The 144179-nt window shown below is 41.9% G+C and overlaps 1 protein-coding gene across 4 annotated transcripts; it reads left to right on the top strand.

Annotated features, from left to right (window-relative positions):
• The first annotated feature begins 83506 nt into the window (after positions 1-83506).
• PAX9 (paired box 9) lies at positions 83507-138380 on the top strand. Of its 4 annotated transcripts, none has more exons than XM_033950777.1 (5): positions 83507-83641; positions 84479-85102; positions 89517-89653; positions 135724-135949; positions 137696-138380. In XM_033950777.1, exons 1-5 carry the CDS (start codon positions 83638-83640, stop codon positions 137830-137832), a joined length of 1128 nt encoding a protein of 375 aa, XP_033806668.1. In that variant the 5' UTR covers positions 83507-83637; the 3' UTR covers positions 137833-138380. The 4 variants fall into 4 exon arrangements, with proteins under 4 accessions (XP_033806668.1, XP_033806667.1, XP_033806669.1 ...); XM_033950776.1 differs by having other exon boundaries at positions 137693-138380; XM_033950778.1 differs by lacking the exon at positions 137696-138380 and having other exon boundaries at positions 135724-136566.
• The last annotated feature ends 5799 nt before the right edge of the window (positions 138381-144179 follow it).

The following is a 144179-nucleotide window of genomic DNA, read 5'->3' as shown; positions in this document are numbered from 1 at the left end:
CATAGCAACACCCCCTTCTCTAACATTCTGGCCGTGACCCCCTGGCAGCAGAAGAGATGCCTACGCTCTCCTGCTGCACTAAAAAAATCCTGCCCTATCTGACCCGAAAGCACCCCCCCCCCCAAAAGCAGCAGGAGAGATGCCCACTCTTTCCTGCTGCACTAAACTATCCACCCTGACTAGTAGTGACCCCCATCTCTGCCGCACCCTTCCCCCTTACCTGAACAGATGAGCCAGAGATGTACATCCTCATTGCAGCTGCTGCTGCATTGTCTAAAATGGGTATTTGCCTCCCGGTGCATCTTGGGATGCACAAGAGAGGGGCCTGAGGCTCTGATTGGCCCAGAGTATTTAAGGCCCCAACCATAGGAGGGGCCTTAAACACTCTGGGTCAATCAGAGCCTCAGGTCCCTCCCCGGTACATCCCAAGATGCACCGGGTAGGGGACTACCCAGTTTAGATGATGCAGCAGCAGCAGCTGCAATGAGGATGTACACCTCTGGCTCATCTATTCAGGTAAGAGGGAGGGGTGCGGCAGACACAGGGATCACTAATAGTCAGGGCAGGTAGTTTAGTGCAGCAGGAGAGAGTGGGCATCTTTCCTGCTGCCGGGGGGGGGGGGGGGGGAGGAACCGTGTTCGGGTCAGGTTGGGCAGGATTTTTAAAATTATTTTTTAATTTAGTGCAGCGGAGAGAATGGGCATCTCTCCTGCTGCATCACAACACAGATTGGTTTTCTAGCAGTCTCTGCCACTGACCGGCACCCCTGGATCAGTCACTTTTTTTTAGTCGCCAAAATCTGATGCCGCTTTTAAAAATGGCTCGGCATTTTTTAAGAATCCACTGGAGGGCTCATTTCATTGCTGAAGGTCCCATTTGCATGTCAGTGTTGGTGACTGCTAGAAACCTCGGTAAAGATGGAGATTATCCGTTTTGATAATCCACCGCTAAACTGCGTACAGGCTAAACCGCCAGAAAACAGTTTAGCGACGACGTTAAACTTTTGAGAATCGTGGTCTGTATTCGATGCTTCCTTGGTAGAATTGGTAGGATTGCTCTTTCCACTCCAATTTGGGATGTGTTTCTGTAGCTTCACCGAAAGAGGGCGCCCACATCCCGTCGATACTTCACACTGCGCTCTCATACCCTCAAAGCTAAGGAAGAAAAGCAGCTGGGAAGTTTGTGAGTCGATGGCAAATGTAGTTTAAAAAGCCATCGGAACCCGAATCTAATCATAAAATCTATCAAAATCAAGTGGAAAAAAAAAAGAAGCAAAGAATGAAGGCTGGGGGAGGAAGGCCAGGGAAGTAGAAAGCGCCAAACGCCAAATGAAAAGGAATGGACGCAGAGTGCAGTGTTTGCTTTAATGAATTCCAGGTGACTGCACCAACTGTCAGAATGATGAATTGTTAATGATGTCTTGTTACCAGTCCTCCGAGTCTCCGTTTACACCAGCTAAAGATTGTGCACATCGCTTCAGCCGCTGTTTGCAGCTCGTGCTGCTTCAAAACAGTAGAGTTAAGGACAACTGGAAAATGGATCTTCCCCCCCCCCCCCCCCCCTTAAAGCACGGGTTCTCTGTTTCCTGCTTTATTTAGGACTATTTGAGAAGAAAACCAATGGCACTGGTCTAACAAATTCAATTTTGTTTTATTCATTAGCCTGAATCGTTCAGAAAGATTGCATTGGAAATCGAATTCGCTTCACCTTCATATTCTTGTGTGTGCTGTCATGCATTTTCAGAGAAACAATGAGAAATCCTTGCACATTATATAAGCCAAGGGCCATCTTTTAAAACAACCAGTTCCGTAGACAACAAAAGGGGGGGAAATAATCAAACTATTTGGGCTGATTTCATGTACTTGATTCTTTACAGCAGTCAAAGAAAATCAACCTAAAACATGTCTCCATTTCGGGATTCTGAACATCAGCCATTTCAGTTTTAAGAAAAGGTTTTTTGATTTTACATTTCCTGATGGGGGACATATAAATGTATCACAGCTGTGTAGCATTTTATATGGCAACAGCAACATCACTGCAAAGTAATTCGCGAACTTCTGTTTCTGGGGCAAATATATAATTTTTTGTGTCCAGATGTTTTGGGCTATAGTTTCGAGAACGTCAGGGCGGTTTATATGATTTTAGATCATGACTTTGAGTTTAGTATTCCTTCCTTGGTCACCTTCCACTTTGCCCCCATTTACCAAATATGTCTGTGTTTTTCCCCTGTCTTCTGCATGCTTCAGAAACAGCGGTTCTTAACAAAACTGGTTGATTTATAATCCCTCTTCTTTATTATCTACAGACAGTAGTTGAAAACTTTCTACTTATATGATTTATCTGATAAAGATAATCCTTCAAACATATTTCTCCCCAAATCATCGACTTATGTTGATATAGCTGGAAGTGAATAATATGGATAGGTTATTTGATCGCTGCAACCATCCTCTCCGGTGGAAAAAAATGACCCCAGTTTTGCGACGGTGTTTGTACCTCGTTCCACTGAAAAGAAAGGGATGATTAAGCTGTTGTCGTTGGCGTCATTGTGTAATTGTTGAGAAATTTAGTGTTAGATCTGTGTTGTTTCCCCCCCAAAAGCAAATTTGAGGCACTTTTTATAAATTTTTGAGTTCTCCTATATTTTATTGAGTTTATAATTGCATAACAACACAATAAGGAACCTTGCAGAGAAGAAATTTCTACAAAACTATTGTTGCAATACACAATAAAACACTGGAAAAACAATGCATTGTTAAGCATGGCAAACAAATAAAAATTGTACTTTCTAAATACCAGGGGGTGCTGAAAAGTTCTCAGCCCACCCAAGACCCATGTGTTATAAGGTTTTGCATGGTTATACATCCAATTATCTTGTTGACCAATTAACATTCATCTATTTCAAACTGGACCACTGCATTGTATGTTTCCCCCTCTGTTCCTGGTTGTTTATATAAGAGATTTTATTTTTACAAAGATTATTGTCTTACCAGGCTGCTAGTTGGGATACTGAGTTTCAAAGATTATTATCTCTTTCTTCCTCTTATACGCATTTTAGAAAATTGTCAAAATCTAGTCTATTGTGAAATTCCTGGAGAACTAATTTGTTAATCACTGAGATTGTTCAGTCCCTTCAGTTTGTTAAACTGCATAGAACGGTGAGGTTTTGCGGTATACAAATATGATTTTATGCTATGTTGTGGTTCAATCAGTGATCTGAACCAATGAAAAAAAATTAGAATTTAATTTCTGCAAATTGGCACTTAATGAAATAAGATGACACTCTTAAGATAGTATAATAAGATAGTATTCAGAATTTAGGAAGTTGGTTGGTTGGGCTGAGAACTTAAGGATAAAAATTAAAGACATTTAAATGTGAAATGAATAATATTAAATGAAAAAAAATGTGATTATCTCCAGTTATCTATTATATATTTTGGTAAGAGCCAATTGGTAACCAGATTTTATCAATAACCTGTGACCTATTAATATTCTTAGCAGCTTTACCTTCATATCCATGGATCATGAAAATAGTATGCCACCAAAAAGTAGTATTTTGTAAAGATGCATTTTTCCAATTGGAAAATACCATTTGCATAGTATCGGGGGATGTGAGACCCCTCGGACCAGGGGTAAGGAACTCCGGTCCTCGAGAACCGTATTCCAGTCGGGTTTTCAGGATTTCCCCAATGAATATGCATGAGATCTATTTGCATGCACTGCTTTCAATGCATATTCATTGGGGAAATCCTGAAAACCCGACTGGAATACGGTTCTCGAGGACCGGAGTTCCCTACCCCTGCCTCAGACCATTTACTCTATATTAGATTATAGAATTATACTTATCATAAGAAAAACAGACAGTTATTTGGTATAAAAATGGGTCACAGCTTCATTTATTGATGAGATACATAATTCAATACATCCGAGCAAATTAAAGATTTAATAAATGAACAGACCACCAAATGGACTACTGTCATATCATCAATTAGTCCAATAAAGCAAATCAAACAGGTAATATCCACGGCCATTAACAGCAAGAGCAAGTACGGTATGTATAGTTCCAGGACCTCTTGGACTGAATTTATGTACTATAAGGTCCCAACCTCCACCACCGGGTGAAATTGAGGCCTATTCAAAGGACCTCATTTGAATGCTCCCTTGCTCAGGTACCCCTGATAACAGAAACAAATTAACCATATCATTTCCAAACTAGAACTATGGGTGGAAGAGAAAATCTGGATGCCTCTGAGGAGCAGGAAGGAAATTCCCTGATCTCAGAGGGGTCTTGCATAAAAGCCCCATCTTAGCCCCACCTCAAACACTCAAAAGAAAGGCTCCCATTGGAGAAGTCACCTGCTACAGTTGAACTTTTTTAAAAAAAAATCCAATCCTGAGTCAGGCTGTCCCTGCTCTGCCAGAATTCAAATGCTGACAAACTCTAAGCCCCTCCTCCTGAGGTGCAAAGCCTACCCTGGCCTGCCATATCCCAGGTCGCATCAGGTGTGCAGCTCCCCCTGCCCCCTCCCCAATTAATGGCAGGCTCTGGCCAAGCCTATTACCCTAATTAACTAATAGCCAGGACAATATCAAATAACCTAAATTGCCATTTATCCAATAAAGTGGATAAAGCTAAAGATCTAAACATTATTAATTTCCAAGTTTAAAAGACAGGTCCTCAGTAATGGGAAAAAAATTTAATTTCTGACCACACTGAAGTCCAAAAGGACAGGATTAATGGACATGAATCGATCATATGGTAGAGATTGCCAGTGTTAGAGGAGCAACGCCAACAAGTGTCTTTTGGTAAAAGATCAGCTTTGAACATTCTTCGAGGGGGCCAGTGAAAAGTTCTCAGCCCAAACAAGAAGAGAAAGATGTGGAGCTGTGAAACTTACAAGCTATTGTAACGAATAGTATCAAGAAAAGTGTGGAATAACTTGTAAGTTTCACGGCTCCACATCTTTCTCTTCTTGGATGGGCTGAAAACTTTTCAGCGGCCCTTCATATATGGGGTCCATGGTGCTTTGTGAATTAAAAAAAATATATAACGTTTGAGTGAGATTAGTAGAAAGAGTAGGTCCATTAATATACTGAAAACAAGTTTGCCATTTATCATTACTACCAAACTAGTTAGTATCTTGTACCCATTTGATGCACATTTTTAATAAAGAACTAAGATTACATGATGGCAGATAAAGGCCAAATGGCCCATCCAGTCTGCCCACCGCAGTAACCATTACCTCTTCCTATAAATGTTCCTACCACCAGATGCTTTATTTCATTTTTTTTTTTTTTTCTGTTGTGCCTTTTATTGGATTATTGTACTGTTTCTTCCCCCATTCTTCCCTTTATCTATCTCTGGTATGTATGAAAATATTTGTTTGTATATTTCTGTCATGGATACTATAGTTAGATTGTGAGCCCATTGGGACAGAAAGGGAAATTACTTAAAGTACCTGATTAGTTTTGTGGTCATTGTATTAGTCAAATTTTAATTGTTTTTGTAAACCACTTTGAAGCCTGTGTGGTGATTTAGTGGTATATAAACTCTGCATTAACCCCTCCCCCCTTTTACAAAACCATAGCGTGCTTTTTAGTGGCAGCCTTGACGGTAACAGCTTCAATGCTCATAGGACTTCTATGAGCACTGGAGCTGTTAATGCCATGGCCGGCGCTAAAAAACATGCTACGTTTTTGTAAAAGGGGAAGGGGGAGGGTTAAATTAAATAAAATATTTGTCTACCTATGGATGACCGACCTCATTGACTCAGCCTATAATCCTTCCTCTGCAGGATGAGCAGAATGAGGTTTATTCTGGGTGTCAAATTCAGTTTCAGAAATTGTATACCACAAGCTTGACCAGAGGTGGCCGATGAAAGCAAAAGCTGGAATCCAGGAAATATCTTCTTGTATTAAAACTCCTGCTCAAAATATTTATATATTTCTCTCCAGCATAAACATATTGCACAAGCTCAGAGATAGTAAATAGATTGAAAAATTATATACAACTGTGATGTACTGTGTTGTTATCATAGAACATGCCATTTCACTTATTTAAGATACTTTTTATCATCTTCATGGGAATCACACACACACTATACTATATACAAATAGGTAGGAAGGCTGTGTTATCTATTTTAAAAAAATGTGTGTGGGGGGTGCAAATGCATATAGGTTAGGCATAAGAGTATTACAATATTTCATAAAGAGCACTGAAAGTTTTTTTTTCAAATATTTTATTAAGTTTCAAAAATTTGACAGAGCGATGTATAGGTTAATAACAGACAATAAAGCGTGAAAGCACATACATCTTACAAGTATTTAGGCACAATCAATTTATCCCACCCTCCCTCCCAATAAATAATCATCATAAATAACAAACATTTTCACCCACCCTGGATGTGCATAGAAATAACCAAATTAAACTATCCTGATGTAATATAAGATGCCCATGGGCCCCAAACCAATTTAAATATATTACCATGTCCCAATATATCCGCATTTATCTTCTCATTCCTATATGTAGAACATAAATTTTCCCACCAAAAAGAGAAGCTAAGACGATCATAATTCTTCCAATTTTGTGTTATCATCTGCTTTGCTACTCTAGTCATAATTATGAGGAGAAGATCTTTATAGCGATCTATGGAGGGGGGGGTTAATATGTAACAACGTACCACATATGACTATCTCATATGCCCCCATATTGATTAGGTTTTTTATGCCTGTGATGTTTGCATGGTACAGCCATTGTTGAGGGCACTCCACGATCTGAGGCTTTTTCCTTTTCTTCTATGAGAGAGTATTCACAGTCGTTACTGAGAGTATTTTGATGGAAAGGTTTATAACATTGACAGCCAGGAATGCCTGATCCATAGCCTTGTGCTTGTAAATCAGATTTGTCGTATTATCAGACAATGAAGACACATGGATACATATCTTTTGCCATTAACACAAGGTCACAGCATTATTAATGATTCCATGATGATGAACTCAACCAGAGACAGTTCACCCCGTGCTCCTGCCTCATAGTCTAAGCTAGGAGCATATGCCATTTCCACAGTATGGCTACCTGCCGTGATTCCAGCTAGGCCCTCATACCTATTTGGTCAGGGTTTCCAGTTCCTACCAGGCATTGAGCCTGCCGTATAACCAGCTGGGCTCATAATATGTTTGGCCTTGTGCGATTCTACCTTTGCCCTGATGAACATCAATACTTCTACATTACACCCTTATATCATTTGCTAAGCCCACAAGGCTTGAATGCTCCACCATGAGTTAGGGAGACTTCAGACTACCCTTGATTCCCCCCCCCCCAAACAAAATGTAGCATACTTATCAAGCAAAATTGTTGCGAATATATATTTCACCACCATCTCATGGACCCCTGATGAAAACGTGTTGATCAAAACACGGACCATGTTGGATCCCTTTACCTGATTTAGGTGGACAACTTGTCCGCAACAAATTGTTTATTGTAAATAAATACTGCCTGCATATTGTACAGTTGTCTGCAGCTTTCTTCTCTTTTGTTTGGGATTCACCCTGCCCTTATTGCAGTCTTGTTAGATTTTGTTTCATTGTCTGAAAAAAAAAAAAAATTTAAAAAGACATGAACTAAATCCAGGTATTAGGAGCAGACTACCTATTCAGTTTAGAAAAGTAGCCCAGTAGGAAGAGGTGAGCTAAGAGCCACTTTTTTCATTAATGATCCTTGAGACCTTGGGCAAGTCACTTTGGGCTAGATTCCCTAAAAGGTGCCTAAAGTTAGGCACCTTTTAGGTATCTAACTTACCCCTCCTCCCCCCTTTTTTTTTTTACAAAACCACGCAAGAGGTTTTTTAGCATTGGCCGGCACGCTGAATGCTCTGCACTGCTCCGACGGTCATAGAGTTTCTAAGAGTATCGGAGAAGCACAGCATGCCGGCCGGTACTAAAAACATCTTGCGCAGTTTTGTAAAAAGGGGGAGGGTGAGCAAATTGGCAAAATTCCCTTAATAGCTTCAATAATTGGAAAAGAATTAATTGGGTGATAGGCGCCTACCCAATTCTTTAAAAGGTAGGCGCCTATCACATGGCACTTGGTGGTGCCTAATGCCTAAATGGGCTTTTTTATGGGCGAACCATGACTTAGGCAACACTATGATCATGTCACTCCTCTCTTAAAGGAAGCCCACTGGCTTCCAATTTCTCATCGTATCACTTATAAAATTATTCTACTCACTTTCAAAATCAAACTCTTACATCAACCTACATTCCTCGATAAACTTCTTATACCTCAAAGTGCCACTCGCTCATTAAGATCATCCGACCAAAAACTTCTCTATATTCCATCCCTTAAAGATTTCTATTATACTCGCAAAACAAACTTCGCTATAACAGCCCCTACCTTATGGAACTCACTGCCACAACATCTTCGTGACGAACAACAACTAGTCAAATTCAAGATCAATCTAAAAACTTTCTTATTTCGAGATGCTTTTAATCAAACCTAAAAGCATCCTTTCTCTCTTCTTTCGACCAGCAAGCTTCCATTATTTTAATGTTCCCCTCCCTTTTGTTCAATCCTCCCCCCTACCCTCTCCTTCTCACCTATACAATGTAACTTTTTTCTCTTTCCACACTTACTGCCCTCACATTCCAGTACGTCAAGTCTTTGTCATTTATGTTTAACTTTAGACATCTTTTTGCACATACTATTACACTCAATTCTTTTTTTAAACATTATTGTTAACCGGCCAGACAATTGCTTGATGGTCGGGATATTAAAAATCAATAAACTTGGAAACTTGGAAACTAAGGGATCCTTTTACTACGGTGCGCTAGCGTTTTTAGCGCATGCAGGAAATTACCGCCCACTACGCTTCTAGAACTAACGCCAGCTCAATGCTGGCGTTAAGGTCTAGCGAGCGTGGCAATGTAGCGTGCGCAATTCCGCACGTTAAAGTCCTAACACGGCTTAGTAAAAGGAGCCCTAAGTGTGATTCATTAAACAGCACCCGATTTTACTTGAATCACGCTGAACAGTGCCTAATCCCCCATTGCCCAAGGTTCATTAGATAGAGTTTGAGCCCACTGGGACAGATAAGGGAAAAAATGTTTGCGTACCTGAAAGTAAACCACTTAGGCTATAAGTGGTGTATAAATACTTAAAATAAATTAGCATAGCAGGACTTTTTATTTGTTAACCATTTATGTGCTTTCAAAGAAGGGAATAAAGATGAATATCTTCTATTAATCTTAAAAAAAATGGAGGAAATGCAGAGATACCATCCTAAATGTACTTCAAATAAGCAAAATACACCAACACTCTCAAAATATTTTCACAACAAACATAGAACCATGATAAGCAATGCTGAGCCTCATATAAGATAAGAACGGTAACCGTGGGGTTATTCAAAAACCAGGGACAAGCACTTAATACAGCCTTCATGTCAAAATCACTTTGAGGTAGGGAAAAGCCTCAGAGCCCCTCCTCCACCAATCGACAACGCGGCTATGAAAAATGGAGAACACAACGGGGTCAGATAACATCACTGGAATCAAAAAACCACCTCAAATAGATATTTAGACAAAAAAGCCCTGTGCAATGTGTTGTTATTATTGAGATGTTGTTTGTTATAATATTTTATAAAAACTTTTTTTTAACTTTTGTTCTTATTCTTTCCTTTCCTATTTTTAAATGGAGTTCTTTTCTTAATGAATGTGAACTATACATTGTAAACCTCTTGGATCCTTTTAGGCTGTTATGCGGTATATAAAGTTTTTAATAAACATAAACAATGCAGAACCTCAAATAAGCAAGCCAATGGAAAAACTGGGGGAGGGGACAAAAAGACAATAAGTGAACTGAGCAGATTCAGTCATCAATCTCACCCACAAAAAAAAAAAAATCTGCTTGAGCTCCACTGAATCAAAAAAAAAGGTAAATTCAGTGTCTCTCAACTTCAAACAATACTGTCAAATTCCAAGGCAAATGTGGCCACAAGAGCTGACTTAGTCAAAACTCTCTACTATGAACCTTCTAAAATTAAGATCAAAATTATCAACAGTCAAAGCCTTGGACCAAAGTAAAACACCTAAGAAGGAGGTGAGGGGAAGAACCGCCTTCTTTGGCACTTGCAATATCTCCATACAATATTGTCTGAAGATGTCTCCAAGCCAGAATAAAGGAGATTTTGGAAAGAGTATAAACCTCAGGTTCATATACCTTTTAGTATTTTCCATCTCCTTCAACACGTATGATGGATATAATTCTTATTTTTAACCACAGTCATATTACATGTTTGAACCAATTGCGACGTCTTCCTCCTTTGGTCTTCCAAAATACGTTCCTAGGCCTCTACATTGGTTTGAAGTAAACTGTGGCTCACACACTTTGTCAAATTTACTTGAAAGAGAAGTGTCCAGCAATGTGAGCGTGTCCGAAACATTGATCACTGTTACAACGGTAAATTTAACCAGCCCTGTTGGCAAACCTTTACCCGGGGAGAGTCTGTATCATAGGAACCAGCTCTGTGGGTGCTGTTGGTGCTTGAACACCCCCAGTATTGAATAAACTCCTTGACTATGTCCTTGGAGAGGTAATTTCTTTTGGGTTTGGCACCCCCAATAATTTTGAAAAGTTGGCGCCTTAGGTCTGCATTATTCACCAGGCTGGGTTTACTAAGCCTGGTCATCTGCTTAGTAAACCCTAAGTAAACTGCTTAGGGGTCATCTGCACCTCTTCCTGATGGGCTACAACTCCTCCAGCTTGGGCAGACAAGTCCTGCCTGATTTGGCAGAGGCTTCAAGATTACATTACATTACATTAGAGATTTCTATTCCGCCATTACCTTGCAGTTCAAGGCGGATTACAAAAGATATCTAAATGGGGGTTACAATGGAAGAACAGTTGTCATTTCTAGAGTTGTTAAGAGTAATTGAAGTTAGGACTGTTTCAGGAATTTCTTGAAGAGTATAGTTTTTATTTCTTTTCTGAAGATCAGCAAGTTAGCCAGCTACTGCCACAATCTGCACTGTGTCCCCCACCATGGCTTCACATATACTTCCAGGTCTCACCGGAGTACCACTTTGATCCAAATTCCATGATATCTCTCCATTGTGAGAGATAGATGCTTCCTCTGCACCAATTCCTGACTTCATACCCAAACTTACAGATGCTGCAGCTAGCAAAGAAAACTTCAGCAGGATGATCTGGACCAATGAAAGGAAAGAAGTCACCTTCCCCTTTCATTTAACCATGGTGATTTGAGGCCTAACTTGCCAGGCAGAAACACCCATCATACTGGGAGCTCAAATACCAGCATCTGTGCATATTGCCACCTTCTACTTTCTCTCATTTTTTTTATATTTCAGGTAACCTGCAAACTTCAAGGAGCTGACAGAGGCAGTTCCCACACCAGCACTCCAGCAGAACTGTCACCGAGGGCTAGATTATCTAATATTTGTGGTAAAATCCACTGGTCCACTGTCATGGCCATAAATGTAACGATTTCAAAAAGACAGTGGCGTACCTAGGATATGTGGCACCCGGGGCCCATCATTTTTTGACACCCCCCCATGTAAAAAAATATTTTTTGTAATAACCATGAAACAGAATAAATGGTCAGAATAGAAACAGGCAGTGAAAATTTTCTTTTATTGAACCTCATATATGTAACCATTATTCCAAACATAACATAACAAACAACATAAATTATGTCTGAATTGTCATGACATCAGAAGTACATATGGAGTAGTTGCAGGTGATGCTTGGGATAGTTCTGATTGTGTTAGTTCGGTTTTATGTATTTTTTGAATAGAAGGGTTTTTATTTCTTTTTTGAAGGTTTTGTAGTCTGTGGTTGAGGTCAATAGGTTGTAGAGTTGGGGGTCGAGTGTTGCAGCTCAAATGGTTAGGAGGTTGTCGAACAGTTTTTTTCTTTTGATGTTTTTGGTTGGAGGGTGGGTGAATGGTGCGTGAGCTCTCCTATGTCTGGTTGAGGTGGATTGAATTATTTAGCTGAAGAAATTAGTTACCCCCTCATTCCACACACATTAATTCTCTTCCATTTTTGTTCCCATTATAAAAAACACTGATAAGTTCCCAGAAAAAAAATACATTAAAATAAGAAGTGAAAACAAAGGCCCCTACAGATGAGAATATAACATAAGAATAGCCTAACTGGGTCAGACCAATGGTCCATCATGCCCAGTAGTCCATTCTCATGGTAGCCAATCCAGGTCACTAGTACCTGGTCAAAACCCAAAGAGTAGCAACATTCCATGCTGCCGATCCAGGGCAAGCAGACACTTCCTGACATCAGAGGAGGGGCGGGACCGCGGCGGAGGAAGCAGCGCTGAAGCAGCGCAGGGATCGCTGGCATCGCAATCCCGCTGCAGGCTGCTTCTCCACCGCAAATGGTGCGGGGGGGGCCGGGGGAGAATCCGGACGTTGGGGGGGAGGGGGGAACCGGACGCCAACGGCTTCAAGGCTGGGAGCACCCCCTCAGGGCTTGCACCCGGGGCGGACCACCTCCCCGCCCCCCTCTTGGTAAGCCACTGCAAAAAGATGACTCATTCTTGAAAAACCGTGCATGGAAAGGAGGTTTGCCAAATTTACATGAGATGAGTCATTGGTAATAGCGATTGGCACATGCGCAGAATAGACCACGGTAGGAGGCATACTTGTGTGCATGTGCTGGGAAAAGCTACATCATATTGTGTGCATGCCTTATTGGAACACAATACCATGTTTCCCTGAAAATAAGACCTATCCTGAAAATAAGCCCTAGCATGATTTTTAAAGATCCACCTAATGTAAGTCCTACCCCCAAAATAAGCCCTAATTAAGATTGACCCCTGAAGCCCCTCCTAAATGTCCCCGACACGTCCCGACTCCATTCTTGACACTAGTGCTGCCCAATTCGCCAAAAAAAATCAGACTCATCAATTCAGCGTCCCCCACCCCAGTAAGACTTGACATACCTCTGCTCTGAGGCCTCCAAAAAACTGCAGCAGCAGCGGCGGCGACATCTCTCTGAACGGGCTGCTTTGTGGTCTTCCCCGCCGGGGCCAGGCCTTCCCTCTGCAGCATTTTTATATCCCTCCCTCCCATCCCCCTGTGCAGTTTAATTATAATATAAATGTTCAATGAAATTGCTTATTTTTCTATTCTACAGTTTCTTAAAGGAAACCAGCAAAGCAGTTGGGCAAATATAACACCTTTATATGGCTACCATGTCTTTAAACAGACAAGTTTTTCAAACTATTTAAAACTTTTCTAAGCTGATGACCATTCTATAGATTTCTCTAGGTTTTTCCATATTGCAATTTGAAATTCTATACACCAGAAGATGTTAATGGAGGGGCACATTCTTTACTCACTGTCAAATTATATGCTTTGTGTTCAGTCAGGGAGGGCCCAAGTAGAGCTTCTTTCATGCATGGTGCACTCAAAGGAGCTGATTTATTACGAGTAAAAGTTTCTTCTAGTTTTGCTTTTGTACAAAACCTGCACCAGACTACTTGTGCACCCCCAATATAGAGCACGCTCCATGACTTTGTCCAGAGAGGAGTAAATTCCCTTGGGTTTAGCACTGGAAGACTGGAAGGTGGTGAATGTTATGTCGATCTTCAAGAAAGATTTGAGGGGAGATCCGGGAAACTACAGACCTGTGAGTCTGACCTCGGTACCGGAGAAGATGGTAGAGTCACTGATAAAGGACAGCATCATTGATCACCTTGACGGACACAGGCTGATGACCAGTCAGCACGGTTTTAGCAAAGGCAGATCGTGTTTGATGAACTTGCTGCACTTCTTTGAGGGATTAAACAGACAGATAGACAAGAGTGATCCGGTCGATATTGTATATCTGGATTTTCAGAAGGCGTTCGACAAGGTTCCGCATGAACGACTACTTTGGAAAATTGCGAGCCATGGAATCGAGGGTGAAATACTCATGTGGATTAAAAACTGGCTGGAGCATAGGAAACAGAGAGTGGGGGTAAATGGACAATACTCGGACTGGAAGAGCGTCATCAGTGGGGTGCGGCAGGGTTTGGTGCTTGGACCCGTGCTCTTTAACATCTTTATATACGATCTGGACATAGGTACGATGAGCGAGGTGATTAAATTTGCGGACGATACGAAGTTATTCAGAGTAGTGAAGACGCAGGGGGATTGCGAAGATCTGCAACGTGACATAATCAGGCTCGAGGAATGGGCATCGACATGGCAGATGAGGTTCAACGTGGATAAGTGTAAAGTGATGCATGTCGGTAACAAAAATCTCTTGCACGAATACAGGATGTCTGGGGCGGTACTTGGAGAAACCTCCCAGGAAAGGGACTGGGGAGTTCTGATCGACAAGTCGATGAAGCTGTCCACACAATGTGCGGCGGCAGCAAAAAGGGCATACAGAATGCTAGGAATGATAAAGAAGGGGATCACAAACAGATCAGAGAAGGTTATCATGCCACTATACTGGGCCTGGAATACTGCATCCAGCACTGGTCGCTATACATGAAGGACATGGTACTACTCGAAAGGGTCCAGAGAAGAGCAACTAAGATGGTTAAAGGATGGAGGATCTGCCGTACAGCGAGAGATTAGAGAAACTGGGCCTCTTCTCCCTCAAACAGAGGAGATTGAGAGGGGACATGATCGAAACATTCAAGATACTGAAGGGGATAGACTTAGTAGATAAGGACAAGTTGTTCACCCTCTCCGAGGTAGGGAGAATGAGAAAGCACTCTCTAAAGTTGAAAGGGGATAGTACAAACGTAAGGAAGTTCTTCTGCACCCAGAGAGTGGTAGAAAGCTGGAACACTCTTCCGGAGGCTGTTATAGGGGGAAACACCATCCAGAGATTCAAGACAAAGTTAGACAAGTTCCTGCTGAACAAGAATATGCGCTGTTAGGGCTAGTCTCGGTTAGGGTGCTGTCTTTGACCAGAGGGCAACCGCGTGAGCGGACTGCTGGGCATGATGGAGCACTGGTCTGACCCAGCAGCGGCAATTCTTATGTTCTTATGTTCACCCCCCAATCATATTGAAATGCTGGCTTCTATGGACCAAAATTGCGCAAACCACTGGTAAACCGTCTTCATGGACAGCACAGCATCACCATAAACTAATTTTAATACTTTGTTCCCCTCTTTTACTAAGGCGCACTAGCGTACACTAGGCGCTCCTTTTACGAAGGCGTGTTAGGGTTTTAATGCGTGGCATAGCGTGCGCTAAAATGCCGCACGCGCTAGCCGCTACCGCCTCCTCTTGAGCAGGCAGTAGTTTTTCAGCTAGCACGCGCTAATCCGGTGTGTGCGCTAAAAACGCTAACAACCTGAGTTCACAACCGACTGACTGCACCGAGCAAGTTGAAACTTGTCACCTACTGTTACTAAGGTTTGATGCACCATTTCCCCTGTTGAAGATCCCTGCCTTTCCGTTGAATGGCTCTCAGCAGCAGTATTCACTGTATTTTTTTTATCACACCGTGTACGTAAGGACAGATAGCGTTGTCTATTCCTGATACATCTGTAAGCAATCCCTTGAAGTGTTGGTGTTTTGTGATAACTTTTTCCTGCACCTTTGCAACCAGTCAGTAATAAACTATTTAAATCTACTGAATCCAGGAATGTAATAGGGCCTGTTTGCCGGTTTCATTCTGTTATTTTGTTTTGGTTTTAAATTATTTATTTATCTACTAGCTTTATAGCCCGTTACATTAACGGGTGCTAGAATATATGTGTGTCTGTCTTTATTTCTTTCTCTCTCTGTCTCCTTAGCCGCTTTTTCCTGTCCATTCTCCCTTATTTTTACCTCCCCTGTGTCCACCACCACCCCTTCACTGCTCCCCTTATCCAGCAGCAGCCCTTCTCCCTTTGTTTTACCTCCCCCCTGTCCATCAGCACCTCTTCCTGCTCCCCCTGTCCAGCAGTAAGCCTCCCTTCATTTTTCCCCCGTGTCCATCATCACCTCTTCCTGCTCCCTCTGTCCAGCAGTAGGCCTCCCTTCATTTCCCCCCCTGTCCATCAGCACCTCTTCCTGCTCCCCATGTCCAGCAGTAGGCCTCCCTTCATTTCCCCCTGTCCATCAGCACCTCTTCCTGCTCCCCATGTCCAGCAGTAGGCCTCCCTTCATTTCCCCCCCTCCCCCCGTGTCCATCAGCACCTCTTCCTGCTCCCCCTGTCCAACAATAGGCCTCCATTCCTTTCCCCCCCATCCATCATCACCTCTTCCTGCTCCTTCTGTCCAGCAGTAGGCCTCCCTTCATTTCCCCCCCTGTCCATCAGCACCTCTTCCTGCTCCCCCTGTCCAGCAGTAGGCCTCCCTTCATTTCCCCCCCCTGTCCATCAGCACCTCTTCCTGCTCCCCCTGTCCAGCAGTAGGCCTCCCTTCATTTCCCCCCCCCTGTCCATCAGCACCTCTTCCTGTTCCCCCTGTCAAGCAATAAGCCTCCCTTCCTTTCCCCCCCTGTTCATCAGCACCCCTTCCTGCTCCCCCTGTCCACGGGAGTTAGTACAGGGCCAGTGTCTGCCATTCTCCCCAGAGTCCTTGCATCCCCCCCCTTCCCTTCCCACAGACCTGACTACCTACCCGGCGATTCAAGCAGCGTGTGCAGCAGTCTTCACATGCTGCTTTGGGTCCTTCTACTGCCCTGATTTACTCTGGCACGTCCCTGATGACATCATCAGAGATGCGGCAGAGCAAATCAGGGAAGTAGAAGGGCCCGAAGCAGCATGTGAAGACTGGTGCACACGCTGCTTGAATCGCCAAGGTAGTCGGGTCCGCGGGAAGGGGGGTGAGCGGAAAAGGACTCGGACTCCTGTGGTCTGTCGCGGAGGGTGGCCAGGCTCCATTTCAGTCGCAGGGAAGGCTCACTGCCCCAGCTCCTTACCCGTCCGTAGCCCAGGCCAGGTCTCCCGCGCTTTCTCAGTGGCCCGGCTCGCTCGGTTGTTTTTTTTTTTTGTTTACCTGGCCCTCCGCTTCCTGCATTCACTGCTCTCTGTCAGTGATGTAATAAGCGCGCATGCGCACTTGTCTTGCCACATCCCGACAGTAAAGGGATCAGGGAACACGCGAGGCAAGTGCGCATGCGCGGCTAGCATTTTAATATTTAAGATTTATTTTTGTGGATTAGGTAGCGTTTTCCCTTCCAGGAATCTCATTAGAAATCAGTTAGGTTTCACTTTGTAATGTTGCGTTGATTTGTAATATTTAAAGACAAAACCCTTTATATTCTGTGCCTTTAAGAATAAGATACAGGTGTACCGAACAGCCTTCATGTCAAAATCATTTTGAGGTACCGAAGGCTGTTACTGAGAGTACTAAAGTTACTCTTTCTCCTAAGCTTCCAGGGAGCATCATATTTCATAATAATAACGTCTGTGCCCTGGTTTGCATCTGTTGGAGGTTTTTTTTTTTGTTTTTTTTTGAGGAACCGGAGAAACACTGCTCTAAAGGTACATATCCTTCAAAGAAAGACTACAGGTAAAAGCGGTGCCTGGCCATAATCGTTCCAGACTTTTTGAGACAGAAATAGACCTAAAGCAGGCTATATGCAGTAATGAGGTAGTTTCATTGCATGTTTCTTCTTTAACTATTGCACTACATCATGTATTTCAGGGCTGCCCAAGTCCAGTCCTCGAGATCTAATGGCAGGCCAGGTTTTCAGGATATCCACAAAGAATATGCAAGAAAGAGAGATTTGCATACCAAGAAGGCAAATCTCTCTCATGCATATTCATTGTGGATATCCTGAAAACCTGGCCTGCCAGAAGATCTCGAGGACCGGACTTAGGCAGCCCTGATGTATTTGGTATCTGCCCACAAGTTGTGAAATTCCAGTTTACAAAATAGCCACCTGCCTGGCTCCAGAAAAAGGAGGATGGATTGTGACATCTGGGTCTTCTTCCATTGCTTTCAAAGGAAGTAAAACCCAGATTTCTCAATCTGTCCTTCTTACTTCCAGTGCTTTCAATGGAAGAAAAACCCGGATGTCTCAATCCGTCTTTTTTCTGGAGCCATATGGTAACCTATGATGTGGCTCCTCTTCCTAGTTTCCAAAATGTTTCTTTTTTTTTTTTTTTAAGTTCAATAATTTTTATTAAGTATTTTAAAGGATACAAGAATCATTTAAAGTACATAGAAACAAAATAAAGCTTTCTGTATATAAAATATATAAATCTATGTTTAACTGTATAGGAGCAAAGGCTCCAATTATTAAAAATGTATGTAAGGGATATATAAGATAAAGATGAGAGAGAGCAGTAAAGAAAAAGGAAAGAAAAATGAAAGAGAGAAGAGAGGAGAAGAAAAGGATAACAGGAGTGTCTAAGAAGATGAGCGTACATAGGAATCTAAGAATGACCATGGAGATTTGTTGTATTTCAAGTTCATGCAGGTTATGTTTCTTATCTAACCCCAAAATGTCTCTGATAAACCGGAAAAGATTCTTATCTAATGCTATCTTTTTTCTCAGCCACCAAACTAGGCAAGCAACCTGTTTAGATAGAAACTTTTAACTCTAAAAGAGATCGGAGCAGGGCTGTGCTGTGCAATTCCAAAAGTCGTAGATCTTGAGAGAAATTAGGGTATATGTAAATTCTAGACTCTCGTCCCAGGCTCAGAAGAGCTGTTTAAAATGAAAAGATTGTGCATTCATGGTGTACAATCACTACAAAGACTGCAAATTTATGACGTGTAAACGGTGTACAATTAGGCTTATTTAAACTTGCATCTTGCAACAGATTGTGGCTGGAGGGCAAATAGGGGGGAAAATACTCTGTATAATTCGTACGCAGAATTATACAGCCACTGGGTGAAACCTGAAAACAATTCTAAAGCAAAAGAGAATTTGTCTTTTTTTAAAAAAATTCTTTATTGATTTTCAAATTTTGACAGTGCAATACAAATATATTAAATATGAGCATTATACATAACGCACTTAAAATATACAAAATTAATATATTACCAATCCTTTTCTCCCTCCCTCACATAACTATTACACTGCACATGCATATATTATTGCAATATTATAGATAAATACCTTTAGCAAACCCAAATACCTTCCCCCTCCCCCCCGAACGTGTAAGGAAAAAAGGGAGATACCTGACATGCATTGCAATTCAATTCTTTTTTTTTTTTTTTTTTTTTAACTAAAACAAATATACAGGGATGTGAGTGCAGAATTATACTCAGGAAGAGTGCTGATTAGCTTTAAAAAAAAATTCTGGCAAGATTTTCTCTACACGGGACACAATCTTTTAAAAATATATGATGCTTAATCCATCAATCAAACTAATAAAAGTCCAGATACCAGAATAAGTTTTTTTTTAAGCTAAGTAAAGCTCTGATAAGGTCAACAAGAAATGGAAAAACTAAACCAAACCAGATGAATTTTCATCCTGTTTCAGATTTATTCGATTTGGGGAAAATCTCTAATGTCTCTGCAGCAAATTTGTCCAGATCCCATGCAGATTTGTAGCAAATTTGAGAATTCACTTGGATAAAATAGTGTGGTAGCTGCATTAGCCACCTTTTAAAGGTAATAAACAGAAATAAAACAAAAAATAGATGATCAAATGGTAACTTTTTTAATGGACTAAAATACTTTTTTTTTTTACTAGTTTAGGAAGACAATACCTTCTTTTTAGGGTCAGGAAAAATTTATTTGAATCCACAATGTGCCAGCTAAGAAACAACAAATTGGGCGAATCTGCTTCAATGGTCATGCAAACTCCTGGAATGGACCTTGAATTTTATTTTTTTTTTTTAAATTCAGTATTCACCAACTAATTAAAGAAACTCTCTGGTTTTCTTGCCAGGATTAAAAAAATAAATGTTTACACAACTCTAAACCGCACATTAAAGAAACCTCTGTTTGGAAACCTAATAAAAGCGTGTTTTACAAAACACTGTAAGCAACCCGGCTTATTGAGATCACATTTCAAGCGAAACAATTAAGACACTGTACAATTAATAAATGGTAAGACTGTAGCATGTAAAACTTTTGTTTATTTCTGGGGATGTGAGGACAAAGAGAACAACAGGAAGTATGAACACTGCACATTTTTTATTTCCTGCAACTTTGTAATACTGATAGATTTAATTAGAAAAGAAATCTTACCATACTGTTCTGGGGATCTTTTCGTCCACCACTAGTGTGGGAGAATGTGGTGCAATGGTTAAAGCTACAGCCTCAGCACCTTGAGGTTGTGGGTTCAAACCCACGCTGCTCCTTGTGACCCTGGGTAAGTCACTTAATCCCCCCCCCCCCCCATTGCCCCAGGTACGTTAGATAGATTGTGAGCCTGCTGGGACAGAGAGGGAAAACTGCTTGAGTACCTGAATAAATGCATGTAAACCGTTCTGAGATCCCCTGGGAGAGTGATATAGAAAATTGAATAAATAATACAAATACAGACAAATAATAATAATTAACAGATGAGGTCAATTTTTAATTGGCTGGGGACGTGGCATCTTTGCCGTGTCAGCTCACACATGCTTTGCTTTTCCCCCAGCAAACAAGTCACTCATTGCAGTCAAGTTTATACAGTAGTTTATTAAATAGCATTCCTTCCAGAAATTCATCCAAACAAAAAATGCCAAAACATAACTTTTGGCAAAAATATATTATCTACAGTACAAATTCAGCCTTTGGGGAAACAGTTTGTTTTAACTCTCAGCTTCTAATGCAATGTATATAATATGTTAGCTTTTATTTTTCACTTGACTTTCCCCCCCCCTCCCTCCCCTCAGTAATGAATTGGCAAAGCGTTGCAGTTAGAACTGGAATAAATACCTATATATATGCCACAAGAAGACAGGTATTCTCTAAATTAAACTAGCTCCTAGTATGAGGAACCGCATTTTAAAGGTAGTCTTTATAAGAGGGAGCGCTGAAAAGTTCTCAGCCCAACCAAGAAGAGAATGATACGGAGCCATAAAACGAAAAGTGTCAAAAAAAAAGTGTGGAATAACTTGTAGGTTTCATGGCTTCGCGTCATTTTCTTGTTTGGGCTGAGACCTTCTCAGCGGACCCTTGTACCTCTATCTTGCTTTATGTCCTACACGCGTTAATACTTTTTTAAAAATTTCACCCGACTTCTTGCTTGCATATGTACAGAAATATATTGAGAAGTGCCGTAAGGGTAGAAAACTCAAATGTATAGTATTTTGTGTGCCTACTTTTTTTTTTTTTTTTGTAATTCTTTATTGATTTTCAAACTACAAATGCGCCTTAAATGAACCACATATATATACATTGTATACTAAGCGCAGCAAACTTTCAAATATTACTTTTAAAACATAATTGCCACAAAATCCGCAATCAACTATTTATTAAAGGAAAAATGTTGACTAGTAATTTATATGAACGTATATTAATCGGAGAGTAGTCTTATCACTCGATGACAATAACCGTAAAATATTAGCCACTTTAAAGCCTGTTGGGAAAACTATGAAAACAGCTTATTTTAAAGTGCTGCTTATGAAGACCGCGGTGATAAGAGCTGCGGGTATAAATATTCAATAATTGCTTAACAAAATGCTGTCCTGAAGAAGCTCTTAGCACTTTGATAAGAGCGAAACGGAGATCTTCCGTCGGGAGGAAAGCCGGGCGTTACACTTGACCCGAGCTAAGTACTATACAGCACACAGCATAAGTTAATGCGTAAATAATTTTGTAATTTAAATATTGCTCACAGAGAAAGTAAGACGGTTATCAATGTTAGCCCAGCTATAAGCCTAGTAACTATGATATGCTCTGGTTGCAGACTTTGGGCACTTGAAATATAGAGTCTTTGTCTCTATTTGTGAGCAAGTAGGGATCCTTTTGTTTTAGGATTTTGAGTAGTCATACTATTTATTGATTTGGACAGTATACACAGCACCATATATTGAACAGGCTTTGGAGACTTTTCCATCGCAGAGTAAACAGAGACCATTGAGCGACACAAACCAGATCTGACCTCTTACCAAAGGACCCTTTCCAGGTTTGTTTGGGTTTTTCAGGTGGGGGGTGGGTGTAAATTTATCCTTGAAAAGGTCAGTGAGGTAGTCCCTCATTGCTGTTAACTAAGATAAGTGCTTTAGGCATGATATTAAGTTAAAAAGATATATGAATGATTGAATGAATTTTGACCGATGAGGAGACTAGCTACAACATACCTGAATTATACATGAAATAGACAATACGGGTGTAGCCCTGAAGCCTTAAGAAGATATGAAAATATTTATGAATCGATGACTTTATTATTGAATTATTAAGCTATATTTATTGAAGCAATTTTATATGATCAAGAATGAACTGAGAAATAAGAGCTTCTATTCTGAGTGTTGCACGGATTGAAGAATCCTCTTCTATTAGGAGCACTTCCACGGCAGGATTAACCAATAGGCCAAGTAGGCACGTGCCTAGGGCCCGAAATGGTCATGGAGGCCCGATGAAGGAAGGCATCAACATTGTTTTTCCAAACGGCGATGGGCCCCCCCCAGCATCGATCGGCAACACGGGCCCCCCCCCCCCCCGATCGGCAATGCGGCCCCCCCCATCGACGGAAAGTAAGACAAGCAAGCAACGTGGGTAAGAAAGGTAACGGGAACTGCAATTGTGCAAGCGGTGCTGCTTACCCAAAGCTTCCCTCTAACGCAGCTTCCTGTTTCCGCCTGGGCGCATGGTGGGGTGGGGCGGGGCAGGGGGCCCAGTGTACTTGTGTACCTAGGGGCCCTCGACGAATTAATCCTGCCCTGAGCACTCCACTTCAATAATCGCACACATTTAAAAAAAAATATCATTTTTGCTCTATATTGGCCTTAGAACTAAAAGATAAGGAATATCCAGTTGTTCAGTGAGCTTAGACCTGCCACAGAAACAATAAAGACAAAATACTTCTAAAAAGGAAGGACTTTCATTAATTTCACATTTCACATTTAAATTCAGAAAAGTAGTAATGGTACGAAACAATCGCATGAGGGAAGGTGGGGGGGTCATTGCATATCTATTACCAATTGTTTCATAGGGCTCCTTTTACTAAGGTGCGCTAGCGTTTTTAGCGCACGCTAACCCCACGCTACATGGCTAGAACTAACGCTAGCTCAATGCTGGCGTTAGCATCTAGTGCGTATGGCATTATAGCGCGCGCTATTCCATGCGTTAAAGCGCTAACGCAGCTTAGTAAAAGGAGCCCTTAGAGTATTAGCATTTTGGAAATGGCTGACCATTTCTTATCATTTGTGTTTCTAACCCTATTTCCTTTAGTCTCCCATCTGTCTGTCTCATTTGTCCCCTTTTAATATGCCAAGTATTAGTCGATGTTTCTTTGTAACTGTTTTCTTTCTGTATGTGTTAATGGCATTGTTAATGGCATTTTTATTATGTTCATGCTCTGTTTTTTTCTTTTCTTTTTATATTGTAAACTCGCTTAGAAATTGGATAAGCGATCAAATCAAATTTTAATAAAACCGTGAAAACCTTGACTATCAAAATAAGGTAAAAGTCAATATGTGGATTTACAAGCCAGAAGCAGAGTATCTGAGCTGAATTCCTTCAGGGGGCGCTCTTTAAAAAGTTTCCTGAAGGGCATAGATCGGGTGCATTAAATTGAGGCCTTTGTTGAGTAAATGACTTCTTTTATTGACATTAAAATCTTAATAGGAAAAAAAAAACCTCTTGATACTGCTATTATATCATAACCCTTAAAATTTCTTGGTATAATAATCAGTCGTACGTAACCGAGTTTTCCTCATCGAGAATATAGCTTCTATATAGCACAATTTAAAAATAAGTAATCATGGCTTAAAAAAAAAAAACAACTAAGGATTTTTTCTGAAATTAAATTGGCACAGTGCTGATTAGAGTAATTACAATTTGTTTTTTAATAAACTGTTTACAATAGATTCCTTATAAAGAGATGCATCTGTACCCTAACATGTGATATCATTAGCAAAAATATTTACATCGTTCTCGAACCTAATATTTAAATTGGCATTTTATAAAAGATTGCTTATTGCATACACTTTTTTTTTCCTCCGAGTTTTCTCTTGCCCTTCTTTATATTACTTCAAGAAAATATTAGCTCCAGGAGTATGCTCAGAATTGTATTTGTTTGGGTCCTGCAACACCGCAGATGACAAGAATGAAAACAGCACCAGAATTTCAAATAAAGGAAATACAGGCAAGGTACTGAAAAATCTTGGTAACCCTAAAATAAAAGAGAGAGAATTATTTGAGCTCCTCTTCATAGTTAAACTAACGCAGTACAGGATTATCCCTTTTTATAGAGTACTATCGCCGGATCTCCCGACTTTCTCCAATATCATTATCTTAAACATCCGGACCCTCAAGAATAGATACTACTTTCAGAACATCGTGCTATTTTTGCATCCAAAAAACAACACAGAATGACAAGTAACGACTAACCTGCTCTTTGAACGTTTCACACCAAAGTACAAATGTAAAATTGCTAAAATATAAGACAAGTCTAGGGGTTACCATATGGCTCCAGAAAAAGGAGGACGGATTGAGACATCCGGGCTTTACTTCCATTGAAAGCGGTGGAAGTAAGGAGGACAGATTGAGACATCTGGGTTTTATTTCCATTGCTTTTGATGGAAGTAAAACCCGGATGTCTCACTCCATCCTCCTTTTTCTGGAGCCATATGGTAACCCTACAAGTCACTCCAAATTTAACTAATCATTTCAGCAACGACGCTACTTATGAAAAGTAAAGCCATCTCTCTCCTTCCCACCCTTCGGGCCCCAGTAACAGGTGCCTGAAAGTTCAACGTAAGCAAGAACATGTCTTCAGAGTTAGCCACTGGAGGTGACTAGCATTTTCCATTTTTAAAAACAAACCAATGAGGTGTTGAAATCTGAACATTTTAGAATGTGTTAGCTGTTTTGAGGAAGTACATTTAAAGCAGTGGTCTCAAACTCGCGGCCCGGGGACCACATGCGGCCCGCCAGGTACTATTTTGAGGCCCTCAGTATGTTTATCATAATCACAAAAGTAAAATAAAACAGTTTCTTGATCATATGTCTCTTTAGCAATAAATTACATTATTATTAATACTTAACCAAAAGGAAAGATTTATAAACTATAGAGTTTTACCTCATGCAAAATTGTAATTTCTTTAATAAGACATTAAGTATTTTTTTCTGCGGCCCTCCAAGTACCCACCAATACAAAATATGGCCCTGCAAAGGGTTTGAGTTTGAGACCACTGATTTAAAGGAATGCAAAATTTTACACTGTGGCAATTTGGTAAAGCTTACATTTTACCTGCACTTAATTACTCGTTGATTCTCCTATTTCTTTTTTCTCTTTGTCTGCTATTATTTTTAAATCGGGCATTGGCCGTGTAAACAGGATAGCGTCCAGGTTTTAATTACCCTCTAAAACAGTGATCTCAAACTCATGGCTCACGGGCCGTATGCGGCCCGTCAGGTACTATTTTGAGGCCCTCGGTATTATAAAAAATGGTTCTTTATGGAAAACATGTGCCTTAAGTGTCCGGCGGTCACTTCCGGCGATCGCTGTAACCTCACGCAAGCACATTTTTCTGTGTCTGTTATAGATTGTGAGGTGGAGTGGAGAGGACAATTACGTACAGATGCAGGAAAGTGCTTGCATGAGGTTACAGCAATGAAGCAGGCAATGGTCCAGAGCGTAAGGTAACCATTGGAGGCAGCGCAGCTTGTACATATGTACGTAATCTTGTGAACTCTCACAAAATATGGCACCTCTCCTGGTGGTGACTGCTTGATGTAATATAGCGGTTGTGTCCAGTGCTGGAGGAGGTGAGAGCTGAAGGCGCTTGTGGACGTGATCACCGGACACTTAAGGCACAGATTTTCCATAAGGAATCATTCTTTATAATGCCAAGGGCCTCAAAATAGTTGGTGCAAAATAGTTGGTCCAAAATCTTGTCTCTTGCAGTTGATACTTTGATAGTTTTTCACTTTCTGCATGTTGCACTGCTTTCAGCTGTGTATAGCTGAAATTATCAGAAGCAATTAAGGAAAGATTTATAAACTATGAGTTTTACCTCATGCAAAGTTGTCATTTCTTTAATAAAACATTAACTATTTTTTTCTGCGGCTCTACAAATCCAAAATGTGGCCCTGCAAAGAGTTTCAGTTTGAGACCGTTGCTCTAAAATGAACCTATTAAGGCAGAAAATGGATGAAGCCCATCAGCAGTTATAGCAAGTAAAATGATTAGACTCCAGTCCTATCTTTATGGTTTTTAGTTCCTGAAACATGCAAGACACTCTTGCTTAGCTGTTTCCACCCCTTGTGGATCTAAACTAAATGTAAGCCTCGCAGTCCCGCGTTTGTTACCAAGAACTGAAGTGCAAGTTGATAAACGCAAAACAAAACGGCCCCAGTCCATGTAAATGTAGGAGTATGTTTGTATCTTTTAATCAAACCACCTGTATCATTAAATTAGTAAGAATAAATGGAATAAGTCTGACAAAAAAAAACAAAACAAAATTGGATCAATACCAACAGGCTAAGACCGGGGAACCCGGAGCACTGGAATAGTAAGGGTGAGTGGTGGCCGCTCTCTCTCACCCCCCTGCTTACGTGCATGCATCCCTTCCCTTTTTAACTTCTCCGGCATGAGCAGCATGCCCACCTTGGTGTCTGATCACCCTTTGACGTCACTTCCTAGGCCGTGCCGATGCGGGGAGCAACCTTGCGCCAGGAAGTAAAAAAGGTTATGGAGGAAGCAAGGGATGTGTGTGTACGGTAAGGAGAGGAGAGGAGCAGGGATGGTGGTGGAGAGGAGGAGGGGTGCTGTGCCCTTAGGAAGACCACACCCAGGGCAGACCGCCCCCCCCCCCCCCGCATGCCCTTTACTATGCCCACTGCCCAGAAGACCGAATTTTACAGTATCTCCTCCACAGATACACCTTGAGCTGGTCACTTTAGTCCATATTCAGTTAACCACACAGTAATTTAGGCAGCAGAAAGCGCCTTACAGCTGCCTAACTTAATTGTTTTAATTGACGTGGTAACTGGCCGCATCATTTATAACCGATTAAAAACTTATTGTAGAAAATGTAGGTGCCAGGAGGCATCTATGGTGTAGGCATTATAATCGCACCTATAGCAGGATGCCTGACGTCTTACGCCTAAGTAGGCGTGGTTAGGGGTTGAGCAGTACTTTGGCGCCATTAGGTGTCTGCAATGTAGGCCAGTAAAACCCTGCCCCGCATTGCAGATGCCTACGTTAACTGGTAAGTGCCGTTAGCTGTGATTCTATAAACAGCGCCTAAGTGTGATTGACAGCCGTTTTTGTAGGTGGCTGCCGATTTGATGCCATTTATAGAATCTGGCCCTTTCCATTTTCCTTACCTACCCACTTAAGGGATCACTTGCTAACAATCAAAAACTAAGGCATGCACAATCTCTTAGTAAATGTCCTCTTTTGATGGTAAACTCTGTGAGGAAGTGATTCAATGTACCCAAATAGTGTTATAAGTTCCCTTGAGTATCATTTGGATAAGAAGAAAACTGATCGTACTGCTTTTTCAATTATTTTCTAGTTTCAATAGACTAACGGCAAAAATACATGCCACTCTTTATGAATTACAACACTTAGGGGTCCCTTTTACTAAGTTGTGGTAAGAATTGGCCTTAGCACTCTCCTTACATGGGTCTTTCCTGCACACTCAGGCCATTTTTACTTTGGCCGTCCAAATCCCCTTTTTTCTATTTATTTCATTTATCTAATCTAATCTAATCTAATCTAATCTTTGATTTTATATACCGATTCATCCCAACAAAAGGGCTGAACTCGGTTAACAAAATATTAATAAAATATACAAGAGATTAGAGCAAAAACTGTATCTTTTATGCCAAAATTTTTTTTATTTTTTATGGTTAATTATTTGAAAAAGAAGAGCCATTAGTAAATTTGTGAAATAAATATGTCTTCAATGCTTTACAAAAAAATGGGTAAATGAGTGATAACTCTAACTATAGATGGAAGGTCATTCCAAATTTTTACGAATAAAAAAAGAAAATGATCGACAAAAATTGGTCAAAGTTTTTATTTTCTTAACAGTGGGAAAGCAAAGTTTGAATTTCTGAGTTACAGATTTCTTGTGAGTTAAATGTAACAGAGAATAAAGGAGAAAAAATACCATATAGGATTTTGCACACTTAAATTGGATCCTCCAATAGATAGGAAGCCATGAACTAATACTAACTAAGAGGAAAAACAGGTAAAACAATAAAACAACTAAACCAAACTGTTTAAATCTCTGTCCTCTGGAGGGTTGCTCTTTAGAGAAAGCATGCACCAATTATTCAAAAAGTGGAGAAAAAAGCCTCATACATCCTGACAGCACTTACAATAAACTTAAGTTGTCACATCATATCATTGGCATAAAAAACTCCATTCTATATCCAGCATACTTTTCTCAAAATTAATTAAAAAAATCCCACCATGTGCACAAGCAGGAACTTATCTTAGAAGGCCAGACTATTTCATCTTCAACTTTGGTCAATTGTGCATGGATAAAACTCACAATGGCGGCTCTGAATAGCAGGACATTGACTATCAGCTTATAAGCTCCACCTCGTCATTCAGTTGGCATCATGATCTTACTTCCGATAAGCAGAAATCCGAAATAGACCCTCCACCCCCCCTAAAAAAAAAAAAAAAAAATGCATGCCATTCAATATGCTCGTTTAACCCCCAGGGCCAAACTGTATTTAAATCAAAAATCCACCGCTGTTCCCTTTGATGTAGTTTCCGCTTCACATCTCCCCAGCGCTGTGTAGGAGGAACAACTTCAATCACCGTGCATTTAAATTCAGTAAATAAATGTTCCTCTTGAATACAATGAATGCCCAACCTATCCACTCCTCTTTTATGTTGAATATTGCACCAATTTTCAAACATTTGTGTCTTTAAAGGGCATTGAAAGCTATCAACAACACACTCCTTACTTCATAGATAGAAATATTTAAAATTTTCAGATTTGGGTGAAGGCAGAGCTAAATGAACAATGTTTATTATTCATTGAAATCATGAGGCGAGCAGGAAACCCCATTTGCACCCTCTGTGAGAGAGAAAGAGGGAGGGTGAGGGCAGCAGTGGCTCCCCTGTCTACACCTCATGAACACTCACACCTTCTGGCAGCTCCACAGTATGCACCCACTGCAGGGACCTGCTCAGCCAGATCAGCTACTCCATCTTAAACGGGCCTTGGTGGGGTCCAGGGCTTCTCCCCATTCAGTCCAGGTTCCAGGCTGCAGGCAACCCCCATTACAGCTCAGAAGCCCAGGGCAGGACAAGCTGGGAGCCAGCATGAAGCCCAGTACCAACCCCAGGAGCACGCTGGTCTTAGGCCCGATCCTATTTAACATCTTCGTAAGAGACTTGGCTAAGGGGCTTCAAGGTAAAATTACATTATTCGCTGATGACACCAAAGTATGCAACATAGTAGACAAAAGCACAGTGCCTGACAGTATGACACAAGACCTACTCCTACTAGAGCATTGGTCAAACACTTGGCAACTAAGTTTCTGAGGAAGGAGAGGGACATAGTCTCTTGTTTTGTGTCTACTTTCATCGATTAAAGAATTTTACCTAGAGAATCTTATGCTGGGTTGGGACTTGTTCTGCATGAAAGGGATCTATATCTGTCTTTTGGACTGGAGCAAAGAAACACTCCAAAAAAGGACTGGAAATCACTATGGTTCACTGTACAATGTTTGAAACCCCCCAAAACATCAAAAGTTATCATTTCCAAAGATTGGATCCTCCCAAAACATTTCAATTGGTTTATAGGAGGAAATGATAACCCCCTTCTCCTTGGCTTTGCAAACAGAAAATTTTATTTAGCACCGAGGAGTCCACACTTTCATGCTTGTTTTCTGTCGAAAACTCTTTATTGATCAAGAGTCAGACATAAAACAGGGTAACATCATATAATTCAATAAATGAGAGTAGAAAAATATCAGTCATTTCAAGCAACAAAAGTGTACTAAAAGAAACAAAACCCTGGACAAATAAAACCCTTCCAAGAAATCTAGGAGTCCTTTTACTAAACCGCAGTAAGCACTAGCATAAAAAGGCTTACCGCAGGACAGGCAATGATGTCAAACTATAAATTTGCCTGCTATCACATGTACACCATGTGTTAAAAAAATATTTTCTATTTTTCACAAAGGGGCTGTGTTTGAGGATGGAGAGTGTGTGTGTGGGGGGTATATGACGTCGCTAATCAGTTAGCATATGAGGCATTGCTGAGCGCTAATTGATAAGCATAGGATTAGTGTGTGGCCCTTACCCCTAGAAAATAGATGTCAGTAGGGGCTTATGCGGTAACGTTTGGTGAAATTAGTGCGGCCATTAGTTCAGAAAATGGAAAAAACAGACACAGAAGTTTTTGGACCCCTGTGCGTTTACAAAAAATAGACAGTTCTAGATCTAATAGATGCTGGCATTGTTATCTTGATATAGGGACGCTGGATCATCTGCTGTTCTTTTGTCCTTTGATACTCAGCTTATGGAAATCGATATGGGGACGGAGTAATGATATACTTGATTCAACATTTCCATTGACATATGAGATGATTATATGTGGTACCTTATTGCATTGCCCATTGGATCAATATAAATGTCCCCCATTGGATCAATATAAATGTCAGGTTTTTTTTTATTATGACAGGGATAGCCATTAAGATGATAACATGAAATTGGAAGAGCTCTGATTGTCTCAACTTCCCTTTCTGGTGGGCAAGCTTATGCTCTATTTACAAATATGAAAAAATGAATTGTGAATTGTTAGGGAATAATAAGGCATTTAAATTAGTATGGGGCCAATTGGCAGTTTTTATTGCATCTATTTGATTGATATCTCTCTTTAATATAGGTTTGTTTTCCATGCACATCCAGAGGGGGGGAGGGTATTTCATAGTATATTTGCTTCATTGATTAGTAAAAGGGTTGGGGGGGAAAAGATGCCTTTAAATTCTGTAAGCTAAAGATGCTTATTTTTGATTGGTTATGTATTCAGAGATTTATATGTATTGCACTGTTCATACTTGAAATTAATAGAATAAATTTTTTTTAAAAAAAGAAAATAGATGTCAGTAGGGGCTCTTGCGGTAACTTTTGATGGCCACGCACCAATGGTGAAATTAGAGCGGCCATTAGTTCACAAAATGGGGAAAACAGACATTTTCCAGGCCCAAGTGGTCTTAGCGCATGGTAAAGATGTGTAACCAGCATGCTAAGGTCACTTTTGCCATGGCTTTAGTAAAAGGACCCTCTAGAGTAGGGGTAGGGAATTCCAGTCCTCGAAAGTCGTATTCTAGTCGGGTTTTCAGGATTTCCCCAATGAATACGCATAAGATCTATTTGCATGCACTGCTTTCAATGCATATTCATTGGGGGAAATCCTGAAAACCCGACTGGAATACGGCTCTCGAGGACCAGAGTTCCCTACCCCTGCTCTAGAGTCTCGTACCCTAATTCCCCCTTCCCACCTCCTCTCATCCTACCCCATCCCAAACAGTAACTTGTCAGGTGATGTTTGAGATCTCAGACTCTAAAACTGTGTAACATCCAGTGGCATCGTAAGGGGGAGAGGGGAGTGGTCCCAGGCACTGTCTTCATAGAGGCGTGGCATCCATATTCTTCTCTGCCCCTCGCTCCTCCCCTCCTCCTACTGACACACGTACATGCCACTTCCCTTCCCCATACCTCTGTAACTTTCCTGGTGCAAGCAGCAATTCCCAGCCTGGACCCTGGACCTGGAAGTGACATCAGAGGGAGAACCCACACAGGCGCAACAGCAGTTAAGGGGGGTTGCTGTTCACACCAGGAACGTTACAGAGGTACGGGGAAGGGAAGTGGCACACACACGTGGCAGTATGTATGTGTGTGTGTGTGTGGAGGGGGGAAGGAGCATGTGGGGGTGGGGGTGGAGAAGAGGGCGGAGAGGGGCACCACTGCCCCGGGTGCCTCTAACCATCGCTACACCACTGGTAACATGCAGTGTAGAGAATGACACGGTGACAAAATTCATCACCGTTCCCGTCCCTGCGGATAACCGCGGGAAATAATCCCATGTCATTTTCTAGTGTCTATTTCAACCTCAGTCCTTCTACACCAGCATTCTTCAAAGCAAAGCTTGAGGGTCAGGAGTTGTGGCCATTCATACTCTGATTTTTATGTGAGCCAAGGATAATGAAGCCATTGTGACATCACTGATGTGATTGGTTCTTAGGCACTGGTGGAATGAGGCATTATGACATCACAATATCTGCTCTGGATACCAGAGACTGTCATTCTGTAGTGTCTGTTTCAACCTTAGTCCTTCTACACCAGCATTCTTCAAAGCAAAGCTTGAGGGTCAGTGGTTGTGGCCATTCTTACTCTGATTCTTCCCTCTCTCCTTAAAGAATGACATGAAGATGGTTTCCTGTGGTTATCTGCGGGGACGGGAACCGTGATGAATTTTGTCACCATATCATTCTTTAATGCAGTGTATCTCTGCAAGAAAGTGAGGTAATGCTGCTTCCTCAGTGATGTAGACATTTTCAATTTAATGTGTTCCCAATCTGTCATCTCAACCATTAATTTGTGCCAGTTTGATATTGAGGAGGCCAGCACCTCCACCAAGGATTTCAGGATGCATTTTTTTGACCAAGATAATTGCTAATATTATAAATTTGCACTGTGCCTGTGTGAGGCTCTCTCTGGATTTCCCCGTCCCATCCCTGCAAGTTTTGTCGCTGTCCCTGCCCCATTTTCTGTAAGCTCTGCCTTAACCCCCCAAGCCTCGAACACTTGTGATTTTAAAGAGTTTGAGGCTTGTGCAGATGAGGATGGAGCTTGCAGGAACGGGGCAGGGACAGGAAAAGAACTCACGGGGATGTGACGGGAAAATGAATTCCCACGGGGACGGGGAAAAATTTGTCCCCGTGTCATTCTCTAGTTCCCGGTTCCCCATATAAAGAGTATTGTATAATATTTTCTATGGCCTTTATGACATGTGTTCAAAGTATGTGTCCAAAGGGATCTCAGTGATGAACACTCCAGGAAGGAGTTCAGGAAGGTGCAGGTCATGTTCTGCATTTAGCGCACATATCGTCTTCCCACAACCACATCCTCTCCTTATGTAATATTTTAAATTGAATGCTTGCTTTCTAACATTTACACCAGAATAATTTGTAGTAACATAATATGGAATATCAATATATTTTGAACACAATTTTAATTAATGCATTTGAAATCTATCAACACACCCCATGTTTTGGGGTTGTTTTTTCTTTTTTTTCTTGTGGATTCTCATTAGAAAATTAGTCCAATTAGCGCATTTCTGCACAATTCATCTTCGGGCCAGATGAAATCATATTGCGGGTCAGATGGTGGCCCGCGGGTTGTACTTTGGAGACCCCCCTGCTTTAGATATTTGGATTCTCAGTTTCTAGGGTCTGAAATAAGAGTATTTCCTGACTTGGCACGAGATACACAGATAAGGTGAAAAGTCTTCTTGGCCCTTCAGGCTATAGTTCAGGCTTTATCTGCTTTGTGTTAAGATTTCTTTGCAATTGTTATATTGTTCATGAAGGCAAACATGTCATTTTAGGACAGATCCTGCTATGATTTATATAACCTCTTTCAATATGCACGAGCCTTATTAAAGGCTTATCACCAGGATAACCGACACAACAATACCTTGGGCAATCTGGGGTTGATTCTATACACCGCGCCTAAATTGGCCAGTGCCTAAAAAAAATGGCACCGTCCATGTGTCAATCACATTTAGGCACCGTTTATAGAATCGAGGCAAGCCTGAAATGTAGGCAAGGATTTTAAAGGCCTACTTTTCAGGCACCTAAGTTTTTGGAGAATCACGCTTAGTGGCATCTAACTCACGCTCCATCCATAGAAACGTTCACTTAGGCATTAGGCACTGCTAAGTGCATTGTGATAGGCACCTATCTTTAACAGAATCAGATAGGTGCTTATCTCCCAATTCATTTTTTTTAAACTAATTATTGAGGCTGTTAAGGGTATTTTGCCAAGTTAGGTTGCCTAAGAGGTACCTCGGAGTCTGAAGTTCTATTTAGCTGCAAAAGAGGGTTCTTCTCTGATGGTGCAGCTATACACCCGAGGTTCCTTGTACCACAGTGTATTGCTGCCTCTCTTCCCCCCCCCCCCACACACACACACACTATTCTGTCTCTCCCACCCCTTCATATGGTCCAGCCTTATTATCCTTGTTCCAAAATGCATCGACTCATCCCCCCACTAGGTGGCATTGTGCACAACTGGAAAACAGATAATACTGACTGTGTTCATATTCTGATGCCAGCCTGGAGGAAGAGCATAAAGTCAAGAATGAAAGCCTATACTTTAACTCAAAAATGTTCTTTTATTCTGTTTAAATGGCCTTTTGGCTGCTTATCTCTACAGGACTTAATTGAAAACAGAGAAATAAAAATCAGTTATTCAGTGTACCACAAATCATATATTTACAAAATAGGCTCCCCCTTCCCCACATTACAAAGCCTAGTCTAGGTTTATGTGGTTATGTAGTGGAGTAGAAAATTGTTTATTACTTTATCCTTAGAGACCATTTGCATTGTCTTAGGATTAAGTACATGTATCATGACTATAACCCTGGAAACCACAGTGCCCTTCATTTCTCCAAACAGCGCCTAAATTCAGCCTCTATCCCAGTAAACCAAGCGCATACCATAATGAGATATAATAACACATAGCCACAGCTTTATCCAAACATCAGTTCACCAACCAATCCCATGTGGATCATAGCCAGCCAGCTACCTGCTCCATTTTCTTCAGGTCCACTCTAAAACTCCTCTCTTAGAGTAAACCAGGGGTGTCAAACTCAGGCCCGCGGGCCACATCTGGCCCGCAGTGTAATTATATTTGGCCCACGAAAAAATACCAAATGTCTACTAGAGCTGGCCCGCTGGGTATGCCAGTGTAGGACAGCTATACTATCTTCACGATGTGTGTCAGTTGTTTTTAGAACTTTCACTTTTATTTATTTATTATTTTAAATCGGGTTTTAATTCATCATGTGACCATCAATTGCTTTAGCATTTTTTTTAATGCCACTTTTTGCTTATGATTATGGTTATGACTACAGAACTTGTCATGTGACCCCCCCCTTTTTAAATTGCCTGCGTTTTTCAAGCCGGTTATACTTTCGGTTTGCTCAGCTCAGAGCGTTACAGATTGTCTCTACTAGGTAAGAGCCACCATGGCTTTATTTCATTCTTCCTTTTTATTTTTAACGTGCACATAGTTTTTTTTAAGTTAAGTTCCCTTAAAATATTAGCTGATGGTTTTTATGTTTTCTGTACTCTATTGCCATACTGCGACGTTTGTTAGTGCAGGACAGCTATACTTTTATCACGCACTGCAGCAGAGACTTTTTATTTATGCATTTTTAAACCTTTCCGCACGCAAGGTTTTGTTATTATTTATTTTTCACTGTTTATATTATATTTTTTTTTTGTTGGGTTTTAGTTTATTATGTGCCTGTGATGCTTCTTTGGCCACTTTTATGTTTACACTCTTTTAGTTTCTTTTGCCAAACCTTGTCCTTAAACATGGTTACGACCACGACACTTCTTCTGTTTGACCTGCAACTTTGTCCCAGTTTTTAATTTTGGCCCACTGTGTATTTGAGTTTAACACCCCTGGAGTAAAGGCTTAAGAGGTCATGGCTCTTCTACGAGGGGGTGATGAAAAGTTCTCAGCTCATCCAACTAACTTCCTAAATTCTGAGCATTATTTTGCCACTGTAGCTGAAAAAAGTGTTATCTTATTTTGTTAAGTGCCAATTTACAGAAACAAAATTCTATGTTTTGACATTGTTTCAGATCATTGATTGAGCCATATCCATATCATTCTCTTCTTGGTTGGGCTGTGGTTGCAGAAGTACTTGCACCTTTTCCCAAGTTTGGGTGCTAGCAGGGAAGATATTCCAAAATGGAGTTTTTCGTCCCCTTAGCAGATCCTTACGCAAATACCTCTTCTGGACAGTAAAACACATCGTGGCTAGGATTACTGGGTTTGCGGGAAAGTTAGGCCATTTTGGAGTCTGTGGACGTTTTTGGAGTGGACTTATCATTTCTGTAAGCTCAAGGTGAAAGGTTATGTGTGGATTTTGAGCCAGGGGTTAGCAATCAGGTTTAGAGCTTGGGTGTGTACTAGTGGTAGGAGGAGGTATTGGAGGTGCAGTCTCACTTGAAGCAATAAAAAGGCATCATTTTCTCAGTTTTGTTCTCCATTTCTTTCTTAATAATTCCTAATATTCTATTTGTTTATTAGCTGCTGCTACACACTAATCAGAGGATTTTAACATATCACTAATCATGACAACCTTAATCCTTTTCCAATGCAGTGAATCCTAATGTGGAATCTTACATTAAGTAGCTATAGTTTGGCTTGCTCTTCCCTACAATAGCTCCAACTAATAGCCAATTTGTCGATCAAATCAGGAAGAATTCCGGAAGACTGGAAAATAGCGAATGTTACGCCGATCTTCAAGAAAGGTTCGAGGGAAGATCTGGGAAACTATAGACCAGTGAGTCTGACCTCGGTACGAGAAAGATGGAAGAGACGCTGATAAAGGACTGCATCATTGATCACCTTGACGAACACAATCTGATATGGACCAGCCAGCACGGTTTCAGCAAAGGAAGATCTTGTTTGATGAACTTGCTGCACTTCTTCGAGAGAGTAAACAGGCAGATAGACAAGGGTGATTCAGTCGACATTGTATATCTGGATTTTCAGAAGGCATTCGACAAGGTTCCACATGAATGACTACTTTTAAAAATTGCGAGCCATGGAATCGAGGGTGAAATACTCACGTGGATTAAAAACTGGTTGGTGGATAAGAAACAGAGAGTGGGGGTAAATGGACAATACTCAAACTAGAAAGGTGTCACGAATAGAGTGCCACAGGGTTCAGTGCTTGGACCCGTGCTCGTCAATATATTGGCACGACGAGCAAGATGATTAAATTTGCAGATGATATGAAGTTATTCAGAGTAGTGAAGACACTGAAGGATTGCGAAGACCCGCAACGTGACATAAACACGCTCGAGAAGTGGGCTGTGACATGGCAAATGAGGTTTAACGTGGATAAGTGTAAGGTGATGCATGTCAGTAACAAAAATCTTATATACGAATATAGGATGTGTGGTGCAGTACTCGGAGAGACCCCTCAAAAAAGAGACTTGGGAGTACTGGTTGACAAGTCAATGAAGCCATCCACGCAATGTGCGGTACCAGCGAAAAGGGTGAACAGAATGCTAGGAATGATTAAGAAGGGGATCACAAACAGATCAGAGAAGGTTATTATGCCGCTGTACCGGGCTATGGTACGCCCCCACCTGGAATACTGCGTCCAGCACTGGTTGCCGTACATGAAGAAGGACACAGTACTTGGGGTCCAGAGAAGAGCAACTAAAATGGTAAAGGGGCTGGAGGAGTTGCCGTACAGTGAGAGATTAGAGAAACTGGACTTTTCTCCCTTGAAAAGAGGAGACTGAGAGGGGACATGATCGAAACATTCAAGATAATGAAGGGGATAGACTTAGTAGATAAGGACAGGTTGTTCACCCTCTCCAAGGTAAAGAGAATGAGAGGGCACTCTCTAAAGTTAAAAGGGGATAGATTTTGTACAAACGTAAGAAAGTTCTTCTTCACCCAGAGAGTGGTGGAAAACTGGAACACTCTTCCGGAGGCTGCTTTAGGGGAAATCACCCTCCAGGGATTCAAGACAAAGTTAGACAAGTTTCTGCTGAACCAGAATGTACGCAGGTAAGGCTAGTCTCAGTTAGGGCACTGGTCTTTGACCTAAGGGCCGCCACGTGAGCGGATTGCTGGGCACGATGGACCACTGGTCTGACCCAGCAGCGGCAATTCTTATGTTCTTATGTACATGCATCACTTTGCACTTGCTCACATTAAGGGCTCCTTTTACAAAGCCGCGCTAGCGGGTTTAACACGCGTGACTTTTCATCATGCGCTAACCCCCGCGCTGGCCAAAAAACTACCGCCTGTTCAAGAGGAGGCGGTAGCGACTAGCACGGCCGGCGGTTTAGCATGCGCTATTACGCGTGTTAAACCGCTAGCGCGGCTTTGTAAAAGGAGCCCTAAATGTATTATTCTATTTAGATGCCTAGTCTTTTAGTCTCACAAGATTCACTAGCATCCTCTTGTGATTTAACAGCTTTGGATAACTTTGTATTATTCCTGTTTCCTAGTCATTTATAAATATGTTAAAAAGCAATCATCCCAGCACAGATGCCTGGGGAACCCCAATATTTACAATTTTCCCTTGAGAATATTGACTATTAATTCTGCTTGGAGGATGAGATGTACAGTGTCGGCATCTATGAGACAAACTTGATTTTTCTGTTCGGTTACAAAAATTGGATAGCTCTAAGTCTAATAGATGTTGGCACTGTCATCTCGAAGCAGGGACATTTATTTATTGCCCATTTATTATGAATTTCTGGAAATCAATTTGGGACCAAATTAATTGTTTATTAGATAACCCAGTGGCATTATCATATGATACTGTGCTATTTGGTATGGCAATGAGAACAAAAAGTCAGATTTCTACAAATAATAACAAATTACTACTTATAATGACTGGGGTTGCCATTCAACAAATTACGTAGAATTGGAAAAATTGGAGTAGATTAAATTATAATTTTTTTCGTAATTCCTTATGTCATGTTTATAAAATGGAGAGATTTATTGCAATACAGCGGGGATGTTTCAGGAAATTTCAAGATGTGTGGGAGCCATTAACAAAGTATTGTACTGATTAGATGACATCTTTCCCCTTAAAATTTATAAGTTCAATTGTGAGAGGGGGAGGGGGGGTAATTTTATTGTTACTTATTGTATAAGGTATTGATTATATAATAGGGAAGGGTGAGAGATAAGAGCATATCATTTATACCATTGATGATTATTAAGTGATATATTTATTGTTAATTTGTTTGGACAGATTGTCACACTTATTATAAGTTTGAAAATGAATAAAGATTATTAAAAAAAAAAAATTAATAAATTCTACTTTCTATCTTTTAACCAGTTCTTAATCCGCAATAAGATACCCTCTTCTGTCCCATGACTTTTTAATTTCCTCAGGAGACTTCTTTCATGGGATTTTCTGAAAATCCAGATATACAATATCAAACAGTTCACTTTATGCAGTATCGGGACTAGCCCCCTCTTTTAATAAGGTGTGCTAACCGATTAGAGCATGATAAACGCTAACGTGTCCATAGACTAACATGCACGCATTAGCATTTAGCGACACACCTTAGTAAAAGATGACCTAGGTCTCCACTACTAGAACAGATACATTTTTCTTTTTTCTTTACCAACTTTCTGACTCTTAAAAAATCAAAAAGAAGCCTAATCTTCTACTAGATATGTAAACTAATTGTGTTCCTACTTCTTCTTTCCCAGGAACTGTTTTATGACATGAACTAGCCCCTCCAGAAAAAAAACAGATAAGCAATTTTTCCCTAAGACCCACTTTCCATAGAGATATTAATTCCCCTTCTTCCAAATTTACTTTCTACCAAGCAGTGCAAAATTTAAATTATCATACAATCTGCTGCTATTAAATTACCTTCCAAATACTGCAGTCTGAGAGAATGAATGGTCTCTTGTCCTTTAATCTTAATGCTTGAATCTCAGGGTGAGGCATTTAGGCCCCAATTCTATAAACAGTGCCTAGATTGGTGGCACCTAGCCAATTTACATGTGAAAATCAAAATTTTTTAATTGGTGTGATAATTGAAAATACCATTAAAAGCTGAGTAAAAAGCAATTGTAAAACATTCATTAAAGTTTCATGCGCAAATCAGCATGGGCTGATACAGAGCTATCCAGAAGGCAGAGACCTATACACCCAATACAAGAAAGCAACAAATTGATGAAGATAAATTACTTTCCCAACACTCACTATTGTAGGTGCACATATTTAAAATACATACCTGTATCTCAGATCTGAGTTAAATGTAATTATATCTCACAGTCTTACCTGATTCCTACATACTTACCTGAGGGACTTCTTCAATTCCTTATGTTGCTACACCTGCAGATTCCTGAGCAGTGAAAGGAAGAGAGAAGGTTTTTAAAAAGAATCTAAGTTTAAGAGAGAAAAATGACATAAACCACTTCCCCCCCCCCCCTTTTTACTAAACCGCGATAGCGGTTATTAGCGCAGGGAGCTATGCCGAATGCTCCGCGCTGCTCCCAACGCTCATAGGAACTCTATGAGCGTCGGGAGCAGCGCGGAGCATTCGGCATAGCTCCCTGTGCTAATAACCACTATCACAGTTAAGTAAAAGGGGGAGTTAGTTTGGTATTAATGACAATATATTGGTCAGTACTTAACTAGTTATCTTCCAGCTGTAATGCTGTCTGTTAGTGTAGAAATATCAGCAATTATTGGATAGGGATGAGCAAAATGTATATTTCATGTTATTGGCCATTTATCTTTACAGGAACAATGTCATTCACTAATAGTGTGCACAGGGTGAGAGGAGATCCAAGATGGCGGCAATATAGGCTCGGAGGCTCAGAATTTTACCTGCTGCGGAAGCCATTCATTATTTCCTGAGATACTTTTCTGTTGGTAGTGATCATGCCACATTCAAAACATAAAGGAATTGTTCGAGCCGAACCCCCCTGTAGCTCAAACGTCTACTCCTCTACAACGCTTCAGCGTGCCTGATTTTAAGGCCAAATGGGATCGACACGTGGGTTCTATTCGCAAAGTAAAGGCAGGGGAGGGTCATTAGGGTGGGCAGACTGGATGGGCCGTGGCCCTTATCTGCGGTCGATTTCTATGTTTCTATGAGTTCGTCAGAGCGGGTTCCCGTGCTAACACCAGAGGAATGTCCAGCGGTTTCCCGGCTGGAAGAGAGGCTGGGGCTTTGGACTGGGAGGATTCACTTCCCCCCCCCTCCCCGATGTCTGTTTCATCGCCACATCCGGAATCTACTGCAGCTGAGCAGGAGGAATCTTGGGCTATGTTATCTTAGAGGGAGACCCCGGCAGCAGGTGCTGTAGCTACGATAGCATTACTGGAGGCATGAGAAATCACGGGGATTTCTCCTCACTCTGGAAAACTGGCAGCGGTATCATTAGAGAGCATTTGGGAGGCTCTCATGAAGATCAACACCACAGTTAACAAATCTTCACAAGAAATTGTGACGCTTGTAAGTACTGTTAATACATTAGCAGAAAAACTCCAAGGTACTACAGAACACTTTAATACTGAACTTATTCAGGTTCAGAGTAAAGTGACAGATCTACAAACTCTATCTACAATGATGGTCAAAGATATAATTATTCTAAATAGGAAGATAGAGCAATTGGAAAATTACAACAGAAGATTGAATGTGCATATACTCAACTTTCCAAGACCATTGAGAATGTCCCCAATAAAAATGTTTTAAAAATACCTTGTTGAAATTTTGAAATACTCTCCTGAGTTAATTCCTTCAATTAATCGTATCTATTAAATACATCCAAAAAAGGAAACCGGGGTCATACCTGATGAAGGTGTTGGTGCAGTGGATCCATTGAACCTCACTAAAATACTTGAAACTTCTGTTTCAGATACCACGGAGCAAGCTACTTTATTAATTTCCTTTGTGTTTGAGCAAGACGCAAATGCTCTTTTACGATTATATTTTCAAAATTTCCAATTGCTATTTCTGGGGAAAAGAGTTTGGATCTTCCCAGATGTCACTAGGCAGACACAAGAGCAGCGAAAACTTTTCCTGGCAATAAGATCTGAGGCTGTGACACTGGGTGCAACTTTCCTATTAGCCTACCCATGTAAATATTTAGTAAAATACCTTGGAGTTAAATATGTTTTTTTTTTGTTCCTGAACACATGCGAGCATTTCTTTTTGTTTTTTTTCTTTTTTAAAATAAATTCTTTATTCATTTTTCCAATCAAATACATAGTGCAATCAGATTAGCTAACAACTAATAGAACATACTGCACTCTATTCCAATAAATAATATACAGTTATTTACCCCCCCCCCCCCCGGCCCTAACCCTCACCCTGCCCCTCCTGGATGTGTATGACAATCTTTCATGAATCAAAGGGAAATAATAATCATTCATATTCAAATCTTACAATATTTTGTTAATGGGCCCCTAATTTCCTTGAATTTGCTATGGTGTCCCAGCTGTAAAGAATTAATATTTTCAAATTTATAAATCTGGCATAAGGATTCCCACCAGAAGCTATAATTTAAGTCATGATGAGGAGCAATTTATTCTGGTTTGGATTGATTGGTCTCTTGGGGAGTAATATCCACCCCAGACAATACCGGCAGGAGGCAGATGCCTAATCTCTTCTGCAGCAATCATGATCCCCCTGAACTGCTGTGATGCCTAATCTCTCCTGCCATGATCACGATCCCCCCTCCCCGAACTGCCGTGAACCGCAGCAGGAGAGATGCCTGCCGTGGTTGCAATCTACCCCCAAACCCTGACAATACCTGCAGGAGGAAATCCAACCCCTCCTTCCGGAAGGCAACCCCCACTCTCCCCCCTCAAAGACGGGCAGGAGGTATCCCAGGTCTTCCTGTCCATGGCGCACCCTCCTGCAACCCCCCGCTTGACCCCCTGAACCCCCTATTACCCCCCGAATGGCCCCCCTATCCCCGCAACCTCCCATAACCGCCCAAACCCCGACACCCCCTCAATTTACTTTACGTTGGCCGGATGGCAAGCCTAGGTCCTGATTAGACCAGGCGCCTAAGGCCCCACCCATAGAAGGAGCCTTAGGCACCTGGACCATCCAGAATTGGCCCAGTTACTTTAGGCCTCACAACTGGGCCAATTCTGGTTGGCCAAGGTACTTAAGGCCCTTCCCATGGGCAGGGCCTTATGCGCCTGGCCCAATCAGGCCCTAGGCCCACCATTCTGAGAATGGCAGGACTGCCGGTCGGATGGGCTTAGGATCTGTCTAACCGGCCAACATAAAGTAAGTTGAGGGGGGTGTCGGGGGTGTCAGGGGTGTTGCGGGATTAGGAGGGCTGTTTGGGGGTTTGGGGGTACGATCGAGGGTTCAGGGGGTCAAGCGGGTGGGTCATGGAGGGGGTGTGCCATGGGCACGAGGGCCTTGGATCCCTCCTGCCTGTATTTGAGGGGGGTGGGGGTTACCTTCCAGAAGGAGGGGTTGTGTTCCCTCCTGCCAGTATTGTCAGGGTTTGGGGGTGGATCGCGATCGCGGCAGGAGAGATTGGGCATCTCTCCTGCCGCAATCGTATTCCCCCCCCCCAACTGCTACGAACTGCGGCAGGAGAGATTAGACATCTCTCCTGCTGCAGTTCATGGCAGTTCGTGGAGGGGGGATCGCGATCATGGCAGATGAGATTAGGCATCACGGCATTTGGGGAGTATCTCTCCTGCGCAATCATATTTCCCCCTCCCCAACTGCTATGAACTGCGGCAGGAGAGATTAGACAGCTCTCCTGCTGCAGTTCATAGCAGTTCATGGAGGGGAGTATTGCGATCGCGGCAGGAGAGATTAGGCATCTCTCCTACCGCAATCGTTTGCGGGGGGAGAGGGGGGGGGATATTCTGTAACCGGTGTTGTTTTTGACAGACGACGATTACAGAATCCAGCTTTTAGGCGAAGGACTGGCTCCTCCTTTGCCTAAAAGGTCTTGTTTTGGGCTTTTGGGATTTGGCCAATTTTTATGGTTGATAATGTGTTCTAAGGTTAGACGTAGTGGTGGTCTGGGCGATTAAGCTGCTGAATGTAGAGGTAGGCCATTCTCAAAAAAACCTCATTTTTGAGAATGGACATTCTCCCTGCTGCTACTTTCAGCGTTTAGGGCCTTAGGGCAAAAGGGGACTTAGACATTTTTTTTTTATTATGCCCCTCCTAGTTTGTATCAAGTTAGGATACAACCTTGTATTGCAAACTTGTACTGTAATTGTGTCAAATTGTAGCCTGTTAACTATATAATATGTATGTTTAACCAGTAACCCGTTCTGAGCTCTTTGGGGATAACTTGATAGAAAACAAATTAAATAATTAAATGTACAATCTTTTGTGGTATGTAGCATAGGACATTGCTTGCTGCTAAAAAGACTGTTATAATGCTTTTATATTTAACATTTACATAACCCTTCTAATTTGTACTGTTTTCAAGCCCAGTTTGCCCTGCTTTCCTTTACACGTTTTGTTTTGTTTTTTTAATACATTTAGCACTAAAGCACTCATTTTTATTTTTTTATTATAATTGTAGCAAATTCATCAAACTCCAAGAGCTTTACGAAGTCCTTTACTGCACACCTTGTCCTGTATTACTGGCCATGTATTTTTTATATTGCATTCTAGAAATTATGTATCTAGGGCTAGAATTACCAACAGGTGCTATTGCATTTTTTGCAAGGTAACACACGTTAAAGCGTGTTACCATCTTCAAGTCCTATTTATGCAATGGGACTTATTTAATAATAGCATGCAATAATGGTGTTAATGTATTCTGTAATAAATCTAGGGCTCCTTTTACAAAGGTGCGTTAGGGCCTTAACACGTGGAATAGCGCACACTAAAATGCCCCGCGTGCTAGCCGCTACCGCCTCCTCTTGAGCAGACGGTAGTTTTTCAGCTAGCGCGTGCTATAGTGCGCGCTAATCCGGTGCGCGCGCTAAAAACGCTAGCGCACCTTTGTAAAAGTCTATCGCATGTAATTCTTTTTCATAATCTAGATTTATGCTTAGTCAGACAAATTACCACTGATATCTTCCATCATGCCAACTTATAACTTTGCAGTATGCTGAGTGCGACACACACGCATTCACACAAGTTTCTAAGTTTATTCACTATTTGATATACTGACCATCGACAAGTATCTGGTCAGTTTGCAATGCTAAAATTCAAGATAAAAATAAAAAGCAAAAGGGGCAAAATGTAAATAACATACAGTAGTTATTGGACAAGACATAGACAAAATTGATACAAAAGAGACTGGGGTAAGAGTAAGATTCATAATTACATCGAAGTTTAAATAAAATTAAAAGGGAGGTAAGGAGGGGAAGGGGATGTAGTTCTTAAAAGTGTTTCTCATTCATTGTTAATGAAATCAGGGAAGGGATCTTAACTTGCATTTTGGTAAGCATCCTAAAATCGGGAGGTTTTGAGTTTGATTTTAAATTTTTGAGGGATTCTTCAAGGCGGAGGTGTGATGGCAGAGCATTCCAAAGAGCAGGGGCTGTGGCGAAAAAGATGGTGTTTCGAGTATATAGTATATAAGTAAAGAAAAAAATCATATACAATGTTTCTGTCATTTCATGCTCGTGGCCTAAGTAACAATATAAAATATATTTAAGTCATTCCATATGAAAAGCTCAGACATTTATCGCTGAACATGAAAGAGACTCGGTAAAGGAAGAATGTACAAATACTGTAGCAAGAACTTATTATTTTCAGGATGGGAGAACAAAGAAGGCAGACTGAAAGGAGAAGGGCTACTTGCTCTTGTACAAATACTCCTCCTCCTCATTACTTTGGAAGAAATAAACAAAATAATGAGCTTCTAAACGATCTAAATATATACAAAATCATGTAAAGTAAATTCAGATATATCATTATATGGCTAATAAAGCACCAAAGAAAACAGGAAAGAACTTGCACTAATGATACAAGTTTTATAGTTCAATGCCCTTGGCCTAACCTAACGGAGAGAGAAGACTTGTTAGAGTTTGCACAGAGCTATGGATCTGTGGGAATATCCTTATCCATAACATTGGAAAACTAGATTCTACTTCCTTCTAGAAAATGTGACTATGATCTGGATAAAAGGGAATTATTTAACAGTAATAGACACTACACGAAAAGTATTGGAGCAGTTTTCAAAAGCATTTAGCAAGTAGGAAAATCATGCAGAACATGGCTCGTGGAATCATTTTCAACCCTTTTGTGTGTTATATATCTGTGTATCTCTCACGTAAACAGAAAGGAGCTGGTATGGCTTGAATCGGTGGCGTAGGAAGGGTGAGCAGCGCCCAGGGCAGTGGGACTTCTCCCTTACCCTCTTACATGCCCCTCCCTGCTGCGTGCACCCTCCCATCCCTTTTTAACTTCTCTGGTGTGAGCAGCTCACCTTTTGATGTCACTTGCTAGGTGGAGATCCTGGAAGTGATGTCAGAGTGCCAATGCCGATGCGGGCAGCAACCTCACGCCGCAGAAGTAAAAAAGGTGCAGGGGACGGCAAGGGGTATGTATTCGCAGCAAGGAGAGGAGTGGGGGTGGCAGAGAAAAGGAGGGGACCACGCCCTTAGCAAGACTGTATCCGGGGCGGGACCGTACCCGGGGCGGCCCTCCCCCAGCACCACCCTTACTATGCCACTGGCTTGAAAGAAGTAGTACCCAATCTTTCCTTTGGTTTGGAAAGAATAATGAAATAAGGTGTGATAATATCTAAATCATTAAAGATGTTACTGTCAACAGATTTTAAAGGATGAATTTTACAATGTAATCACAGGGATCACTGTCATATGGCAACAAGGGATTGTCTCTTACATGTTAATGTGCAGCGCTGCGTACATCTTGCAGCGCTATAGAAATGATAAGTAGTTGTGGTAGTAACAAGGACAGCCATGCTCATAGCAAGCAGTAACTACTGTACATGGTTTGCTCACTCAATCTCACCATTTATTGCAATTATTAAGAAAGATACAGTACTGTTTATACTCGTCTGTAATTTTCACAGAATATTTACAATATAAAAAGAGCCGGCCCAGCAGTGATAGGGATGGAGCACCAATGTGGGAGGAAGTAGGGGAAATGATGTAGAGCATGCCTTGTAGAATTATTTCCAACCATTCCACATGTGTTTCTACACATGTACCGTAAGGGCTCATAATCGAAATGAAAATATATCTAGAAACCTGCCTAAATCGGCACTTGGACGATCAAAAAACAGGTCATCCAAGTGCCAATAATCGAAACGGGTTTAGACGTATCTAAAAGCAGGTAGACCTTTTCACTGCCACTGTGCGGCCAGGGTGAAAAGGGGCATTTCTTGAGGAGTGGTTAGGGCAGGAGGTGGGTGGGATATGAGCCGACCTAGACTTAGTCATCCTGCAGTGAAATTTAACAAGACTGCCTAGGCGGAACTTATACGTTGTGAGTTTTGTGACTAAAAATAGATATAAGTGCCCAGAAAATATCCAAAGTGACAAAATAACCAGTGATAAAGTACAGAGCTCCCCACACTCCCCAGTGATCACTGACCCCCCCCCCATACACACCCACACACCACCATAAAAATCAGAATAAAAACGAACATACCTGCCTCCAGAACATCAGCACCAGGCATAGGAAAGCCTAGTAAAGCTGCACAGAAGTGGCTTAAGTAGTCTGGAGGGTGGGGGTTGGGGGTGGGCTAGTGAACCATAGAGAGGTGAACCCAGGCCTATAAGAAACTCTAAACTAAACTAAACCTTAAGTTTATATACCGCATCCTCTCCACAGAAGTGGAGCTCGGCACGGTTTACAAGAACTTAAAATATAAGAAGAGAAAGGAAAAGGTTTACATGAGCTTATATATAGAATGGAAGAGTAAGGGGGAAAATAGAATTACATGTTAGAGAAGAGCCAAGTTTTTAGTTGCTTGCGGCATAGTTGGAGAGAGCCCAGGTTCCGCAACGGGATAGTAAGGTCGTTCCAGAGCCCTGTGATTTTGAAGAGAAGAGATTTTCCCAGTTTACCTGCATAGAGAATACCGCATAGAGAGGGGAAGGATAGTTTATATCTTTGGGCGGGTCTGGTGGAGTCAGGACTCGAGGAGTTAAATGATAGTGGGATTAGGGGAGGAAGGATGCCGTGAATGATCTTAAAAGCCAGGCAGGAGCATTTGAAATGGATTCTGGAAATCACTGGGAGCCAGTGAAGATTGGACAGGAGTGGGGAGACATGGTCAGATTTGTGTTTTGCAAAGATCAACTTGGCTGCAGTATTCTGGATAAGCTGGAGTCTTTGAAGACTTTTTTTTGTTAGGCATAAGTAAATGGCATTGCAGTAGTCAAGTTTGGAGAGGATGATGGATTGGACGAGGACGGCGAAACTCTAACCACTATATTCATGGTGAAAAATGTACACCCACCCAAACCCACTGTACTGCCATATAGGTGCCACCTGAAGCCATAAGGGCTATTGGGGTGATAGGCAGGTTGGTATAGTAGGTTTGGGGGGGCTCACCATGATCTGTAAGGGAGTTGTGGTGAGATGTTTATGTGGCACCCTTTTTGTGAAGTTCACAGCAGTACCCTGTAAGGTGCCCTGCTACTCTGTTTAAACACTGTCAAAGCGCATATGTTTTCTTGCTGTGATTTTGGCTGCATTATCAATCAATAAAAATCATTTTTAAAAAAAGAGAGAGAAATATTGTACTAATGAATAATGGTAAACTGCAGCAGGATCTTCAGAATACCAGCAGACTAATGTAACTTCCACTGGCTGGACTCCTCATTGATCCCATTGTTATTTTACTATTGATTATACTGCTTCTTCTTTATTTAACTTTCAATCACTTAACTCACTTTTTTAAAGAATTATTAAATGAACTTGTACTTGTAGCTTTGCAACAACACCTCTCCCATGCGATATCCATATTAATGACTTTCATCACGGACAAGTTCAAATTAGAACGTGCTGCAAAGCAAAACAGCAAGAAGCAGAAATGATTGAACATTCAAAACGCAATGTGAGGATACACAAAAACTTGCAGTTCTTATTATGAATAAAACAAGGTGACGGGACTAAATCGCGCGTGTCGGCGCACCATTGTCTCACGCGATTTAGTCCCGTCACCGTAAATTCCAGCCCCACTCAAATTTAACTCCTAAAACATTAAAATGGTAAATACTTTAAAATTATTGGGAGTCACTCTAGATAATAAATGAACATATCACTATCATATTAGTTCAGTAGTCTAGCGCTGTTATTACAGATTACGAATGATTAGATCACTTGCTAAAATATTAGATTCCTCCTCTTTAAATATTCTAATTCATTCGCTAGCGATATCATGTATTGATTATTGCAATGGAGGGACTGGAGGGACTGTGCACCACAGAGGAGACGAGCTGGTCAACCCAGAATACAGACGGAGCAGGCCCCATTGTGGACCAGGTGAGGGACCTCGAGAGATTCATCGAGGAGGCCTATAGGAAGGTGGAGGAACGGGACCAGCAGCTGCACAGACAGATGTTGGCAGACGAGACCCAGGATCCACAAGGCGACACCGGGGAAGGACCTAGCGGAGGAACCACGCAAGAGGAGGAGACCGCGACTCACTGGGACCCCGAGGGAGAGACACCGCACTACACCAAGGACACGGACCTGAGGCAAAGGAAGTTGCTGAGAAAAGGGAAGTCTGCTATTGTGGTGGGAGACTCGATCTTGAGAGAGGTAGACAGTCACGTAGCTAGAGGAAGGGAGGACCAGCTAGTGACTTGTCTCCCAGGGGCCAAGACACAAGACATCACTGATAGGATCGAGAGGATCCTGGACGGAGCAGAGACAGAGGAGACTGCGGTAATAATCCACGTCGGAACGAATGATGTGAGCCGGAGGAACTTCAGCATGGCCACATTGACTGACCAGTTCAGGGTCCTGGGACGAAAGCTGAAGCGGAGCACACGGAGGATAGCATTCTCGGAGATCCTGCCTGTACCGAGAGCAGATGCAAAGAGGCAGGCAGACCTCCAGGCTGTGAATGCATGGTTGAGGAGATGGTGCCAGGAGGAGGGCTTCTACTTTGTGAGGAACTGGACGTCCTTCTGGGGAAAGAGCAAGCTCTACTGGCGGGACGGCCTGCACCTGAGCACAGCGGGAACTAGACTACTGGCAGCCAATGTGAGGAAGGAGATCGAGAGGGCTTTAAACTGAGGAGAGGGGGAAAGCCGACAGCTGATCTGATGTTGACGCTTCGGACAACAGTATCCAGAACAGATGCTGAACGGGCTGACTGCAGGGAGGAAGCAGAGGGACCGGAGGATCTTATGATCAGACAGCGAGGGAAACATCAGGTAAAGGGAGCTTGCTGGGAGAAGACTAAGGGGCATGGAGACACAGGGGGATTGGGTGGCACGAGGGCGAAAGCTGAGGGCAATATAGAGGTACCACAAGGCGAGAGGGATCAAACAGAGGCTCAAGGGATGATTGCCCAGGAGGGGGCCGGTAGGGCTAGAAAACCCAGAGGAAAAGCGGGGAAGTGGGGTGGCGGGAATGTGGGGAAGCTGAAAGCTAAGAGGGTAAAGGCTGAGGGCAAAGCAGAAGCACAGGGAACAGGAGAACTGCCCGAAATCCAAGGGCAGGCGGCCCAGGTAAATGCAGAGGTGGAGGAAAAACGACGGGACCTACGGGACCTGCGGTACTTATACGCAAATGCAAGAAGCCTCATGGCCAAGATGGGTGAACTAGAAGTCGTGGCCAAGGGGGAGGACCTAGATATAATTGGAATTGCAGAAACCTGGTGGACAGAGGAAAATCAATGGGATGTGGCGCTGCCGGGGTACAAGCTCTACAGGAGGGACAGGATCCACAAGAAGGGGGGAGGCATAGCACTATATATAAAGGACTCTATCCACTCGATCGGGATGGATATGGCAACGAAGTCAGAGGGGCTGGAATCGCTATGGGTCAAATTGCCGGGAAACAAGGGTACAGGCATAAAACTGGGGCTGTACTATCGCCCACCTGATACGCCAGAAGGAGTCGGACACGATTTGGAAGCGGAACTGAGACAGGAATGCAGGACTGGAAGTGTAACAGTGATGGGGGACTTCAACTACCCGGGAATAGACTGGAGTACGGGTCACTCCAACTGCACTAGGGAAACAGGATTTGTAGAAGCTGTGAGGGACTGCTTCATGGAGCAACTAGTCAAAGAACCAACGCGAGGGGGTGCTACTCTTGACCTCATCCTAAACGGATTAGGGGGGCCTGCAAGAGGGGTAGAAGTGGGAGGACCACTAGGCAACAGTGATCACAACGTGATCAGATTCACATTAGAAAGGGGGACACCCATAGTAAGGAGGACCGCAACAACTGCGCTCAACTTCAAGAAAGGGAACTATGTTGCTATGAGGGAAATGGTGGGGAGGAAGCTCAGAAACATCTTTAGGATGGAGACTGTGGGAAGCGCCTGGACCCTATTCAGGGACACCCTGCAGGAAGCACAAAGAATGTACATCCCCAGTTTCAGGAAAGGCTGCAAGAACAAGCGATCAAAGGACCCGGTTTGGATGTCAACTGAAGTAAAGAGGGCAATAAATGACAAAAAAGTATCCTTCTGGAGATGGAAAAAGGACCCAACAGAAGAAAATCACCAGGCGCACAGGAAATGCCAAAAGGAATGCCACCGAGAGGTTAGAAAAGCGAAAGGGGAATACGAAGAGGGGCTGGCCAGGGAGGCGAAAAACTTCAAGGCATTCTTCAGTTACATAAAGGGGAAGCGACCAGCGAGAGAGGAGGTCGGGCCGTTGGACGATGGGGATAGGAAGGGAGTGATTAAGGAGGATAAAGAGGTAGCTGAGAGGTTGAACACGTTCTTCTCGTCGGTTTTCACGAGCGAAAACACATCTAATATACCGGACTCAGAGGAGCTCATGAGTGGGGAACAGGCCGAAAAATTGGAGCACATAGAGGTAAATAAGGAGGATGTCTTCAAACAGATAGACAGGTTAAAATGCGGTAAATCACCGGGCCCGGACGGGATCCACCCAAGGGTTCTGAAGGAACTAAGACAAGAAATAGCGGGCACAATCCAGCATGTTTGCAACCTATCCTTGAAAACTGGTGAGGTACCAGAGGACTGGAAATTGGCGAATGTCACACCTATCTTCAAGAAGGGATCGAGGGGTGACCCCGGGAACTACAGGCCGGTGAGCCTGACTTCAATTATAGGGAAGATGGTGAAAGCTATGATCAAGGATGGCATTTGCGAGCACATCGAGAGGAATGGCCTACTGAGAACAAGCCAGCATGGATTCTGTAAGGGAAAGTCGTGCCTAACGAACCTTCTGTACTTCTTTGAGGGAATAAGCAGTCGGGTGGACAATGGGGAACCCATAGACATCATTTACCTCGATTTTCAAAAGGCTTTCGACAAGGTGCCACATGAAAGGCTGCTTAGGAAGCTGTGGAACCACGGGGTGGGAGGGGATGTGCACAGATGGATCAAGCACTGGTTGTTGGGTAGACTGCAGAGGGTCGGAGTGAAGGGCCAATATTCTGACTGGCGGGGAGTCACAAGCGGTGTGCCACAGGGATCGGTGCTGGGGCCGTTACTCTTCAACATATTTATCAATGACCTGGAAAAGGAGGCAAAGTGCGAGGTTATAAAATTTGCAGACGATACCAAACTCTGCGGCAGAGTTAGGTCCAGGGAGGAGTGTGAGGACCTGCAAAGGGACCTGGACAAGCTGGAAGACTGGGCAAACAAATGGCAAATGCGCTTTAACGTGGAAAAATGCAAGGTCATGCATATAGGGAAAAAGAACCCGTTGTTCAACTACAAATTGGGGGGGTGCATTGTTGGGAGACAGCAGACTTGAGAGAGACTTGGGTGTGCTGGTGGATGCATCACTGAAGCCATCTGCACAGTGCGCAGCAGCCTCGAAAAAAGCCAACAGGATGCTGGGCATCATAAAGAGGGGCATAACAACCAGGACGCGGGAAGTCATCATGCCATTGTATCGAGCGATGGTGCGTCCACATCTGGAATACTGCGTTCAGTATTGGTCGCCGCACCTCAAGAAGGACATGGCAGTACTTGAAAGAGTCCAAAGGAGAGCAACAAAACTGGTAAAAGGGCTGGAACACTGCCCATACGCCGAGAGGTTGGATAGGCTGGGGCTCTTCTCTCTGGAAAAAAGGAGGCTCAGGGGAGATATGATAGAGACCTTCAAGATCATGAGGGGCATAGAGAGGGTGGATAGGGACAGATTCTTCAGACTGAAGGGGACAACAAGTACGAGGGGGCATTCGGAGAAACTTAAGGGAGATAGGTTCAAAACAAATGCAAGGAAGTTTTTTTTCACCCAAAGGGTCGTGGACACTTGGAATGCGCTACCGGAGGAAGTGATCAGGCAGAGTACGGTACAGGGATTCAAACAGGGATTGGACGGATTCCTGAGGGATAAAGGGATCGTGGGATACTGAGGGAGGAGCTGGGATGTAACACAAGTATAGAAAGCTAACCAGGTAATAAGTATAGAAACCCAACCAGGTCGTGCATGTGCAAGACCAGAGGGTTAGGACTTCGATGGGAAGATAGGACTTCAATGAGAAACCAAGGTGGCAAGGGAGCCCCTTCTGGTGATTCAGACAGGTCGTGACCTGTTTGGGCCGCCGCGGGAGCGGACTGCCGAGCAGGATGGACCTATGGTCTGACCCGGCGGAGGCACTGCTTATGTTCTTATGTTCTTAACTGATGCCTTCAAATAATACAAAATACCGCAATAAAAATTATATTCAATGCCAAAAAAATACGATCATGTCTCTCCCCTGGTTGCCTGTGGAATACAGGGTTAGCTACAAAATTGATACTACTCACATTTAAAATAGGACAAAGTAACCAACCGGATTTCATTAATAATCTATTAATTCCACATTGTCCATCTAAAACGCTTCGCTCCATGACACAAAATCTTCTTGTAGTTCCATCTTTAAAACAAATAAACACTATCTGCCTCTTTTACAAAGCCACGCTAGCGGCTGCTGCGCGGCAACAGCCCCAAAGTGCTATAAATCTCTATGGGCTTCAGGGCCGTTAGCGCGGCTTTGTAAAAGATCTAACAATTTTGCAGTAAGCGCATCATCACTATGGAACTCTATTCCCAATTATATTTGGGAAGAAAAATCTTTGATCCATTTTAAAACAAACTTTAAAACATTTTTGTTCCAAGATGCATATGACACCTAAATGCTCTTGTAAGGGCAAAAAAAAAAAAAATGCCGACAGCAGAAAACATCCTTTTATCCCCCATCCCAAATTTTTTTCCCTTAATTGTTCTTTTTCTTTTGAAAAACATAGGGCTCCTTTTATCAAGCCGCGTTAGCGGTTTAACGCGCGTAATACAGCGCGCTAAACCGCCGGCCGTGCTAGCAGCTACCGCCTCCTCTTGAACAGGCAGTTGTTTTTGGCCAGCGCAGGGGTTAGCGCGTGATGAAAAGTCACGTGCGTTAAGCCCGCTAACGCGGCTTGATAAAAAAAGCCCATTGTAGTTCTTTCCTCCTGTCCCATTTGTTTCTGTCTGTCCCGTCTAATTTATTACACAGTTTATTTTCATTGTTTTCCCTATTTTATGTGACACAAACTGTAATTTTTATTGAACACCTCTCAGAAGTCTGTTTGAGCGGTATAAAATTTTTTTAAATAAACTTGATAATATGTTAGCTGACAAAAATGTGTGTTATTTGGCAAAAAAGTATGCATTATTCCCTTTACATACAGTACATTAGAAAAACTTTCTGGAACCTTTCTCTCAGATTCTGTATATGGTACGGTCCCTAGACGTGTGAACAATTGAATTGGTCAACAGAGTATTACACTGCACAACAAAGTTTTTGCTTCCTGAACACTGCTGGGTGTTTCTTATAGAATTTTGGGTGCTGATCATGAATATTACATCAAAAATTACCCATCACGTACCATTTCAGAGAAATCTTCAATTTTGTCGTGATTTTTTCTTATATTTGGATGCAAACAATTTTTTCTCCCATAAGTGTCTTATCAACAACGGTTTGTGCCGCCTGGGTATGTCCATGCATAAAATCTAGCCAGGTTGGAAGCTGTTTTATGGAAGATGACATCCTGGGCATGTCTGGGCAGGTCTGAACGAGCTTGCGCTGTCTCACCATGCTATAATGGTGGCTTCCATACACCGATCCTGCTCATTTGGTTAATATAGATAGTCCGTGTGTGTATATAGTATCAGTATAGTAAAGTATAGTAGTATAGTAGCTGTAGCAATATAACAGTAAGTAAGCTTGATGCTATAGACGTTTTGGTGTCGGGCAATATGTCTCGTCGGTGTCGTAACAGCCGCGACACATTCTGCTATATCTGTGGGGAATATACACTTACGCCTCAGAGACGTTCGATGACTGCCCTTGTAAAGAAAGCCTATCATCTGTATTTTGGCTGCAAAATAGGTGATCAAGACAAGCAATGGGCGCCTCACATTTGCTGTGCGACATGTGCTGTTAGTCTGAGAGCCTGGCTCAGAGGTACTCGAAAGACGATGCCATTTGCTGTTCCGATGATATGGCGAGAACAGAAAGACCATGTGACGGACTGTTATTTCTGTTTGACTAATGTGTCTGGTTTCTCTGCCAAAAACAAGAAGTCAATTGAATATCCTAATCTGCCTTCAGCAATGAGACCCATGCCACATGATGACAGTCTTCCAGTTCCGAAACCACCAGAGGATTGGACCTTAGACGAACCAGATGAAGAAACTGCAGTGCAGGGTTCTAACAGTGACATTGACCCGGATTTTGAACCATCCTCATCAGGCGATCCACATCTGATAACACAGTCCGAATTGAACGATTTGGTCAGAGATTTGGGTCTGTCAAAAGCAAAAGCTGAGCTGCTAGGTTCGAGACTGCAGGAATGGTGTTTGCTATCACCAGGTACGAAAATTTCTGTGTTTCGAGACCGGCATCATGATATAACCAAATTTTTTGCACAAGTCGACAGTCTCTGTTTCTGTTGTGACATTGAAGGATTGTTCTCGGTCTTTGGTTGTGATCACAACCCGGAAGAGTGGCGTCTTTTCATTGATTCGTCAATGTTAAGCCTGAAAGCTGTTCTGTTGCACAATGGCAACGTTTATCCTTCAGTACCTGTTGGCTATGCAGCACATATGAAAGAAACATATGAGAATATGGAAATGTTACTAAAGTATGTCCAGTATACCAGGTATAACTGGAATATCTGTGGAGACCTCAAAGTCGTTGCTCTGTTACTAGGACTGCAGCTTGGCTATACAAAGTACTGCTGTTTCATCTGCGAATAGGACAGCCGAGACAGAGAGTCGCACTATTCTAGAAAGAACTGGCCACTCCGTAAAAAGTTAGTTCCAGGACAGAAAAATGTAGCACATGAATCGCTTGTTGACCCGACAAAGATATTTTTGCCTCCTCTTCACATTAAACTGGGACTCATGAAGAATTTTGTGAAAGCAATGAACAAGGAAGGGGAAGGTTTTCGTTATTTAAGACAGATGTTCCCAAGAATAACTGATGCCAAGATCAAAGAGGGTATTTTTGTTGGCCCCCAGATCAGACATGTTATGAGTGACAAGCGATTTGAAGATCTGTTAGTTGGGCCGGAAAAAATTGGCTGGAAAGCCTTGAAAGACGTTGTTGACAATTTTCTGGGCAATTACAGAGCCCCAAACTACATTCAGCTGGTAGACAAACTTCTCAAAGCATACAAGAGAATGAAGTGCAATATGTCACTCAAGATTCATTTCCTCCATTCACACTTGGACTTCTTCCCCGCAAATCTCGGTGCTGTGAGTGACGAGCACGGTGAAAGGTTTCATCAAGACATAGCTACGATGGAGAAACGATACCAGGGCAATTGGAATCCGTCAATGCTTGCCGACTATTGTTGGATGCTACAACGTGATGCACCAGACACTGAATATAAAAGAAACTCGGGAGCAAAACACTTTTAATTCTGTTTCATTTAGTCGCTTGTGCGAAACGTAAACTTGACTATATATTTTATTGTCAGTAAACATAAAAATGTCTATTTCTCATAGTTCTTACGTGATGCAGTAAAACCAAAACCATATTTGAGCATACCAAGTTGGTACCTGTCATAATCACCAAAAACTTTTCAGGAATCAAGACTTAACCAAAAAATTGTTGTGCAGTGTTACCTATCAATAACTGAATGCTAACAATCAATTATTGATGCTCCAAGGTATTGGAACAGACTGGTATTTATGCATGCAACTGGCTGCATCAGTGGCGTAGCAAGGGTGAAAGGCGCCCAGGGTGGTGGCAACTCTCCCCTGCCCTTATCTCTGCCTTCCCCGCTCCTGCCTGCTGTGGAACCCCCCCCCCCTTTCCCTTCCTTTCCCCATACCTCTAGTTGAAATTGTTGCTTGTGGCAGTCAACATGCTCCTCGTGACCCCATCGGCTCTCTCTCCGACATCACTTCCTATGCGCAGCACCCAGAAGTGACATCAAAGGGAAAGCCAATGGGGTTGCGAAGAGCACATTGTTGACTGCTGTAAACAACAACTTCAACTAGAGATATGGGGGAAGGGGGTACGTGCATGAGGAGGGGAGGGGAGGAACGGGAAGAGGGCGATGGCGGAGGGGAGGGGTGTTTCAGAGGTTAGGGAGCATTCTGGTACAGGGTTTCCCAGTGCCGGATGCCTGGGATAAAGGTGTTTTAAGTTGGGTTGCTCTGGGAAAGAATAGGTCAATTCATCGCTGCCGTTTAAGAGCCACCAGTTCTGCGCAGACCTTTTATCATGGGACTATTCAGTATGACTCTTTCATCATGGGACTATTCAGCACACAGCCCTTCACATGATAGATCATCAGATTTGGGGTTGGATCGTTCCTTCACATGCTGGATCGCCCCCCACCCACTTGCTGGATTGTTCCCACATTGAATTTGTCCTGCGATCATCTGAATTTTATTGGGGGGTATTTCCCCCCCCCACACACACACACACACTCACTGTATCATGGATTATCTTATTTGGGGTTGGATTGTCTGATTTGGGGGTGTTTGGAGGGCATTGCCCCACTCCCCCCACTTGCTGGATTGTCCATGCACTGAACTCATCCTGTGATCATCTGAATTGGGGGAGAGCATTGCCCTCCCACCCATTCGCTGCATTGTCCTCATACTGAACTCGGTTGGGGGCCAAAGAGCAGGCACTGAGATGGAGCCTAGTGCAGGTACAGCAAATGGGAGCAGCAGGTGGGGGCCACGTCGAACTTGTCCCGTGATGAAAGCGCCACACTGAATAGTCCCACAATGATAGGGCTGTGCTGAAGTGGCAGCTCTTAAACAGCGGCAATGGATTATCCTTAAGGTAACCATACGTCCCATTTTGAATGGGACCATCCCATTTTTTGATCCCCTGTCCTGTTGTCCCCACACAAAGCTTCAGGATGCCGAAATGTCCCGTTTTCAGGGACAGCGTCCCGAAGCTGTGCGCGGGTACAACAGGACCGGTGATCACTTCCTCTCTCTCCCTGCCACACACAAAAAATAATAAAGCCTCCCTCCAGCACACAATTCAAACCCCCCTCCCCCCGGTCCACCACCAGTGCTGCTCTCCTTACCTCCCTGCTGCTGTTGAGACTACGATGGGACCTCAAGGCAGCCATTTCCTATGAGCGATCTGCATAGGGTAGGAGCGTGGGAAGTTCGCACCTGCCCCGAAAATCTGCTAGACCACCAGGTAAGGCTTAAAGGGGGGCTTATAGGGCTTAAAATAGCCAGGGGGAAGCGAGGGTTAGGGGCAGAACCGGCCCAAATATTATTTGCGTTTTTTAAATTTTCGTGGGCCAGCTCTGCCCCTAACCCCCGTGGATACAAAGGGAGACATCTATGAAAAATGAATGGAAGAAATTGGGGGTGGAGCTAGGATGAGATTGGGGTGGGGCTAGGGTGGGACTAACAATTAATAGATATCCCGTTTTGATGAAAAAAATAAATGGTCACGTTAATCATCTTAGACCCCTCTGGGATGGGGGGGGGGGAGGTTCTTGGCCTAGGGTGCCCCAGATCAGGGAATCAGTGGACCAGAGACATCATAGTTTTTTGTTTTTGTTTTTTTTTAAAAGGAGAGAGAGAGATAAAGTTAATTTTAACCCTACTTCTATTTTCACATGGAAGTTAACTTGACTTTAATTTGGCACTAGATTTTAGGTATGTTTCTCCAATGATAGAACCTACTGGGAATTCTCTATCTTTTTGTCCATATGTACACATAAGCACAAAAATATATATCACATGCATACTCTCAAAAACAAAGACACATGCACACTTACACATGCCTCATTCAGAACCCCTTTTATAAAGCTGTGGTATCAATTCTCCCATGGCAAATGCACCGAAGCCCATAGGAATTGAATGGGTTTGGTGCATTTTTTTTTTTTTGCGGGAGGTGCTACTGCGGTTTTGTAAAATGGGCCCTTAGCTCTTATCACTCTGAGACGTTCTTAGCATGTTTTTTTCACTCCCAATTCACAAAAGGAAATAAAATAACAGCAACAAAAGAAGAAAGTATGGTGATTTTTTTTAATTGGATTAAATATATTTGTTGACAAGCTAATGAAAGTAGAATCTTCTTCCTCCTCAAGTCAGGTGTGATCAATAGATAAAAAATACCAGAAATATAAGTGTGAATGAAAGAAGGGAAATGCACCATTTTGTCATACTATAAGTTTTGAACTTGTTTATTCCATGCTAAGGAACATATTACTTCGCTGCTTTTTGCCTATCATTAGCTTATTACATCTGAAATCAAGTAAGAAGCAAACAGTACCTATGCTTAAAAACTAATGCTTATTTTATTACTTTATTACATGAAGTAGCCCATCAAAATCAGCCTTACTGCTACTACTAATCATTTCTATAGCACTACTAGGGGCTCCTTTTACGAAGCCGCGTTAGCGGTTTAACCCATGTAATAACGTGCGCTAATTTGCCGGCCGCGCTAGCCACTGCCGCCTCCTCTTGAGCAGACGGTAGTTTTTCGGCTAGCGAGGGGGTTAGCGCGTGCTAAAAAGGTGCGTGCGATAAAGCCGCTAACGCGGCTTCGTAAAAGGAGCCCTAGATGTACACTGCACTGTACACATTGTATAACATAACATAAATCTTTATTTATATAATGCGAATGCCTTTCGGTTTCAGGCGGTTTACAGAAAAGTGGATACATCAAAGAAGAAAAATTGTTGGCATTAAAAATTGAGCCATTTGTGTATATGGTATTAGGGCACATAAAAAGAAGGTGCTAAATTTTGTGTTGCTATTTTATTTCTCTTTATTTCCACTTGAACATTCATGCATGTCTGCACAGGGACTAAATGTGTAAAAGCATGGTTAAAGTATGTCTCAGAGTGACAAAAGCTCAATGAGTGCTCATGTGTTTCAAGAACATAAGAATTGCCGCTGCTGGGTCAGACCAGTGGTCCATTGTGCCCAGCAGTCCGCTCCCACGGCAGCCCCTAGGTCAAAGACCAGTGCCCTAACTGAGACCAGCCCTTCCTGCGTATGGAAGAGCCCCTACCCTTTAACATAGGGGTGTCCAACCTCAGCTCTCACCAGGTCGAGTTTTCAGGATTTTCCCCACAGAATATGCCTGAGATCTATTTGCATACAATGGAAGCAGTGCATGCAGATGGATCTCATACCAATTCATTGTGGGGATCCTGAAAACCCAACTTGATTGCCACCCTCAAGGACCAACTTTGGACAACCCTGCTTTAAGAGATGTTTTTTTGCAGCTCTTAACTCCCTGTGGCTGTTTAAGCTGACACTCAGCCATTTAAGAGAAGCTAGACAGCGTATTATTTCTAGCCAATTTGTCCTCTCAGAGGGATAGTTTATAGCACAATAATATACAGACATTTTTCATTTGCCATCTGGTTATAATTTATTGCATGCATCTTTTTGCATCATTACATTTATAGCGATACATTGACAAGTTCCGGCCAAAAGAAACCCGGATTCTATAAGTACATACAACTAACTGCTTTCTGTAACTTTTAAATGTATATTACATGCTGGAGAAGTACCTGAAATCACAATCAATAGAAGTTTAGTGCTTTGTTTTATTTGTTTAATAGGTTTAATAGTTGAGATTATTTCTTAGGTTCAAAATATACTCTTCTTGGAGTTATATGACCTACTGGGATCAGTGGTATACCTAGGGATGATCATTTTTAACACCCCCCCCCCTCATATAAAAAGTGATCAGAGGAGCATCCCCTAGGAGTTGTACCTGGGATGCCCCCTTGGTATTCTACTGCCCGAGGAAGGGGATTTCGTTCTCCAAAAGTTAGTAAAAAATGTTTTAAAATTAGTTCAATAAAAAGATGACCTTATTTCCATTATCTATTTATAAATGTTTATCAATACAGCTACATTACTATTTTATTCTAAACTAACAATAAAATCTTTTTTTCTACCTTTTTTCATCTCTGGTTTCTGCTTTCCTCATCTTCTCTTCACTCTCTATTCCATCCAGCATCCACCATCTTTCTCTGTCCTTCCATTTTTCTCTGTCTCCACTCCTTCCCCATACTTTGGCATCTCTCTCTTCTCCTTTCCTTCCCTCCTTCCCACCCCATGGTCTGGCATCTGGTTCCCTTCCCCTATGCCCTGCTATCTCTCTCTTCTCTCCCTCTCCCTCCATGCTCTAGTGTCTCCTTTCCCTCCCTCCCCTCTTTCCTGATGGTCTGGCATCTCAGTCTCCTTCCCTCCCCCTCATACCCTGGCATGTCCTTTCCTTCCTTCCTTTTGTCTCATTTCCTCTCCCTTCCCTGGTCTTCCTTCTCCCTCCCTCTCTCCCTCTCCCCAACTGGATACAACATTTATCTCTCCCCCCCCCCCCCCGTCACCCTCCAGTCAGCAGCACAATGTTTACAATTCATTGCTCTTGCAAGCATCAGGTCTTTCTCTCTGCTGGGTCCCACCTTCTCCCTGTTTCCGCAAATGCAGGACCCAGCAGAGAGGAAGGCCTGATGCCAGCAAGAGCTGTGAATTGTGAATGCTGCTGCTGCTGGGAAGAAATTCTTGACGCTGTTGCTGGCCTTCAGAGGAGTTGTCAGAGCACCCCCTTATGGGCTGCACCTGGGGTGGACCGCTCCCACCCCACCCACCCCCTTTGTATGCCACAGAGTGAGATATAAATCAGTAAAATAAACAAAGACCCAGATTCTACAAGAGCCACTGAAAGTTAGGTGGTGATAGCTGCCCTACCACTGCCTAACTTAATTGGTTTAATTGCCTGTAATCAACATGATAATTGATCACATCATTTAAAAACAATTAAACTGTCATTATATAAAGATGGTGCCTCCACAAACGGCGCCATAACCATGACTATGGAGTAAAATAAGCATGGTTAATGCTGGAAATACCCATAGGCATCAGTAGGGGTCGCTGTAGTCCTGATTCTCACCACAGATAGGTGCTGGAAATGTAGGCCTTGAAAACCCTGCCCCACATTTCTGGTGCCTATCTGTGATGTGGCTGCGAATATAGAAACGGCGTCATTATGTGACTGACAAGCGATTGTCACCACTTTGGGGGGCAGCTGCCAATCCCACTGCCACTTATAGAATCTGGACCAAAATGAATAAATAGCACTGCACTCGCATCACAAAGACATGCGTATTGAAGAACTATTAAATCATGCATTTCAATGAATCATGCATTTAGAATGAATGCCTATATTCTGTTAAAACACATTAAGGAGATAATTTTATTAAAAAGGGCAGCTATGGGGGAATGCGAAAAGAAAGAACTTATTTTATGAAAACAACGCAGCCCGTGTGTCTTTAAAATGTAGGCGTCCTAAACTAGCTCCAGTAGCACAAAAGTGTTTTTGCACAACTTTAGAGCTGCTCCAAAGAAGGTGTAAATCTTTGTGCACATTCATGCCTGGAAAAAAGTGTATTTTACAAATATTACATTACATTAGAGATTTCTATTCCGCCATTACCTTGCGGTTCAATGCGGATTACAAAAGAGTTATAAACGGCGGGTTACAATGAAAGATCATTGGTGATTTCTAGAGGAGGTAAGGAGTAGAACAGGTAGAATTTGGGAGGTAGGAAGTAGGTGGGAGAAGGGAGGTAATTGTGATGTTAAGACTGTTTCAGGGATTTCTTGAAGAGTACAGTTTTTATTTCTTTCCTGAACATCTTGTAGTCTGGAGTGGTTATCAGTAGGTTGGAGATATGGTTATCTAGTTTTGCTGCTTCAGTCCCTAGGAGGCCATCATAAAGTTTTTTCCGTTTAATTTCTTTGATTGGAGGGTGTGTGAATGGGGGGGGGGGGGTTTTTTAATGTCTGGTTGAGCTTGTTTGGATGCTACCCCAGCCGCACCCAGACTATGCCCATAAGAATGCCTGGGCCTGGGAGAGTGTGGCGTAGTGGTTAGAGCTACAGCCTCTGCACCTTGAGGTTGAGGGTTCAAACCCTGTGCTGCTCCTTGTGATCCTGGGCAAGTCACTTAATCCTCCACTTCCCCAGGTACATTAGAGAGATTGTGAACCCACCAGGACAGAAAGGAAAAATGCTTGAGTACCTGTATGTAAACTTTTTTGAGTGTGGTTATAAGCACACTCAGGTCCTCTTTTACTAAGGTGCGCTAACCGATTAGCGCGTGCTAAACGCTAACGTGTGCATGCTAGTCTACGGACATGTTAGCATTTAGCACACACTAATTCGATTAGCAAGGGCTAATCAGTTAGTGCAACTTAGTAAAATAGGGGGGGTCAGTCATATCAGCGTATGGACCTGCAGGCAGATATTTGGTCACACAATTTTACAAGAACTCTTTTCTACTTGCAAGCCATTCTTTTCATTTGGAAAATGCTTTCTAAAATGAGCCCTGAATGAAGATTCATGGTTTAAGGACAGATCTACGTCCTTCACTAATCATTCTCTCTATCATGTTGAGAATAACCTAAAAGAGATTCAGGACTTCACCTCACATATTTTATTTAGTTTAGCTACTATTTATTTATTTGGTCCTTTAGTCCATCTTCCCCACAAAAGCTCAGAACAGGTTACAAGATTTACATTACATTACATTTGTGATTTCTATTCCACCTGTGCCTTGCGGTTCTAAGCGGATTACAGTTAAAAGAGATCAGGACATTACCGAGAGAATTACATTACAACGATTTAAGTAAATTACATGTTGTGGTATAGAAATACAAGTATAAGATATCTGGATTTATCGATAGAATAACTTGACAGGGTTCAAGTAGTTACAAGGTTCAGTGGGGAAAACAATATAGGCAACTGAAGAAAGATACCTAACTTTGAAGGAATCAGTTAAGTGGATACCTAAGGGAGATGCTTTTTTAGGAGAAGGTTAAATGGATACCTAAGGGAGATGCTTATTTAGGAGTTTGGATATTTTTCATAAATGAGGTTCAAGGGGATGACTAGTGTGTTATTTGCTGGGGAGAGTGCATGTGCGATTGGGGAGGGGAATATTAAGTAAGGACGTGTTTTTTGAAAAGAAATGTTTTGATTTCTTTCCGAAACACTTTGATGTCTGTTGTTTTGATCATCAGTTTGGTGGGGTCAATTTTCGCTGCCTGAGTTGCTAGAAGGCTGTCGTAAAGTTTCTTACGTCGGGTACCATTATGAGGGGGGAAGGTGAAAAGATTCTGAGTTCTTCTTGATCTGGGTAGTCGGTAGCAGCAGAGACGGTTGTTCAGGTAATTGGGGGCCATACCATGGGTTACTTTGAAAAGTAAGCAGTAGAGTTTGAATTGAGTTCTTGCTTTTATCGGAATCCAGTGAGAGTCTACATAGGCGGGTGTGACGTGGTCGAATTTGCTGAGCGAGTAGATGAGTCTGATAGCTGTGTTCTTAACGGTCTGTAGTTGTTTTATCATAGTATTTGGGCAAGGTAGGTAGAGGCTGTTGCAGTAATCTAAGGAGCTGAGTATGAGGGATTGTACAATGATCTTGAAGTGTTCTTTGGAAAAGAATTTTCTTATTTTTCTTAGGTTTCGCATGGTGAAGAATGCTTTTTTTATGGTTTTGTGTATTTGTGTTTGCATTGTGCAGCCTCTGTCTAGGTGTGTTCCCAGAATTTTGAGAGTATTCTGTATTGGATATTTGATTGTGTTTACATCTAGTTCTGTTAGGGATGGTTTTTGTTCCTTCTCTAGTAGTAGGAATTTGGTTTTCTCCGCATTCAGTTTTAACTTGTGGTTCGTCATCCATTTTTCTACAGTTTCTAATGTTGTTTTCAGGCGTCCGTTGGAGGTGGGGTCTTGGATGTCAAAGGGGAGGAGGATGGTTATATCATCCGCGTAGCTGAAGGATGTAATGTTTAGGGCATCTAGGGCCGTGCCTAGGGATGCTATGAAGAGGTTGAAAAGTATGGGCGATAGAGGGGATCCTTGTGGAACTCCGCAGGGGTTTGACCATGAGTCGGATAGAAGATCATTTGACTTGACTCTGTATGATCTTGTTTTGAGGAATCCTTGGAACCAGTTGAGAACATTACCTGATATTCCTATGGCATCTAGTATCTGGAGTAGTATGGAATGGTCAACTAAGTCGAATGCTGCTGAAAGATCGAGTTGGATGATTAGTAACTTATTTCCTTTGCTGAGGTGCTGATGGGCTATGTCTAGTAGGGAAACCAGAAGTGTTTCAGTACTGTGATTGGTTCTGAATCCGGATTGAGTAGGGTGTAGGATGTGGTGGTCTTCTAGGTAATTGGCGAGATATTGTGCTACTAGACCCTCTATGAGTTTACATTCATAGTGATAAAAATTCAATAAAAACACAAATAAGTTTGCAAATTTTTACTAACCCCCTCTTTTATGAAACTGCGATAGCAGTCTCTAGCGCGGGGAGCCACGCTGAATGGCCCAGAATGCTTCTAACGCTCATAGGAACTCAGTGAGCATTGGGAGCAGCGCGGGCCATTCAGCGTGGCTCCCCGCGATAGAAACTGCTATTGCAGTTTCATAAAAGGAGGCCTAAGTATTAAAAAGATAAGTTTCAATACTATCCCAAATATCAAACCCATCTAATACTTTTATAATTTGACTAGTCTTTAAGCCGTTACATTAACGGGTGCTAGTGTAGGTAGATTTAGGGATAACTAATCAGTTACATAAACAAGTTACGTGCATATCTTAGTCAGGTGCTAGGGGAAACCATAATACCTCTTCCAGGTTCAGCAACTTTGCCTACTTATACGAAACAGACCAAGGCTAAATGAAATATTTTATTATGGAATAGAAAAATATTATTCATAAGCCAGCAGCAAATAATAACTAATTATTGTTCACAACATATCCAAATACATATATGAAACTCAGTACATAATTATCACACAATACTTGCTAGATAAATGAGTAAAACTAATTCTTACACACACTAGGTAATTCCTTATAATAATAAATTCCTGATTAGCAGCAACCTAAAAATAGCTTATCACCCAGAGTACTTAACAACTCCTTATCCCATACAACAATAGAATTATTTTATCTAACCCCAGCTAAGATAGATAATTTCCTTATCTTCACCATCAGATTAGGCCTTAGCCTGGGAGACGGAAGTCATCTTCTCCTCAGCACGGAAGATATGAATTCCCTTGGTAAAGGAACAAGAGTCCATTGGTCACTGGAACAGCAGTAAATTAGGATGTCAGCCAAAGTTTCCTTACGTGATGAAAACCAGATCTGTTTCAATAGCAGTCTGTTATTTTCACTCTCCTCAGAGAGCTAAGTCACAAGAGGTACTTTTCAGGTCTTAATTATTATAGAAGATGTGCAGAGAAACCTATGTTAAGATGCAAGTTCACTCACACCTCAGCATAGACTAATCATGAATAGGCACCTTCTCGTTAGGTTTTGTCAGATGACCTTTCAGGACCAATCCAGAAACAGAACTTGAATGAATAGTCTTTCTGTAAATTATCTCACATAGGCTGGGCATCAGAGGTGCCTTCGAAGATAAAAACAGCACAGAAGCTATGCCTCCCCCAAGATTCACACAGACTGAGCATGTAGGCATAGCAGGATGTCCTTGACTAGAATACAGTTCTGGTACATACCCAGAATGCATCAGGCAGAACAGCAAAGTTGATTTCTTCTTTTTCTCTTCTTGCATGGTTCATGCTGGAAAGATTTCTTGCAGACAATGGTTCAGGCTTTCTGACACAGAGAGGCCTAACCTTCAGGTGTGAATAAGGAAACACCCCTACACTAGAATAGATGTGTGTGTGTGTGTGTCTTTCTTTCTTTCTCTCTCTCTCCTTGGCCCCTTTCTGTCTTTCTGTCTCTCTCTTTCCTCGGCTGTTCACCACCACCCCTTCCCTGCTCCCCCTGTCCAGCAGCAGCCCTTCTCCCTTCGTTTTACCTCCCCCTATCCAGCAGCACCTCTTCCCTGCTCCCCATGTCCAGCAGTAGGTGTTCTGCCTTCCTTTTACCTCCCCCCTGTCCAACAGCATCTCTTGCCTGCTCCCCCTGTCCAGCAATAGGCCTTCTCCCTTCCTTTTACCCCCCCTGTCCAGCAGTACCTCTTCCCTGCTACCCCCTGTCCAGCAACACCCCTTCTCCCTTCCTTTTACCTCTCCTCTGCTCTCCACTGTCCAGCAGCACTTCTTACCGGATCCCCCTGTCCAGCAGTAGGCCTTCTCCTTTCCCTGCTCCCCCTGTCCAGCATCCCCCCAAAGCAGCCCCCTTTCCATCTCCCCCTCCACTTCTTACCAGCATGGGACACATGATGCTGTCTGCCCCCCAGCACACCCCTCCCCCTTTCCCTATCCCCCTCTTACCAGCATGACACATACCACCACAACTTACCACCTCGCACTGCAGTGGGACAACTCGCAGTCGTTGCTGACACAAACCACCGCTGAATTCTAAGCCGCACGCGCCACAAGCCCGCCTCCAATCAAATTCAGCACGGAGGCACACATCACACTGTCAGAGAACACGACTTTGTAAGTGTGCATGCACGCTTAGGGGTTTTATTATAGTAGATACCAATTACGGGTACCCCACTTAAAAAACTCAAATCAAGAAAAACAAATTCCATTACATTTGATCTTCCATGAGATATATGAGAACATTTAGCAATCCAGATGGTCCAAACCATCCAAATGATCAAAACAAATGAGTTTTTAATGCTTTCTGAAACATCAATAACCCATTTAACGCTCAAACAATAGAGGGAATTTGGTTCCACAACTTTGGTACAAAGTGAGAGTATGTCCCAAGCAGTTTCCAAATGCAAGTGGGTACACAAACGCCTCTCACTCTGTGAACACAAAAAATGACTAAGAACATAAACTGAAAGTTTTTCCAGCATACATTCCGAAAGCATACCTCTAAAAACTTTAAAAGCCAAAACCAGAACCTTAAAAATACAATGTTTCTCAATTGGATGCCAATGTACTGAAATCAAAGCAAGAGAAACACGATCATAGGTACTCATATTTCTTTAACAAGCAAACTGCAGCCTTCATGTGCTAATGCTATTTGCTGTTAAAGCTTTACCGTCCTGTAAATGGTTTTTTAATGGGATTTTGTCTTTCCATATTGTAGGATGAATTTGAAAAAAGTTTTCTTCTGTTTGTTTTTTAAATTAAATCTTTATTGATTTTCCAAGCTGACAACAGTGCAACAATACATAAAAATAATTCAAAAAAACAACACTTACATCTTTCCCTAAATACATGAAAAATCTTTTTCGCCAACTCCCACCCACCCACCCACCCAATTCCATAAACTCAAGAGATACAAATACAAATGATCAAGACAAAACAACTTTACAGTCAAGTAATAAATTATCCTAACCCTCCCACCCACCCCTTCTGGATGTGTATAATCAAAAGACTAAAACTAATAATCAATATGTACAAAATTTTGTCAATGGGTCCCAAACATCCTTAAATTTTTTATAATGTCCCAATTGTGTTGCCCTCATAAGTTCAAATTTATAAGTTTGGCACAAGGATTCCCACCAGAAACTATAATTTAACCTATCCCAATTTTTCCCAATTTTTTAAAATAAGCTGTATGGCAACTCCCGTTAGAAACCTCACTCTGTAGCCCATTTAATTTTGATGTAGTCTCCTTAAGCAGTTCTTTAATTATGTGGAGATCTGCTAAGACTTGTTCCAGAAGTTCATTGGATTCCTTAGGGAGAGGAATCTTTGATGGAGTAGGGGGATCAGCTTTCAGTCTCTTGGCATTACCCCCCCCCCCCCCCCGGTGTAAAAGCAGCATCCACCTTAGTTTGCTTTCCCGAAGCCATATCTGAGGTTTAGTATGTCAGCACTTCAAAAATCCAGAGAAAAGAGAGGTATTGAACTTTCCAGAATACTCAAAAACATGCGAGGCTGGGGAGAGCAGTGAAGTCATGCTGCCATCTTCACTTGTGGCCAAGCTCTGCCACCTTGAAAAAAGGTTTTAATAATGATATCATTAGTTAATGTTTGATTGTGTTTGTTTTGTCGAAACATGTTTTAGTATTTTTAATATGTATGCATGTAATTTTGTAAACCGCATAGTTTTTATGCGGTACACTTCTCCCACCGAATCTGTGGTTTCAGCATCCGCGGATTCAGTTATTTGCGATTTTTTTTCGGGGGGGGGGGGGGATTTTAATTTTTTTGTCTATTTTTAAGCCTTACCTGGTGGTCTAGCAGGTTTTCGGGGCAGGAGTGATCTTCCTATGCTCTCAAGAAATTACGGGAGCTCACGGCAGCTATTTCCTATGAGTGATCTGCTCGGGGCGGGAGCATAGGAAGATCGCTCCTTCCCCGAAAGCCCGCTAGACCACCAGGTAAGGTCCGGGATGCTGGAGGGAAGGCGGGAGGGAGGAGGGGGTGGGTCAAAGCCAGCCGAGAAGTTATTCACGGTTTTTCACACTTCGCGGTCTGGCTTTGCACCTAACCATCAATCATAGGTGTGCCTCATTGTGGTGCATCATAGACACACGTCAAAGTTGCCAATAGCCATAAGGGGTGCTGGAAATTTCTCAGCTCGTTCCACACTTGATCATATTTTTCGTTCATTGATTGAACCAATGAACAAAAAAATCTATAGAATTTTCACAGTTCTGTGACTGGGCCAAGAACGGAGGGAGAAGTGTATATAAATTTTAAATAAATAAATTTTGTATTTTTGCAGATGCAATCAGCTTTTGATAGGTAATCCTACAAGTAATGCACTGCAATAATCATACTGGACAGTGGCGTACCTAGGGGGGGGCGTGGGGGGCGGGCCGCCCCGGGTACCAGCCCTAAGGGGGTGTTCCCGGCCTTGCCGTTCAGTCCCCCGCCACCCCCGAAGGACCGCTCGCCCCCCTGGCCTCCCCGCACCACCTATGAACAGCCGCAGCAGGATCGCGAAGTCAGCGTCAGCATCCCTGCGCTGCTTCCTGCGCCGCGATCCCGCCCCTCCTCTGACGTCAGAGGAGGGGCGGGACCCTGGCGCAGGAAGCAGCGCAGGGATCGCTGACGCTGACTTCGCGATCCTGCTGCGGCTGTTCATAGGTGGTGCGGGGAGGCCAGGGGGGCGAGCGGTCCTTCGGGGTGGGTCGGGGCATCAGGCCTTCAGGGTGGGGCGGGCGGGCAGGCAAGCAGGCTTTCAAGGGGGAGGGGGTGACAGGCAGGCAGGCAGGCCTTCAAGGGGGGACAAGCCTTCGGGGGGGGTGCAGACCTTCAAGGGGGGCAGGCAGGCCTTCAGGGGGGGTGCAGGCCTTCGGGGGGGGGGTGTAGGCCTTTGGGGGGGTGCAGACCTTCAAGGGGGTGCAGGCCTTCAAGGGGGGCAGGCAGGCCTTCAGGGGGGTGCAGGCCTTCAAGGGGGGGTGCAGGCCTTCAAGGGGGGTGCAGGCCTTCAAGGGGGAGACAGGCCTTCAAGGGGGGGAAAGGCAGGCAGGCAGGCCTTAAAAGGGGGACAGGCCTTCAAGTGGGGGACAGGCCTTCGGGGGGGTGCAGGCCTTCGGGGGGTGCAGACCTTCAAGGGGGGGACAGGCAGGCAGGCCTTCAAGGGGGGGACAGGCCTACAAGGGGAAGGGACAGGCCTTCAAGGGGGGTGCAGGCCTTCAAGGTGGGACAGGCAGACCTTTAAGGGGGGACAGGCCTTTGGGGGGGACCATGATTTAGAAGTACACGGAGGGAAGGGGGTGTTCAAAGAGACATGCATATGCCAAACTTTGGGGGGGGAAGAAATAATGGGTCTGAAAATAGAGGAGAGGGAGAGAGATGATGGACCATGGGATTTAGGGAGGGAAGGAACAGAAAGGGAGAGAAATTGGACACAAGGGATGGTGTGGAGGAGGGATAGAGATACTGGATAGGAGGGTAATTAGGAAAAGAAACGGAGAGATGGTGGACTCTGGGATGGTGGGGAAGGAGGGAGAGATGCCGGATGAAAGGGTATTTAAGAAAAGGTGGATCTGTGGAGGGAGATGAAAAAAAGGAAAGATACCAGACTTCCTGGGAAGGGAAGGGAAATGGAAAGGGAGGACAGAGTTGGCAGATGGATGGTTAGCATGCAGAAAGAAGGAGACCCTGGCAAGCAAGTTATCAGAAGAAAACCAGAGCCTTGGACCAACAAGATTTGAAATATAACCAGACAACAAAAGGTAGAAAAATTAATTTTATTTTCTGTTTTGTGATTATAACATGTCAGATTTGAAATGTGTATCCTGCCAGAGCTGGTGTTGGACTGCAAACGTGAGCTAGGATTTAACAGAAAGAGGAAAAGTCCTTTTTGTTTCTTTATTTTATTTACACCACAGCGCCAGTGTGGTTAGGAGAAGCCAAAGGGGGTGAAAAAGCTATAAAACCCACCAGGAGTTTTGAAAAAAATCACCCAACTGGGCAGGAAAATCGAATTGAAAAACCAATTCAATAGGGCTGAATCGAATCAAAATTTTTTTTTCCTGTATCTGGCAGCATTAGTTTGCGCTACTGTCTTAGACTTTAGGACCTGGGATTGGGGAGAGATGGCATCCTCAGTACTTCTTATTTTAATGTATTTTTTTTCTGGGAACTTATCAGTGTTGCAGCTCGAATGGCTAGGAGGTTGTCGAACAGTTTTTTTCTTTTGACGTTTTTGGTTGGAGGGTACCAAAAACGTCAAAAGAAAAAAACTGTTCGACAACCTCCTAGCCATTCGAGCTGCAACACTCGACCCCCAACTCTACAACCAATTGATATCAACCACAGACTGCAAAACCTTCAAAAAGAAATAAAAACCCTTCTATTCAAAAAACACATAAAACCGAACTAACACAATCAGAACTGTCCCAAGCATCACCTGCAACTACTCCATATGTACTTCTAATGTCATGACAATTTAGACATAATTTATGTTATGTTATGTTGGGAATAATGGTTACATATATGAGGTTCAATAAAAGAAAATTTTCACTGCCTGTTTCTATTCTGACCATTTATTCCATTTCATGGTTATTGCAAAAAAAAAAAAAAAATTTTTTTACATGGGGGGGGGGGGTGTCAAAAAATGATGGGCCCCGGGTGCCACATACCCTAGGTACGCCACTGATACTGGATAACACATATGCGTAAATCAAATGGGCAGTCAGACTGTAAAATACACCCAAATTTTCCATAATTGATGCAAATAATAGGAAGAAGCATAAACCACTTGTAAGATATGATTCATGAAAGTCAAACCAGTGCCTACTATCACACCCAAACTCTGAACCTGATCATTGGTACCAGGATAATATCATCCCACACAAAAGAAGGGCAATTTATCGCCTGTGTATCCAAAGGTCAGTCTTTACGAGGTGTTGAGCTGTAATTTGTTAACAGTCATCTCATCTCTTATTTCTGTTAGACAAGATTTCAGTTTTTCCAATCTTCCATCATGATTTAGACCCAGATCCTCTAAAATTGCGTTAAAAATCCTGTGGGTTGCTGTGGTGTAGGTAAATTATCTGATTTGAAAATGGCAGTCGATTTTGAAACTATTTTGCATGTAAATGATTTTCGTGGAGGTCCGCCCTAATCCCATCCAATAGGTCATAGGAGAAAGCGACTGACACATATGCAGTATGGTTCCCTTGAAACAGGCACAGATCTACACATGCGCCAAGGAAAGCTATGTAAGCATGCATGAGTATCAATCATAGGTGTGCCTCATTGTGGTGCATCATAGACACACGTCAAAGTTGCCAATAGCCACAAGGGGTGCTGAAAATTTCTCAGCTCGTTCCACACTTGATCATATTTTTCGTTCATTGATTGAACCAATGAACAAAAAAATCTATAGAATTTTCACAGTTCTGTGACTGGGCCAAGAACTTTTCGGCGCCCCCTCGTATGTTTCCCCTTTTTGAACTTTACATTTTTTTAATAGGCACACATAAGATGCATCTTTAACACACGCACTTGAAATGCACTTATAACATGCGTGCATATGGCACTCCTCCCATATGATGATATGTGTTATTTCAATTTCATGGCAGACTTGTCGGTAACATATTTACTGGCACCTCTCCAGACCTGTTGGTAAATTTTGGGTTGTTAGAAGTCAGCACTACATTTTGTGCTTCACCGAACAATGTTAGGGCATCGGACGGAGTGCTCATATTAATATTTAAGACCTCATTTTAATACTAATAACCTCATTATACTGCATGGTGAGCCATTATGTGCATCAGTCAGTAAATTACTTTGAGGCTAAAACGGCTGGTTTACCTCCTCTTTTACAAATGCATAGCTTTGGTTTTAGCACTGGCAGCGGCGGTAACTGCTCTGACGCTCACAGAATTCCTATGAGCATTGGAGCACTTACCAGTGCTGCTGGCGCTAAAACCCCTGCTATGTGTTCGTAAAAGGATGGGTTAATGTTGATTGTTACAAAATCCGGGCCTTAGTCCCAGTGGAATATAAAGCTGGATGTCATTAGCAAATAAGTGAATCTGAATTTGATACTTCAATGCAATATCAATGGTGGGTCTAGCTTACAAATTAAAAAGTAATGGAGATAATAATGCATCTTATGGAACTCCATATTTAAGCTCTAAAACGAAAGTTCTTTCCACTTCCATAGACAGTGTAGCAGCTCACTGCTGACACTCCCTCCCTTCCCCTCACCTTACCGCAGCGACTCTCCAGCTCCTCCTTGTCTCCCAGCTGCCCGAGCCGGCCCACATCAAGTCACATGCAGCCACCGAAACCTCTTCCCGACAACCGGAAACACTGAATACTCCCTCCCTTCACCTTACAGCAGCGACCCTCTGCTCCTCCTCGTCTCCCAGCTGCCCCAGCTGGCCCCCATCAAGTCAAGTGCAGCCGCAGAAACCTCTCCACCGACGCAACCGGAAACAGGAAGTTGCATCAGAGGAGAAATTGGGCAGCTGGGAGATAGAAAATCACCACAGCAAGGCAAGGGGGAGGAAGGGAGAAAGGAAGATGCCCAATCGATGACCATGCAAGTTCCCTCGCATAACTGCGGATACAAGGCCATTCACCACTCCACGGGGCGGTGAATGGCCTTGTCCCCATATCCGTGGCGACCAAGACTTTTTCTCATAAGAACATAAGAATTGCCGCTGCTGGGTCAGACTAGTGGTGCATTGTGCCCAGCAGTCCGCTCTCACGGCAGCCCTTAGAGCAGCCCTTAGTCTCAGTGCCCTAACTGAGACTAGCCTTACCTGCGTACATTCTGCTTCAGCAGGAACTTGTCCAACTTTGTCTTGAATCCCTGGAGGGTGTTCTCCCTTATAACAGCCTCCAGCAGAGCGATCCAGTTTTCTACCATTCTCTGGGTGAAGAAGAATTTCCTTACGTTTGTACGGAATCTATCCCCTTTTAACTTTAGAGAGTGCCCTCTCCTTCTCTCTACCTTGGAGAGGGTGAACAACCTGTCTTTATCTACTAAGTCTATTCCCTTCATTATCTCATACCGTTTCAATGGGTTACCCATGGCTAGCCGAGGGTAACAGCCACCGTGTCAATCTCTATGTCTTACCTTGATGCATGCAGTGGTCATCTGGTCAGTTTGGGCACCTTTGTGGCACTTAGACCCTTTTAAAACAGGTCTAGTTCCAAACGTATAAGTTCCGTACAGGATGTCTTGCAAAATGTTTGATTATCACTGCAAGACATCCATGTCCCACGAGACTGCCCAAAGACCACCCATAACATGCCTCCACCACGCTCATCTTGTTCTCTGAACGTACAGAGGCTGGGACACCTTGCTAGACATACAAAAAGACGGTTTTGGTTATCGGCACTTGGGACGTCCTGGCGATTAGGATGTTCAAGTGGCATCTTTATGTTACTGGCTTTATGGTTTTGTTTTTTGGTGGAGATTGTATGTTAGTCTCACATTTTGTTATTTGTTTTGTTGTCTTAATTATTTTAATAGGTGTACTGTAAACCACCTAGATAGGTGCTATATAAATAAACGGAGGAGTGTCCTAGTGGTTAGAGCAGCTGCCCCAGCACCCTGAGGTTGTGTGTTTAATTCCCACTGCAGTTCTTTGCGACTCTGGGCAAGTCAGTGAACATTTCATTGCCCCAGGTACAAAATAAGTACCTGCCTAAAATATGTAAAACCACTTTAATTGTAACCACACTGACAAAGCAGTATACAAGCCCCATACTGTGTGTATTTTATGTATTGAAATTTTTACAAAGACTTTTTTTAAAAAAGAAAGCTACAGGTTTCAGTAAGAAAGAGTCATTACACTCAGAGGTCACTTCAAGGCCAATTATGCCAACTCAAAAGTCTCCACTTTGCAGAAATCTACACCATAATCACGTTATCTGATATCCTGAGTCATATATTACAGTAGGGGAATATTCTCAATTGAAATCAAAGGTGGGCAGTATGCAAAGATAAATCAAAATTCAACGCACCTTAACTTGATGATGTGATAGAAGCGTGTATGAATAAATGGTGCTAGGGAATAGTCCATCGTTTTGTTTTGGGGTGTTTTCACTAGTGCTTTGTCATAGCCACATATAATTCTTCTTCAGGTATTAACTTACATATACCAGAGTAAAAGTTATATCACACTTACTTCTGATGTACAGTATAGAGCAAACAATGAAATAGGATAAACCAGAAATGATTTTTTTTTTTCAAACACGGACCAGCACGTCTTAGAGTGGAACTGGAAGGACAGTAACGTCCTTCATTAGAAGAACTGATGTAGGCATTGTTTGTACACCAGTTATCTAAAATCCTGCAAAATTACTCACGCCCCGCAAGGTATATAAAACTCGTTAGCTTCCCTAGGCCTTAATTATCAGATACCGAAGCTTATAAGTATTAATCTGTGATTTCTAAACTATTTCGATAATTGTAAATAAATGTGCTAGATTTCCTTTTAGAAAATGACTTATAACCGTCTCTAAAGTATATTTACTAATGTATATTTTATATATTGCTTCAAGAGACCTGCAGTTCCAGGAAAAGTGAGGCAGTAACAAGGAGTAATGGAAACAGCAGCACAAAAGTGTTCTGTTGTAACACATTTACCGGTAGATCTTGCACGAATATTTAGGCAGTGGACATCTCCCTGCTAGCTCTAGTGAGAGTTCTTGAATGGACAATGATCAACTGTGACAGCTTAATTTTTTCTTCTTCTGTTAAAACAGTTCATTGCCATTTAATATGAATTTCGCCTATGCTAGTCAAATTAATAAAACAAATAATACCGAACATTCTGTTTTCCCTAGTTATTATTGCAGTCAGCCTGATTATTCCTTCAGAGATTCTGCTCTCCAAGACCTCCTTTCCTGAATGTAATTGATTTCTTCTTCCTCAATGAATTGATAAAAGGATAAAATGTGTATCCACTGCTTTTACGCACAAATTTGTAAATGAGTGTCAATAACTTTTCCGCACCATGAACATTTTACAAGCACTGTAGAATCCAAATGCTACCAGAACTTTATAAAGTTCGATAAAGTTAAACAGAACGTTCCTCATACGGTTGATCTCAACGTTAGTAGCCATACTTGTAAAGTGGAAGATTATATAACATTATTTCTGAGCTGTTTTTTGGGGTTTTTTTAAGTTCTGTGCACCCTTTCCAATGAATATTATTTCCACAGTATTGTGCAAAATGTTCAGATTTAAAGGAGACTACTATAGAGGGGCCGCCGAAAAGTTCTCAGCCCAACCACGAAGAGAATGATCTGGAGCCATGAAACTTACAAGTTATTCCACACTTTTCTTGACACTTTTCGTTTCGTTTCATATCACTGAAACGAAAAGTGTCAAGAAAAATGTGATATACTGTGTAACTTTCATGGCTCCATATCATTCTCTTCTTGGTTGGGCTGAGAACTTTTCGGCGGCCCCTGGTAGTTTCTGGGCTCTTATACTTACAAATGGAAGGAAAATATAGGATGAATGCGATCCTTTACCATTTCCTCCCTTTCTCCCCATTCCTTTCAAGCTACTACACACCTGTGTGTCCAACCACAGAAATGTTCCTAGGTCTAATAAGAAAAAGTAATATATCTGGAATCTATTACAACAATTTCCTTGCAACGATCATATTCCGCCCTTCCAAACTATTTCATTGGACCAGAATGCCTGCAAAAGTAAACAAAACTCATTTAGAAAAACATCACCGGGTAATACAAGTTATTCTAAAGAAAACTGTCTCTTAGGGACTCATTTAAGAAAGTCAAGTGGAATGAATATCCTATGAAGCACTGCAAAAACCAGTATGAGCTTTTAGAGCTGCAGAGATTTATCGGGACTGAACTGTATCATGAAAAGTAGTGCTAATGAAATGCTATTTAAAAGTAATTAGTTTGTGAGAGCCAGCATTATAAATAGTGGCAGCATCCTCCTTAATCGTGTATGTTACAGATCAGTCCAAAGAAAGCAGCTCTAGAGGTCTAGCAACCTTCACGCTTCGAGAAATCAGAAATTCAAAATGAAAAATATTTGGGACTTGCTTGACAAGATGGTAACAACATTCAAAAACTTTGCATTTGCAATGACAGTGAGATCATATCTTACAAAGCAAAGTAAGAAAACCTTTAGCTCTGAGTACAGTAAAGTGCCAGCTTTCAAATTAAAAGCTACTCGTTTTGCTCACCGTCTATGCGCTTTTATATTGGAATGAAGGCACATACAAATTTTAAATGGTGTGAGACTGAAGTGCTAGGGGAATCGAGTTGCCCATACAAATCGCTTGGTTTTATACCCAAAATGTATTCTGCAGAAGTGTTTTCTGTTTCCAGTGGTCACAGTGTTGATAAATAATGTGTCCTCAGTTTATTAAAAATAAATGATAATAAAAAAAAAAAGATGGGGTTTCCAAAGTTTGAGGGTTTCCATACTCCGAAATAGGTTGGATGCAGCATTGGTTTAAAATTCCTGAACAGCATTTTATAACCCCAGCATCAAACTAGCCTTATTTAAACAACCCGTGAATTACACTGAATATAATTAAACAAAGTCTTCCATCCGAATTTCACAGACTGTGTGACACCTCAGTACAGACCTGTACGCCATCTTTTAAATGAACTCTATTGTGACTAACTTTGCCCATAGGTTTTCATGATAATAAATTACGTTCTATGTCTTAAAAAAAAAAGAAGGGAGGGGCAGTTTTAAAGGTACAATATACCTTTACTTGTGCTGCTTTACCATTTGTTCAGTTATTTTGCAACACTTCACTTTGCTTTGCATATTCAAATCTGAGGACAGTTAAGTAATCACACAGCTCGATCCCTATTGGCGTTCCCTTGTAAAGTGGCCCGCTATTCCCAGTGCAGTAAACCTTATCACGAGTTATGAGCATCTCATTTAACAAAGTTCGGCGTGAAACACTACCACAGCACTAGAATGAGTTGAGGTCCTAAATGTAACATTTCCTCAATTAACTAAGAGAGAAGCGATTAGTGGACCCTTAATTCAGGGGTAGGCAATTTTGGTCCTCGAGCCGGAGCCAGGTTAGGTTTTCAGGATATCCTCAATATGCATGAGATAGATTTGCATCTCAAGGAGGCAGTGTATGCAAATCCATCTCATACATATTCGTTGTGGATAACCTGAAAATCTGACCTGGCTCCAGCTCTCGAGGACCGGAATTGCCTACCCCTGCCATAACTAAAGAGATCTTTCTTCATTGTATCAAAGCATTTTGCCTATCAACGATCAAACATAATAGGAATTGAATTTTGGGGGTTTTAATACAGACATTGGCCTCACATATCGATCTGGAAATTCTTAGGAAAATTGATGGGAGGAGAGGGGGGGGGGGAGGGAGTGTGGGTTCCACGGCTATCATAAATGAAAATCTAACCCAAGTGAATCTTTTTGTGTGTGTGTGAACTATACACACCACAAACTTTGGAAAATATTCCAAACTTTGGGGGGAAAAAAACAACCCAGACATCTCAAAGTTTCCCCTGACTTTTTCTCATCTCTGGGCAGCAAGGGGGTGGCTATGCAAAGTTTTAATAAATCTTGATGCACCTTGTTTTAAATCTTAAAATCAGACCGAAAGCCAAGAAGCCATGCTGTTAAACCACAATTACGTACTTCCTCAAATAACAGTAAAGTCCCAGCACTCATAGCCTTAGTTCTGGGTTATAAATTGTGACTTCTTTACAATCAACTGTTATACGTTTTGCAAGTGCTCTAATACTAGTGCCAATATGCTCTAAATGTGTTATTTAATTTCTACCAGGTGTTTTTGTGTAATTCACTATGCAACATCACATATTACACAGTGATCTCACAACATTTCAAAATGCAAGTACTGTTAACTGAAATCATCTTTCAGTGAATGATTCACTTACTCTGTGCTATCAGCAGTTTGGCTGCGTGTACCACTTCTAATAGATAACCCCCAAATGTGGCCAATACACAGCTGGCAAACAGCAGGATTCCCTTTGGTTGTTATTCATGTATCTCTAGGGATGAGTGAACCGGTTCAAATCACATTATTTCCATTCCAAGCCACACACACACACACACACAAAAAGCAGGGTCAGACACAGTAGAGTCATACGAGGACACAGGCCACAACTTGAATAAATCCAGGGAACTGGTGCCTGATTTAGATCTCGGGTGGGAAATCAGTCTCGGAGGACCCAACCGTTTAAGTCCTCCGAGCACTCCTCCTTTTTAACCCCTCCCACCCACAATCCCCCTCGGCTGCGACAGCCCGATTAGAGGGAGCAGCGATCTTCGGACCACGGACCGCCCCCCCCCCCCCCCCGCCCTCTCTCCTAACTCACTCTCTTTATTTCAACTATCCTAACTACCCCCTCGGCTAGCAGGCCCGACGAGCGACTCAGCGGGCCACCCAGTCCCGCGTTAGGGTCGCCCGTCGAGACCAGCTCTCGGGCTTGCTTATTCTAATAGATAACCCCAAAATGTGGCCAATACACAGCTGGCAAACAGCAGGATTCCCTTTGGTTGTTATTCATGTATCTCTAGGGATGAGTGAACCGGTTCAAATCACATTATTTCCATTCCAAGCCACACACACACACACAAAAAGCAGGGTCAGACACAGTAGAGTCATACGAGGACACAGGCCACAACTTGAATAAATCCAGGGAACTGGTGCCTGATTTAGATCTCCTAATTTGCATCTTTTCTAATCCAACTTCTCAGGAAATGTTTAGATTTACCTTAGTATTAGAGATATTTAGACGTGTGTAATTTTGGAATAAGACCATAAGAATTGCCGCTGCTGGGTCAGACCGGTGGTCCATCCGCTCCCGCAGCAGCCCTCTGGTCAAAGACCAGCGCCCTAACTGAGACTAGCCTTACCTGCGTACGTTCTGGTTCAGCAGGAACTTGTCTTTGTCCTGAATCCCTGGAGGATGTTCTCCCCTATGACAAACTCCGTAAGAGCGTTCCAGTTTTCTACCACTCTCTGGGTGAAAAAGAACTTTCTTACGTTCATACGGAATCTATCCCCTTTCAATCTTTTTTCTTTTTTTAAAAAAAATGTATTCCATTTTCTATACCGTTCTATACCGTTCAGAACGGTTTACATGACTTTATTCAGGTAGTCAAGCATTTTTCCCTGTCTGTCCCGGTGGGCTCACAATCTATCTAGAGAGTGCCCTCTCGTTCTCTCTACCTTGGAGAAGGTGAACAACCTGTCCTTATCTACCAAGTCTATTCCCTTCAGTACCTTGAATGTTTCAATCATGTCCCCTCTCAATCTCCTCCGCCGTGATTCTTATAAATTTGAACCAATATGAGTACAACCAAACAGGGCCAAAAGGAACTCTGAAAATCCAAGCCAACTGTTGTTAGCTATCTGTTTTTTGAAATGTTTCGCTCACTTGGCCATTTGTGCACCTAACTGTAGAACTTTAAAAATAAAAAAGAAATTGGAAACAAGTGCTCGGATGGCAAAGATAACTGCGCAAGTTTGTCAGCCGCTGCTGACAGGTATTTCTAGAAATAATTTCTTTAAAAACTAGTTTTACCTGTGTTTCTTACTCAGAAGCTTCTCTCTCCCACTCACTCTGGATTATCTGATATATTGTGAATATTTTTTTCCTGGAGTTATATACCCCATAGAAAAATATTTCACTATATTGCTATCTCAAAACAAAATGTTTCAGATTGTATAAGACTTACTAATTTGCAAGGGTGTGAACAAAGTTTGCAGACATTTGCCGATATCTCCCTAGTACATATCCACAAGCTGTTCAACAAACTCTTTTGCTTATTTGCCAATAGTTCAGTCGATGGGAGTTCGAAGTATTTATACAACCCCCCACCCAAAAAAGTCAGTAGCAGAAGTGTTCCCTTAAACCAGAAATCAAAGTCACAGATTGGCAAAGTAGGTTTCTTGAATCCCTTCGTCGGCCTACGGGGACGGCCACTTTATTTTAATTATTTAAATATTTTCCGACTAAAATTAATCTTCTTGCCAGGCAGGGCAAGCAGTTATCGACAGGCTGTTGTCTGTTGTATATTTCATGTTTTTCTACAGCTCTAGCTCCCGTTGCCCCTCTCCTGGTGCCTAGCTGTGGATGTGACCTGTTATTTCAGCTCATACTCAGCAGCTGAATGGAAACAAACTGAAGCACGTTCAGTCCTGATAAACATTATCCTTAAAACACCAGAGACTGAAGCAGGATAAACGAGCTTTTCCGACAGGAGGACATCAGGAGCACACATTGCTAAAGAGGGGGTGGGGGTGGGGGTGGGGGTGGGTGGGGGAGGAAAGAAAACCAAATAGCCAAAGGAATAGGATCTGGGGGATTGCTCATTGCACTTCAATGCTCATCTTCCTCCCACACACATACAATTAGGCAGAAGAAAGCAGAAAATGATTACAAAATAGAGAAAGATGAGCTGTAGCAAGAAAGGAAAATGGGGAGGGAGGGACTAAGAATCTTTAATAAAAATGTTAAGGGGAATGACAATTTTTGTTCACAATTTGTCATCAATGTGTTTCCATTTTACGAGGATGGGAAGTTAGAGAACACGCAGCTTCACAAAACGAGGAAAAAGAGGCAGATTGGCGCGCTTTAGCAGATCTCATTCTTAAAAGATAAATGGAGAAAGAGATGCTTATTCCTAAACGCAATCATATGAAGAAGAAGAGACAACTAATAGAAAAATATGAGTCTTTCTAGGGTGAGATATTTTTATTGGCCCAGTAAATGGGTGCTGTAGTTTTAAACCTTGTACTGACTGATGATTCGTGGTCCTTTTCCAGATTAATGAATGATCTGGATTGCAAAAAGAGTTGTTTTAGTTGTAAGTTCTAATCCTGTAGTCTTCCATAGAAAGAAAGAAATTGCAGCTCAAATTTTTAATTCGTATACTTTCCCATTCCATGAATGTAGTTAACTTTGGAAAAGTGTTTTCCTGACATCCAGTTGCGACGATTTTTCTGAATCCTGCAAGCCCCTGTTAGGGTATTTTAGGCTTATAAATGCGAGTCATGCTCAAAGAAGATATTAAAACTTGTTTTTGCATTATGTGCTTGGAAAAAATATATATAGTGATATTTAATATAGTGACAGCAAAGGCCACTTCCTGGGAGGCTCTGTGTTCATAACATTATCTGCATCCTTAAAATTAAACGAATACAGTTTTATATTACTAAAACAATTTGCACTCTTTTCTACCAGAGCTTTAAAATTAGACATTATGGACAAGGGTATCAGACCTCTTTCAAATTAAAAGTCTATGTTGAAACTATTAGACTGACGGCAAACTTATTTTAAACGGTTCACTGAAAATCATTAACCAATTTATTGCTAAATACCATCAGAACAGTTAACGTTTCTTATGCCTTAAAACTGGCACTGATCAGTTTAGGACATTTATTTATTTAATTCAACCCATCGTTAAAATTTATAATTTCGGAATAAGCAACACATTTTCAGGATCGTCCGGATTAATTTACCACTGCTCAGATGTTAAATATTCATTCCCTCCCCCCTCAGTCTTGTGTAAGGTGCCCCGCGTTAGAGGGAGAAAGAATTCAGAGGGAAGGGACTGTCGATCACAGCTGTCCATCAGGATCACAGACCAATAACTACACGCCCTTTCTACCTCGCCGCCCTAGGGGCGCGGCTCCACTGACTGATGGCTCCGCTAATCCCGCCCTGCTCTGCCCAGCCCACGTTGCTATTAGATTGAAATGCAGAACTCTGCCTCTTTCATCGCGAAGGAGGCTTCCTTTTTTTTTTTTTTTTTTTTTGGGTCTTGCTGGCTTTGCCGTTTTTCCTGAAGTCGAAAGCCGGGCTCTCCGCGGCCTTTCCCAGCCTGGGCTGCAAGAGATTTGGGGCTGAACTTCCTCGAAGACTTCCCGGCAGTAGTGTTGCTTGAAAGCCATGGGTAAGTAGCTCCGACTGCAGAGGCTTCCTGGGCTGTCAGTGTGCGGGATAAGCGTGCGTGCCCTAAACTCATCTGCAGCGTCTGATTCGGTACGTTTCGCTTTAGCCCTGCGTCTGCGCGCGGTGTGAGGACGCCTTAAGGGATCCTCGCTAATCATCTTGCTGAGCTCGGTTAACTTAGCCTACGGCGCAACAGCAAACTTTTCAGCTAAAGCCACACATCAACGGCTTAAAACCCCCCAACAGGTTTGCTCGCTAGAGCTGACGTTTCAAACAGGAAACTGGAAGCAAAAATCTATCACACGTTCCGATGTCGAAATAAAAGGCATTTTCGCTTTCTTTTGTCACGATCCTGAGTAGAATAAGCCCGTAATTCTTTTATTTTGGAGAATTACCATTAATTATTTCTAGAGCGCTACCTGACACACGCAGCGCTGTACAGAATCACAAAGGACAGTCCAGTAACCTTACAATCTAAATAAGGATACCAGGGTAGGGGGTTACAGTTAGATAGGATGAATAGACTCCTGGTTAGGGTGGTGGGCAGAGGGGAGTAGGGTTATGAGTTGAAGGTTGTCTTTGTCTATTGGGAAACATCCCCCCTCCCGTTTTTATTTGCATAATATTTGCTTGCCTGCTAGAAGGAGATGGCATTCAATGCTGCCTTTCTCTCCGAATTTGAATTTTCGCTCTTACAGCTAGTGCTTTCACTATTGTTTTGGGTGACTTGTGATCGCATCACCCATATTTATTGATACCAGAATTATTTATTTGGAAATACAAATGCATAGAGTGCAGCAGCACCGATTTCTTAATACATTTTTCCCTGTATTTGCAGAGCCTGCTTTTGGGGAGGTGAACCAACTTGGAGGCGTTTTTGTCAACGGCAGACCTCTGCCCAATGCCATCAGACTGAGGATTGTAGAACTGGCCCAGTTGGGCATCAGACCGTGTGACATCAGCAGACAACTGAGGGTCTCCCACGGTTGTGTCAGCAAGATCCTGGCTCGCTACAACGAGACTGGCTCCATCTTACCAGGAGCAATAGGAGGCAGCAAACCCAGAGTTACCACCCCAACTGTAGTGAAACATATCCGGACTTACAAGCAAAGAGACCCAGGCATTTTTGCTTGGGAGATTCGGGATCGTTTATTAGCAGATGGGGTCTGTGATAAGTACAATGTGCCCTCAGTAAGCTCCATCAGTCGGATCCTTCGCAACAAAATTGGAAATCTGTCTCAACAAAGTCATTATGAAGCTCACAAGCAGCATCACCCCCCTCCTCAGCCTGCTCTGCCTTATAATCATATTTATTCCTACCCCAGCCCCATTGCTGCTGGGGCGAAAGTGCCAACCCCTCCAGGAATGCCGGCCATCCCTAGCACCATGGCGATGCCTAGAACTTGGCCTTCGTCTCATTCCGTTACGGATATATTGGGGATTAGATCCATAATAGAGCAAGGTAAGACAATTTAAAGCGATTTCAGTATCGGCCAATAATTTCCAGGCCCTGATAGTAAAAGCCATTCGAAATAAGCGTTCCATTTCTCTGTCATAATCTAAAAACATCTTATGCAAAATATACTTAGCTGTATTGTTTTGGATTAGTGTTTAGTAGGTAGGTACCATTAAGTTGTTCACAAGAGCATTGTCTGGTCAACTAGTCAGTGCTGAACTTACGGTATGAATTTGGTTCTGGTGCGCATCGCATAACTGTGTGTACTTAGGGTGAAAAACCATTTCAATAATAAATATAATTGTCTTTCAAATAACTTGTTTGCCACCATCGGTTGCCAGAAATTTGGACATTCAACTTCAAAATGGTACCGATTCTGAAGATTTTGGGCTCCTTTTACGAAGGTGCGCTAGGGTTTTTAGCGCACGTGCAAAATTACCGCGCCTAAAAAGGAGGCGGGAGTGGCTAGCGCGCTCAGGAATTTAACGCGCGCATTGAGGCCCTAGCGCACCTTTGTAAAAGGAGCCCTTTAAGTGATCAGGGTACTTGGACACTCCGAATAATTTTATTATGCAAGAACATAGCCTCACATCTTGGAAAACATATTTCTGAATAACGATGCACAAGTTTATTACACAGGCTATGAATTTATGTCGCTGTACTTTACGTATATACACTAGTGGAAAACTGGGAACCATTTTTGAATAGAGCCTTCCGTTTAGCTTTTTTTAAGTTATTGCGGCCTACTAGGCTCTTAGCACACAGTGCATTTCCTGTAAAAAGTGCAGATTTTATTCTTCAAAATATTTTTATTTTATCTAAGTTGGTCGAAATGAAGAAGAAAATGCTACTTTTACCACATATGAACATAGAAATTTTGACCTACCCAGTCATGTACACGGTATATCAAAATTGCTGGTAATGCAACATTCAGTATACCTTTCCTTTAAGAAATGTTGTACCTGGACTCACCTAACTACAAAACACACTGAAAACAGTTTTAGGATTCTATGTTCCCCTCGTACTTAATGCTTTTTAAATGTAAATTTTTACTATTTAGGTCATTTCTAATCGACTTGAAGAAGAAAGAGTGCAAACTGGAGAAAAGGAAATCACATTTCACTTCCATGAGAATTGAGAATTTATCATCATTGAAATGAAATGTGGTTTGCTGTTTACATTCTGGGACAAACTTGCCAGGCAGGAAGGTCAAATGTCACATAAGAAAGTTATGCTTCTCCAACGTCAGATTTTTTTCTTCATCTTTTTCAAAAATGGTGTGCCAGAGAGTGATCACTGGCACAATATTTTCTTTCGCTCCGGGGATTACTTTTCCCGTAAACTTTTCCTTTCCCCTTTAGGTAGATGTACTTATTAACCCCTAAGCAGAATCCTGTCGCTTAACAGAAAAGAATGTAGTAATTTACTGCTACATTAGTCATCAAAACCAAAATGTTAAGGAAGGAGTTGTTTTAGTAAATATAGAAACTAGATGTTTCCCAAATTAAATTAGACCCATATTATGCCGAAGTCTGCATTAATCATTAGCTAAACAGACGAATGTAGAAATAGACCCTGAGAACCAGGGTTCAAATCCCACAGCTGCTGCTTGTGATCTTGGGTAAGTCACTTAACCCCTCTAATGCCTCAAATATAAATTTTAGATTGCTAACCCTCTGGGACTTGCCAGAATGTAACTTGCCTTGAGCTACTAGTGAAAACGAGAGAAGCTAAATCCAAAATGCATTTCCTTCCTTCATACTGTGGAGCATACAGTGCGTTTGGCTTAAAGTCAATCATATTAGTGCACAATGGTGTGGCTTTTTGACCGTGCAGAAATGAAAATTGTGACATTTTTGCATTTCTAACATATGTATAAAACCTATATTAATAAAAAAACATGTTCCTGGCCGAGATCTTTAAGAAATGGTTACTGAAATGGCTAATGTTTGTTTTCCAAAACAGATGTTAAATTAAAAGAAACACAACGGGGAAAATTCAGTTACAAATTGTAGGTAGGTGCCTGCAATGGTTTCCTCTATTATTAACTCCACATTGGCAAACAAGGCCACAGCTCAGAGAACTGCCTGCCTGTCTTGCTTTTCCTCTTCCTCTTGTGCATTCTTTTTGCTCTAGTAGGAGCTTCCGAAACTTCAGGTCTGGCATTTAGCAAAACTTGTCCTACCCGTATGTAACACTGGATGCGATGAGGGTGTTAGTTGACCTTGATTTATAGGATAACCTGACCTTAGTGACTTTTAAAGGAAACCCTTATCCATGGGAAAGTGTGTGAGAGAGAGAGAGAGAAAAAAAAGTTCTGAACTAAAAATTTGGAAAACCAAATTCCCTTCTGGTCTCTGAACTTCTTTAATTTGACTTCTTGTATACTCCTTATAGTAAGAATATTGTAGACATAATTTGGAGCTAAATGCCAGTTTGTGCACCCATTGCAAATCTGATTAATTTAAACAAATTACCTTAGATAGACATTAATTAAAGTTTTCCTTTACAACAAGCAAAATTAGTTTAAGGTTAGGAGATATTTATTTCACAAATTTAAAAAGAATGGCTCTGTTTTCACTGCTGTAAACGGTGAATATAACATTTTCTCCGATTATGCCGATTCTATCAGTCTCCATGGCACAATAAAAGAGGGCGTACTGCCTAAAAGTTTTACCACTAGCCAATCCATTTGTTAAGAGAAAATGTTTAAGGGAACTTGAGGTCCAAAAATTTCCATAATGCATAACAAAGCTTTTAGTAAGGATGTCCTAATAACTGGGAGGGGGGGGGGGGGATCTGATGTTCTTTCAGTGCGGAAATGAAAAATAATTGAGTGTACGAGGGGCCGCTGAAAAGTTCTCACCCAACCAAGAACATAATCATATGGAACCATGAAATTTACAAGTTATTCCACACTTTTTTAAATTTCATATCATTGAAAGGAAAAGTGTCAAGAAAAGTATGCAACAAACTCTTAAGTTTCATGATTCCACATCATTCTCTTGATTGGGCTGAGAACTTTTCAGCGGCCCCCCTGTATAATCAGAAAAGCAATGAAGACGACTTCTACTAATTTCTTTCCAGCAATTAATTTTATATTTCTTTAGTATCAACTCACTTCTTACATCCGATTTCACAGTCAAGGTAATACTGTTCATTCCTTTTCAGCAACATCACATTCATGAATACTATCATTTTTTTATCTTGGGCTTATTAAAAGGAAATTCAGTGGTGATGCTGTGCAGATGTTTATGTAAGGAATTTTAGGACTATAAAGCAAATTAAATGTGATTTGATTTATCTGAATGCAGTTTCAGGAGGCGTTAACACTTTTTGTATATCTTACGCGCTGGTGTGTATGTCTGCAAAGAGTGAATTTTGTAGAGGAAAATATTTCATTATAGGTATGAATAATATTATATTTTGTATTAGCAGATTTTTATAAAAACCTTATTGATTTGTTACTGTTGATTTACTAATAAATTTGCATATAACTGCAAAGCTTCTATAAGTCTCCCGATCCTCTTGTATTGTCTTCATGCTGGAATAGTATGGAAGTACTTGATTTCATGAGGCAATGAAAACGTTCATTAGGTTATGTTGTGCTATATTTTCTATCCACTTTCTCAGACATAAATGGGAATTTCTGTCACAACTGAGTCAATGGGTTATTAATTTTTTTTTTTTAAGTTCAATTGTTCTTAATTTTCATACACAAAGCAATTTTCATCATTACTATAATAAAAGATACATAACAAAGGGCTCCTTTAACAAAGGTGCGCCAGCGGAGCGCATGCTAAAATGCCCCGTGTGCTAGCCACTACCGTCTCCTTTTAAGCAGGTGGTAGTTTTTCAGCTAGTGCGCACTATAGCGCGTGCTAATCAAGTGCGTGCGCTAAAAATGCTAGCGCACCTTCGTAAAAGGAGCCCATAATGTATGACAACGACGTCAAAGACAATATACCACAAAAATGGCATCTAAAGAGAAAAATCAGTATGAATGGGCACTAAAGATAAATAGCTTATAGGACACATAAGAAATTAAACATCTAATATTGGCAGTTGGATGTTATTTGGGCGTTAAGCTATATTGAATAAGTGGTTTCCATGTTTTTTCAAACAAGTGTAAAGTGTTGGTTTATTCAGCAGAAACTCTTTCATACTTAGCAGTTATGCACAGCATATTCCACCATGTAATATATTCCACTGCATGAATGTCCTTCCAGTGCTGAAAAATAGTTTTAATTGCTATTGTTAGCATCATGTGAAGTAATTTTGCAAAATTACTTCACAAAATGGGTTATTAATTTAATCTTGAAGGCAAAGCGCAAAGCATGTCAGAATCGGACATTTGGTTATAGTTGGTGGATTCTCCCCCCCCCCCCCTTATTTTAATAGTTTATTCATTTTCTCACAGCGAATGACGGCTCCCTCTACCACAGCCCTAAAGTAGAAGAATGGACGCTGAGCAGGAGTAATTTCCAACCTTCGGCACAACACATAGTAAATGGACTTGAAAAGAGCTCTCTGGATCAAGAAGCCAAGTACAGTCAGGTAAGGAGACTTTCCTAAGCTCAGTAATGGGGTTCTGCTTGGGAAAGCCATTTAATTCCAGGCAAACCTTTGGATTTCTGGAGGAAAAATGTAACCTTTTTTTTTTTTAAATTCTACATAGGCCGTAATATGCTGTTTAGGACAGTTTAAATAATAGCATTCTGCCTCTATAATCTTCTTGTTCTAGATCTGTGCTGATTAATTTCTTAAGTACTACTTACTCGTCATGCATCTTTACTCTTCTTGTAGCCTGATTTTAGAATCCTGATATATCTCCAAGATCTCTCTTATAAAGGTGTATTCAATGTAGATCCTTTCCTTTGCTATTTTCACCTTTACAAAGATTTGGAAGACTTGAGGTTTAAACGGACTAGTCCCAGTAATCCTTGATTTTGCTTAATCATAGCATAGAGCAGTGGTCTCAAACTCGCGGCCCACCAGGTACTATTTTGAGGCCCTCGGTATATTTATCATAATCGCAAAAGTAAAATGAAACAGTTTCTTGATCATATGTCTCTTTAGCTATAAATTACAATATTATTATTAAGACTTAGCCAAAAGGAAAGATTTATAAACTATGAAGAGTTTTACCTCATGCAAAATTGTCATTTCTTTAATAAGACATTAACTATTTTTTTTCTGAGGCCCTCCAAGTACCTACAAATCCAAAATGTGGCCCTGCAAAGGGTTTGAGTTTGAGACTACTGGCATAGAGCATGCTATGGAAAACTGTATGGTACTAATAGCAGACTGGAAAACTGTCATCATATCTATTTCATGTGATCTAGTTCTGGCTTTGACCAGGGCCTAACAGGGCACAAAGTAGAGCCCCAATTGGGGTGGGGGTGGGGAGTCACATCAAATGCAACATTCTGATAATTCTAATTGGTAAATACAGTCTAGTTATGTCAGCCACAGAAAAATTTCTTCCACATCCTAATGCTTTTGACTGTTTCTCATCTGAATAATACAAGTGAAAATTTGGACTGGTAAACTGAGCAGCTATGGCCTGCTAGTCATTTAAGAGTCGCAAATAACATATGGGCCCTATGGGCTCCTTTTACTAAGGTGTGCTTGCATTTTTAGCACACGCACAAGATTAGCGCGTGCCAAAAAATTACCACCTGCTTAAAAGGAGACAATATCGGTTAGCATGCGCGGCATTTTAGCGTGCGTATTCTGCGCATTAAGGCCCTAACGCACCTTTGTAAAAGGAGCCTTATTTTCTTGCAGCGGCTTCAATCCGTAGAGACCACTTTAATAAAATAATTAGATTAAAAATGCAATTTATGTGTCATATACCTTTAAAAATCTTTCTTTACACGGCATTGGTAATGCATTTAAGAAATGTAAAAAACATAACATTTGCAAAATAAATAAGTGATGTAATTGCAAAACGACCTGGTTTGTCATCCACATTTTAAGCAGTGGTGCTATTTTAGTGGACTAGACCTGTCTTCTAACTTCTTCCCCAATGTATGTTGGTTCTTGCAGGGCAAAGACCAGAATACATTTGGGAGAGGACTCAGAAAACCAGGACTGGACTAAACTCTCTTGTGGTTGGGTAGTTAGCTTGGCAACCTTGGAACATTTGCATATTGACAGTCCCAGCTTTTCCCTTTTGTTTTATTGCTCTGCCTTCTGGGAGCTTTGGTCCCTTTACTCATTGTTCTTTTACCAACATTCGGATGCGGTTCAAAGAAAACGTCAGCTCATGGAATTCATCTTTCTGGAAACAGTTGCAGAGAACACAAGGAAGGCAAAAAATGTGTGAAATCCAGATAATTATTTTCCCCTGGTACGGTTTCATCCCAACACCTAAGAAATTATGGAAATGAATTTCAGATTAATCTGTATAAAATGTATGACCAGACTGTTTGTTTTTTATTGCGTTTTTGTGTCTTTTTTAAGCTTATAAAAAGCTTATAAAAAGGCAGCAAGCGCAACACAGATGAGACCTTTTATTGCTTGATTGCTAACGTAACTTCTCTATCTTTTAATACACTGACAATCTTTTATTCAAGTAAAGGAAATGCATTATGCAACTTGTTTTTAATGGGACTGAATTTCTTGCTTCATATTGTATACCCTACATGTTTACGATTTTTATTTCATTTCATTTTGATTCATTTATTTGATATACTGCTTAGCACCTGGCGGTTCAAAAAAATAATTTTGGAAAGTTCACCAACTCTGAAGCAAAAGTCACAGATAATTTTTCCCTGTATCATAATTTCAGCAATCTCATTTATTTATTTATTTATTTTTTTTTGGGGGGGGGGGGGAAGGGGGCGAAGGAAAAATGACTCAGATTAGGATTCAGAGACTAGTCATCTGAGCAGATGGGAAACCTAAATCTCCTTTTCTGCGAACAGAAACCCCCCCCAAAACAAAACATTCTAATTGTTTAAAGATAACCGCTCTCCCGCAAATACATCTTCCTATTTAGCTAGAACAGAAACAAATTTACTTTTTATACCAGCGGTCTAATCTTCTTGGTTTCATTTCCATAGTAGTCTCAGGTTGAAGGGTATTAATTTATCCTTCAACCCCCTCAATCCCTTGTCCGCTCCCCACCCCCCCCCCAAAAAAAGTGCTGTCCTTAGCTCAGTCTTTTATGATCATAGAATAATTAATTTTATGTATGTTTAGGCATTTTATCTGTGCATGTATTTCTTTTTGGTAATCTGGAGTATAAATAAAAAACCCTATAAACTATAACGAAAAAGAGCTGAGAAACTGCTTTCATAAATGTACCAAAAGAGCGCAAGAATCGACTATAGTACTTGTGGTGTAATAGGTTTAGGGGCACCAAAGCTTATAAAATTCCCTTCCTCTAATTTCACTTGAAAGAACAAGGATCCAAAATAGTAAATGACTTTTTAAAATCCCTGATAATTACTGCAATGTCTTATCTATTGACCGCTCCTAGCCTTGTGGCACCTGTTTTGCAAAGTGATCCGTAAGCTTGCGTCTTTTTTTTAAGTCTCATAGACGGCAACGTCGACTGATCAGTATATATCGTGACCCATTTCTCCTCGCCCCGTAATATTTAGTACGGATCAGTCTGCCTTGTCTTTTAAGGACAATCGGGTAAGCCTCAGCTTAAGAAAAGTGACACTGCGCGTCTTCCGCAATGTGTGTGGTCATGCCGGATTTTGCACCTATTAATATAGGGGCCGATAGCCAAATTGTGTGTCTTAATAGGTACTTTGGAAATGTGAGCATCACATGTTGACTTTTTTATTTTTATTATTTTTAGCTTTTACAAACCTCTATTTCCCTTTTCATTTATCTATGCAGTTGCTCTTTTTTATGCTTTACTGGGAACGGAACAATTATTTAAAAAAGAATTACGGACAGTCCTATTTACTAATGCATAGTCGGAAGGCTGTTCAAGTGATATACCATACCATCCTTTTATAATCTCTTTTACTACAGTATCGAGGGAATTAGTCATTAACAAAGTATATAGCACAGGGAAATCTGCATAAAATAACAGACTCTTTTATAAGCGATCCGGTTATTTATACAAATTATGTACAATTAGAAGCAAAGTATCCAATGTTTTATTTTTGTTTTTTTAGTACAGAAAACATTATGGCCCTTTTTTTTTTACAGAGGCGTGCTAAGCATTTTAGTGTACACTAAATCAACGCGTGTGCTAACCACTAGCGCGTCCATAGGCTAACATGCACATGTTAGCATTTAGCGCCTGTTTATCGCGAGCTAAAAAGCTTATCGCACCATTGTAAAAGAGGGGGTATATAAGAAATCTAATAAGAACATTTAACTGTTTTTACTATTCCTTCTCACGTTTTTCCTGATTACAACAAAAACCCACATTTTATTTAACTTGTCAGAAGCCTTCTTTGATCTTTGTTAAAAATCATTTTTAAAGGAAATTATGACTATTTACATCATGTGTGTATAACATTTTAGTATTTACTTTCACATTTGCACGTCCTCTGTCACCTACATATATATGTATGTGTTCTCCAAATCTTGTAGAATTATGACAGGATGAAAATACTATATATAATTTTACTGTTAATTTATGTTGGTAATATTAAAATATGTGATGGCGATGCATTTCTAACGCAATTATGTTATGTCTGAAAATGCTATAAAACTCTTTTTTTTGTAGGACATATCTATTCTCTTTCTACTCCATTGTGGAACATTGTTCATTTGTTAGAAAGCAAATAAATTTACTGCTGAGCAGATAAGTTCTCTCCCCTATAAAGAATGAAATACCAAAATTTAAAATCAGCTGTCTGCAAACCAGAGGTCAAAAGACTATTTTTTTTTAACCGAGCTGTTTTGCAGTTGGAATTTAATTGCAAGTCCCCCAGGGTGCTATCAGTGTGCCATACTCCAGTGTTTGCTTTAGACTTTAAATTGAGATGAGAATATGATCAGAATGACTTCGACAGTGTCTCCCTCTGTAAGGCAATGGCAGACCACAATCTGTCCTCATGATTTGGAGGGGGATGGGATTGATTTTAATTGTTTTCAAATGAAATCATTTTCACATAGAAAATTTGTTTCAAGATGTCAAACTCAGTCTTGAAGGTCTGAATTCAAGAAAGCTTAGGACGAATATGAGGGACTGCTGAAAAGGTTTCGACCCAGCCAGCAAAGTTGGGGCAGCCTCCTTCGAGGGCTTCACACTTAGTCCTGTGATTTTTCACTTTTTTCATTTCGTCGGAAATATATGGAACTAAAACAGTGAAAAATCACTGGACCAAGTGTATAGCCCTCGATGGAGACTGCCTCAACTTTGTTGGTTGGCTGAGAACTTTTCAGCGGCCCCTCGTACATAGAATCTCTAAAGGAGTAAAAGGGAGCCAAGATCGTATGGATAGGCAGACTGGATAAGCCATATGGTTATTATCTATCTTCGTTTTTTTATATTGGTGTCAGTTGGTTTCTGTTTTTCCTTTTGATACACACCAAAAACATTTCACCGTCCTTGTACAGTCCATCATCCTATCCAAACTCGATTACTGTAATGCCATTTATTTATGCCTAACAAAAAAAAGTCTTCGCAGACTCCAGCTTATCCAGAATACTGCAGCCAAGCTGATTTTTGCTAAACGCAAATTTGATCACGTCTCCCCACTACTTACCAATCTTCACTGGCTCTCAGTACTTTCCAGAATTCATTTCAAATGCTCCTGCCTGGCTTTCAAGATCATTCACGGCATCCTTCCGCCCCTAATCCCTCTATCCTTCCTCGCCCTGACGCCTGCTACCACCAGATCAGCCCACAGACATAAACTATCCTTCCCCTCTCTTCACGGCATCCTCCACGCAGGTAAACTGGGAAGATCCCTCCTTTCCAAAATCACGGGCCTTTGGAACGATCTCACTATCCCGCTGTGGAACCTGGGCTCCCTCCAACTATTCCGAAAACAACTGAAAACCTGGCTTTTCTCTAACATATAACATCTCTTCTCCTGTTTACATCCCCTCTTTTTATATGCCCTTGTAAATCTCTCTCCTCTCTCTTCCTATATTTTTAAGCTTTGTAAACCGTGTCGAGCTCCACTTCCGTGGAGATGATGCGGTATATAAACTTAAGGTTTAGTTTAGTTAGTTTGGTTTAGAGATTATGGAATGATAATGACCAAACAATAGATTACATCCTTACTTCATAGGGTCCTCTCAAATATGGATGTTTTGCCACTGCCCAAATGAAAGTCTTATTTTCACACAGACTGTGAAGGGCCAACTCAAGGGGCTGTGTTGCCCTGAACCAACTTTTGCATTCACACTCCCCACCCCTGTAACCTTGTATCTCTCTCCTCTCTCCACCAACCCACCCCTAATCCCTGGTGATCCAATGTCACCCCCTCCTGCTGGACCAGGTGAAGCACTGGTTAGGGCACTGATGATAAAGGGTGCAAAAATCCTAGTCTAATATCTGTCTCTCTAGATCAGTGGTTCCCAAACATGTCCTGGGGGACCCCCAGCCAGTCAGGTTTTCAAGATATCCCTGATGAATATGCATGAGAGAGATTTGCAAACCCGTCACTTCCATTATATGCAAATCTCTCTCATGCATATTCATTAGGGATATCTTGAAAACCTGACTGGCTGGGGGACCCCCAGGACAAGTTTGGGAACCACTGCTCTAGATGTTTAAAAGTAGGCTGGACTAGGATTTTGGTTCCCATTATCACTGGTGCCCTGGGCCAGGGCCTCATCTGGTAGATCTAGCCCTGGATTGTTGTGTTTTCTGACAAGTTTTACATACAAAAGGATTTCATTTAGGAATTGATGCTTATCCAGAAGACAATCTGCCATTAGTTTCTATGTTTCTAAAGTAGATATAAGAACATAAGAATTGTCATACTGGGACAGACCAAAGGTCCATCAAGCCCAGTATCCTGTTTCTAACAGTGACCAACTCCCATGTACCTTGCAAGATCGCAAGTAGTAAAACAGATTTTATGCCGCTTTTCCTAGGAATAAGCAGTGGATTTCCCCAAGCCGTCTCAATAATGGCCTATGGACTTCTCTTTTAGGAAATTATCCAAACATTTTTTTTAAAGCCTGCTAAGCTAACTGATTTCACCACATTCTCCGGCAATGAATTCTAGAGTTTACCATATTTTCACACACAGATATAACCCACACCCACATATAACCCACAGAAATCAAGCTTTAATGTAAAAAATGTTATAGATAGCCCACAACTTTATATTCCCCACACCTGTTAATTTGAAGACGCGTACTTCGTGAAGTCAGATTATGACTCACTTTGCTGGATTTTCTTCTAATGACAAATACAATAACTGAAGCCTGTGAGTGATCTGAACATTTATCTTAGCATTTATCTTAATTTCTCTTCATGAGGTTAATTAAAAGAACATTAAAACAACAATGTTCAGCAGTGGTGTGTGTTCTGACTGCTACTGTTTTCTCTGATATGTTTTAAATCTACAACTTAGTAGCTTCATCGCATGTCCCCTTGTCCTAGTATTTTTGGAAAGCATGAACAAGCGATTCACATTTACTCTTTCCACTCCACTCATTATTTTATAGACCTCTATCATATCATCTCTGAGTTGAGTCAATTCTGCTGTTCCTTCTCTTGGTATCGCTGAACATGTTTTTAGAACAAATAGCAGTAATCTCCCAGCTAACTATTTACCTAATGAGTGAAGATTTTAAGCCTAGCACCTTTTTCTTTGTATTTAAAGGAAGCGGTGGCAGGAGGTGTAGCTGGAGTCCTTATTTGCAGGTGTTCTTCCGAGGAAAGACTCTTTGCAAACAGTCTCATTGTTTGTGGGAATACTTTAGGGAAGCTTTTGGTGATTAATGGGGTGAGAAGGCTTACGAGGGGCTGCTGAAAAGTTCTCAGCCCACCCAACAAAGTCGGGGCAGTCTCCATCGAGGGTTAGTTCAGCAATTTTCCACTTTGTTTTGTTCCATATTTTTCCAACGGAACAAAAAAGTGGAAAATCACTGGACTAGGTGTATAGCCCTTGATGGAAATTACCCCAAGTTTGTTGGCTCCTCATATTTCTATAGGCATTTGAATATTTGGATAAAAATCTAATTTTAAAACTAAATATACATTAAAATGTTTTTATTTGAGAAATAACGGAAGTGTTATAAATATAATAGGGATGTTTTGGTCGAATGGAATACATCATCATTATTATTCTCTGAGAATACTCAGCTTCTGTCTTTGTGAACCACCTAGATTTGATCAGGTGAAGGCGGTCTATAACTGCAAAGTGTAATGCAATGCAATGTAATAAAATAATTTATATGCTGTAGAGTTACTGGCAAACTAGTTTTTGGGTTTTTTTTATAAATTCTTTATTCATTTTCAAAATTATATTAAGTGTAAAATATATTCATTCACAGTAACAATAAATACATCACTTATAAACAATCATAGTACATTATATAAATTTTTATCCCTTCCCCTTTCCCATCCCTCCCAACCATATATTCCATTATTCTATAATTATATATATATAATATATAAAATATAATTATATATTACAAACTAGTTTTTGAAAACACACTGAAATAGAGACCAATAGTTCGAACTTCGTGCTAATCATGCCCAAAGAATGTTTCAAAGATTCCGTGCACAGGATTTCATTTAAGAATCTGCATATGCAAATTCAGATACATAAGTAGCACTTTGAAGTATGATTATGTTATTCATGGTCGACTGAGGTAGGATTTTGAAAGAGAAGAGGATTTCAAATTAGACTTTGCTGTATGGATTAATCTACAGGTTGATGTGGGGTTTTAAATCATGAAATAAATGCTATGTAAAGTGTGTTATATGTACTTTTTACTTATGAAATGAAAAATTCTTGCATGACGCTACCTTTTGCTATTCTGGCACCCCAAAGACCTTTATTTATACTGATATCCTTGAATTAAAATTCCAGATTTGCCACTCGCCTTCATTTGACTTTTACCTCAAAGGGCACGCATAATGTCAGGCTCCAAAAAACAATTATTCTTCTTTAACTTCAGCTTAAAATGTTGATTTGCCAACTTTCTGTAGTTTGTACAGGTGGCTATGATTTCGACTTCCCATTTCATTGTGAAGGGCTTAGGGTCACATTTAAAGAGCTGATAAAAAAAAAAAAAAAACTGTGGCAATAAGGGGGACCGAAGAACTAGCAGGTAGATTGTGTTCACCCCTCTGGGCTGAACTCCTGCTCTGGTGAAGTGCAATAAATGCACACCTGTTTCTCTATATTCACACTCCTGGAATAGAAAAAAAAAATGGCCACAGAAGTCATGGTAAAATTTAACATTTAACTATTTTGCATTAAAGAATCCTATTCTGGCTTGCATGCTTTTGCACCCCTCTGGCATTTGAAAAACGTTTTTTCCATTCACTTTTGTTTTAAAACTGGCCAGTCTTTAAATGTGGCCCTTCATTAAGACCTGTGCATGTTTCTCTTAAAAAAAAATAATCAGTATGTATTACAGATAGCAACACAACAAAGGTCTGACAACAAAACTTGTAATCTGCAAAACCTTTGTTAAGTGATAAGCACTGCAATTTATTTGATTGTACAAGTGAGCTATTCTGTCACTTAAAATAGACCCAGAAACCCCAAAATGGGCCACAGTGTTTTTGCCTTTGTATTATTTATTTATTTACCTCCCTTTTTTATGAACACATAGCGCAGGTTTTAGCAGCTGCCGGCACTAAAAACCATGCTATCCATTTGTAAACGAGGGGGTTAATTTATTTAAAATATTCGTAGCCTGCATAGCCAACAATTCTAGGTGGGTCTCAGCATTCTAATAAAAAGGAAACAAACAATATACACAGACCTACCTTCAGGCAAGTGAAACATACAAACAATATACGAGCATTGGCAAAAAAATGAACAAATAAATAAATCTAAAATTCCATGAGTATAAAAAAGAAAAAAAAATCAGATACATAGAAGCATAGAAACATAGAAGATGACGGCAGAAAAGGGCTACAGCCCATCAAGTCTGCCCACTCTGCTTACCCACCCCTTGTCTATGCCCTAATGACCAACTTTTTTTCCTTGACCCTCGTAGGGATCCCACATGGGTATCCCATTTATTCTTAAAGTCTGGCACGCTGTCTGCCTCGATCACATGCACTGGAAGCTTGTTCCAATGATCAACTACTCTCTCTGTGAAGAAATACTTTCTGGTGTCGCCATGAAATTTTCCGCCCCTAAGTTTGAGCGGGTGCCCTCTTGTGGCCGAGGGTCCCTTGAGAAAGAAAATATCATCTTCCACTTCGACACGTCCCGTGAGGTACTTAAATGTTTCGATCATGTCTCCCCTCTCCCTACGTTCCTCGAGAGTGTAGAGCTGCAATTTGTTCAGTCTCTCTTCATACGAGAGACCCTTGAGCCCCGAGATCATCCTGGTGGCCGTCCGCTGAACCGATTCAATTCTGCGCACATCTTTACTGTAATGTGGCCTCCAGAATTGCACACAGTACTCCAGATGAGGGTCTCACCATGGCCCTGTACAACGGCATTATGACTTCAGGCTTTCGGCTGACGAAACTTCTATTGATACAACCCAATATCTGCCTTGCCTTAGATGAAGCCTTCTCCACTTGATTGGCAGTTTTCATGTCTGCACTGATGATTACTCCTAAATCTCGTTCTTCTGAAGTCTTAGTTAAAGTTTCTTCGTTCAAGAAGTACGTCCTGCATGGATTTCCGCTTCCGAGGTGCATGACCTTACATTTCTTAGCATTGAAGCCTAGCTGCCAGGTTGAGGACCAACTTTTCAATGTAAGCAGGACCTGCGCCATATAATTCTGTAAACTGCATTCACTTACTATATTACATAGTTTGGCGTCATCGGCGAATAGTGTTATTTTACCTTGAAGCCCTTGAGTCAGATCCCCTATGAATATGTTGAAAAGGAGTGGACCCAGGACCGAGCCCTGCGGCACTCCACTGGTCACCTCCGATGTTTTAGAGAGGGTACCATTAACCACCACCCTCTGAAGTCTGCCACTCAGCCAATCATTGACCCATGCAGTTAGTGTCTCTCCTAACCCCATCGATTCCATCTTGCTTAGCAGCCTGCGGTGTGGGACACTGTCAAAAGCTTTACTGAAGTCCAGGTACACGACGTCCAAAGACTCTCCCAAGTCCAACTTTCTTGTTACCCAGTCAAAGAAGCTGATGAGATTGGATTGGCAGGACCTACCCTTGGTGAATCCATGCTGACTGGGATCCCGAAGATTCCCTTCATTCAAGATCATACAACCCTCCAAAATGAAGGTATTTAGAAGCATCTTCCCCCATTCATTTACCTCGCTTAACAAAACAGCGTTCAAATAAGGCTGTTTTCAAACCTTTTCTAAACTGAAGCAATGTAGGGACTTGTCTTAACTCCAAGGGGAGAGCATTCCTGCACAGAAAACATACCCCCTCTTTTACTAAGGTGCACTATGCGTTGTAGTGTGTGATAAATATTAGCACATGCTAATCACACGCTAAATGCTAACTCATGCATGTTATCCTAAGGATGCATTGGTTAGCGCATGTATTGATTTAGCGCACGCTAAATGCGTGCTAAAACGCTTAGCGCACCTTAGTAAAAGAGGGCCATAGTTTTGCGATTTACTGATAACTTCACAGAGTTCAAAGATGGCACCATCAAACATATCCTGTCCATTGATCACAATGTACAAATTGGTTGATCAAACCGTAAGGCAGAGCGCAAGACAGTCGGGCAGTTGTTCTTCAGTAGGATTAATAATGCTCCCCTCCAGCTCTCCCCTTCCCCCTCACATTTCAAGTTTATTTAGGGTCCTTTTGACAAGGTCACAGTAGCGAAGCTGCCACAGTAAACGCACCGAAGCCTATTCATTTCCTAAGAACTTTAGTGCATTTACAACGGCTTTGAAAAATGGGCCCTTTATACTGTATATTGCAAATAAAATCGTCTAAGTGGGTTTTAATTCAATTAAAATCTGTGGAAAGAGAGGAAAGTAAGGATGTCTAGGTTGCTATGCAAATTAAAATAATATTAGAAAAAATTAAAACTAAGCTAAAGATATAAACACAGAAGGGAGAAAAACACATAAAAGTGGACAAAAGCAATATAGTTTCAAGTTTATTAATTTTTGATACCTCTTAAATCATTATGGGGCTCATAATAATAAAAAAAAAAGTCCAAAAACTGTCCTAAGTTGGTACTTGGACAAACAAAAAGAGAGGTTGTCCAAGTATCGATAATCAAAACTGGTTTGTATCTAAAACCAGCTTAGGCCTTTTCAGTGCTGCTGTATGCCCAGAGTGAAAAGGGATGTTTGTAGAGGAGTGGATTGGGTGGGAGGAGGGCTGACCCTAGACTGAGTCATCCGGCAGCCATAACCCAAAAATTTTGGCAGGTTGCCAGACAGAACTTATACATTTTGACTTAGACAAAGTCAAAACAGGCATAAGTTCCAGATCAGGCTGCTGAGCTGATCGCGGCTGCAGTGATCAGCTCAGCAGCCCAGGCAACCCATCCCCCTGTACCCATAACAATCGCAGCAGGAGAGATGCCCAATCTCTCTTGTCACCACCTGCCGCGACCCTCCCCCCCCGCCCCCTGACACATTGCGGCAGGAGAGATGCCAATCTCTCCTTCCGGACACCTCCTCAGAAGCATCGGAGCAACACAGAGCATTCAGCGCACCAGCTAGTGCTAAAAACTTTCTGCGCAGTTTTGTAAAAAAAGGGTGGGGGGATAATGTCCTTGTCCAGTGATCTTTCTCTTCTGACAGTGTGACCAAAATAAGGATGCCTAGATTACAATGCATTGCATAGAGTTCCTATGAGCATCGGAGCAATGCAGACATTCAGCGTGCTAGCCGGCACTAAAAACCTCTTGCACAGTTTTGTAAAAGGGGGAGGGAGTGTAAAATAATATTAGAAACAATTAAAACTAAGTTAAGATATATTATTTTAGAGTGCCTGATAGGAAAAATTGTATACCGCCCTGAACTTCTCCAAGATAGGGAGGTATATCAAATCCTCATAAATAGAACTTAAACACCATAATATAAATGTTTATGTTAAATACAGTGGTACCTTGGATTACGAGCATAGTCCGTTCCAGGAGCATGCTCGTAATCCAAAATGCTAGTATATCAAAGCAAGTTTCCCCATAGGAAGTAAGGGAAACTTGCTTTGATATGTTCCCACCCCAAACCTTCCCCCCCCCGAGGCCAGCAGCGCTGCTCCCCCCCCCCCCCCACGAGAACCCGGCATTGCTCCCCCCGAAGGCCCCCCCCGCGAACGGGCACCCTCCCCCCCGCGATCGGGCACCCCCCCCCGCCGCCACCTGAGATCCCCCAACCCACCCGAACCGTCTTCTTACTTCCAGTGTAGCCTCCGCATCGGCATCGCCGGCATCAGCATGTCCTGTGCCCGAAAATCTGCTTCCTGTGCCGGGTCTTGAGCATGCGCGCATGCTCAAGGCCCGGCACAGGAAGCAGATTTTCGGGCACAGAACATGCTGGTGCCGATGCGGAGGCTACACTGGAAGTAAGAAGAGGGTTCGGGTGGGTTGGGGGATCTCAGGTGGCGGCGGGGGGGTGCCCAATTGCGGCGGGGGGTGCCCAATGGCGGCAGGGGAGTGCCGGATCACGGGGGGAGGGTGCCGGTTCTCGGGGGGGGGGGGCACTCGTACAGCGAGGCAAGCTCGGTTTACGAGGCACCAAATTTGCGAATGTTTTGATCGTCTTGCAAAACACTCGTAAATCGAGGTACCACTGTATATTAATCTAATATTTGGTGGATCCAAATGATGAACAATTCAATTATATACGTAACCAATCCCCCCCTATATCATTTTGAACTCAATACATTATATGTGAACTAACTTCGGAAGTGCTCAGAATCCGCAGGTAGAGAAGCTGCAAACGGGGACACGCCCCAAAATGCTGATCCCCTTGTTCTATCACTGCACTTCCACCTACACTAAAAAACTGTTTAATTAATCTTATTATATTACTTTATTATGATTTTCTTCTTTTATGTAAAGTGCTTAGTGCTTGAAATTCATGCTTAAGATTTCAATCATTTCATATGAATGCTAAAAAAGTCCATAGCCTGGTGAAGTTAATGAAGCTCACTGTGATGGTACTATCGGGTTCTGATGCGTTTCGCCCTGGTGGGCTGCTTCAGAGAACCCACCACTTTTTATGAGAACCAAGAGGACTTCTGCTTCTCCTTCCATTCTTCAATACTGCATTTCACACAGTTAGCTTCAATTGACTTCGCTATGGACTTTTTTAGCGTTCATATGAAATGATTGAAATCTTAAGCATGAATTTCAAGCATTAAGCACTTTACACAAAAGAAGAAAATAATAATAAAGTAATATAATATGATTAATTAAACAGTTTTTCAGTGTAGGAGGAAGTGCAGCGATAGACCAAGGGGGGGGGTCAGCATTTTGGGGCGTGTCCCCCGTTTGCAGCTTCTCTACCTGCAGGTCCTGAGCACTTCCAAAGTTAGTTCACATATAATGTATTGAGTTCAAAATGATATATGGAGGGTATGTTAAATATGTGCCATCCACAAATTCAGAATGGGCAGATCCAGGTCCACCCACTTAATTAGAACACATTTTCTAGCCACTTGCAGCCCTATATTGACAAACATTTGCTCTGCATGCAGTCTCTCCCCCTAGCTAACCCCACTTAGCAACCAAACATCTCATTGGTCCAAGAATAGTTGTTGTGCCTACTGCTCCTAAAGTTCCCTCGCCTCTTCGCAGAAAGATGCCACTATGGGGCAGCCAGCAAAACAATGAACAAAATTCATCACAGTCTGACTGCGCTACTGGCAGGGGGCCGAGTCAGCAAAACCCATTTGATGACGTTTTTTGCAAATCAGAAAAAAAAAGTAATAAATCACCCTAACGTGTATTTCTTTGAGTGAGACTTCAGTAATCCCTTTGGATCCCTTTTTTAAAATTTTTTTTGTATAGATGGCCATTGCACTAATATTGCCATTTACACACAGCCATTTTGAAAAATTACTGCGTGTGCGTTTCCACCCACTTTGTAGGTGGTGAGGGCTTGTGCGCTATGTGTGCTCACCAGCTAGCACATGGTAATGCAACTGCATTAACCTCCCCCCCCCCCCGCCTACACACACACTTTTACAAAACCGTAGCAAGAAACTGTATCTTGTAGCGGTTAAGCGAGAGATTTGTAATATTCAGATGTTACCAATATATTTTTGCTGATATAACTTTCAGATCTTCATATTTACCATTTACTTTATTTTTCTCTCTTCTTTTTTCTTCTCTTTATTTACACTTCTGTTGTATTTCATTTATATTATTACAGAGGCATTGTGAGTTATTTTCCTGTAACTGTAAGCATTTTAAGACTGATGCACCTGTATTTACCTGTTATGTTATTGAAATTCAATAAAATTTTTCATGAACTTAAAAAAAAAAAAAAAAAAGTAGCAAGGTTTTTAGCGTTGGCTGTGGTGGTAACGGCTCCGATGTTCATAGAATTCCTATGAGCATCAGAGCTGTTACCACTGCTGCTGGCACTAAAAAAACACGCCACAGTATTGTAAAAGGAGGGGGGGTAATTGATTAGTATTGGAATGCTCACTCTCCATCTCCTGCCCCTCAAAAAAAAATTAGCATGTATATATTTGGCAGTTGCACAGGATGCCTGAGTGTGTCTCATGATGTGCCATTTTTAGCTGAATTAGGAGGGTGTTAGTGGCACAGTGGTTAAAGCTTCAGCCTCAGCACCCGGGGGTTGTGGGTTCAAACCCACGCTGCTCCTTGTGACCCTGGGCAAGTCACTTAATCCTCCCATTGCCCCAGGCACATTATTAGATAGATTGTGAGCCCACCGGGACAGACAGGGAAAAATGCTCGAGTACCTGAATAAATTCATGTAAACAATTCTGAGCTCACCTGGGAGAGCGGTATAGAAAATTGAATAAATAAATAAAGCAGTTTAGTTTGAAAAAAAAAAAACGACTCCTTTGTGAGCTTCAATAAACCATAAGCCAACTTACGTTGGGTTTTACTAAGCCGTGGCAGAGGTTTCTACCTCTGCCCGGCGAGGTAACTGCTGTGATGATCACAGAATTCCTATTAGCTTCGGAGCAGTTACCTCGCCGGAACACAGTAGAAACCTCTACCACAGCTTAATAAAAGGAGCCCTTAAGTAATAGTGACATCTTTCTCCTGGACATGCTACTACTACTGCTTATTATTTATATGGTGTTACTAGACTTATGCAGGGCAGTACACATTATATGTAGGTATTTTCTCCAACCCCATTGGGCTCTCAATCTAACCCCTTCTTTTACTAAGGCGTGCTAATCGATTTAGCGTGCGCTAAATGCTAATGCGTGCATGTTAGTCTAGTGCATTAGCATTTAGAAACATAGAAAAATGACGGCAGAAAAGGGCCAAAGCCCATCAAGTCTGCCCACTCTAGTGACCCTTCGCCTTGAATTTGTTCACCACCCCCCCTGCCTTTACATCATTAGAGATCCCATGTGAATATCCCATTTATTTTTGAAATCTGCCACGCTGTTGGCCTCAATCACCTGCCGTGGGAGTTCGTTCCAATGATCGACCACCCTCTCGGTGAAGAAATACTTTCTGAAGTCACCATGAAATTTTCCTCCCCTAATTTTCAGCGGATGCCCTCTGGTGGACGAAGGTCCTATAAGACGGAAGATATCCTCTTCCACCTCAATACGGCCCGTGATATATTTAAATGTCTCAATCATGTCCCCTCTCTCTCTTCGTTCCTCAAGTGAGTACAGCTTCAATTTATTCAGCCTTACTTCATACGGGAGATCCTTGAGCCCCGAGACCATCCTGGTGGCCATCCGCTGAACTGACTCTATTCTCAGCACATCTTTCCGGTAATGTGGTCTCCAGAATTGAACACAATATTCCAAATGAGGTCTCACCATGGATCTGTCCAGTGGCATTATGACTTCTGGCATCCTGCTGATAAAACCTCTACGGATGCAACCCATCATTTGCCTTGCCTTGGAGGAAGCCTTTTCCACTTGATTGGCAGTTTTCATGTCATCACTAATGATTACTCCTAAATCCCGTTCTTCCGTGGTCCTAGCTAAGGTCTCACCATTTAACGTGTAAGTCCTGCATAGATTTCTTTTACCCAGGTGCATCACTTTACATTTTTTAGCATTGAAGTTGAGCTGCCAAGTCGATGACCATTGTTCCAATAGTAGTAGGTCCTGTGTCATACTGTCAGGCATAGTGCTTTTACCTACTAAGTTGCATAGTTTGGCGTCGTCGGCGAACAATGATATTTTTCCTCTGAGCCCTTGGGTCATATCACTTATGAATATGTTGAATAGGATTGGACCCAAGACCGAGCCCTGTTCAACATATTCATAAGTGATATGACCCAAGGGCTCAGAGGAAAGATATCATTGTTCGCCGACGCCGCCAAACTGTGCAACATAGTAGGTAAAAGCACTATGCCTGAGAGTATGACATAGGACCTACTACTATTGGAACAATGGTCATTGACTTGGCAGCTCAAATTCAATGCTAAAAAATGAAAAGTGATGCACCTGGGTAAAAGAAATCTATGCAGGACTTACACGTTAAATGGTGAGACCTTAGCTAGGACCACGGAAGAACGGGATTTAGGAGTAATCATTAGTGATGACATGAAAACTGCCAATCAAATGGAAAAGGCTTCCTCCAAGGCAAGGCAAATGATGGGTTGCATCCGTTTAGTGCATTAGCGGTTTAGCGTGCATTAGCGTTTAGTGTGTGCTATTCGGTTAGCGCACCTTAGTAAAAGAGAGGGTAAATTTTTTTGTACCTGGGGCAATGGAGGGTTAAGTGAATTGCCCAAGGTCACAAAGAGCTGCAGTGGGAATCAAACCCAGTTCCCCAGGACTTCAGGTCGCTGCACCATAAGTCTACTCCTACAATTAGTGGTGTAGTAAAGTGTGTGTGGGGGAGGTCCCGCCCTGTGCATCATCTTGGTAAGGGTGCCAGCACCTGTCCTCCTCTCCACCCGCATATGTGCGCCCTTTCCCTTTCCTCGTACCTCTTTAATTTTCCCGGTGCAAGCAGCATCACGACCTTGCTGCCCGCATCGGTGTCGGCTCTCTCTGACGTCACTTCCAGGTCCCACGTCTAGGAAGTGATACCAGAGGAAGAGCAGACACAGCGCAGGCAGCAAGTATATGAGGCCGTGCACGCCTGGAAAATTAAAGAGCTAGGGGGGAAGGGAATGGGACGTTCGCATGGCGTGGTTGGAGGTCGGGAAGGAGTGGGGGATGGAGAAGAGGTGGGGAGGGGCACCACTAACCCTCGCTATGCCACTGCATCCACTCCAACCTCTTTGACTAGAAGGCAGCTACATATGCAAGAGCACTTTACCCTGCCCAAGGCCCTGACTTAACATAACGGTGAGAGATGTTCTCCCCCTTTTTGGGCACACTAACTATCCTTCCCATTCCTTGTGCCACCTCCCCCCCCCTTTCATTGATGTAACATAGTGTCTGGCCTGTAAGCATGCAAAGAATGGTACTTTGTGTAGGGAGTGCTTAAGGGACATCTGCTCAAAGAAATACAGACACTCAAGTCCTGGATCATACCAAAACCCCTATCACTTGGATCCCTCTACATATCCACTCAACACCCCTTTCTCCCACCTCAGCAAGAAATTTTTATTACCTCTCAGTGGTAAAAAGGGAGAATAATTAAGGCCCCCTCTTCAGTTTCTTGTGCCAATAGTGCCATGTCTGTACCACTAGTCGAAACAATAACCATTCTCTCGCCTCTCTAGGGAACACTTTAGCCAGCATATGAAGGGCATAAAGTGGGCAGTATGGTTTCAGCATTCCCTCCACGAATCCCTTTGCTCAAAATTTTTATATTGTACACATTTTCATTCCCTGACATAGTGCAATTGGCATGTCAGATTATAAAATCTCAAATTGGGCAACCCTAACCCTAACCCTTAGGCAACCCTAACCCCTTCCTTAGGTTGCTACAGCTTATCCCAAGTCAGCTGAGGTTACTTCCCCTGCCAAATGAACTTGCTAAACTCTGCCTGCAAGTCTCCCTGATCTCTTTTCATTAATCAGCGTGGCAACATCTGGAGCCCATACATCAATTAAGGACAGAACACAGTCTTCAGTGGTGCACTTCTGCCAGAGAGAGAGAAAGCGGTGCATATTTGCAGAGCCCCAGTTGCCAAAACACCTTTGCCACTGTATCTTTTAAATTTAAAATATACAATTTGGAAAGGTCCCTTGGCAACCATACCCCTAAATGCTTGATCTCTCTTGCCCAGGGAAAGGGACCTTGCCAACACACTGGTAGTTGTGGGTCTGGTGGTGTAGCTATGGACGTCACCAAATCAGGCTTTAACCCTGCATATTTTGATAGGGCATCCATAACTGCTGGAATGTTCCACTGAGGTTCGTGCAAAAATGACAAAATGTCATCATCGAATAAACACAGTTTCATCTCTTGACCCTCCCTAATGAATCCCCTCTATCGCTTTGCATTGATGGATCTGCAATGCCTCAATGCCAATAAGGTGTTAGAGTTAGATGTTCTGGTGTTTACAAAATGCTTTTTTTCTAGTATTTGCAAAACTGCTCTAGAATTAATATCTACAGCTGCTACTATTAATTATTTTTAGAGCGCTACTAGGTGTACACAGCGCTGTACAGAGTCACAAACGAGACAGTCCCTGCTTGAAAGTGCTTACAATCTAAACAGACAAATAGGATGCCAGGGTAAGGGATACAGTTAGCGGGGTGGTTAATTTGCTGGTTAGGATGGTGAGTAGTAGGCAGTGGAAAGTAGGATTATGGATTGAAAACAGATCAAAAATATGGGTTTTTAGTCTACTTTTAAACAAGGTAAGTGGAAGGAGTATGATAGATGAAGTCAGGTAGTTTATTCTAGGCATACGGGGTGGTTCAATGTCTAAGAAGCATTAGGAGGAGGGCACACATTTAAATAGCAATGTTTGGATAAGCTTGGCATTTTAGAAGGGTTTCTTATTTTGGTGGTTATAGATATGATCAAGGAGCCAACTTGCACTTGGAAATCTCCTTACAATTGCATTGAGCTTCTTTTAGAATATACAGTATATATATTTTTTCCAATAAAGGGGAAGCTTGCAGCAGTGACATCAAATCAAATTCTCAAAGGGCAGGGAGTTTTGTAAACTTAACCCAGCAACTCTCAACTGTCCCTGTGCAATAGAACATAGACAAGGGGTGGGCAAGTCCGGTCCTCAAGGGCCGGAATCCAGTCGGGTTTTCAGGATTTCCTCAATGAATATGCATGAGATCTATTTGCATGCACTGCTTTCAATGCATATTCATTGGGGAAAACCTGACTGGATTCCGGCCCTTGAGGACCGGAGTTGCCCACTCCTGATATAGACTTTACACAGTAGCATAGCAAGAGTAAGAGGCACCCGGGGCGGTGGTGCCCTCCTTGCCACCATCCCTGCTCCTTCTGCACCCTCACACCATACTCATTCCTTCCCTTCCCTCCCTGTACCTCTTTAAATCTTCGTCAGTATGAGCAGCTTATCTGGCCTGCTGCTCCTACCAGCATTGGCTTTCTCTCTGACATCACTTCCTGGCTCTGCGACCCAGAAGTGATTTCAGAGGGAGCCAGGCCAGCACGAGCAGTACACCAGAGTAGTTGATCGCGCTGGCGAAGATTTAAAGAGGTTTAGGGGTTGGGGAAGGGAGGGAGTGAGCGTGGCGTGGGGAGGTGCTGGAACCCCCACCAAGACAGTGACCGGGACGGTCCACCCCCTCCCCCCTTACTATGCCACTGACTTCACATAGGATTTCAAAGACAAAGAAGGACATTTAAAAAAACCAACGTTTTGCTAATTATGTTAAAAAAAGGGAAAAAACATCTAGATTTCCATTTAGAAAGTTGCTCAAGGATGAATGCTTTTGCACAGAAGACATCGAAAAGGAAGAGCCATTTTCTAAATTGAAATGTCCAACTTCTGAATGCCAAACATCCTACCAGAATAACATTTGTCTGGCATCATTTTGCGAGAAATGGCTACACAGATGTCAATGCAAATCGGAGGAGTAGCTTGGTTAGTGAGTGGATTTCAAACAATTGCACTCAACTACAATCCCCACCATTACACCTTTATTTTGAATCGTGAACCCTCCAGGAACAAAAAAAAAAAAATCCAACTGTACACCATTACAATTGCCTTCAAACCTGAAGGTGTCTCCCATAGGGAGAGTAGATAATTTGGTGGTTTTGGAGGACTCACAGTTTGCAGTTGCACCTGGAACTGCTTGTTCACAGTCTACTCCACTGACCACTAGCCTACTCCTGGGTCCTGCTTGCTACTCTGTTGGGTATACCTATAATTAGAGTTACCATTTGTCCAGATTTCCCCGGACATGTCCTCCTTTTGAGGACATGTCCTCCTTTTGAGGACATGTCCTCCTTTTGAGGACATGTCCAGGGGTCTGGACAGCTTTTCAAAACCTGGCACTTTTGTCTGGGTTTTGAAAAGAAATCGTGGCGGGAGGGGAAATCGGCACATGTGGTGATGTAATGCGTAAGTGCGTGACATCATTGTGTTGCTTGCGCGGATGCTTTCCTGTCCGAACAGGTGGCGGGGCTAGGGTCAGAGCGGGGGCGTACCGGAGAAGGGATGGATGGAACTGGGTGGGCCTGGGGGCAGGTCTAGGGGTCTGGATTAGAGAATGACACGGTGACAAAATTCATCACCATTCCCGTCCCTGCGGATAACCGCGGGAAACCATCTTCATGTCATTCTTTAAGGAGAGAGGGAAGAATCAGAGTATGAATGGCCACAACCACTGACCCACAAGCTTTGCTCTGAAGAATGCTGGTGTAGAAGGACTGAGGTTGAAATAGACACTAGAAAATGACATGGGATTATTTCCCGCGGTTATCCGCGGGGACGGGGACGGTGATGAATTTTGTCACCCTGTCAGATTATATTGGTAACCCTACCTATAATACCTGATGCTGTCATAGCGCCTGGTATCCCCTTTCAGTTTCACTTTTTCAGGGGTGGAAGACGGACAACAACACATGGGGGATTATGAAGGGGTCATGTCTTAATCCCTCCATTGGTCAACTGGTCAGTCAGAGCACCTTTTTGTAAATTTGATGTGATCAAAACAGGCCTAGAGAAAAATATCTTATTTTTTGCTCTGGACAATTTGTTCCTGTTCCATTAACGCTGAAAGACATCCTAATTTTGGGCCTGCCTGAGTTCTGACCAAAACAAACTTTCATCATGCCCCCTTGCTATTTGGAGAAACTCATTGGAAAACGTCCCAATTCTGCCTTCTTGAAAATCTCAGTTTAGATGTATTTGGCAGATGGGGAGGGGTTGGCCATTCTAAGAAGTCCATTTGGTCTGAAAATGAGCTCCAAAGGCTCCATGTCAAAACTAGAAGCATAGATGTGTTTAATACATTTTATATACCTTTTGACCATTACTGCCTAATTCAGTCAGATACCTAACCAGAAATATGTTCAAACTGAACAAGCTGCATGTGGTGTACCACTTAGAAACTGTGTGAAACACTGAAACTCCATTGTACAAAATTACTAGAAGAATCTGGGTTTGATGTTGGCACTGGAATTAGGGTCAATATTAGAAATGACCTTTTCCCTCTGACCTCTTACCAGATGTGGACAATTTTGTATGGCAACTTTCAAACTAAGAAAAAATGCACATTTTGAAAGCTTGGGACTTTTTTTTTTTTTTTGGAAAAAAAAACATTACTAAATTTGCATCAATTCCAGCAGCAGTAGATTTGGAGATCAAAACATCCCTACATAGGGTATTTTTACTTCTGAAAGCTTAATTTAACCCCCCTTTTACAAAACCGTAGCGCAGTTTTTAGTGCCAGCCACGGCGGTAAGACTCCAATGTTCAATTCTGTGAACATTGGAGCTGTTACCACCACGACTGGCGCTAAAAATCATGCTATGATTTTGTAAAATGGAGGTTTAATTATATAGGGAAATCTATTGTGATATAATGCAATGTCTGGAAAGCAGTATATACTAATGCTTGAAGTATGGGAAACAAGATTCTGGATCTAGAAACTGTGATGGAAGAAGATGAGTTGGATATAGTGGCGGTCACAGAGATGTGGTTCACGGAGAACCATGACTGGGATGTAGTTATACCGGGCTAAAATCTGTTCCAGAAAGACAGGGTAGGAAGAAAAGGAGGGGGAGTATTGTTATATGTTTAAGATCATATTAAAGCCACACAATTGCAGGATCTGTAGGGCAAGGAAGAGGCACTGTGGATCAATTTTTAAAGAAAGAATGGTAAATATATTTACATTGGTGTGATATACAGGCCTCCTTCACAGACGGAAGAAGTGGACAGAGATTTAATAGTAGCCATTCAGAATATCTAAAAAAGGGGATGTTGAATGGGGTATCCCTATTGCGGGGTCTTCTAGAAGTAGGGAGATCATGGATTCTCTACAAGGAAAACTGTTCCAGCAGTTGGTAATGGAACCCACGTGGGTTGGGGGTCAAACTGGACTTGGTGCTTGCAAACAGGGAAAGTGTTTCTGATTGTTACAGTGGGTGGTCATCTGGCATCAAGTGATCGCTGCATGGCACAGTTTAATATTAAAATGGGTATAGAGAGGGCTCATTCAAAAGTAAAGGTTCTAGACTTTTAAAAAGCTAACTTTGTTCGGATGGGGGATTACTTCAAGGAATTGTTGCCTTGATGGCGAAGCTTGAAGAATGGTCTGAAATTTGGCAGCTAAAATTTAATGTTAAGAAATGCAAGGTCGTGCGTTTGGGCTGCAAAAATCTGAAGGAATGGTACAGTTTAAGGGGTAAAGAACTTATGTGCATGATAGAAGTGCAGGACTTGGATGTGATTGTATGTGATGATCTTAAGGTGGCCAAACAGGTTGAAAGGGTGACAGCGAAAGCTAGAAGGATGCTAAGGTGCATAGGAAGACATGGCCAGTAGGAAAAAGGAGGTATTGATGACCCTGTATAAGACTGGTGAGACCTTATTTAGAAAAAGCCTCAAAACCTTATATCACGCAGCAATCTTTGATTTTCAGCTGGCGTTCTTATTGTCATCAGCAAAAATCCCACACCCTTGTAACAATGGCCAGGCTAGGGACAGCTGGAGGGATATAAAAGGGAGAAGGGGGTTTTGAATGAAAACTTATGGCATCAGGATCTGATCTCTGGTTTTGATTCAGCTGGGAGCCCAAAGGAGGAAGGGAAAACTTCTAGGTCATATAAAAGATCATGTTATTTTGTCATGTTGTTTCCAATTACGACATATGGCTGTGAGACATGGACACTCACAAAAGCAGATAGAAGAAAAATGGATACCTTTGAGCTGTGGTGCTGGAGAAGACTTCTAGGAATCCCATGGACAGCTAGGATCACCAACAAAGATGTTCTTAGTCATGTAAGAGTTGTCCCTGGAAGGCAAGATTACCAGACATAAATCGACCTATTTTGGGCGTGGTGAGGGCAAATTCACTAGAAAAGGAGGTACTATTCAGAATGGTCAGTGGTAAAAGATAGCAGGGGAGACCAAAGGCCCATTGGATGGATACCATCAAGAATGACACGGGAATGAATATCAAGCAATTGAAAGAAGCCATGGTAAACAAGGAAGCTTAGTGAGTGAGGACTGACTAACAGAGTGTTCAAGGGTTGGGCATGACTAAATGGATAGTAGTAGTAGTAGTTGTTGTTGTTGTTGTTGTTATTGCTAATGACTAAAGACATCGGTCTTAATATGATTTCAGTATTACTACTAACAGTTGTAAACAATCCTCTGATATGAAAAAAGGAAGACAGTGGGTTTTGGAACATTTGGAGCCAACAGCTCAGTTAGCCTCAGAACTGTAAATAACATTTATTCATAGCAATTTTTATGCTTACAATAAAAAAGGTTGTTTTGGGGTTTTTTTTTTTAAAGAGGAAGTTCACCACAACAGACCAAACCACAAAAATCATGAAGAAAACAAAGACTAGTCCTTTGGAGAGACAGCAAGTGGTGACACTGTTGTACCTATAATCACCATGAAAGAAAATGTTCATGCTTCTTTCTGTACTAGGGTACTCAGTTGCAGAATGGACTTGTTGCACTGTTTCCCCGTGTCCTGGTAATCTCTTCCTATTATTGGGTTGCAAACTGACTTCAGATTTCTCTGCCAGTTGATCCAGTCCTTAATGTACTCTAGCGCAGTGTTTTTCAACCTTTTTTGGGCAAAGGCACACTTGTTTCATGAAAAAAATCACGAGGCACACCACCATTAGAAAATGTTAAAAAATTTAACTCTCTGCCTATATTGACTATATATAAAGTAATTCTCTTGAATAGGAATCAAATAAACACAAAGAAAGTATTTTATAATTACTTTATTACGAAATAAAAATTATAAAATACTTTATTCAGTGCGAAACCTGGGCCTGTTTGGCTGAACACAAAGCTGATATTCTGGCTGGAATCGAAGAAAGACACACACGTAGCTCTTCGTCAACAGCTCTCAGTCTCTCTCTGTATTTGGTTTTTATAGCATACAAAAATAGACAAATATACCCTCCATCCTTTTTATTAAACCACAATAGCAGTTTTTAGCACAGGGAGCTGCGCTGAATGCCCAGCGCTGCTCTTGACGCTCATAGGCTCCCTGCGCTAAAAACCACTATTGCGGTTTAGTAAAAGGTGACCATATTGTAAAATATAGACAGCAGATATAAATTCAGAACTGTGCATAGTAAGTGAAGGGAAGTTTTCATCTCTGGGAATTTACCCAGTTAACTATTAAGTTATTTGGGCAAATTCCTTTGAAAACTGGGGTAATACTGCCTCCACTTTGCTAAATTTAAAATAAAATCATTTTTCCTACCTTGTCTGGTGATTTCTGGTTGCACTTTCTTCTTCTGACTGTGCATCCAATCTTTCTTCCCTTCTATCAGCCTGTATGCTTTCTCTCCTCCACACCTCATTCCCTCCCCCAACTTTTTCTTCCTCTCTCCCTGACCTTTCTTTCTTTTTTTCTGTTTCTCTTCTTTCCTTCTGTTTCCCTGCTTGCCCCCTTTCTTTCTTTCTCCCTGCCGTTCCCCAAGCCACTGCCACTGCCGCTGCCATCGGGGAACAGGACCCACCAATGGATAACAGGCCCCAAAGCCGACGTCGACGCATGCTCTCCCTGACGTCAATTCTACAATCGGAGAGGAAGTTCCGCCCAGCCAGGCAGCGATTGGCTGGCCCGAACTTCCTCTCCGACTGCAGAATTGACGTCGGGGAGAAGAAGACTTATCGGCTCGATAGATTAGATCGCCAAGACAAAGTGAGTCCTGGGTGATCGACTCACTTTGCCTTGGCGAGCTACTGGCGCCCCTGCCTCGGGCCCCCTGTCAGCTCCGGGCCCGGCGGCCCTGCGGCACACCAGGCAACATCTCGCGGCACACTAGTGTGCCGCGGAACAGCGGTTGAAAAACACTGCTCTAGCGCATGTAGGGACTTGTAGTTCTGATTTCCTATTTGCATTCCCTAAGAAAAGCAAAACTACAAGTCCCTGTATGCAATGGGGTAAACCCAGGACTGGATAAACCATGTCATACAACTAGCCCAATTTTTCTAAATTTTATTAAATAGATTAAAAAATAAAATATATTATCCATAGCACTGTAGTATTTTCATATGTCCAGGTTGGTCAGGCAATGTTAGTGGTAGAGGCATAGTTGCCAGCCCTCTAGGTGCTGTGGGTGTGCTTCCAAAATTGAACAGGCTCGTGTACTTTTGGGTACCTAAATGTTAGCTGCACTGATACTGAGTTATGCTAGTATTCTATAATGGTACCTGGCCAATATATATACTTTGGAGGAAAGGCGGGAGAGGGGAGATATGATAGAGACGTTTAAATACCTATGTGGTGTAAATGCGCATGAGGCAAGTCTCTTTCATTTGAAAGGAAGCTCTGGAATGAGAGGACATAGCATCCGAGCTGTTACCGCCCCGGCCGGTGCTAAAAAAGGTAGTGCGGCTTTGTAAAGATGAGGGTTAATTTCAATAGCCCTGAAATTAACCATTTACCAGTTGGAAAGACAATTGAAATTTAAATGTGATTATTTGGCAGAATTGGATATTATTATAGAGGAAACACGAATGAATTGGAACTTTATTACTCGATAGATAGTTGTTTTATACATAAGTGGAAAATCCTTGACTAAAATGTAACCAATATATTCACTAAAATGTCAAATTATGTTTGTCACTGTTCACATATATTGATTTATTTGTTATTGTTAAGCTTATTTGAATAACCTGTTAAAGAGAAAAAAAGAGTTGAACCTAAATAATTTTCTTCCGTGAAATTCTTATTCCGTGCTTCTCACTGATTCGTTTTATTTGATGATTTTGATTTCTAGGGTACTCAGTTGATGAGTGCTAAATAAGTTATGTACTTGCAGTAGCATTCAATTCTCACACAGTAATTGTATTTAGCATTTCATACCATCTAATCATTAAATGTTAATAAATAAAGTATTATGACGCACTCAGAAGTTTATTTGTAGACCATTTATGGTTTCATTTTCAGGCATTCGTTTACAAAAATGAATCCCACCATTTTAAAAGCAAATGTCTCATAAATATCTTTACTCCATATCAGTGTTTTCAATTTGACAAATCAAGTACAACTACTCACCCCATGGTAAAAACAAATGATTTTTATTCCAAGTGTTCTTAAATTCTTTGAGGACCTCCTTAGTAGTTCCTCCATTTTGTTTGCAGTGGTCATGTTGGCAAGACTGCTACAAAAGAACTCTAAATTTGATTTGGTTTGCAGGTTTGACACAGATTGAATCACAGCATACGTATGGTACATACCAATCAGACAGGGCTGGCTAACCTATGACCAGGGGAGGCCCTGGCCTAGGGCACCGGTGATAAAGAGCATCTCTCCCTCTCTCCTCTCTGTGAGCAGGGAGGAAAAGATGCCAGATTGGGATTCAGGATTCAGCATCCTTTATCACTAGCAATATGGAGCGGGGGGGGGAGACGAGATACGGGAGAAGCTATTGAATCATAGGGGGGGGGGGGTAGGCTGATGCTACAATCCATGAGCTGGTATTGCAATCAGCATGTATGCTAGAAGATGGGGTATCAATTCAAGAAAAAAAAATGTAAGCCAGTGTCTCGCAAACTTTGAGAGCCATTGGCACTCTAAATTTGGGAACCGCAGAATGAGGGTAGCCAGATGTATGTGGACGTCAGTGCAATGGCATCATGTACATGTGTGACATCATCACGTCAACATCCATGCATGTGCGGAGGCCCCGAGATGACGGGGGGGGGGGGGGTATGAAAAAGAAAAGGCGCAGAGAGAAGTGACGCCGAGGAGAGGCACCGGCGCTGACTGACTGCCTACAGGAAGCACATCCTGTAGGTAGTCAGCCAACGCTGGTACCTCTCCTTCCCGGCGTCTGGCGGCACACCTGGAATCTTGCGAGGCACATAGTTTGCAATACACTGCTGTAAGCGATGCCCCATTTTCCATTGGGATGCCCTATCTGCCTTATAGCCGCTTGTGTCCTACAAGAGGCAGGCTCCCTATACTGTCAGACTGCTGGAGTTTATTCATGGGCTGACCCCTCTAGAACCTCAAATCAGGTTGCTTGGACTTGAGCTTGGAAAAGTGCAGGCGGGCTGTAGTTATGGCTCCTAAAAAGACAGAAATCATAAAATGGAAAAAAAAAAACCTTCAAACATAACTATCCAAATTCATATTAAATTTACACAAATCCCTCGAGACTGCAAGAGCAGGGTACTTTCGCCACCCAGAGAGTGGTAGAAAACTGGAACGCTCTTCCGGAGTCTGTTATAGGGGAAAACACCCTCCAGGGATTCAAGACAAAGTTGGATAAGTTCCTGCTAAACAAGAATATGCGCTGTTAAGGCTAGTCAAGGGGAGAGTGTGGCGCAGTGGTTAAAGCTACAACCTCAGCACCCTGGGGTTGTGGGTTCAAACCCACGCTGCTCCTTGTGACCCTGGGCAAGTCACTTAATCCCCCATTGCCCCAGGTACATTAGATAGATTGTGAAAAATGCTCGAGTACCTGAATGAACTCATGTAAACCGTTCTGAGCTCTCCTGGGAGAACGGTATAGAAAATTGAATAAAATAAACAAATAAAGTATTCAGGAGATCTACAATGAGTATGTATAAACTTGCTTTGCATACACTGCCTCCATTATAGGCAAATTTCTTTCATGCATATTCATTGTGGATATCCCGAAAACTTGACTGGCAAGGGGTTACTCCAGGATTGAGTTGAGAAACACTGTAATAGGCAAGCACAGAAAAATTGGTTTTGGTAGTTTGCTGGCTTCTGTCAAACCTACCCTTAAAAGGTGTGTGTTTAATTCCTAAGGAGTCCGAGTGCAAACATTTGACTGATCTTTAAGAATTTGTCAGTGTGAATGGAACTAACCTTCTCAGCTATTGGCTTGTCTCTTCTTGGAACTTTTTTTTTTGAGTAAAAGAACTTAGAAGTAGAGAATGACACGGTGACAAAATTCATCACCGTTCCCGTCCCCGCGGATAACCGCGGGAAATAATCCCATGTCATTTTCTAGTGTCTATTTCAACCTCGGTCCTTCTTCACCAGCATTCTTCAAAGCAAAGCTTGCGGGTCAGTGGTTGTGCCCAATTATACTCCGATTCTTCCCTCTCTCCTTAAAGAATGACATGAAGATGGTTTCCCGCGGTTATCCGCGGGGACGGGAACGGTGATGAATTTTGTCACCGTGTCATTCTCTACTTAGAAGTTAATTCTAGCTCAGAACAAAGGGTTTGTTGAGATGAGAAATTTTCTTGATTCCCATCAGTTTGGCTTTTGAGGCAAGTGATGGAACTGAAACACTGCTACTGACTGTGTGCAATGGTTTTTGCCAAGGTTTTGGGAGCAGGCTGTGTTAATATTAGTGCTACAGGAGTCGGCACCCAAGAAAAAGATCTAGGTGTCATTGTAGACCAAGGGTGTCAAATGTCAGAATCCTGTCAGGTTTTCAGGATTTCCCCAATGAATATGCATGAGATCTATTAGCATACAATGAAAGCAGTGCATGCAAATAGATCGCATGCATATTCATTGGGAAATCCTGAAAACCTGGCTGGATTGTGGCCCTGGAGGACTGACATTTGACACCCTTGTTGTAGACAATTCGCTGAAATCTTCAGCCCAGTCTGTGTCACAAGCCAAACAGGAGGAATTATTAGGAAAGGGATGATAAATAAGACCGAGACTATTATAATGCCTCTGTATTGCTCCATGATGTGACCTTGCCTTTATATTTCTAAACATAATATTCAGAAGGACTTCTCAAGGTAGAAGTGGCTTCTACCCGGATAGGTTCCACCCTAGACTTCTTCAGCAGTGCCAGGGTGGTTCTGGGATGGAATCTGGGTAGAGCCTAGAATTATACACCAAAACAAACAAGTGACACTTTTAAATTGGTGATGCCTGCATTTGGAAGAACCTAAGATCATAAAGTTCAAACATGTATTTGTATAATTCAATAATAATTAACCTTCCCTTTTACAAAAGCGCAGAAGAGGTTTTAGCACCAGCTGGCACGCTAAATTCTCTGTGCTGCTCCAACAGTCATAGAGTTCCTATGAGCGTCGGAGGAGTGCAGAGCATTCAGCGTGCCAGCTGGTCCTAAAAACCTCTTCTGCACTTTTGTTAAGGGGGGGGGGTAAATAACTTAATTGTTTTCAAAAACTAGAACTTCCATGGGAGCGGCCTAAAGGATCTGGGCAATCGTAGTCTTAGGCCACTCCCAGTGCATCCCTAAGATTCCGGTTGGCCCAGGTGCCTAAGGGGTTCCTATGGGAGGGGCCTAGGTGCCTAGGCCAGTCAGGGCCTTAGGCCCCTCCCCAGTGCATCCTAGGATGCACTAGGAAGGGGAAGGCCTGCCATTCTGTGGAGGCGGACCTGTCGACTGGAGGGAGTGAACATCCCTCTGACCAGCCTGCGAGAAATAGGTATGGGGGAGGGTCCAGGTGGCTTGGGGGTGTCGAGGTAGAGGCATGTCTTTAGGAGGGTTCTGGCAGAAGGGGTAGGAATCCCTCCTGCCGAGGGATGCCTCGTAGGGTGGTGGCAGGAGGAATTGGGCACATCTCCTGCCGCGGACTGTGTCAAGAGGGTTCGCCATTGTGGCAGCAGGAATTGGGCACTCCTCCTTCTGTGAAGGAGCAGGAGTTCCAGCAGGAGGGAGTGGGCATCCCTCCTGCCGGGGATGCTTCTGGTTGTAGCGGCAGGAGGAATTGGTCACTCCTCCTGCCGCGGACTGTGTCGGGAAGGTTCACCATTGCGGCAGGAGGAATTGGGTACTCCTCCTGCAGTGGATATTTCGGGAGGGGGGATTCTGGGGTTAGGGGTTCCGGAAGGAGGGAGTGATCATCCTTTCTGCCAACCGATTTAAACTGATTATGTTAGGGAGATTCCCTTGTCACGATCAGCTCAGCGGCCATGTCTATTTGTAATGTAACCAGCATTTTGCTGGCCTATATTTCAGGCACCTATCGTTGCCCTAGAGAGATGCCTAGGGCCACCTAAGCTCGCCTAAGGTCTCTTCCAGGCAAAACCACACCCACGCCTAGCCTTGGGCGAGCTTAAGCGGCCCTATGCATCTCCCTAGGCTCTAGAAAATGCCTACAGTATAGGTGACCTGCCTCGGGATGTTTTTTTCTTTTAAATGTGCATCTCGATTGGCTGGTTAGACAGTGGTAGGGTGCCTACCATTGCCTACAATCAGGACATCGTTTATAGAATTTGGCGCCAAGGATTTGCAGTGGGCGAAGGAGGCCCTATGGGAGGAAGAACAGCCTCTTTAAGGAGGTCTTTGTTCAGGGAGGATTGTGTTCAGAGGGTGTCTTAAAAAGGGATGTTTTCAGGATTGTTTATATATAATAATAATAATAACTTTATTTTTCTATACCACCATAGTCAAATGACTTCTAGGCAGTTCACATTGAAAGAAGGCTGGACAATCAGCGAATTATAGAATGCCTAAAGAAAAGATGTTACATAATAAATTGGAGTTACATGGGGAAAGAATCCATGAGAGAAGGGGAGCAGATTCTTTTTTCTTGTGCCACCTATTTTAAGATGCCACCTGGGAGCATTGGACCTCGAGTTAAAGACCCGATGACCCCAGGAAGTATTGATAATGCAGTTTGCAAGGTTGATCACAAGCCGCATTATTCATGCACTGCAGGAGCCATCAACTTGTTGTACTGAAATAACCATAGATTAGTGAATCCTGTGGTAAACTTAGGCCACAGTGCATCCCGATAAGTATCCTATGAAAGACTTTAATCAATAAAAATGTTTCCATATAGACAGAACGAAGAAAAGTCCTTTAAAAGAAGGCTTGATTTCTATATTAAATTGAAACCTATTTTCTACATCAGTGAAACACTAGTTAATGAGTCATTGTTCAAGGATCGCAGCTGTTTGAAAATATATTCCACATTTTTGTTCATCATGGCTTTGTGTTTGTTTTTCAGCAGACAGCCTGACATTTTTTTTTCTATTCTTTTTTCTCAAAGCATTTGTCATTTTGTTAGTAATTACTTCGGCATGATGATAATTTGGAAAGTAGATCATTTTCAATCAGACAGAATACCAACATACTCTACAGCAGGGGTGCCCACACTTTTTGGGCTTGCGAGCTACTTTTAAAATGACCAAGTCAAAATGATCTACCAACAATAAAATTAAAAAAAAAAAACCACAAAGCACACCTTACGCAGAGAAAATGTTAATTATCATTCCTATTCCGGGGTTTTTTCAAAGAGGTCAAGGCAGATGACTCTACGCACTGTCACCTCAGTAACAACCATACAAAAATAAACAAATATACCCCCGTCCCTTTTTACTAAACCACAATAGCAGTTTTTAGTGCAGGGAGCTGCGCTGAATGCCCAGCGCTGCTCTCGATGCTCATAGGCTCCCTGGGATAAAAATCACTATTGCGGTTTAGTAAAAGGGGGCCATAGTGCAAAATATAGACAGCAGATATAAATTCAGACACATTTTGATCACTAAATTTAAAATAAAATCATTTTTCCTACCTTTGTTGTCTGGTGATTTCATGAGTCTGGTTGCACTTTCTTCTTCTGACTGTGCATCCAATCTTTCTTCCCTTCTTTCAGCCTGTATGCTTCCTCTCCTCCAGACCTCATTCCCTCCCCAACTTTTTCTTCCTCTCTCCCTGCCCTTTCTTTTTTTCTCTTTTCATGCCCCCTTTCTTTTTTTCTGTTTCCCTTCTTTTCTTCTGTCTCCCTGCCTACCCCCTTTCTTTCTTTCTTTCTTCATGCCCTCCCACAAGCCACTGCCGCTGCCATCGGGGAACAGGCCCCCAAGCCACCGACGTCATCGGTGAACAGGCCCCAAAGCCGCCGCTGCCCCAAGCTCTCCCTGCATCGGGCCGACTAGTATTCCTCTCCCCGATGTCAATTCTGCCGTTGGAGAGGAAGTTCCGGCCCAGCCAGGCAGCGATTGGCTGGCCTGAACTTCCTCTCCGATAGCAGAATTGACATCGGGGAGAAGAAGTCTGATCGGCCCGGTAGATCGCCAAGGCAAAGTGAGTCTATCACGGAGCTCGGGATGGGCTCCGCGATCGACTCACTTTGCCTTGGCAATCTATCGGTCGATCGCGATCGACCTATGGGGCACCCCTGCTCTACAGTATATTTGAATAATTTAGAAACCTCTCTAAAGTTACTTCTTAGGGTGGAGATGACCTGGTAGCCGATCTCTCCACCAGGAGTACATGATAAGCTTCCAAAAAGGAGACTAAAATCAAGAGATATCTTTCTTACCCACCTGAGATTGCAAAGAACCATTTACTCCCCTGCATACAAAACCCTCTGTGTCAGTATTTAACTGGGCAGTGATTGGATGTTTCTACTCAGTGGGAGAGGGGAAAGAGAGAGGAAGAAGAGGAGGGTAGCACATGCTGGAACAAGCAAATGGGAAATAATCTAGCTGCCTGGATGAACTAGTTCTCCTGGGGAGTTTATATATAAAATTCTTGTGGAATCTTTATCATGGATAGGGTTACCAGATTTTAAATGGCTAAAATCCGGACCATAGCCCTGCCCCCAGGCCTACCCAGCTTTGCTCCACCCCACCCCATTATGTTCATGTCTCACCCCCCAACCATGCCCCCTCAACCTTTTCACATTGGGAGGGAGGGCATCTGCACATGTGTGAATGCAATGCGATGGCATCATGCACATGATGTCACCGTATTGCATCCACGCATGCGCAGATGCCCTCCCGACATGGTTCCAAAGAAGCTTTTCAAAACCCAGACAAAGTTCTGGGTTTTGAAAAGCCACTTGGACACCCGGACATGCCCTTTAAAAAGAGGACATGTCTGGGTAAATCCGGATGTTTTGTAACCCTAATCATGGAGAATCACTTCTCAGTAAACTTTACGAAGGATATGTGGGAATAACCATCCCTCCCCTCCCCCACCCATTAGCATCCGCACCACCCTACCATGAAATGTAAAGAATGGAGTTACCTATCTGGTAACTCAACCATCTCAGAAATTGATGACATTTTTTTTCAGCAGAGGATAACCAAAGTTTTGGGACATGATCTCAACTAGTTCCAGAGTTAGGAGCCCCTTTATTTGAGCCACTTTTATGTATCTGCAGAAGATGTCAAGTGGGGACCTTCCTTGAAATTGAACCAGTTGACATGGATAACCAACCTTCCACTCAAAAAGACAACATGTTATCAAACAAATTAGAATCCCCTTAACTCTTTCATTAGAGCGCCTAGAGGGTTGGTATTGCCCAGTGTTCTGCAACCTTTTCGGCACCACGGCACACTAAACCCGGTGCCACTTCAGCAGAATTTCTGCTTTCTAAGGAGTTGACATTATGTGTTCCTGTTTTGGAAAGTGCATACCAGATGGCCAGCATTCCTACCATTTATGCCTGGCACTAAGAAAGAATGTAAAAAATAATCCCACTAAGCTGAGTGAGAGTTCTCCAATTGCATTGTTGCCAGTGAGGGGTGGTGCTTCAATACTGTGTTTTCAATTGCTAAGGACAGACAGATTCCATGAAGTCCTGCAGAGTTTGCTTGTCCCGCACTTTTGAAAATGTGACAATGAAACAGCACTCCCTACTGGCAGGACTATAGTTGGAGGACTCCCACTCATCTTTGAGGGAACAGTAGTAAGAAAATGAAGCATGCGCTAAGTGATATAACTTTCTCATAGGAAGTGAGCAAAATTATGATCATCCAGGCAACTGCTTGCTCCAGGAGAGTGTGGGGTAGTGGTATTTTTGAATTATCTTGTAAGTTTCTTATGTTAAAATTGTAACATGTACATCGCCTAGAATTTATAATAGGCGATTCATCAAAAACTGAATAAACTTGAAACTTGTTAGAGCTGCAGCCTCAGCACCCCGAGATTGTGGATTCAAATCCTGTGCTGCTCCTTGTGACCCTGGGCAAGTCACCTCATCCTCCACTGCCCCAAGTGCATTTGATAGATTGTGAGCCCACAAGGGCAGGTAGGGAAAATGCTTGAAGTACCTGTACATAAACCGCTTTGAATGTGGTTGTAGAATTACAAAAAGGCAGCATAGAAGGCCCTTTTCTTATCAGAAAATGGGCATAATCCAAAATCATTTTTGTCTCATCTGCAGGAGTGATAAAGAGCTATGATGAAAACAACTTTGAAGGATCATAGGTGCCAAATACTAAGAGACAGATATTCGGACCATGGGAGGCAGCTCGCCAAAGTCCTGCAGTCAGTGCTGAGCCCAGATATTCAATGTTGGCGACCAGCATTGTATATCTGTTCTCACTTTTGACCACGGCAACTTTGCCAGTTAAGCCAATATTCAGTACTAGCCAGCTAAGTCAGTGTCTCGCAAACTTTTTTTCAAGCCTAGCACACTAAATTTGGGGTCATGTCTGCAGGGCCTTCGGGCATGAAATGGCATCGTGCGTATGTGTAATGTCATCACATCAATGTCTGCGCATGCGAGGAAGCCCTCCAGATGGGGACCTGAGCTTGCTAACCCTGAAATTACTATGCGGGGGAGGGGGAGTGCGGAGAGGAGAAGAGGCACCAGCTGACTGTCTACAGGATGTGCCTCTCACGGCATACCCTTAATCTTACTGCGGCACACAGTTTGTGATACACTTAGCAAAGTGCTTAACGATTAAAGATAGGCCTGCTATTTTAATGGCCTATTTTGACCTCTAAACGTATCTGGTTAGTGCTGAATATTAGAACTTAAGCAGCTAAGGAGGTATTCCTGGCCGGTTAAATAGCAATGAAAGTCAGGGGGTTAAATGTACTGGAAGGAGACTTTCTGGTCAGTTCTGGATCTGTATTTGTATTCCAGAGAGGTATAGTATTTGAAGTTCTTGATCCTAACCACTGAAATAAGTTCTACAAGTCCCATAATGCATTAGAACAATATTATCAAACCTTCCCTATAGACTAAAATTCCTCTCCAGAATCTTGGTAACTTGGCAGTTCTTCTGGAAATTCACCAAACCAATACCATACTAAGATTTATTCAGATACATTAAAGAAAAAAGGGAGGAGTAGCACTATATATGTATGGTATATAAAAACATTAAGCAACAGAGCTCCAGGGCAAAGAGGCTAGAAAGAAGCACTCTTAGATTAACCCTTCCCCTTAACTGTATCCATGACATCCTGTTTGTCTGTCTTGCCTGCTTAGATTGTAAGCTCTTTTGCGCAGTGACTGTGTTCTTATTCTTGGTGACTCTATGCAGCACTATGTGCGTCTGGTAGCGCTATAGAAATAATTAATAGTTGTAGTAGTAGAGTCAAGTCAAAGACCTTGCTAAAATCTAAGTATACCACATAAATCCTGCCAGGTATTTGTGACCTGGATTTGGCCATTGCTGGAAGCAGGATACTGGGCTAGATGGACCATTGGTCTGCCCCAGTATGGCTATTCTTATGTTCTTATGTAGTGCTCTCCCTTGATCCAGCTTTTGGGTCACTTATGAAATAAATTGATCAGATTCATCTGACAAAGATATACCTCTAGTAAAACCATGCTGCCTTGGACCATGTTCATAATTACATAAGAATAGCCTTACTGGGGACATCTTCACAGTGACCAATCCAGGTCACTAGTACCTGGCAACATTCCATGCTATCAATCCAGGGCAAGCAGTAATTTCCCCCACATTGATGTCAATAACAGACTATGGACTTTTCCTCCAAGAAATTGGAGCTACGTTAACCGCTTTTATCATAGCCTCTGGCAATGTGTTCTAGAGCTTAACTATTCTCTGAGTGAAAAAATATTCCCTCCTATTGGAATTAATAGTATTTCCCTGTCTTGAACTGAGGATGATGCCTGGCAAAACATTTAACGTAGGATGCATGGAAGCTTCTCCATCTGCATTTAATCGCAGAAGTTCTGCTTATTTGTTTTTGGCTCCAAAGTTATGGAACAATCTTCACCCCCACCCCTCCCTCAATTCGTTCAGAACTCCTCGTCCTTAAATTTAAAGTTTTACTTAAAACCCACTATTTCAAGCTTACATTTGGTACAGAGCAGGATTGGCACGTTGATGGAACCCTACCACTTATTATCTTTTGTATTTTATTTCTTGTTTTACATTTTTACATTGTTCATTTTAAATTTTTATTGTAAACCACTCAGATTGGATGATTGTCTTGAATGAATGTTTACTTTTCTGTCTTAAATAAGAGTTCTTTTCTTTGTTTTGTTATTTGTAAACCGCTGTGACGTTTTATTAGATATGGTGGTATATCATGTTTTTATGAATAAGAGTACAACTAGTAGAATAGAATATGGATTCTGTGGCGCCTTCCTGAGATATGTCCTTGCCCAGCCAAATTTCAATTTAGGGAACCACATATACCCTGAAAGAGCATGGTTAGACATTTGAAGCTAAATTAACAAAATAGAGAACTTAAGTGAATTCACCCAAAAATCCAAAAATTGCTTCGGTATACAAAATTGTACTCCGAGAGCTCTTCAAATTTAACTTTCAAAGAAACTTTCCCCCTCTTGGACAAAGGTGCGCTAATTGATTTATCGCGCTAAGTCGATTAGTGCATGCTAAATCGACTACCGCATCTTAGTTAAAGGATCCAGTTTGATTTAAGAATATCACTCAGAAAAATACAAAACATGGGTGGAGAAAGACCTCGGTGTAGAATTTAACAATCTGACTGACCAGAAAGTCTCCTTCCAGTACTTTTTCCCCCCTGACTTTCAGTCCCCTAGTTTTCTTTTGGAGAAATCTGGTTTTAACAAATGCTGTATTTTACCCAATTACAATCATTTGCTGGAGAAGCAAGATAATTGATGCTCTTGAAAAGGCTGATGCTAGAAACCTAGAGAGCATTCTTAATTACAATGCAAGCTAATTAGTTTTAAGTTCCCTTTCCAAGAATGTGGTCTATAAGGCACAATGTTAATCCGTCAGACAGACAGAAGTGTCGTAATGGCAGAACTTTAGTTCATTTTACTTGTATTTAGGTGAATATATTTTGAGAGTATAACACCATAAAATAGGAATATGGGCAGATTAGATAGGCCTTGTGGTCTTTATTGGCTGTCATTTTCTATGTCTACATATATTCCATTTTGATCCTATTGCTTGGTAGTACCATTATTTGTACTATGTTTCGATGATGCCCTGTTCCTATGTTATGACCATGTGGAAGTTCTACTAAAGATATTACTAAAAAAAAAAAAAAAAAAAAGAAGAAGGCAAAAAAAAGCAGCATGTGAGTCTTGCCTGATAGCCCAGAAAATTTCCTTTACTGTATACTGCTAATTGTAGATGTTCTGGAGCTTGTTTTTCTTCTGAATCAATGATCATATTTTCTTTTGAGTGTGGCTGAATTTTGGATTTCAAAGTTGCTAGGCCTGATCCCACTCTGTAGGCAGGTGTCTGTCTACTGTATCACAGTCCTTGATTGAATCCCATATCTCTCTTTCTTTATCGCTCTTCAGCTATCTCATTCTCCTACTAGGTTTGACTATTTCAGTGTCACTGGTTTGCATTACCCCCACACCACTACCGGATGGAGTCCAATTTTTTCCTCCTCCAGTCACCCCAACAGCTTTTTTACTTTTTTTTCTCACTCCAGCCTCTCTCCATCTCTCTGTTTCCCCTTCCCTATTAGCTATCTTACTCTAATCCTAGGCCTGGAAGGGTGCAAAGGATGCCTTTTGCCTCAATCCACTGCTTTCTCTATGTAGGTCACATTCACAAAGTCACAACAAGAAGAGAAGACCAAAATTTCCATAGGAGAAAAAGGATAACCCAAACAAACAAAACTGTGGAAATCCAATGTTCTTGACGCTTCTTTTATTCAGTTAATCCTTTAAAATACAATATCCACATTTGTCATGGAGGACATTTCTCATGTTTCGGCAAAACACGCCTTCCTCAGAGATCCAAGAAATTGAATACGTAGTTTGCTTCTGCAGTGATCAGGTTTTGTGCTTCTCCGGCGGGTTTCAGTTTGGTTTGTCAAGACATATGTTATCCCACATTTGCAAAGGTTGCGTATTCAATTTCTCGGATCCTTGAGGAAGGTGTGTTATGCTGAAACACAGCCCATGTTGAGTCCTCCATGACAATTGTGGACATTGTATTTTAAAGGATTAACTGAATAAAAGAAGCGTCAAGAACATTGAACTTCCACGGTTTTGTTTGTTCGGGTCACATTCACAAGCAAGGAGCTGCTATGGCTGCCTCTTTCTGGGCCCTATTAGAAGGAAAGCATAGCTCCTCCCTACCTACCAGCCAAGAAAATTCATTGCTTGCTCACCTGAGACAAGTCAATTTCCAAAACCTTGCTTATCTAACCCCAGAATGAGTGCATCTCGATAATGTATTTAATTTTAATTTAATTCTTATATACCGCTAATAACCGTGAGGTTTCTAAGCGGTTTACAAAAATGAATACATTAAAAGATACAATAAATAAAAATAAATAAGATAGGTACTTGGAAATTCACTAACTGTCCCAAATCTAACTAAAGTACCTGAAGAGACAATTTAAGAAAAATAAAGATAAAATATAAAGATAGAGATAGAGATAGAAATGAATATTCCACCAAGTAATGAATAAATAAATTTAAAGATAGAATTAAAATAAATAAGTAAAATAAATAAAAAATAGAGATAAAAAATAAGTATCAAGAGAAATAAAAAATATATATTTAAAGTATTCTCCCCTGCTGGATCGGGGGAGCGGTGTAACTGTGATCAGGTGCCCTGCTGGAGAGGGCTCCCGATACTGTTGCTGGTCTCGGTGAGCCGTTGGCACCGCTTCTTTTAAAGTGTTCTACCCTGCTGGATCGGGGGAGGGGTGTAACTGTGATCAGGTGCCCTGCTGGAGAGGGGCTCCCGATACTGCTGCTGGTCTCGGTGAGCCGTTGGCACCGCTTCTTTCTATTGTAACCTCTCTCTCTTTGCATATCAATTCTCACTTACTTCACCATCTGTAGTCAGGTTACCCTACAAGTCAAAGTGAGAATTTTTCTAAAAAGTTAGCATAAAATATAATATTTCACCCTAAATAAAAGATACCAGGTGAACAATAAGTGAAACCTTAAAAAAAAAATACTGATTTTAAAAGTTTTTGTTAGCTTATTTATGCAAATCTAATAAAACGTATATATCTATACAGCTTTAGAATAAGGGCTCCTTTTACTAAGCTGCAAAAGCGTTTTTAGCACACGCAGGATTTTAGTGTGTGCTAAACCCATGCAATGTGGCTATAACTAACGCCAGCTCAATGCTGGCGTTAAAGTCTAGTGCGCGAAAAAACTGCTATCGCAGCTTAGTAAAAGGAGCTCTAAGTTTCCAAATAAAACCTTTCTCAAAGAATTTAGTTCTTTGTAATAAATTTTTTTCTCAGAGTCCAGGTGTTCTTCCTTTTTTTTCCCCTGCAGGGCCGTTGGGTACCAGCACTTCTTCTTTCCAGAAAAGTCAGCTTCAACGAATGGTGTACCTCCTCCCTAACTAAAAAAACCCAAAAGAAGCAAAACCCTATATACCTATTTGATGACAAAAAAAATAATAAACACTGTGATCACTAGCTACCCCCAAAAATCAAAGGATAATTGAAATTTCCCTAAAAACTAATCCCACCTATTTTTTATTAAACCAAGGTTTAATTAAAAATCAATAAATATCCAAATATCAATAAACATCTAATATCCAATCAATATCCAATTTATCCTTAAAAACCAATTTCACAGAGACAACATAAAACAGACACCTGTCTCTGCCAACAAACCAACTCAACAGCCCTCAACTGCTCTCCTAGGCAGTTTTAGAACTCTCTCTAGCACTGCTCTCTTCCTGGAGGGAGCTGTGCTGTCCAGAATTCCAAAAGTGACTCGTACAGCTGAAAATTCTTAAACTTACAGGAATATCTTTCTTTTTTTTTAATAACCTTTATAACCTTTTTTTATAACCTTTTTTGGATATCACACGATCATATGCCTTATAGATCAATTGCAAATTATTTAAGTGCCTATTTTTAAGAAATAGATGTCTAGATTTTCTAAATTTAGGATCCTACTTGTCCTTTTTGTAATTTCTGTAGCACTGCCAGATGTATGCAGTGCTATACATATACACGTGCGAGACAGTCCTTCCTCTATACAGCTTGCAATCTATTCAAAACAGACAAACAGCAATACAAGATCATATAAGCAGCCATACTGGTTCAGACCAAAGATCCATCCTGTTTCCAATGCTGGCCAATCCAGGACACACATACCTGCCAGAATCCAAAATGTTAGCTAGACTCCATGTTGCTTACCCCCAAAGATAAGCAGTGGCTTTCCTCAAATCTACCTTAATAATGGTTTATGGGTTTTTCCTCCAGAAATATGTCTAAACTTTTTTAAACCCAGTTATGCAAACTTCTTTTAACACATCCTCCAGCAATGAATTCCACAGTTTAATTATGCGTCGAGTGAAAAAATGCTTTCCCCAATTTGTTTTAAATTACTACTTAGTAACTTCATGGCATGACCCTAGTCTTTCTACTTTGTAAAAGAGTAAACAGTCTGTTTTCAGTTACACATTCCACTGTACTCAGGATTTTACAGACCTCTAACACTTCTCTCCTCAGCCTTTTTCTTCATAAAGCTAAAGAGCTTCAGCTTCTTTAGCCTTTCCTCATAGGGGAAAGATGCAAGATAATCATTTTGGTTGCCTTTTCCATATTTTTCTTAAGACTGCAATAGCTTTTGAAATTTGGGGACAAAAATTGTTACCACACGCCTGATGTGGTAATACTATGTTAAGCACCAAAAGAGAAAGAATTAAGGAGTTTCACTTATTGTGGAAATTATGGGTCATGTGTTTTCCCAGACGTTTGGTAACCCTACCCCTTCATACTCCAGATTATGGCTTGAAACCTCTAGCACATGACTTGTAGCAGTTTGGCTCACAGACTATGGAATTCCCTTACCTTGAAATTGAGGCAGGAGGTTTCATATTAAAAATATAAAAAGAGCCTTAAAATCTGGCTTTTTAGATAGTCTTTTGCTATGGTGAACTAATATGATTTCCCCATTTGGAATCACTGGGAACTAATTTATATTGTGTGTCTCTGGTTTTTTGAACTTAATGGTTATACAATTCATATCCTTCCCCTTTTTTGGTATTCTTACCCTAATCAGTTTTTGGTTGTATGCATGTTTTATTCTTATGCTTTTAATGTCTGTTTGAATTACTATTAAAGCAGTTTTATTTCATATTGTGAACTGCCCTCATATCTCCAATTGAAAGGCACTATATCAAATTAGCTTCAAAAGAAATAAGAACATAAGAATAGCCTTACTGAGTCAGACCAATGGTCCATCAAGAGCAGTAGTCTGTTCCCAGGACACTAGTACCTGGCAAAAAATCAAAGAATAGCAACATTCCATGCTATCAATCCAGGGCAAGCAGTGACTTCCCCCATGTCTTTCTCAATAACAGACTATGGACATTTCCTCCAGGAAATTGTCCAAACCTTTCTTAAAACCAGCTACACTATCTTCTCTTACCACAACCTCTGGCAACACATTCCAGAGCTTAACTATGAGGGAAAAAAATATTTCCTCCTATTGGTTTTAAAAGTATTTTTCTGTAACATCATTGAGTGTCCCTAGTCAGGGCAGGATTAACCAATAGGCCAAGTAGGCACGTGCCTAGGGCCCGAAATGGTCAGGGGGGCCCGATGAAAGAAGGCATCAACATTGTTTTTTTCCAAACCACGATGGGCCCCTCCAGCATTGATCATCAACGCGGCCTTCTCCCCCCCCCCCCCCCCCCATCGACGGAAAGTAAGACAAGCAAGCAACGCAGGTAAGAAAGGCAGTGGGAACTGTAATTGTGCAAGCGATGCTTCTTGCCCAAAGCTTCTCTCTGACACAGCTTCCTGTTTCCGCCTGGGTGTTTGGTGGGGCGGGGCAGGGGCCCTCTACAAATTAATCCTGCCCTGCCCCTAGTCTTTGTCATTTTTGACAGAGTGAAAAATCAATCCAATTGTACCCATTCTACTCCTCTCAGGGTTTTGTATACTTCAATCATGCCTCCCCTCAGCCGTCTCTTTTCCAAGCTGAATAGCCCTAACCTTTTTAGTCTTTCCTCATACGCAATACTCAAGGTGAGGTCGTACCATTGAGCAATACAGAGTCATTATAACATTCTTATTCTTGTATACCACCCCTTTTCTAATAATTCCTAGCATCTTGTTTGCTTTCTTGGCCACCTATGCACATTGGGTGGAACAAGGGAAGGGATTTAATTCCAAGTACTTCCTTGTGCCCAAACTGTCAGGGGGATTTTGTCCCATTCTAGACCTAAGGTCAGTGAAAAGTTCAGCATGGTTTCCCTAGGCACCCCGGTTCCCATAATTTAGGAAAACAATTAGCTATGCTTTCTAGATGTAAAGGATGCTTGCACTCACATAAAAGTGTATCCTACTCACAGGAAGTATCTCAGATTTTAATTAGGGAAACACAATACCAGTATTGTGTCCTTCCTTTTGGCCTCACTTCCACTCCAGAATCTTCATCAAATGCCTCGCTGTAATTGGATTCATTGCTATGCAGACTGGCGTGCATATATTTCCCTACCTGGATGATTGGCTAGTCAAGATCGCATCCAAGGAGGGTGCTCAAGAATCAATATGAAGAACTATTCAGGTGTTGGAGCTACTAGGGTTTATTTGACTGTGTAACCCTTCTCATTCAGCACCATTGGCTTCCCATTCTGTCTTGAATGCTATAAGATTTTAACTCTCACCTACAAGATTATTTACACTATGACTTTTTCTTATTTTTCCTCCTTTATAACTCTATAAACCCGTGCATTGCTTGCATTATCTGAATGGCATTAGACTCTGTTTTCCTTCTCCTTCTCACTACAAGAAATCATGCTGTTTTCTGTACTACCCAACTCTTAGAATGCATTACTCAAATCACTTCATCTTGAAGCCTCTTTCCACAAATTTAAATCAGCTCTGAAGACATACCGGTAAATATTTCAAGAAGCCTATGGACTGGATTGGAGGATTTCCACTGAGTTGATGAACCCAACTTATTTTTCCTCTATCCTCTATACATGTATGCTCTGAAATATCAACATATGAATGTCCTGGCACATAGATGTATTTGTTGTTGTGTTGATCCAGTTGATATCTTAGATGTTGATACCTATAAAATGGATCTTCTCACCATACATAACTGATTTGTATCCAGTCCACACCTGAATATCTCAGTTCTGATTTCTATATCCTTTCTGTGTTCAAAACTTTATTGAGGGTTTTAAAGTCATAAACAGCAATACAACACAATTACCAACCAAGAAATGCAGTATGGTGAGATATGTCTACCCTTCCAACCCCTAAAATTTCTATATCCTTTCTACAATCTGCATCCGCATCTATTTAATGCATGTTAATCTATGACTTAACACATGTCAAGTCAATTAGCATGCATTAGAATTTAGACGCAAAAACAAATGTCTAAAAGGGGGAGAAAACCAGACTGAAAAATGTCCTAAAACCAGAGGCAAAGGGGCTGATTCTATAAAGGGTGCCTAACTTAATTGGCAAATTACCCTTAATAGACTCAATAATTGGTAAAAAAAAATAATAATAATAATAATTGGGCAACAGGCGCCTATCCGGTTCTATGAAAGATAGACACCTATTGCATGTCACTTAACGGCATCTAATGCATAAGTGGGTGTTTCAAAGGGTAGAGCATAACTTAGGCTAAGCATGATTCTCCAAAAACTTAGGCGCCTGAAATGTAGGCCTTTAAAACCCTTGCCTATATTTCAGGCGGCTGAGTTTTTACATAGGCACTGCTAGCTGCAATTCTGTAAATGGTGCCAAAGTGTGATTGACACGCGGCCAGTGCCATTTTTCTAGGCACTGGCCAATTTAGGCTCCGTTTTTAGAATCAGCTCCACCCCCTCCCCAAAGTCCAAATGTACTTAAAACAAGCTAAAAGTTTTTGCCTGCACATGTTCCGGTTGGATAGCAAGTTCTATTGTAGTAGCATTGACACTTGGGGTTGGATTTTCAGCTGGCACAGTTACCAGCTTAATATGCTCAAAATTTCTTTTTTAAAATTGGTGCAAAGCCCATGGGTAAAACTGACCTGCAGACTTTCCAACAGTGCACCGTTTTGAAAATTGTCTTAGTAAATTTTATAAAGTAGCAATAATTGGGTATTGGAGGACGCCAGCATGTTCTATATCAAACTATTGGCTGCAGCCCTAAATGGGCTCTTAAAACCTACATTTGAGGCAGAGTGGAGTGGAAAGATTATATGAAGGAATAAAGGAGAGTGGCGAAGCATGAGAGAGACAGAGATTGATGCTGAGAAGGGGGTCAGCAGAGAAATATGGAGAGAGGGAAAAGAGAGATGCTAGATCTGGTGTAGAAGAGATAAAAATGAAGAGAGCTGAAGCTAGAATCAATCATAAAATGGAGAGAGGGGGGCACAGGCTGGATGGAAAGGGGAGAGGGTAGTGGGGCACGGGGGAGAGGTGGAGAGGGCAGGCAGTATATGGAAGGGACAGATACTAGATGGAAGGAAGAGAAGATGAGGAAAGCAGAAATCAGAGATGATAAAGGTAAAAAAAAATTTTTTTTAATTTTTTTTCTTTAAGATAAAGTAGTATTGTATTGTGGGCAGGGCTTAGGGTGGGATGGGGTGGGGCTGGGGCAGAATGGGTTGGGGGGGTCATGTGTCCTCTTTTTTTTTTTTTTTTCTTCTTCACAAATATGGTAACCCTAATCCAACCAAAATTCAATCAATATGCCAAAGAAAATTTGGGCATCTGAAAGTGGTAAAATGTATTTTCAAATAAGAATGTGCCTGCTCATTCAAGAAATGTCTTTTTTTTTTATATATATCTTTTCAGACAGCAAATGGTCTGCCAGCAGTGAGCAGTTTTGTCTCAGCATCCAGCATGGCTCCATATCCTACACCTGCACAAGTTTCACCTTATATGACCTACAGTGCCGCAGCTTCATCTGGTTATGTGGCTGGCCATGGCTGGCAACCTGCTGGAGGAAACCCTCTCTCTGCTCACAACTGTGACATTTCTGCAGCACTGGCATTCAAGGGCATGCCAAGTGCCAGAGAAGGTAGTAATTCCCTCACAGCCTCTGTTCTCTGATACAGGCTTAACTCCAGAAGAACTTGAAACCCAACCATTGGTGTCCCAGGCTGCTGGTCCCCAGACTTTCATCTTTTGTTCGAGGGAGGTGAGGGGAAGGGCAGGGAGGAGTGACCTTTAAATGTTTCACTCCATAATGTTTCTCACTGAAAAAGCCCTGACAGATCTTTAATACTCACATAACAAAATCAACATGCTGAAATAATACACTGTGTTCCACTTGTAAGAACTTGTGCTGTAATAGGATTTTGTTTAAAAGAATACCCAGCCTCGGTAAAGATACGCAGCTTTTCAGTGGCAAGTGATGCTAAGCATTTCCTCTCAATAAGATTGAATTTAAAAGTATCAAACACTGCCCAGTGGCTTTTTGAGATCTCAGTATCAATATAAACCTAAGTCTCTTGTTTTTGTAAAATATTTTTCTTCCATAGAAAAAAAAAGAAATTTTCCTCACTGTATGTCGTTTTAAATGACATGAAAGAACAGTGGTTCATAGACAACCCCGCAAAAGACAAAGGCGCGCACCGACAACTGAGCGCAAGACGGAGGCACGCGCTGAAGAAAATTACAGTGTTTAGGGGCTCCGACGGGGGGGTTTTGTTGGGGAGCCCCCCCAGTTTACTTAATAGAGATCGCGCCGGCGTTGTGGGGGTTTGGGGGGTTGTAACCCTCCACATTTTACTGTAAACTTAACTTTTTCCCTAAAAACAGGGAAAAAGTGAAGTTTTCAGTAAAATGTGGGGGGTTACAACCCCCCAAACCCCCCACAACGCCCCCACAATGCGGGGCGATCTCTATTAAGTAAAGTGGGGGTTCCCCCCACACACACACCCCCCGTCGGAGCCCTAAAAACAGTAATTTTCTGCGGCGCGCACCTCCACGCTGCGTTCAATTGTCTGCGCGCGCCTTTGTCCCGGTGCGCTTTTGACCTGACACCAAGAACAGTAACACTAGAAAGTTAATTCTTGAAAGGTCATTTTAAAGTCCCAATCCTTTTCTTCCTATGGAAGAAATTCCTGCTATAATAAAGTTCTGCTTTAGAAAAACAAAGTTTTGTGGTCCCTCAAGCTTTCCTATAAGTGGAATCCACTGTTCAGTTTCTCTGCCACCTAAGCACTCCTTGTAAGTAGAGAGGTCTCCCTCCAGGGCCCAATGAACTTATTGACTTTCTTGTAATATCAGTACCAAAGAGAATATCACTGCAGATTATTTGTCCTGTACCAGCCAGAGCTTTCAATATTTGTAATTGTTGTCAATTCTGTGGAAAACTAGCAATGGAAAACAAACGTAAAAAGCTGTGTCACACCCTCTAATCACCCATAAGAACTGAATAGCTTTTATTTGCCAATGATGGGTCTAATCAGGTGAACCAATCTATCACTGTCACTCACAAGTTACCATGATCTTTCTGCTATTGTTGAAAGGATTCATTACATGTAGCTATGTAATGTTTGAACAAAGCCTGTCTTTTGACTTCTGTGTTCTGACGAGCTTTTACCATCGCATGCCGGTATTTTCCGTGAGTTGGTAAACGTCTCTGCTTTGATTGCATCTGTGGTTCCATAACTGGGTGGGAGGAACTGGTATACTGCTGGTGGCGGTGGGTTCCTTAGTTATTAGACCTTTGTGGCTGGACATCAGTTTGTGCTAGTGTTTTCTGTACGTGTTGTGGAAGCCTGAACGTCTTCTGAAGGACCTGTTCTTTCTTCAGCAGAAGGCTCAAAGGCCAGCAACCAGACCGCCAGTTCATCACCTAGACCCTACCCTTCTTCCCAGGCCCAGGCCACGACTGCACACATGCCAAACATAGTACAAAGACCAGCTGGAAGGCACTGTCTGAACAAAACCTAAATGCTTTTTAAGGAAGTCACTTGGCAACTTTAATGTGAAATGTGTGCACAGACACTTAACAAATGGACTTAAAGTTAACAAAACCACTGTGAAAACACGAAGGTACTATTTTTGTTGACTTAAACCTCTGTTCAACAATTTCAGCCCAAGTAACCTTGTAAATTTTGCTGTTATTGTTGATGCAAAGAAAACAATATCCTAAAAAGGAGTTCTGCTTTGATGAATGTAAAATCTCTCTCTATGTGAGGGTTACAGTGTTGTAGATATTGTTTCATGTGTATGTAAACTGGTGGTGGTACTGCAATACAGATATTATTTAATTTCAACAAATTCCTTTTATGTTTCTGTATCTGGAAAGCAAACCATTCCACTGTGACCTATGCTCTCTTGTGGTTATAAATTTGCTAGTTAATATTTAAACCCAGTTTTTCATAATCTTTCTTTCTGTTTTTTTGTGATGCCACCATTTAAAGCAAAGAAGAAAAAAAAAGCCCCTATGGGTGCAAAACCAGAATGAAGGATAAAGAGATTACTTCTGGAAGCCAATAATTCAGATCTAGGAAGTGGAGTGTAAATAGTTTCCGTTCTAGCTCTTATGTAAGAATTAAGGGGTTCTTTTATTAAGGGGCGCCTTGTCATTAAGCGCATGCTAATCTTTAATAAAAGGACCCGTAAAATGTATGGGACTGACAGTCTCATTTTTCTGTCTCTGAAGACACTATTGTCAATGCAGTCACCTTCAGTTTCTTCCATTGGTGCTACACAAGGTTAATAAGGTGTGGAGAAACACAGTTATTATACAGACTTTGATATCATACTGATAAATTCCAACAAAATCTGCAAGCCTAATGGTTAGTGCAGTGAGCTGGGATCCTGGGGACCTGGGTTTGATTCCCGTTGCAGTGCTTGGTGGCTCTGGGCAAGTCACTTAACCCTTCATTGCCTCCCCCCCCCCCCCCCCCCCGGTACAAAAATAAAAAAGAACAATTTACGGCCTGTTTTACAAAGCGGAGCTAGCGGCTGCAGCGCGATAACGGCCCCGAAGCGGCTTTGTAAAACAGGCCCTTAGTGTGGGAGCCCTCTATGGACAGAGACACTTGTTGCATGCAGTGACTTAGCAGAACACTCAGATGTTGCAGAGAGGAGTGCTAGTGCTGTTTTCTATGTCTCTGAAGATCTTTTTAACAACATACTTGTATACTGAACAAAAGCACATAAAAACTGCCATAATCTGTCAAATCAAGGAAATCAGTTTAGAAGGCTTATATATTTTTTTTTTATCACCTTTTCATGGAGAGATTCACCCAAAGCAGTTTACAATACATTGAATAGTAATCAGATTACTCTTAAGTATTTTCACTAGACTCACAATCTAGCTGTGATACCTGGAGCGATGGAGGGTTAAGAGACTTGCCCAGAGTCACAAGGAGCAGGTGGGGATCAAACTTGCAACCTCAGGTGCTGAGGCAGCAGCTTTAACCACTAGGCCATCCCTCCACTCCACTTATGTGGCATTTACACATGCGACTGCCATATATATGTATATATATATGGGGCAGGAACGATCTTCCTACGTTCCTGCCCTATACAGATCACTCTTAGCAAATGGCTGATGTGAGTTCCCGTAGTCTCTCGAGACTACGATGGGAACGCACGGCAGGCATTTTCTATGAGTGATCTGCAAGGGCAGGAGCGTAGAAGATCGCTCTTGTCCCAAAAGCCAGACCAAGGTAAGGTCTGGGATGCTGGGAGGGAAGGTCCAGAATTAACTTAAAAAAAAAAAATAAAAAATTGCGAATAACCGAATCCGCGGATACTGAAACCGCGGATTCGGAGGGAGAAATGTATACAGTATACCTATATATATATATATATATATATATATATATATATATATATATATAGGTGTATACTTTCAAACCTGCCCACAACATGCCTACTTTGAAACTGTGTGTGCCTGCACACACATACACACACACACACATATATATATATATATATGTGTGTGTGTGTGTGTGTGTGTGTGTGCGGCAGCGGCGGCAAAGAAAGCAAATAGAATGTTAGGCATGATAAAGAAGGGAATCACGAGTAGATCGGAGAAGGTCATAATTCCGCTTTATACATCAATGGTGAGACCCCACTTGGAATACTGTGTCCAACATTGGTCTCCCAACCTAAAGAAGGATATAAAACTGCTGGAGAGGATTCAGAGACGAGCAACAAAAATAGTAAAAGGTATGGAGAATATGGAATACGAGGATTGACTTAAGAGACTGGGATTGTTCTCCCTTGAGAAAAGGAGACTGCGAGGGGATATGATCGAGACCTTCAAAATACTGAAAGGAATCGACAAAATAGAACAGAAAAAACTATTTACATTGTCCAATTTGACACGGACAAGAGGACACGAAATGAAGCTAAGGGGGGACAAGTTCAGGACTAATATCAGGAAGTTCTGCTTCACTCAGAGAGTGGTTGACACCTGGAATGCTCTCCCAGAGGAGATTATTGCGGAATCAACCGTCCTAGGATTCAAAAGCAAACTAGATGCACATCTCCTTACGAGAGGCATAGAAGGATATGGGTGACTAAAAATTACGCCTATCTTTATTTGGTAGCCCATAGCTGAATATTGCACTGGCTATATATTAGTCAGGTCCGGAAACCCAAAAATTCAGTGCTGATGTTTGGACATGGCCCAGCATTGAATATCTAGATTTAAAGCTTGTGGCCATAAGTAAAATACTGAGCACTTCCAGCTGAATATTGGGCCCAGAGTTTCTAAGTTAGCTCCTTGGATGTCCAGTTTTGTAAAATCCAGCATTTCTGTGTCTAAGTGCCACACTTACAAGCATATGCTGCAAATTGCCCCTTCACATGTAAGTACTGACACTTATACTTGCAAAAAGCCTATGTGATGCTGCTGTTTTTCTTTTTAAAATGTTCCTGTTTAAAAACGGCTGCTCCCATTGTATGTGCTGCAAACACATCTTTTCCACATCCCTATGCACATTTTATAAAAGGCTCCACATTCATTGAGCTTTTGATAAAATACTTGGAAATTTGTGCATGCTCAGGCTCTGATTCTCTTTTCTTATCTAGAAGACCTAAATAAAACTGAGCTTCATAAGTCTATCTAACCCATCTCCAATAGTAGCAAGCAGCAGGTGCTTAGTAGATAGTGACACAAGGACAAAGATTCATCCCCATTCCATCACAGTCCTCGAATTTTCATTCCCAACCCCACAGTCTCAATTTTCTTCCCCGTATCTCCCCGCTCAAAGTAGAAAGATGACTATACAATTTTGTGGGCCTAAGGTATTGCAAATAATCATTTTAAGCCTGTCATGTTTTTCTAATTTTAATTTTGATTGAAAGAACATCAATAAAAGTACAACTTGTGAGGCATGCTGGGTTCTGCATTACTCACAGAAAGCCAAACATCAGCTCAATACCAGTGATATTTTAGCCCAGACAATAATTTTAGTCGTAATTATTCATACACAAAACATATCAAGAACAGTCCTCAGAATATCATACACAAATAACTTAGTGCTTTTTTCCTGTGTAAAACCAAACCAAAAGCACACTGCTTAGTGCTTTTCTCAGTGTGAAGCCAAACCAAATAGTACAAACAGACAATGCCCATTTCCAAGCAACAAAACAAAGCTAACAAATAAGGAAAATAAATTAAATCAAGTACAGCCCTCAGAAAACCACATGCAAATAATTTACCCCCTTTTACTAAGTCAGACTGGAGCGCTAAATGCTCCAACGTTGCTCCAAAACTCATAAAATTCTTATGAGTGTCAGAGCATTTAGCGCTCCGGACCACGGTAGAAATCTCTACCGCAGTTTAGTAAAAGTGGGCCTTAGTGCTTTTCTCTTAGTCATTTCCAAGAACCTTGAAACCTATATAGGCAATTCTTAACCTATAGCACATGGCTTACTGACTTTTCAGTGAAAAATCAAACAGAACTCGCTTCAGAAAAAGGAGGATGAATTGAGACATCCGGGTTTTACTTGCATTGAAAGCATCCTCCTTTTTCTGGAGGCATATGGTAACCCTAGGGCAGTGGTCTTTACTCATTTTTAAGTAAAGACTATTTTTGGACTGAAAGAGAGCTGACAAATATCTTCTTACTTGGGGCCACGACACCAATAACGCTTCTCAACATTCATTCCTTCCAGAATACCTGGACTCAGTCACACATGCAGAACAAAGATAAACCCTATGCAAATACAGGCCACAAACTAAAAGTCCTAATATACACAAATGAAACCTGAAGCCAGATCTGCATGCAGTACACCAGAGAAATAGAATGAAATTAATTTCTTCCTGAAAAGTGCAAAATATAGACAGAAGATGTAAATTCTCAAAACTGACACATTTCAATCACTAAATTGAAAATAAAATCATTTTTCCTACTTTTGTTGTCTGGTGATTTTATTTTTCTAATCATCTTTTTCTTGTCTCTGGTTGTACTTCCTTCTGTCTGTGCGCTTACCTCTGTTTCTGGGGTCTTCTTATCCATTTGGAGGGGCATAATCGAAAGGGACATCTAAGTCCATTTACGTCCATCCCGTAAGACGTCCAAAATAAAAAACAGCCTAAGACACATTTTCGAAAGATACGTCCAATTTTTTTTTTGATTCGAAAATCGTCTAGTTATACGTCCTGCCGATCTGATCGTCCAAGCGGCTAAATCATCTATCTTTATACCACATTTCCGTCCAACTTTCCGTCCAAGTCCAAAATGCCTAGAACAAGCCCTGTTGGATGTGGGAGGAGTCTGCAAAATGATGAACAGCACACCCAGACATGCTACCTAAATAGTGGGGTACCTTACAGGGCACTGCTGTGAACTTCACAAAAAGGGTGCCATGTCTTCTCTTCCCTACAGCTCCCTTATAGGTCACGGTGAGCCCCCCAAACCACCACCAGAATCCCCTAGACCCACTTATCTACCACCCCAATAGCCCTTATGGCTGCAGGAGCCACTTATATGAGTTTTGGGGGTGTATAGAGCAGTGCACATGTTTAAGTATCAATGCAGTGATTACAGGGGCTTATGGGCATGGGTCCTCCTCTCTATGGGTCCCTAACCCACCCCCAAGATGACTTAAGCTGCCTCAGTAATGGACGACTAGGCTGAATTTTAAAGTTGTGATTAAAATTTTTATGGGGTGAGGGGGTTAATGATCACTGGGGTAGTGTGTGGGGGTCTGTTTTATGTGTTTGCAGTGCTTATCTGGTGACTGTAGGTAGGTTTTTGTGACTTAGACCATGTTTTACATGGTCTAAGTCACAACGTCCAAGTTCCGTCTAAGCTCTGTTGTTAAACTTTCGGTTATACATGCTGTACGACCAAGTCTAAGCCGGCCCACGTCCCGCCCAACTCCCACCCTCGACACGCCTCTTGAAATGCCCCGTTTAGCTTTGGACGTTGAGCGGCACTATGAAGACCTAGGTCGTTTAGAAATACGTCCAAAACCCGGTTTTATCATCTGCACTTGGATGTTTTTGAGAAATGTTCGTCCAAGTGCCGACTTAGGCCGGTTTTTGGATGTTTTTCTCTTTCAATTATGAGCCCCTTGCTGTTTTTTTCTCCTTCACTTTCTGCCACATTCATCATTGGCATTACCTTTTAACATTCAATCTTCTTCCATTTTTCTGTTTTCTATTTTAATCTATCTACTTTTCCATGTTTTCCCTTCTCATCTATCCATGTGTACCATCTCCTCCCTCTTTCTTCTCCCCTATTCCCTTCTAGCCATAAAAGGAATGCCTTTCATCTCTTTTCCCTTCTCTATCTATCCCAATGTACCATCTCCTCCCTCTCTTTCCCATGCCCTCCATCACTCCTATGTGTGAGGAGGGGGATTCCTCTGTTCATTGAATCTTTCAGAGGTTTCAAAGTGCAAGGAGCTGCTATTGCCTCTGATGATGTGGCAATGGGGAGGCTGTCATGCACACTGTGTAGACTCCTCCGACTGCCAATGGAAGAGCTACTGTTGGCTTTTTTGAAAGATTCAGAGGTTTTATTTCCAGCTTGAGAACAATGTAGAGAGAGAACTGCAGTTGGAGAAGGGAGCAGTTAGGAGTAGGGAGAAGCAATCTGTCTCTTTCTGGTTAATAGTTCTGAGAAAACTGGCAGAGAATTTCTCTAAGCAGCTAGTTACCTCTATACCTATAGCTCTGGGGATCAGAAATACTGGGTTACTCAGATATCAACAATAAGGAAAGGGCTGGGCCTACAGCCAATCAGCTAGCAGCTCTGCAAAAGCAGGAGTGACCTGCCTTTGCTCCTGCCCCTGCAGAGTTTTAACTAATTGGCAGCCATGAG

The sequence above is a fragment of the Geotrypetes seraphini genome, chromosome 7 (genome assembly GCF_902459505.1).
Source record: "Geotrypetes seraphini chromosome 7, aGeoSer1.1, whole genome shotgun sequence".
Taxonomy (NCBI): domain Eukaryota; kingdom Metazoa; phylum Chordata; class Amphibia; order Gymnophiona; family Dermophiidae; genus Geotrypetes; species Geotrypetes seraphini.
This window is presented reverse-complemented; position numbering and strand designations above follow the sequence as displayed.

Excerpts from the sequence above, each read along its gene's own strand:
- PAX9 (XM_033950776.1), top strand. Across the intron at positions 89,654-135,723 it reads AAGAAGCCAAGTACAGTCAG|ACAGCAAATGGTCTGCCAGC; the intron begins GTAAGGAGACTT and ends ATATCTTTTCAG. Across the intron at positions 135,950-137,692 it reads CATGCCAAGTGCCAGAGAAG|CAGAAGGCTCAAAGGCCAGC; the intron begins GTAGTAATTCCC and ends TTCTTTCTTCAG.